This window comes from Molossus molossus, unplaced genomic scaffold (genome assembly GCF_014108415.1).
Source record: "Molossus molossus isolate mMolMol1 unplaced genomic scaffold, mMolMol1.p scaffold_m16_p_2, whole genome shotgun sequence".
Taxonomy (NCBI): domain Eukaryota; kingdom Metazoa; phylum Chordata; class Mammalia; order Chiroptera; family Molossidae; genus Molossus; species Molossus molossus.
Genome location: NW_023425355.1, coordinates 94,432,900 through 94,577,078, shown reverse-complemented (window position 1 = coordinate 94,577,078; position 144,179 = coordinate 94,432,900). Strand labels below are relative to the sequence as shown.

At 38.6% G+C, this 144,179-nt stretch overlaps 4 protein-coding genes and 1 pseudogene across 4 annotated transcripts; 4 read left to right on the top strand and 1 right to left on the bottom strand.

The window, feature by feature from the left end:
* The first annotated feature begins 10,784 nt into the window (after nt 1-10,784).
* LOC118635417 (regulator of nonsense transcripts 3A-like) lies at nt 10,785-11,520 on the top strand. Its single transcript, XM_036270120.1, has 2 exons — nt 10,785-11,098; nt 11,334-11,520. The coding sequence occupies exons 1-2, from the start codon at nt 10,785-10,787 to the stop codon at nt 11,518-11,520; spliced, it is 501 nt and encodes a 166-aa protein (XP_036126013.1).
* Nucleotides 11,521-28,084: 16,564 nt separating this feature from the next.
* LOC118635416 lies at nt 28,085-28,844 on the top strand (annotated as a pseudogene).
* A 31,297-nt stretch (nt 28,845-60,141) lies between these two features.
* On the top strand, nt 60,142-65,325 carry RAB39B (RAB39B, member RAS oncogene family). Its single transcript, XM_036271103.1, has 2 exons — nt 60,142-60,542; nt 63,500-65,325. Exons 1-2 carry the CDS (start codon nt 60,328-60,330, stop codon nt 63,924-63,926), a joined length of 642 nt encoding a protein of 213 aa, XP_036126996.1. The 5' UTR covers nt 60,142-60,327; the 3' UTR covers nt 63,927-65,325.
* A 22,453-nt stretch (nt 65,326-87,778) lies between these two features.
* Nucleotides 87,779-133,519, bottom strand: VBP1 (VHL binding protein 1). The gene is made up of 7 exons (XM_036271719.1): nt 133,387-133,519; nt 117,234-117,341; nt 101,738-101,862; nt 93,833-93,899; nt 92,610-92,708; nt 90,087-90,225; nt 87,779-88,715 (listed from the first exon to the last, which is right to left on the bottom strand). The coding sequence occupies exons 2-7, from the start codon at nt 117,309-117,311 to the stop codon at nt 88,645-88,647; spliced, it is 579 nt and encodes a 192-aa protein (XP_036127612.1). The 5' UTR covers nt 117,312-117,341; nt 133,387-133,519; the 3' UTR covers nt 87,779-88,644.
* LOC118636589 (NADH dehydrogenase [ubiquinone] iron-sulfur protein 5-like) lies at nt 120,867-121,187 on the top strand. The gene has a single exon (XM_036271720.1). The coding sequence runs from the start codon at nt 120,867-120,869 to the stop codon at nt 121,185-121,187; it is 321 nt and encodes a 106-aa protein (XP_036127613.1).
* Nucleotides 133,520-144,179: the final 10,660 nt, after the last annotated feature.

The following is a 144,179-nucleotide window of genomic DNA, read 5'->3' as shown; positions in this document are numbered from 1 at the left end:
AATGACTATTATCAACAAGACAAATAATAACAAGTATTGGAGAGGTTGTGGAGGAAAAGTAACCCTCATTCGCTGCTGGTTGGAATATAAACTGGTATAGCCACTATGAAAAACAATATGAAGTTTCCTCAAAAATTAAGAATAGAGTTATCATATGACCCAACACTCCCTCTTCTATGTATCTCCCTGAAAATTTTGAAAGACCTATGATCTTAAACAATTTCTTCTTTAAAGTCTTCTTTAAAAATGTCTTGCCATTTGCCCTGGCCAGTTTGGCTCAGCGGTTGGACCGTCGGCCTGCAGACTGAAGAGTCCCAGGTTCAGTTCCCCCTAGGGGCATGTACAAAAAAAAGAAAAATTCTTGCCATTAAATTAATTAATAGAAGAAGTTTTTAGATTAAACCATACTTAAAGTGTGTTCATGTCACCACAAAGCTCATGCATACAGCAAGATAGGCAGCTGTGACAAGTGTTATCCAACTCCATAGGTACCGATACAGCTCAGAATTATCCTCTTAGAATAAAATATTACTATCTTCTTAGATACCTTAATACAATTCAATTTAGTAACTTCTTGACTATTTACTGTGTTGTAATTATTATTTAGTTATTTAATTCTCACAAAAGACCTATGAGGTATGTAAAAACACAATTCAGCCTCAGGCCAAAAGAATTATTTCTGTTTTCACAAAATACACTGCTCCATAATGGAGAAAGGCACTTAGACATGCAGTTACAATATATCTGTATTATGGAAACAGTAAGTACAAGGTTGTATAATAGAAGCACACCCTTATGTGTTCCACAAGCCTGACCTCAAACAAGTTCCACTTAGTCATATAGCCTTTGCATAGCACAACCTCTGTGAAAATTCTGAGATGTGTTTTTCCAACCTGAGCAGACACATGACTCCAAGGTGGGGTTCTAGATTAAACTAGCACCAGCAACCTCTTCCCTTACTGATGTAAATTACCCAATACAGGAAAGGGCATTTTTACCCATTGGGATCACATTCTTAAAAAAAAAAAAAAGGGGATTTTTTAAATTATTATTAGGAAAACATTGCATGTCAGTACAATAACAGACAGTAGTGAAACAGAGATTCCAAACATAGAGAAATGTATGAAAATTTACCTGATAAAGTAGCATTTCTGATTAATGGTGAAACACTGGGACACAATTCAGCCAAGTTCTTTGCCACTTTATAATGAGAATGGCCTTTTTTTTTTCAATTTCCAATAACATGTTTTTCATTTCCAAGTGAGTTCTCATCAGAACAGCCTTTAACATTCACATTTCTAGGAACATTCAGTTCATAGTTATTTCTGTGTTCTCTAGGAAGATGGTAGTTTTCTCTATAGCTCTCTTCTTTTCTCTCTGAGCCTTCACTATAATTGCTTCTAACAGTGATATTTCTAGCATGCAGCTTGAAACTATTCCAGCCTCTATCCAGTACTCACTTAAAAAGTCTCTTCCACATGTTTAAGTATTTGTTGTGGCAGCATCCCATTTCTCAGTACCAAAATCTGTCTTAGTGTGCTCAGGCTGCCATAACAAATACCATAAACTGGATGGTTTAAATAACAAGTATTTATTTGTTATAGTTATGGAGGTCAGGAGTCTGAGATCAGAATACCTGTATGGTTAGGTTTTGGCAAGAACTCTCTGGTTTACAAAAAGCTGCCTTATTGCTGTGTATTCAGAAGGTGAAGAGAAAGAGAAAGTGAGAGAGCTCATTGTCATCTTTTCTTTTAAGGGTAGTAATCCCATCATGGGAGTTCCATGTACCCCATGTAAACTTATGACCCCATGTAACCTTAATTATTTCCCAAAGGCCCCACCTCCATAAACAGTCATTTTGGAGGTTAGGGTTAACGTTTCAACATATGAATTTTGGGGTAATTCAGTTCATGGCAGTTAAACATTGGGTGTCCTAAACTATGCCCATGTCGCACATCCTATAGATCACCTCTACTTTTCCTAGAGCCCATTTTACTCCAGATTCTGCCAACTATACCAAATTAAGGTGGGAAGAAAGTACCTTGCATAATCAGAATTTAAAAAAAAAAAAAAGACAGATATTTACAAGAAAGAAGAAGATAAGTGTATACCAGTCAGTATCTTGGAATAGGCTTTCTTATATACAAGTTACAAGAGCTTCTTTGGGATTAACAGGGGTGGAAGGGCCTTGAAACATTCAGATAAAGGAAATAATAATTTGTGAGCTCAGCAGAGTAAGGAATGGTGGATCTGATGTTTATAAGTTAGGAAATGTCAAAGAAACTATTTAATAAGCCTTCCAAATCACTGAAGACAATAGTGGCTGCCTTGGTCTGTGTCTCCCAATATTTCCTCCCAAAACAATACAGAATAATAAAAACAAAATTTTAAAGGCATGAAAACCACATATTAAACAAAACTTGAAAACTTAAAAATCCCCAAACCTCAAAATAATTCTAAGTTAAAAAAAAAAAAAATCCCAGCAAGTATTTTCTCACATTCATGCTACACCACACAATTCTGTAGTAAGCAAAGGCAAGCTGGGGGGAAAAAAGCTGTAGGAAACAAAGGAGTTAGTCACAGGTCTAAGACTGGTCTAAAGTCATTGAAAGAAAGAATAAGTCCTTCTCAGGTATGAAAATATTTTAAGTGCCCTTGTAGACCAAAGCAGAACACAGGGAAGTAACTTAAAAGTATGCAAATTTGAAGTACCAATTTTCAAAAGGCATGGCTTCCAGGGAAGAAATAAAAGGCCAAAAATAAATGAGAAACAACTTTTGGTAATAGGGTGTTGAAGGGAAAATGAAGCAGAAGGAGAACATTTAGGGTCCTACAAGAAAAAGAAATCAAAAATAATCAAAGAAATGACTCCTCCCTTCACCACAAAAAATATATATATAATAGTGTTGATACAAAAGTTTTATTTCCAGAAAAATGGCAGTGGGCAGGACCTGAGGGAATGTGAGTGTGTAAGTGAACTAATGTGTGAGAGAGTGAGTGGATGTGAAGGTGGACAACCAAATTTGTGCAGTGCAGAAATACGAAGCAGAAGATTCCTGTGCTGTGGACAGGAGCAGCAGGCTACCGTGGTAAGCTGCTCTTCAGGGGGCTTCTCCCTGTGCCGTGGGGAGGTCCTACCATTTTGGAATATCCTGGGTCTTCCCTGGGAGGAGGCAGTGGGAGCGGCTAGGGCCCAGCAACCTGAGACCACCAGTGCACCTGGCACCATTGGACCAGTGGACACCCTGTGTCAACACAGACTAGTGCACAGTAGTGGAGCTGCCAAGGTGCCGGTTGCAGAAGCCACAAATGTCCGGGAGGCCAGCGCCATCCCCCACAGTAGCAGCCCAATCAGAGTTGAAATATACCCCCAGCAACAGAGGTTCAGGAGCAGAATTCATCCCCAGGCAACAGAAGCACAGACCAGCAGCTGAGACCCATCCCAAAAAACTACAGCAAAAGCTGAGCAGAAATGGAGTCCCATGGGGTAGCAGCACTCCCCAGCTGCCAGCAGCAAATCTGGGACTCCGCAGAGACCTGTGCTACCCAGCAGCCCACAAGAGCAGTGAGAAGCCTGAGCCCAAGACACACCTGTGTGAACCAGCTGCCCATGGGAACTGCGGGGTGCTGAAGCACCAGAGAGGCCTGTGTGATGCAGCTACCAACAAGATAGGCGTGGAGTCGGGTCTCTAAAGAAACTGTGTGATCGCGCAGCCCATGGTATAGGCAGGGAGTGCGGCTCCAACAGGGCCTGAGCTATACAGCTACAGATGGCACCAGCAACCAGTTAGGAACAAAGCACCAGAGGGGCCCATGTGATCCAGCAGCAACACCTACCAGGACACACCAATACCAGTACCCAGTAGTCAACCCTCCAGGATCCACAGCAGGAAAGAGGCAACACGCAACAAAACGATCTGGAAGGCACAGTAGCCTTATTTGATATACAGTGAGCTGCATATACATCCAAACATCCCTCAGCAAGCCTAGAGCTACCAGACGGCAAAAATGAGGAGACAAAGAAACAACACCCAAAGGAAAGAAAAAGAGAAATCACCAGAAAAGGAACTACAGGAAATGAGAGACAGCAACTTGTCAGATAAAGAATTCAAAACAATGATTTTAAGGGTGCTCAAACAATTTGGTGAGAACTACAAGCAACTTAATAAGAATTATGAAGAGCTCACTGGGAACTACTTCAGCTTAAAAAAAGAGGTAGAAGCTATGCCTAAAAATCAAGAGGAAATAAAGAATGACATAACGGTTATGAAAAATACCTTAGAATGGTTCAATAGTAGATTAGAAGAAGCTGAAGACTGAATCAGTGACTTAGAAGACAAAGTAGAGAAAACACTCAAATAGAGCAGCAAATGGGGAAAAAAAATTAAAAGCAGGAGGAAAGTTTAAGGGAGCTGTGGGACAATACAAAACGTAACAACATTCGCATTATAGGGACACCAGAAGGAGAAGAATCAGAGAAAGAAATAGAGAACCTGTTTGGAGAAATAACGACAGAAAATTTTCCTAAACTGGTGAAGGAAAAAGTCACACAAATCTAGGAAACCCAAAAAGTCCAAAGCAAGATGAACCCCAGAAGACCCACAGCTAGACACATCATAATAAAAATAGCAAACATTAAAGACAAAAAAAGGATCTTAAAGGAAGCAAGAGAGAGACAGAAAGTTACCTATAAGGAAGCTCCCATTAGACTGTCAGGTGATTTCTCAATAAAAACACTGCAGGCCAGAAGGGAGTGACATGAAGTGTATAAAGTAATGAAAGAAAAGGGTCTGAATCCAAGACTACTCTATCCAGCAAGGCCACCATTCAAAATTGAAGAAGAAATAAAGAGCTTCATGAATAAAAAAAATTTAAAAAAGCTAAAGGAATTTACCACCACTAAACCAGCACTTTGAGAAATGCTGAAGGGACTGTTGTAAGAAGAAGAAGAAACAGAGGGGTGGGGGGGAGGGGCACAGTCATAAAATTAAAATGGCAACTAATACCTATCTATCAATAATTACCTTAAATGTAAATGGCTTAAATGCTCCAATCAAAAGACATAGGATAGCTGATTAAACAAGAAAGCACAAGTCATATATATGCTGTAAACAAGAGACCCACCTCATAACAAAAGACTCATGCAGGATAAAAGTGAAGGGATAGAAAAAATTTTTCCAAGTAAATGGAAATTTAAAAAAAGCTATTGTAGTAATACTTATATCTGACAAGATAGACTTAAAAACAAGGGCCATAATAAGAGACAGAGAAGGTCACTATATAATATTAAAAGAATCAATTCAACAAGAGAATATAACCCTGGAAAACATATATGCACCAAATAGAGGAGCACCAAAATATATTTAAAAACTTCTAGAGGGCTTCAAGGGAGAGATCAATAGCAACACGACCATAGTGGGTGACTTTAACATGTCATTTACACTGGATAGATCTTCTAGACAAAAAAATGAACAAGGACATAGAATCCTTACAAGACAAACTAAATCAGTTGGACTTAATTGATATTTACAGAACATTTCACCTCAAAGCTTCAGGACATACATTCTTCTCAAGTACACATGAGTCATTCTCAAACATAGACTACAAGTTAGGACAAAAAAGCAAATCTCTACAAATTCAAGAAAAATGAAATCCTATCAAGCATCATCTCAGATAACAGTGGCATGAAACTAGAACTCAATTATAATAAAAACACACAAAAACATTCAAACACTTGGAAGCTAAATAGCATGTTATTAAAGAACAAATGGGTTACTAACGAGATCAAGAAAGAAATTAAAAACTTCCTGGAAACCAATGAAAACGAACACAAAATCTATGGGACACAGCGAAAGCAGTCCTGAGAGGGAACTTTATGACACTACAGGCCTGCCTCAAAAAACAAGAAAAATTCCTGATTGACTTTCTAACCCTACAACTTAAAGAACTAGAAAAGTAAACAAAAAGAAAAACCCAGAGCTAGTAGAAAGAAGGAAATAGTAAAGGTCAGAGCAGAAATAAATGACACAGAGACTAAAAAAAACCATTCAAAAAATCAAAGAAACAAAAAGCTGGTTCTTTGAAAAGATAAAAAAGACCAATGGACCTTGAGCCAGACTCACTGAGAAACAAAAAGGGAGAAGTCAAATAAACAAAATCAGAAATGAAAAAGGAGAAGTAAAAACTGACACCATAAAATATAAAGGATCATCGAAACATACTATAAAAAATTATATGCCAACAAGTTGGACAATCTAGGAGATATGGACAAAGTTCTAGAAACACACAGCCTCTCAAAACTGAACCAGAAAGAGACAGAAAAGTTGAACAAACCAATAACAACAAAGGATATTGAAGGTGTAATTAAGAAACTCCCAGCAAACAAAAGCCCAGGCCCAGATGGCTTCACAGGGAACTTTTACCAAATATTTAAAGAAAATCTAATATCCATTCTCCTCAAACTATTCGAAAAAAAAATCCAACAAGATGGAACAATTCCAAACTCATTTACGAGGCCAGTATAATCCTAATTCAAAAACCAGATAAAGACACTACAAAGAAAGAAAACTACAGGGCAATAATCCTGATGAACACAAATGCCAAAATCTTTAACAAAATATTAGCAAGTCGTATCCAGCAACACATCAAAAAAATTATTCTTCATGATCAAGTGGGTTTCATGCCAGGCATGCAAGAATGGTGCAATATTTGCAAATGCATAGAGGTCATACACCACATAAACAAAAGAAAATATAAAAAACATATGATTATATCAATATATGATGAAAAAGCTTTTGACAATATCCAGCATCCATTTCTGATAAAAATGCTCAGCAATCTGGGAATAGAAGGATTATATATCAACATAATAAAGGCCAAATATGGAAAACCTACAGCCAACATCATACTCAGTGGGCAAAATTGAAGCATTCCCCTTAAGAATGGGAACAAGACAGGGATGCCCATTTCACCACTCTTGTTTAACATAGTACTGAAAGTCTTAGACACAGTAATTAAACATGAAGAAAAAATAAGAGAGATCCAAATTGAAAAGGAGGAAGTGAAACTGTCATTATTTGCAAATGACATGATATTGTACATAGAAAACTATAAAAACTCCATTAAAAAATCTACAAGACTTAATAAATGAATTTGGCAAAGTAGCAGGATACAAAATTAACGTGAACAAATAAATGGCAAGGAGATTCCAAAATGGTACGGAATAAATGGAAACTACACAGACCGTCTCCAAGAACCAAACTGGAATTACAACTAAAACACAGACAAATTGACAGGGAAAAGCACCAGAAAAGCAGCTTGCAAGGACCATATAACCAGGGACACTGAATCCATCCTGGTAGGATTTCGAAGGCATGAGACGGGGGCTGGGAGCCCACTGTTGGCAGCTCCACAACAGCCTTAGCTGTGAGCAGTGCGCTCACGTTAAACTCCCAAGCGGCTCCACAGTGCAGAGCCAGAACACAGGCTAAAATAGGCACAACCACTCACCTTGGGCTCCAACAAAGGAAGGGCAGACTGGACTGGAACTCAGTGGGGACACTCGGGATTTGGGGGGTGCTCAGAGCTTTTGCTGAGTTGCAGCCACACAGAACTGTGGCCATATTGCTCCTTCCCAGGGCTCTGGGGATAGGCAGCGGCCCCTCCCTTCGATATTCAACCCCACCCTGCGGGCCATTGAAATGCTAATAAAGGCCCATTAACAACCAGCATCTGCCCCACCCTCGGAAAATCCCCTTACTCTGAGCACCTGAGGGAGTTTTTCAACCAACTAACAACCCTAAACTCAAGTAACATGAACTACTAGCCTCCAGGCAAAAAGCTAGAGGATAACAGTACCATTCCTGAGCTAGCAGCTCTAACCAGGACAGGAAGACTTGACAGTGGTGTTTAACATGGGTCCTCCCTCGCTCATCTAAACCCAGGAGACAGAGCCACAAACAGCAGAACACCAACATCCACAGGGAAAACTTGGCAGCCTCCAAAGCCCACTGTGATAGCCAAAATGGTGAAATACAGAAACAAAAGCCAAATGAAAGAACAAGAGACCTCCACCGAAGATGAGATCAATGTGGAGCAGTTAAGCAAGTTAACAGAGCTAAAATTCAGAGCCATGATCTTGAGAAAGCTCAACAGCATGAGAAAAGACATAGAGATGCTGAAAATAAACCGAATGGAAATTAAAAACCACAAAGAAGACATCAAGAGTGACATAGCAGAAATAAAGGAAACATTGGAAGGTCTAAAGAGAAGAGGAGAGGAAGCTGAGGACCGAATCAGTAAATTAGAAGACAGGGTAAAAAAAATCAACCAATCAGAAAAACAAAAGGAAAAATGGTTTAAAAAAACAGGAAGACAGCTTCAGAGAACTATGGGACAACTGGAAAAGTAATAATATTCGCATCATAGGAGTCCCCAAAGAAGAAGAAAATGAGCAAGGGATAGAGAATATATTCTGTTAGGGAAGTGACAGAAAACTTCCCTAACTTGGTGAAGGAAGAAGCCATTTAAGTACAAGAAGCACAGAGAGCCCCAAGTAAGAAGAACCCAAACAGGCTCACACCAAGACACATAGAAATTAAACTCCCAAAAATTAAAGACAAAGAAAGAATCCTAAAAGCAAGAGATAAGCAACAGGCTACCTACAAAGGAAACCCCATAAGTCTCTAAGTTGACTTCTCACAAGAAACACTACAGGCTAGAAGGGAATGGCATGAAGTAATCAAGGTCATGAAAAACAAGGATCTGAATCCAAGAACACTCTACCCAGCAAGGCTATCATTCGAAATAGAAGGTCAAATAAAGCGCTTCCCAGACAAAAAAAAAAGGCTAAAGTAATACATGAGCACCAAACCAGCACTGCAAGAAATGGTAAAAGGACTGCTGTAATTAGCAGGAGAAATGGAAAGAAAAATAGAACCACACAAAATCAAAAATGGCAATAAATAAGTACATATCAATTACCGCCTTAAATGTAAATGGATTGAATGCTCCCATAAAAAGACACAAAGTAGCTGATTGGATAAGAAAGCATGACTCATCTATATATTGTTTACAAGAGACCCACCTCACAACAAAAGACTCACATAGATTGAAAGTGAAGGAATGAAAAAAAATCTTCCAAGCAAACGAAAAGAAAAAAAAAAAAAAGCTGGGGTAGCAATACTCATATCTGATAAAATAGATTTCAAAATGAAGGCCATAACTAGACACAAAGAAGGCCACTACATAATACTGAAAGGATCTATCCAACAGGAAGATATAACCTTGATAAACATATATGCATCTAATATAGGAGCACCAAAATATATTAAAAAATCTTCTGGAGGACTTCAAGGAGAAATTGATAGCAATACAATCATAGCAAGGGAATTCAACACCCCACTGACATCACTGGATAGATCCTCTAGACAAAAAATTAGCAAAGAAACAGAGACTCTAAAGGAAGCACTAGACCAAATGGATTTACTAGATATCTACAGAGAATTACACCCCAAAACTACAGAATTCACATTCTTCTCAAGTGCACATGGGACATTCTCAAAGATAGACCACATGTTACGGCACACACTAAGTCTCCACAAGTTCAAGAAGATTGAAATCATATCAAGCATCTTCTCAGATCACAATGGCATGAAACTAGAAATCAACTGCAAGAAGAACATACAAAGACATTTGAACTCATGGAAGCTAAATAGCATGTTATTAAACAATGAATGGGTTACTGAGGAGATCAAGTAAGAAATTAAAAACCTCATGGAAACCAATGAAAATGAAGACACAACAACACAAAATCTATGGGATGCAGCGAAAGCAGTACTGAGAGGGAAGTTCATAGCACTACAGGCCTACCTCAAGAGACAAGAGAAATCTCTAATAGACTATCTAACCTCACAACTTAGAGAAGTATAGAGCAAACAAAAAGAAAACCCCAGAGCAAGTAGAAGGAAGGAAATAGTAAAGATCAGAGCAGAAATAAACGACATAGAGACCAAAAACACAATTCAAAGGATCAATGAAACAAAGAGCTGGTTTTTTGAAAAGATAAACAAGATTGATGGACCCTTAGCTAGACTCACCAAGAAACAAAGAGAGAGAACCCAAATACACAAAATCAGAAATGAAAGAGAAGTAACAACTGACACCATAGATATACAGAAGATCGTTAACAACTACTATGAACAATTATGTGGCAACAAATTCGACAACCTAAGCGATATGGACAAATTTCTAGAAACACATAGTCTCCCAAAACTGGATCAGGAAGAGATAGAAAACTTGAACAGACCAATAACAACAGAAGAAATTGAAGATGTAATCAAGACTCTCCCAGTAAACAAAAGCCCAGGCCCAGATGGCTTCAGGGGGGAGTTTTACCAAATATTCAAAGAAGAAATAACACCCATTCTCCTCAAACTATTTCAAAAAATTCAAGAAGAAGAAAGACTTCCAAACTCGTTTTATGAAGCCAGCATAATTCTAATTCGTAAACCAGAAAAAGACACTACAAAGAAAAAAAAAAAACTACAGGCGGATATCCCTGATGAACATAGACGCCAAAATCCTGAACAAAATACTAGCAAATCGGATCCAGCGATACACCAAAAATAATTATCCACCATGACCAAGTGGGATTCATCCCAGGGATGCAAGGCTAGCACAATATTTGCAAATCAATAAACGTGATACACCACATAAACAAAATGAAGAGCTCGTGAAGTTTAGGCCCAGGCGGGAGACGGCAATAGAGCCCCGGCAGGTGCGGGATGCGCTTGGAAAAGGAGGGGCCCAGAGGCCCGGAGGTGGCCATTGTTGCGAAGAGCCAGAGCAGAAGGGAGAGGACGTCCGCTGTGGAAGTTCAGGTCTGCCGGGAGTCACCCCGGCGAGAGGCAGTGGCGCCAATGGCCTTGTCCTCCAGCTGTGGAGGCAGCGCGGGCACACCTCCGGAGGAGAAGAGGACAGTCCTGAGCAAGGTGGTAATCCGGCGCCTTCCTCCCAGTCTCACCAAGGAGCAGCTGGAAGAGCAGCTACACCCACTATCTGCACACGATTATTTTGAGTTCTTTACTGGGAATCTCAGAGAGAGAGGAAGGGGGAGAGGAGAAAGAGAGAGAAACATTGATGTGAGAGAGAGACATCGGCTGGATGCTTCCCACAGGACCCTGACCGGGCCAGGGATCAAACCTGCAACACAAGTACGTGCCCTTGACCAGGTATGGAACCTGCAACCCTTCAGTCTGCAGACTGAGGCTCTAACCACTGAACCACACCAACCAGGGCTCCTGGTCCCACCTTTTTAACTACCTGCACTCTCTTCTTTATCCTCATCGCTACTCAAGGGCATACATTAATTTTAGAAATCCTGATGACACTCTTCTTCTTAGAGATTACTTTGATGGATATATCTTCATTGACAATAAAGGTTGGGTCATTGGCTTTTTAAACTCGTTACAGTCTTCAAGTACATTACGTTTTGCTGGAATATTACTGAGTTTTAATTAAACAGTTCTCATATACTAATCTAAAGTAATGTATAAATTTACATAATGTTATTGTGCTTGTGTGCTTGTTAAAAATTAAATTATATATAAATGAGAAAATTCCAGCAATTGGGTAATAGTGACAACCTATTTATGTATTATCATTGGAGATTGAAGTTTTTCCATATAAATGAGCTTTCTGTAAGTGAACTTGAAAAAAAAAAAGTAAATATAAAAATAAAATAAAATGAAGAATATAAACCACATGATCATGTCTATGAATGCCGAAAAAGCCTTCGACAAAATCCAGCATCCATTTCTGATAAAAAACACTCATCAATGTGGGAATAGAGGGATCATATCTTGACATAATAAAGGCCATATATGAAAGACCTATAACCAACATCATACTCAATGGGCAAAACTAAAAGCATTTTCCTTAAGAACAGGAACAAGGCAAGGATGCCCACTTTCGTCACTCTTATTTAACATTGTACTGGAAGTCTTAGCCACAGCAATCAGACAGGAAGAAAAAATAAAAGGGATCCAAATTGGAAAGGAGGAAGTGAAACTGTCATTATTTGCAGATGACATAATACTATATGTAGAAAACCCAAAAGACTTGATCAAAAATATACTACACTTAATAAATGAATTTGGAAAAAGTAGAATGATACAAAATTAACATCAAGAAATCAATGGCATTCTTGTACACCAATGAATTCACAGAAAGAGAAACTAAGAAAACAATCCCATTTACAATTGCGGCAAAAAAATTAAGATACCTAGGAATAAACCTAACCAAAGAAATAAAGGACTTATTCACAGAAAACTACAGGTCATTTTAAAAAAAAAATGAAGGAAGATATAAAAAAGTGGAAGCACATACCCTGTTCATGAATTGGAAGAATTAACATCATTAAAATGTCCATATTACCCAAAGCAATCTATAGATTCAATGCAATCCCCATCAAAATACCAACAGCATACTTCACAGATTTAGAACAAGTATTTCAAAAGTTTATATGTAACCAAAAAAGACCTCGAATAGCCACAGTAATCTTGAAAAAGAAGAACAAAGTTGGAGGGATCACATGACCAGAATTCCGGTTATACTACAAAGCCACTGTAATCAAAACAGCCTGGTACTGGCACAAGAACAGGCATGCAGACCATTGGAAAAGAACAGAGAACCCAGAAATGGACCCAAGGCAATATGTTCAATTAATATTTGACAAAGGTGGCAAGAGCATACAGTGGAGTAAGGACAGCCTCTTTAATAAATGGTGCTGGGAAAATTGGACAGCTACATGCAGAAAAATGAAACTAGACCATGAACTTATACCATATACAAGAATAAACTCAAAATGGATAAAAGACTTAAATGTGACCCATGAATCCATAAAAATCCTAGAAGAAACTGTAGGCAACAAAATTTCAGACATCATACGCAGCAGAGTTTTCACTGATACATCACCTAAGGCCATAGAAACAAAGGAGAAAATGAACACATGGGACTACATCAAACTCAAAAGCTTCTGCGCAGCAAAAGATACACTCATCAAAACGAAAAGGCTACCCACTGTATGGGAAAGCATAAATGCCAATGATATATTAGATAAGGGGTAATTTCCAATATATGTAGAGTGCTCATACAACTAAACAAAAGGAAGACAAAGAACCAAATTAAAAAATAGGCAGAGGAACTAAATAGACACCTCTCCAAACAGAACATACAAATGGCTAAGAGACATATGAAGAAATGCTCAACATCACTAATTATCAGAGAGATGCAAATTAAAGCAACAATGAGGTATCACCTCACAGTTGTCAGAATGGCCGCCATCAACAAATCATCAAATAACAAGTGTTCGCGAGGGTGTGGAGAAAAGGGGACTCTAGTACACTGCTGGTGGGAATGCAGACTGGTGCAGCCCTATAAAAAACTATGGTGTTACCTCAAAAAATTAAAAATTGAACTTCCATTTGACCCAGTGATCCTACTTCTAGGAATATTCCCTAAACACCAAGCCTTAAACACCAATCAGAAAGAATATATGTACCCCCATGTTCGTAGCAGCACTATTTACAATAGCTAAGATCTGGAAACAGCCCAAGTGTCCATCAATAGACGAATGGATAAAAAAGCAGTGGTACATATACACAATGGAGTACTATGCAGCTGTAAGAAAAAAAAGATCTCTTATCCTTTGAGACAACATGAAGGCACCTGGAAAGTATTATCCTAACCAAAGAAGCCAAACAGAGAAAGACAAGTATCATATGATCTCACTTATTTGTGGAATATAATGAACATAACAGTCTGAGGAAGGGAGTAGTCCCAGATACGTGGAAGTGGGGTACAGGCTGACAATCCCAGAAGAGGGGGTGGTGGGGGATAGATAAACCAGAGAACTTATATGCATGTATGCATGAACAATGGACATGGACAACAAAGCTGGGGACAGTGTGGGGAGGGAAGGGGTGGGGGGAATCAGTGGGGGAAATAGGAGAAACATCTGTAATCAAAATTAATTAATTAATTAATTAATTTTAAACAATAATAAATTAAAAGATTATTCTTTTTTTATTTAAAAAAATTGGCAGAGGATTTAAAGTGACACCTCTCCAAAAAGAACATACAAATGGCAAAGAGACACATGAAGAAATGCTTGACGTCACTAATTATCAGAGAGATGCAAATTAAAACAACAATGACGTATTACCTCACACCTGTCAGAATGGCCGCTATCAACAAATCATCAAACAACAAGTGTTGGCAAAGGTGTGAAGAAAAGGGGACTTTAGTGCACTCCTGGTGGAAATGCAGACTGGTGCAGCCATTTTGGAAAACACTAAAGTGTTACCTCAAAAAGTTAAAAATTAAACTTCCATTTGACCCTGTGATCCCACTTCTAGTAATATACCCCAAGAAACCTGAAACACCAATCAGAAAGAATATATGTACCCTTATGTTCATAGCAGCACAATTTACAATAGCTAAGATCTGGAACAACCCAAATGTCCATCAGTAGATGAGTGGATTAAAAAGCTGTGGTACATATACACAATGGAATACTATGCAGCTGTAAGAAAGAAAGATCTCTTATTCTTTGAGATGGCGTGGAAGGACCTGGAGAGTATTATTCTAAGTGAAACAAGCCAAGCAGAGAAAGACAAATATCACATAATCTCACTTATTTGTGGAATATAGTGAACTAAACAAAGTGACGAACAAAAGTAACCCAGAGACATAGAGGTGGGGTACAGACTGAGAAGCCTCAGAGGAGGGGAGCTGGGGGGAGCAATAAACCTCAGAACTTGCATGCATGTATGCATGACCAACGAACATAGACAATTAAGCTGGGGATGGGGTAGGGGGGAAGGGGAGGAGGGTGTCAATGGGGGGAAAATGAGAAACATCTTTAACAAAAATTAATAAATCAAATAAAAAATTAATTAAGTAATAAAAAGAATAATAATAAAGACTCTGGACTACTACACATTGGCAGAAGACAGTGTGCCTTTAACCTAGAAATATTATAAACCATCACGAATCCACAAGAAAAAGACTATAAACCTTCTCAGTAAATCTATACAGAGTTATTACCAAAAAAATCAGAGAACAAGATTTCACACACTTGAACTGATAAAGCATTCCATTTCAGAAAACAACTATGAACCATAAAAAACTGCAAGACAACACTCCAAAGTAAATTAAATACATGCAAACAAATATTTGGAGGTATGAAAAAATTATCTTGATTCAGACTTTCAAGAAAAAAACAAAGAGAAAGTTGAACTAAAAAAATAAATAGAATAAAAAGACAAAATTTTAAGTGAAGATAAATTAAAATGTTACCAAGGGAAAATGCATTCAAGAAATTGAATAACATGCATTGAAATATGCAGAAAAATAGCTGAGAAAATAAATAAAATAAAGACAGAAGTTAAAAGGATGAGAAAGAAACGGGTGAATTGAAAGGGCAGCAAAGAAGGAATAGTAGGTGTATAACAGGAATCACTGTGGCACAAAAACAAAACAATGCAACAGAAATAATATTTCAAAATTTAGCCCTGGCCAAGTTTGCACAGCAATTATAGTGTTGGCTTGGGTAGCAGAGAGTCCTGGGTTCGGTTTCCGCAAAGGTCACATACCTCGGTTGCAGTTTGTCCTCGGCCCTGGTTGGGTTCCTGTGGGTGGCAGCCAGTCAATGTGTCTCTCTCACATTGATGTTTCTCTCTCTCTCTTTTCCCCTCTCTCCCTCCCGCTCTATCTAAAGATAAATGCAAAAAAAAAAAAAAAAAAAGTCCTCGGGTGAGGATTAAAAAAAAAAAAATTAAAACAATGACCCAAAAATTTTCCAAAATTAAAAACCTCAGTCTATATATTGAAAGATTTCACTGAATTCCTAGGGAAATTAACCAAAATGATCAAATTTAAGACATAGCCTAATAATCTCTTAGATATTAAGGAGAACAAAATATAATCTCAAAGCCTCTAGGCAAAAAGATTAAATAATTTATGAAGACAAATGAATTAATCTGGAATTAGGTTTTCCAAAAAAACAACATACAAAGCAATGCAACAATAAAGCAGCATTTTTAAGAAACTCAAGGAAAGAATGTGAACCAAGGTTTTTTTTTTTATCCAGTGAAGCTAGTCTTCAGTATCAAGGTTATAGAAAAAATATTTTAAACAAAATTGAACTTAGAAAATTCTGTATCAATGTGCCCATAAGCACCTTAAAAAGATATAAGTATAGCTCTGGCTTCTTTGGCTCCAGTGGTTAGAGTGTTGGCCCACGGACCAAAAAGTCACGGGTTCAACTCCAGTCAAAGGCATGTACTTTGGTTGCAGTTTAATTCCTGGTCCTGGTTGGGGTCCTGAGGGAGGCAACCAATCGATGTGTCTCTCTCACATCGTTGTTTCTCTCTCTCTCTCTCCCTCCCTCCTTCCCACTCTATCTGAAAATCAATGGAAAAATATCCTCAGGTAAGAATTTTTTTTAAAGGTATAAATACAATAGTTATGCAAACATTGCTGTTGAGGGAAGCTATGTGACAAGTAAAAGGGACCTCTCTTACTACTTTTGAAACTTCTTTTGATTCTGTAACTACTTCAAAATAAGTTTCAAGAAAGTTTAAGTACACCACTAGAAAACATAATTTTTCTGAATATTAAAATAAATAAATAAGCAAACAGGCAATTTTTTTTCATTTTTTAAACTTTTTAATTTATTTTTGTTACCGATGTTTCTCCTTTTTTCCCCATTGACACCATCCTCCCCATCCCCCACCCCATCCCCAGCTTTGTTGTCCATGTTCAGCAGTTATGCATACATGCATATAAGTCCTGTGGTTTATCTCTTCCCTCTCCACTCAACTTCCTCTTCTGAGGGTTGTCAGTCTGTACCCTACTTCCACATCTCTAGGTCTACCCTGTTCCTCAGACTGTTATGTTCATTATATTCCACAAATAAGTGAGATCATGTGGTATTTGTCTTTCTCTGCTTGGCTTGTTTCACTTAGGATAATACTCTCCAGGTCCCTCCATGTCATCTCAAAGGATAAAAGATCTTCCTTTCTTACATCTGCATAGTATTCCATTGTGTATATGTACCAAAGCTTTTATATCCATTTTACTGATGGACACTTGGGCTGTTTCCATATCTTAGCTATTGTAAATAGTGCTGCTATGAACATGGGGTACATATATTCTTTCTGATTGGTGGTTCAGGCTTCTTAGGGTATATTCCTAGAAGTGGGATCACTGGGTCAAATGGAAGTTCAATTTTTAATTTTTTGAGGTAACACCATAGTGTTTTCCATAGTGGCTGCACCAGTCTGCGTTCCCACCAGCAGTGTACTAGAGTCCCCTTTTCTCCACACCCTCGCCAACACATGTTGTTTGATGATTTTTTGATGGCAGCCATTCTGACAGGTGTGAGGTGATACCTCATAGTTGTTTTAATTTGCATCTCTCTGATGATTAGTGATGTTGAGCATTTTTTCATATGTCTCTTGGCCATTTGTATGTCCTGCAAACAGGCAATTAAAAAGCACATCTTGTAGACAAGGAGACATAAAATACAACATTTAATTATAAGATATTATGACTAAATTGAGGCAAACATATCAGTTATATCAATAAGGATGAATTGGCTTATTTGTTTATTAAAATATTTTCAATTTGACTCACAAAAGACTCAGTCATATGCTGCATAAAAGAGACCATGAAAAACAAAATAATTCAGAAAAGCCAAAAATAAAAGAAGAGATAAAGACATACCAGACAAATGGAAACAATATGAAATCAGGAGTAGTGATTCTATTATCAGACAAAATAGAATTCAAGCCAAAACCACTGAATGTGACAAAAAAAGGTGCTTTGACTCTAAAATCTATAATTCAAAATGAATCAAGTAACACAGCAACTAGTTTTAAGAAGCAGAAAACACAAAAGCTGCATAGAGGCATGGATGAAAAACACTAACAATACAAGACTTTAATGTAACATTCTCAATATAAGACAGATCAAATAGGCAAAAAACATAAGTAATAATATAGAGGATCTCCACAACATAATTAATAATATTGATTGTATGCATTAGAAACTAATATTAAAGAATATATCTCCTCATGTGTCTGTGAAACCATCACAAAAAATGATTATACATTAGGTCACCATAAAATGATTAATTAGTAACTTCCATAAAGTACAGATATTACAGACATTACAGACAACAGTCTTATCATAATGCAATGAAACTAGAAAGTATTAACAAAATGTTTAAACGGACTTCTACCTTGAATTTTTTTAAATTTATTGTTGACAGTCCTATAGATGTTCCCCATTTTCTCCCCTTTGCCCCCCTCTACCCAGCCCTAGACCCATCCCTGGCTTTCACCACACTATAGTCTGTGTCCATAGGCAATACATATATGTACATTGTTCCTTGGTTAATCTCTTCCCATCACCCACAGCCTACCTCAAATTTTTTAAACGTTCAATTAAACAACTCTTGGTTGAAAGGAAAAATAAAAACTGAAAGTAGCATTTCTAAAACAAATAACAGGATAAATAAATAAAACAAATAACAATGATGTAAACACATCAGAATCTATGGGATGCATTTGGAGCCATGATCAAAGGAATGTTACAGCACTAAGCACTGTTATCAGTAAAAAGGAAAGACTGAAAATAAATGCATTAAATACCAAGTTCAAACCCACAGAGGCTAAAAAGCATGTTATTAAACAATGAATGGGAGGAAATTAAAAACATCCTGGAAATGCATTAAAATGAACACGCAACCCAAAATCTATGGGACAAAGGGAAAGCAGTCCTGAGAGGGAAGTGCATAGCCTATAGGCCTACCTCAAGAAACAAGAAAAATTTCTAATAAACTGTATAACCCCATAACTTAAAGAATGAGGAGGAGTACAACAAAAAATTCCCAGAGTAAGTAGAAGGAAGAAAATAATAAATATCAGAGCAGAAATAAATAACACAGAGACTAAAAAATACATATACAAAGGATATATGAAACCAAGAGCTAGTTCTGCAAAAAGTTAAGCAAGATTGAGGAACCTTTAGCCAGACTCATTAAGAAACAAAGAGAGAGGACCCAAAGAAATAAAATCAGAAAGGAAAAGGTGAAATATGAACTGACACCACAGAAATTACAAAAGATTGTAAGAAAATACTATGAACAACTATATACTAACAAATTGGACAACCTGGGAGAAATGGAAAAATTCCTATAAACATACAATTTCTAAAACTCAACAAGATTAGAAAAACCTGAATATATAAATAACAACTAATGAAACTGAAGCAGTAATCAATAACCTCCCAGCAAACAAAAGCCCTGATCCAGATGGCTTCACAGGAAAGTTTTACCAAACATTCAAAGAAGAACTAACAACTAATCCTCCTCAAACTATTCCAGAAAATTAAACAAGAAGGAAGACTTCCAAGCCCTTTTTATGAGACCAGCATTATCTTAGTTCTAAAACCAAATAAAGATATTACAAAGAAAGTAAATTGCAGTCCAATATTCCTGATGAACATAGATGCTAAAATCCTCAAAAAAATATTAACAAACAGATGCAGCAATATATTAAAAAGATTATACACCATAGCCAAGTGGGATTTATTCCAGGGATGTAAAGCTGGTATAATATTCACAAATCAATAAATGTAAAACATCACATAAACAAATTGAAAGATAAAAATCATATGATCATATTAATAGATGTAGAAAAAGTATTCGACAAAATCGAACAGCAATTTTTGATAAAAACTCTCAGCAAAGTGGGGATAGAGGGATCATACTTCAACATAATAAAGGCCATATATGACAAACCTCCAGCCAACATCACACTCAATGGGCAAAAACTAAAAGTATTTCCCCTAAGAACAGGAACAAGACAGGGAGGCCTGTTTTTACCACATTTATTCAACATAGTCCTAGAGGTCTTAGCCACAGCAATCAAACTAGAAGAAAAAATAAAAGACATCCACATTGGAAAGGAGGAAGTGAAACTATCATTATTTGCACATCACATGATATTGTACATAGATAATCCCAAAAAACTCTACCAAAAATCTATTAGATTTGTCTGGCCTATGTGACACAGTGGACTGAGCATTATCTAATCAACTAAGAGGTCCCAGGTTGATGTCTGGTCAGGGCACATGCTCAGGTTGCAGGCTTGATCACCAGTGGGGGTCATGCAGAGGGAGCTGATCAATGTTTCTCTCTCACATTGATGTTTCTTTCTCTCCCTTCCTCTCTCTCTAAAAAAGCAATAAAAACATATTTAAATAAAATATATTTTTAAAATCTACAAGATTTAATAAATGAATTTGGCAATGTAGCAGCATACAAAATTAACATCCAAAAATTGATGGCATTTTTACAAACCAATAATGAACAATCAGAAAGAGAAACTAAAAGAAATATCCCATTTACCATTGCAACAAAAAGAAATGAAGATATTTAGGAATAAACTTAATGAAGGAGGTGGAAGACCTGTACTTGAAAAACTATAGGCCGTTGAAAAAAGAGATAGGGAAAGATATAAACAAAAGGAAGACTATACTGTGTTCATGGGTTGGAAGAATTAACATCATTAAAATGTCCATACTAACCAAAGGAATCTATAGATTCAATGCATCTCTATTAAAATATCAACAGCAAATTTCACATATATAGAACAAATACTCCAAAAATTTATATGGAACCAATAAAGATTCTGAATAGCCAGAGCAATCTTGAGAAAGTAGAAAGTAGAAGGGATCACAATACCAGATATCAAGGTATACTACAAAGCCATTGTAATCAAAACAGCCTGGCTCTGGTACAAAACCAAGCATATAGGTCAATGAAACAGAACAGAAAGCCCAGAAACTGACCCAAGACAGTATGCCCAAATTAATATTAGACAAAGGAGGCAAGAACATACAATGGAGAAAAGATAGTGTCTTCAATAAACGGTGTTGGGAAAATTGGACAGGTACATGCAAGAAAATGAAACTAGAACACTAACTTACACCATGCACAAGAATAAACTCAAAATGAATAAAAGATTTCAATGTAAATAACTAAACCATAAAAAATCCTAGAAGAAAATGTAGACAGCAAAATCTCAGACACCTCATGTAGCAGAATTTTCACTGATACATTGCCTAGACAAGAGAAACAAAGGGAAAAATAAACAAATGGGACTACATGAAACTAAAAATTTCTACATAGCAAAAGAAACAGCATCAAAAGGAAGAGGGAACCACTGTTTGGAAGAATATATTTGCCAATGATACATCAGATAAGGGGTCAATTTCCAAAATACATAAAGTACTCATACAACTCAACAAAAGGAAGACAAAAAAGGAGACACATTTGTAATACTTTCAACAATAAAGATAAATTTTTACAATAAATAAATAAAAATGTGGCTTCAAAAAAAAAAGGGGGCAAAAGACCTGAACTGATACTTCTCCAAGCATATAAAGGACCAGGAGAAATGAAAAAATGCTCAAAGTCGCTAATCATCAGAGAGATGCAAATTAAAACAACTATGAGGTATCACCTCACACCTGCCAGAATGGCTGCCATCAACAAATCATCAAACAATAAGTGCTGGCGAGGGTGTGGAGAAAAGGGGACTCTAGTACACTGCTGGTGGGAATGCGGACTGGTGCAGCCACTATGGAAAACAGTGTGGAGTTTCCTCAAAAAATTAAAAATTGATCTGCTGTTTGACCCAATGATTTCACTCCTATGAATATATCTTAAGAATCCCAAAACACCAGTCACAAACAATATATGCACCCTTATGTTCATAGCAGTACTATTTACAATAACTAAGATCGGAAAGCAGCCCAAGTGCCTATCAGTAGATGAATGGATAAAAAAGCTGTGGGCCCTGGCTGGTTTGGCTCAGCAGTAGAGTGTTAGCTCGTGGACCAAAGGGTTGCAGGTTCAATTCCAGGTCAAGGGCATGTACTTGGGTTGCAGGTTGGATCCCTGGCCCCAGTCGGGACTGTGAGGGAAGCAACCAATCAATGGTTCTCTCTCATATTGATGTCTCTTTCTTTTTCTCCCCATCCCTCCCTCTCTTCCACTCTATCTAAAAATCAATGGATTAACAGCAACAAATAAAGCTGTGGTACATTTACACAATGGAATACTATGCAGCTCTAAAATAAAAGGATCCCTTACCCTTTGAGACAGCGTAGAGGGACCTGAAGAATATTATGCTAAATGAAATAAGCCAGTCAGAGAAAGACAATTATCACATGTTCTTACTTATATCTGGAATCTAATGAACAAAATAAACTGATGAATAAAATAGAAACAGAGGCATGGAAACAAGGAACGGACTGACAAACCTCAGAGGGAAGGGAGAGAGGGCAGAAAGAGATTACCAAATAACTTAAATGCATATGTGCATTACTCATGGACAGAGACAATAGGGTGGTGAAGGCCTGGGGCAGGATGAAAACCAGGAGAAGGGGGCCAATTGGGGAAAAGGGGGGGGGACATCTGTAATACTCTCAACAATAAAGATTTATTTTAAAACTAAAAAAATTGCACAGCAATGTAAATATACTGCCTTGAATTATACCCTTAAAAATTGTTAAGATGGTGAGTTTTATGTTGTTTTTTATTACATTTTTAAAAAGATCTGAGTGAGCCCTGGCCGGTTTGGCTCAGCGGTTAGAGTGTCGACCTGCGGTCCTGAGAGACCCAGGTTCGGTTCCCGGTAAGGGTGCGTACCTCCCTTGCAGTTTGTCCCCGGCCCTGGTCGGTTGTGCGGGTGGCAGCCACTCGATGTGTTTCTTTCACATCGATGTTTCTCTCTCTCTCTCTCTGTTCCTCTGTTCCTCTCTCTCCCTCCCACTCTACCTGAACAAAAAATGGAAAAATGTCCTCGGGTGAGGATAAAATAAAAAAAATAAAAAAAAGATCTGAGTGAAGGCCTCCCTCCCAAAAAAACTAGGAAAAGTACAACAAAGTAATTGAAAGAGAACACGAGACATAAACTAATAAAAATAAAAGTAGAAATTAATGAAATTGAAAACAGAAAAATAATAGACCTAATCAATGAATCAAAATTTTATTTGTAAAGATGAACATACAGGTGAAATAGCTAAATCAAGCAAAACAAAATAGATAAACAAAATTATACAAAATAAATAATTCAGAAATAGCTAATAAACAGGATAAATTAAAGACATAATAAGAAAATATAGATCTCTTTGCAAATAAATTTCAAAATCTACATGATAGGGATACTTCCCTAGGAAAGTTAAGATTACCAAAACAACTCCATTAGAGATAGAAAAATTAAAGGGACTAATTGTCATGGAAGAAATAGAGATTATTATTAAGGGACTACCCACAAAAAAGTACCAACCCCAGGTGTTGTCACAGGGGAATTCCACCACACTTCAAACACCACATAGTTCTAATGTTTTGTAAAATGCCCCAGTGCTTTAAAAATGGAGGAAAATATCCTAATTCTTTTTATTAAGTAAGTACTGTATAACATTGATAACTAAACCTGATAAAGATAGTACAAAAAAAAAAGAAAACCATAGACCAATGTCACCTTTGGATAGTCATACAAGAGTACTAAATAAAACATTATCAGCACCCAATCACATTAAGAAAATAACACATTGCCTGGCCGATGTGGCTCATTGGATTGAGAGTCATCCAATAGACTGAGAGGTCCTGGTTCAATTCTCAGTCAGGACACATGCCCAGGTTGCAGGCTCAATCCCCAGTAGGGAGTGTGCAATAGGCAGCCGATCCATGTTTCTTTCTCACATTAATGTTTCTTTTTCTCTCTCCCTTCCTTTCTATATAAAAAATAAATTAATAAAAACATATAAAAAAGATTCCATTAAAAAAAAGGAAATAATGCATTATAATCAAGTAGGATTTATTCAAGAATGCAAGTTGTTTCAATATTAATAATAATTATATGTATTACAAATAATAATAGTAAAATACTTTATTAATATGGTATATGATATTAGTATATATGATTATCATAATAAATCCTGAAAAGCCTTAAATAAAATACAATACCTGATTTAAAAAACACTCAATAAAATAGAAATCAATGGTTATATTATCATAATAAATTATGTATACTTCAGTCCTAAAACCAGAATCTTAGTGGGAAATCATTACAAATGTTTCCACTAGAAGAGCAATAAGACAATAGTGTCTTCCACTACCATTAAAATTTGTACTATAGAGGTTAGTAAAAAAAAAAATATGCAAGAGAAACAAATTCAAAGGCACAAAACTTGGAAAAGAAGTAAAACAATCATATTTACAGATGATATGATAGTATACCTTTAAAACCTTAGAGTCAGAAAACTATGAACCACAGGTCCAATTCATCCCACTACCTAATTTTCATCTTTAAGTGGTTGCAAAAAAAGAAAATAATATTTTATGAAATGTGAAAATTATACAAAATCCAAATTTAAGTGCCCATAAATAAAGTTTTATTGGAACATAGCCACACTGATCTGTTTACATTTTACTTATGGCTGCCTTTATGCTGCAAGGGCAGAGTTGAGTAGTTGTAACAGAGACCCCATGTGGTACTCTCATCACTTTGCAGTGCTGCTCAGTGCTTTACAAATCACAGTGACACAGTTATAACTCTAAAGCATTTCAAGTGCCACACACATTGCTGTGTCACAACATTTTTTTTTATTACCATTGCATATCTATCATATCAAAATCAAAACTAAATTGATAAAGAAAAGTGGAGCTTGAATGTTGTACTTTTAAGGCACAGTGGAGTGTGGATTAATTTGTTATCAAATTAGATGTCAAAGTATTATATTTATTATGTAATGAGACTATAGCTGTGCTTAAAAATCCAACATACATTGACATTATCAGACTAAGGACTCATTGGAATATTCCTAACTCATAAAAAAGTTAAAGTCAGAAAAATCGGAAAATTTAAATATAAATATCTCATCACAATATAACATTTTCTCAAAACTGGAAAATGAATAGAGGCTGCAATCAAAATAAGCTTTTGGGTGGCTCTTTTGTTAGACAAACAAGAAAGTAGGGGTAAAGGAATTGGCAAAAGTAACTTTGGAAAATAATGTTTTCACTGAAAAACATAAACTAAGGACAGAATAAACTACATAAACACTGTATCTAATTGGCAAAGCTGTTTCTCAAGGGAATATGAGTAAACAATTCTGAAACAGCTGAAAAGCAAGGGGAAAGGCTACAATGAACCATGTGGTACCAGATTAGATTCAGAGACACCAGTATGTACTTATATTTAGCTTAATATAAATAGAGATAAATAGATACAAAAATAATTATAGATATGTGTATATACATGTGTCAGTATACCCATGTAAATGTCTTAGTTCTGATGGCTGAAAGGGTCCAGAAGCAACAAGCAAACCCAGTACCAAGATACTGGTTTCACACCATTCTTCAGTGCAAGGAACCAGGGCTCAGTGGAGAAATGGCTTATTCTAGTACTGGAGCAAGGAAAATACACAATGAGCCTGAAGAGTCTTGTAGCACCAGAAAGTAAGAAAGTGCTCAAAAAACAAAACATGAGAGTATGGCAAAGGGACAGAGGAGCCAACCTGAAAGAGCTCCCAATAACCAAAGGTAGAACAATTTGAGCAATGAAAATAAATACTGTTGTATTTTATTATAACCCAGGGTAGAAAATAAATATACATGATTCCATATGGACAAAATAAATGATTCAATGAATCAATGAGTAAATCTCCCATACAAAAGAATTCTAACTAATTTATGTAGATAGCCCCCACTCAGGGAAGTGGATATTAACTCCTCAGCTCTAGAGTGTGGGCTATGTTTAGTGACTTGCTTCCAGAGTATGAAAGGGGGAGGGGTGGGAGTAACTTTACAGTGGAAAAAGCAAACAAAAAAATATCTCAAAACAAAGTGTATTTGTCAAGGTTCTCCAGAAAAAAAGAATCAATAACATAGATGATAGATAGATTAGATAGATGATGATAGATAGATAGATAGATAGATAGATAGATAGATGATAGATAGATGATAGATAGATAGATGATATAAATAGATGATAGATAGATAGATAGATAGATAGATAGATAGATAGATAGATAGATAGATGATAGATAGATAATAGATAGATGATAGATATGAGAGAATGTGTATTATAGAAATTGGTTCACACAGGTATGGAGGCTGAGAACTTCTACAAAGTGCCATCTGCAAGCTGGAGACCCAGGAAAGCTGCTGGTCTAATTCAGTCTGAGACTAAAGGCCTGAGAACTTAGGTGGGAGGGTGGGGTGAGAACTGGTATAAGTCCCAGAGTATGAAGGCCCAAGAACCAGGAACTCCAATGACTGAAGAAAGGAAAAGATAGATGTCCCAGCTCAAGGAGAGAGAGAGAATTGGCCCTTCTTTTGCCCTTTTGTTCTATTTGGGCCCTCAACCCAGTAGATGATGCACACCCACATTGGTGAAAGTGGATCCTCTTTACCCAGTCTATCAATTCCAATGCTAATCTCTTCTGGAGATACTCTCACAGACACACTCAGAAATAATGTTTACCAGTTATTTTGGCATCCTTACTCAATTTGACATATAAAATTAACCATCACAAGTCCACCCATTGTTAACTTGACACTTATATAAATCTCCTTATATCATATTTAATCTCTAAATAAAGACAATTAACAAAGCCATAATTCCACTTAACATGACACAATTGTCCTTCATATAACCTAAAACATACTAACCCCTTCCCCAGAAGAAGAGCTAAAGTCATTGAGTGATGTTTACTCTTCCCCCTGATGGCTTGTAACTTGAACATTATGATGTAAATTTAACAATAATTAAATACAAAGATATAAAGTCAATACACCATATGCTACATGATAAAGAAATAAGAGAAGAAATGAAAACAAATATATTTGCTTTATATATATACAGACATATATACACGGAAACATATTCATAACAAAATAAGTAAGAAATAATTATTACAATTACAGTCCTCATTTTTGTAACTGGTCACTTTGCCCTCAGCAATCATCTCAGCCAGTTGTGGTTCTTTATATGATGAGGTGACCAAACCTTCATTCCTGAAAGGTCTGGGCCATTATTAGTAGTCCTGCCTGAATTGGATTACAGTTTTTCACTGATCTTAATTACAGGACACGATTATACTGACACACCCTATGGTATCTCCTGTATTCCAGAAACACACTTCCTTACCTTCAGTGTGGAGTAGTACTCCAATTTCTCCCTTGGTAGTCAATCATCCCAGCCAACACCATAACTCTTCTCTGCTTGCTGGTTCATAAGCATGAGAAGCCCAAAGAGGCCAGGTGGCAGTTTTAATTTTCAGATCATTGGAATCATTGCTGTATCTCCTGGTTGAAGCATTCATCTCTCTGGGACTAAGACCCCGAGGCCAGAAGAGCATAAGGTCACAGGGACGGGAAGCAAAAATTTTGCTGGTGGCTCATTAGGAGTAATAGTGAGTGGTCCACTCCCATTTCCTCCCCTTGATTGCTGGACCCATGAATCCTGCCTATTTGAGAGAGAGAACCATAGATTGGACACTGACTCAGAGCATATACATCTTTCTGGAGAACCTGTAATTAATCCTTCAGAATGCCATTCCACCTTTCTATCAAGCCAGCTGCTTCAGAGTGGTGGAGAATATGGTATGACAAGAGAATTCTATGAGCTTGGGCTCATTGCTGCACTCATTTGCTGTAAAATGAGTTCCTTCATCAGAAAGTGTTGTGTGGAATACCATGATGGAGGTGACAGTGGCCTGGCGAAGCGGGTCCCCATGGGGTGGCAGGGATAATGGCATCCTGGGTGGAGGGTGGCCTGGATGAAGGGACTGCAATGTGGTGCAGGCTGGGTAGCCTGGGTTGGGGAGAGTGAGTGGTCACCTGGAAGGGTGGGGGTGAGCAGGCTTGGCTGAAGGGTCTGGGGAAAGTTGGGACTGGGGAAACTAAAAGAGAGTGACTGAAATAGATTTAAATATTACTATGGGTCTCCAGGGGCCAACTTTACCCAACCTGCCACCCTCAGACCTGGGGCCTTCTGACATTTCATCAGATGAGTTCCCTGAGACACAACTTATGAGTGTAAGCATTGTCTTCAAAGAAAGAGGCCAAATCAAATCTAGTAGCTTCAAGAATTCTGGAGACACATCCAGACAGGACGTCCTTGGTGGGCCAGTTGCTTTGCTGTCTACTGTTCCTACCACATTAGCTGCAACCACACAAAGGGAGTTTGCTGGAGAATTGAATATCTCTTCTCCCAAAAAGTCCTCAGCTAGGAAAATGCCATGTCTGATCAGCGGACAGGTCCAGTCACATGCCTCGGGCCACACGTAGGGAGAAGGAGCTTCAGGAGAAGAAATCTCCAGCTGGCTGTGTCTCAAAAGTCGTCCTGGGGAGAAAATCCCAGGCCTATATCTTGGGAGGTCCCCTGGCACCTGGAACCTTCCCAGTGCTTGGGATTGCTGAGAAATGTTCCTTGGTCCCTTCGGGGACCAAACAGTCCAAGCACAACTGCAGGAAGAATCCAGTGCTGAGTAGGATGAGGAAGTCCGAACGGGTGAACCTAGAAGATACCAACCCAAATAAAGAGCCAGCCCCAAAGGGCCAAGTGAGTAGTCCATCTTCCTCTTTCCCTTCCCCATCTGTGCCCCCAACACAAACACTTTTCACGTGCTCCTTCTGTCCATTGAGGTTCTCACTAAGATGCCAAGTTGGGGTAATTTTAATAGGATCAAGTGCTTAATGTGTCACATGATGTTTTTGGTCTCTTCCCCAGAGAGGGACTGAGAAGGAGGGGGGTTCAGAAGGACGGTGGTGGGCATGAGTAGGGGTGGGAAGGAGGGGGCTGAGATTGAACTTTTACTTCTCATCTATTCTCTGCCTAACCCAGCCTCTATACACACACATACACACACACCACCCCTAGCCAGTCAGAAATGTGTCTTTTAGCTTACAGCAAACAGGCCAGGGCCATTCTCATCTGTCCATGCATTTTTGGAAGATATAACAGTGGATACCACAAGATCAAATCTTTTGCAGTACAAGTACACTCACAGCTTTTGGCCATGGCCCAGGACGGAGTCAAGCCCAGAGAGCGCTCACCCTCAGGTTGAGTCTAGAGGATTTGGTTTACGGGGAGGGGGATTCAGAGAGAAAACTCTGGCTCTGGTACTCTCAGGACCTCAGTCTTGCTCCCAGCCCTCTCTGCCTACCCATACAGTTCTCCCATAGGAAACTGTGTAAATAGGGCTGGGCTGAAGTCTTGCCTCCTGAGAAGGCCACCCTGGAGAGAAGGGCAGAAATGCTGGACAGAGCAGAGTCAACTTGTTCACAAAGAGGGGGCTGACTCACTGTAGATCCTGCTAGGCCCTTCCTGCCTCTCGCCTAGGCTTGGGGCCTGCATTTGGTGTTCTCCTTCAGGTGACCAGGGGCCATTTCTTCATCCATCACAGCATGAAAAGCAGCAGCCACCACCTGGAGCACAGGACTGCCTTCAAGTAATGCTGTCTAGTCTGGGCAGCAGGTTCTATGTCCAGGTTAAACAGACTTTTGCCCTCCCCCCTCCCACCACCATGTAGGGAGGCTACCTGCTTCCCAGTAAAGGCCCCATTTCAGTCTAGCCACTGGGCTTTGGGATGTGGGGTAGGTGCCAGAGAGGGTATGAGGAGAGAAAGGAAGCAAGAATATACTGACAATTTCTTTCTCTCCTGTCTGCTGGGTTAGTGTCCCATGCTGCACAGAGAAATCGACAATCTTAAAAATCAACTGGGTTTGACCAACCTCTGGCTGAGGCAGGGGAAAACCAGGGAATCCTTGGGTAGAACATGGGGTGGTATGGGGCTGGGTGTGTAGGGGAATACCCAGGGATCACCTCCCGTGGGAAGAAGACTGGCAGTCTTGGCACTGGGAACTGTATCTCTCTCTCTCTCTCTCTCTCTCTCTCTCTCTCTCTCTCTCTCTCTCTCTCTCTCTCTCTCTCTCTCTGTCATCTCCACCTAGAAATATATTAGAGTCACACTTCACTCCTAGAGCTCTTATTTCAGTTCATTTGGAGACAGCATATTTATTTTCTCTTTAACTGTTGCTTGGCAGGGAATGTACATATCCTCACCAGTTCTGAATGATTCTGATACACACCAAATTTTGAGAACTGCTCATACCTATGTTCCCATTTGTAAAAACTGTGTACCTTTTACTTGAGTTATGGGTGGGTGTGTCACACCCAGGACTGAACACCGCCAGGTTTGGATAGGGATTCAAGTTTGCAGGGTTATGCATGTCCCATGGGGATAGGGGTGAGGGTTCTGTAATGCTGTGCCTGGATGTCTGGTTATGCCTTTCCCTGTTTCAGTGGCCATGCATAGCCTCACTGACAAGTTCCAGGTCCCTTGACGTGACTGATCCATCCCCCTTTCCACAGTCTCAGTCTGGGAGGGCTGGGGGCTGGCCATGGCTGGAGGCTACTCCCTGACTCTGATCCCTTTTTCAGGTTGAACAGTGTCTCCCCTCCCCCTCACACAGCAAAAGCTGTACCTGTTGAATCCAGGACCTACAGTCACACGGGTTACCCCATTCTCCTTGCCCATTTCAGATCAGAAGGGCCCACTGTGCCCTACCAGGGCTTCCCTCCTTCCTGAGGTTTAGCACAACCTTTGTTCCCTGTTTGCTGCAGTTATATTATTTTTATCTTTTTATTTTTAATCTCACCTGAGGATATGCCTATTGATTTTAGAGAGAGGGAAGGGAGGGGGGAGAGAGAGAGAGAGAGAGAGAGAGAGAGAGAGAGAGAGAGATGTGGGAGAGAACACATCAGAACATTGATTGGTTGCCTTCCGCATGGGCCCCAACTGGGGATCAAAGCCGAAACTTGGGTATGTACCCTGACCAGGAATCCAATCTGCAAACTTTCGGTACAGGGGATGACATTTTAACCAACTGAGCCACATCAGTCAAGGCTGATTGTTGTAGTTTTAAATGAAAGTGCTTCTCACCCTAGCCATGTGCTCAGTTGGTTCGAGTGTGGTCCAGATAAGTCAAAGTTGCTGGTTTGATCCCCAGTCGGGGCACATACAAGAATCAACCAATGAATGCATGAATGGGTGCAACAAAAAATTGATATTTCTCTCTCTCTGTCTCTCTGTCTCTCTCTCTCTCTCTCTGTCTCTAAAAACAATAAATAAAGTACTTCTCAGACCCTGTGGTCTGCCTTCTGTCTGGGAGAGGCTGGGGCTGGGGAATGTGTGCCTCTGCCCTTCTCCACACTGCACTCTTCTTCCTCATCCCTCTGCCTGGGGTCACATCACCACCCTCACTCCCTCTCAGCAGAAACTGATTTCCTCCTTCCAGAGGTCCAGCCTCTCTCCCCTCTCCTCATTTGGATCATCGTCCTGGTTCTCCCCTCTCTTCCCTTCTTCTCTGCCATGTGTTGTTTGGCTTCTCCTCCATGGTCATTTTAGCAGCTATTACACAACACAGCTGACTTGTCTTCCGCTTCCCAGGCCCAGTCCTCTTTCTGGGGTCATTACCTCCCACTGCTACCACCACATGCTTGGACAACTCAGGCAGAACCTCCGCATTGTCCTCATTCCTCTTTTGCCCTCATGTGTCACTTCTCTCTCCTGGGTTTCAGTAGAGGGGTGGAGACAGAAGTCACAGCATAGCAACATGTGGAAGAAAAAGGGGGACATGACTCTGTTCTGCTGACTTTGGGCCAACTAGGGGGAACTGCTCAATAGGCAATTAGAAATGGATGGTCAAGGGGTCAGGGATTTCATATCATTTATATCCCAGTCACCACTGCCACTGCCAATGTGGGCCTAGGCCACACCCTGTCACCTCATCAGGGCCCCATGTTACCCATGACTGTCCCAGGAAAGGTGAAGTCATACTGCCCACTGCCCCCATGCTTGTAAGCCTGGGCCCACAGCTCTGAGTGCTGACACCAGCATATCTCCTTGGCCCAAACATTTGCTCCATTTTTCCATCACACTTCACTTATATAGCAAAAGCTCAAATATAAAATAATTAGGAATTTCAGACAGCAACAGCAGAGCATTGTACCGAGCAGGAGGTGGGGGGGGGGGGTGTCAGCTTCTGGTACCAGGGCCCCTGGCAAAGGTTGCACACACAGGAAGCCAGCACTGGTAACATCTAATGACATCTAGGTATGTACAGAGATGTGATTCATTAAGGTTATATACAGAGAAGTGTTTTGGTTTTTTTATTTAGGTTATCTATCTTTCTCTTAATAATTCTGCTTGAGCCCTGGCAAATTTGGCTAAGCGGTTAGAGCATTGGCTAAGCGGTTAGAGCACTGGCCCACAGGGTCATGCAGGAGGCAACCAATCTCTCTCTCTCTCTCTCTCTCTCTCTCTCTCTCTCTCTCTCTCTCCCCCTCCCCTCCCTCCCTCCCTCCCTCTCTTCCTTCCATTCTACCTAAAAATTAATGGAAAAATATCCTCAAGTGAGGATTAACAACAACAAACAATTCTGTTTGATTTTCACTATCTTGAATACTTTGTCAGAGCTGAAAAGTAGATTCTTTCTACTACTTTCCACACAAGAAAAACATCTCCATAAGTTTTCAAAAACTTTAAATAGCCTGATTTAAACCAATTTTCAGAAGGGAAATGTGCAGCTTATGGTTTATTTGGGGTAACAGAATCATCTTCCATAGAAAATAAATGTATATTTAACTGGGATGAGGGCATACCACATCCATAAAACAAAAATAGTTGGTATAGAAAAAATAACTTCAAATTTAAATTTAAAAATATAATAGTTAAACATTTAAAATATTTAAATGAGATAAATAGCTACTGGATGCATCTGGCATGTAGTTTATTGAACCAAAGAATCAAATTATGGGATTTCCCCAGCCTGCTATACTAAAGGATGGATGAGCAGAAAAGATGTGAGAAAAGTTGAAACATTTAAGATAGATTCAAAAGTGTCAGCATCTGTAAGAAAGAAAGATCTCTTATCCTTCGAGACTACATGGAGGGACCTGGAGAGTATTATGCTAAGTGAAATAAGCCAGTCAGAGAAAGATAAATATCACATGATCTCACTTATTTGTGGACTATAATGAATAAAATAAGCTGATGAACAAAACTGACCCAGAGATATAGACGTAGGGTTCCAACTGACAAAGCTCAGAGAAAGGGAGGTAGGGGGAGGGAAGAGATAAACCAAAGAACTTACACATATAAGTATAATCAATGAACATAGACAACAATGCTGTGAGGGGGGTGGGGAACAGGAGGAGGGTGTCAATGGGGGAAAAAGAAGAAACATCTGTAACAGAAATAAATTAATTTAAAAAAAACAAAGACTTGAAAATACTAAAAATAAATAAATAAATAAAAATGTCACCATCACTTTTAATCGTCATCTAAGAGAAGAGGCAAGAAATGAAAAACAATTAAGATGCCTAGGAATAAACTAAACCAAAGAAGTAAAAGACCTATTTGAAGAAAACTACAGGTCATTGAAAAAAGAAATAAAGGAAGATATAAAAAAGTGGAAGCACATACCTTGTTCATAAATTGGAAGAATTAACATCATTAAAATGTCCATACTACCCAAAGCGATCTATAGATTCAATGCAATCCCCATCAAAATACCAACGACATATTTCACAGAACTAGAACAAATACTTCAAAAGTTCATATGGAACCAAAACATCCTCGAATAGCCACAGCAATTTTGAAAAAGAAGAACAAAGTTGGAGGGATCACATGACCAGATTTCAGGTTATACTACAAAGCCACTGTAATCAAAACAGCCTGGTACTGGAACAAGAACAGGCATATAGACCAGTGAAACAGAACAGACAACCCAGAAATGGACCCAAGGCAATATGCTTAATTAATATTTGACAAACCTGGCAAGAGCATACAGTAGAGTAAGGACATCCTCTTTAATAAATTGTTTTGGGAAAATTGGACAGCTACATGCAGAAAAATGAAACTAGACCACCAACTTACACCCTACACAAGAATAGACTCAAAATGGATAAAAGACTTAAATGTGACCCGTGAATCCATAAAAATCCTAGAAGAAACTGTAGGCAACAAAATTTCAGACATCATACCCAGCAGTATTTTCACTGATATATTACCTAAAGCAATAGAAACAAAGGAGAAAATGAACACATGGGACTACATCAAATTCAAAAGCTTCTGCACAGCAAAAGATACAATCATCAAAATGGAAAGGCTATCCACTGTATGGGAGAGCATCATTGCCAATGATATATCAGATAAGGGGTTAATTTCCAATATAGAGAGAGTGCTCATACAACTCAACCAAAGGAAGACAAAGAACCCAATTAAAAAAATGTGCAGAGGAACTACATAGACACCTCTCCAAACAGGACATACAAATGGCTAAAAGACATATGAAGAAATGCTCAACATCACTAATCATCAGAGAGATGCAAATCAAAACAACAATGAGGTATCACCTCACACCTGTCAACATGGTCGCCATCAACAAATCATCAAACAACAAGTGTTAGCAAGGGTGTGGAGAAAAGGGGACTCTAGTACACTGCTGTGGGAATGCAGACTGGTGCAGCCACTATGGAAAATATATGGTATTACCTCAAAAAATTGAACTTCCATTTGACCCAGTGATCCCACTCCTAGGAATATACCCTAAGAAGCCTGAAACACCAATCAGGAAGAATATATGTACCCCCATATTCATAGGAGCACTATTTACAATAGCTAAGATCTGGAAACAGCCCAAGTGTCCATCGGTAGACGAATGGATAAAAAAGCAGTGGTACATATACACAATGGAGTACTATGCAGCTATAAGAAAGAAAGATCTCTTATCCTTTGAGACGACATGGAGGGACCAGGAAAGTATTATCCTAAGTGAAATAAGCCAAGAAAAAAAGACAAATACCACATGATCTCACTTATATACTGAATGTAATGAACATAACAGTCTGAGGAATACGGTAGACCCAGAAACATGGAAATAGGGCACCTACTGACATCCCTCAGAAGAGACGGTGGGCGGGGTGGGAGGATATAAACCACAGAACTTATATGCATGTATGCATAACCAATGGACATGGACAACAAAGTCAGGGACAGGGTGGGGGGGGATAGGGAGGGGGTGCCAATGGGGTAAAAAGAAGAAACATCTGTAACAAAAAAAAATTAAAAAAATTAAAAAAAAAGAAAAGAGGGAAAGCCCAAGTGAACAATAAAAAATAAAAAAATAAAAACAAATGAAAGAAAAGAAATGACAAACAAACAAAAGTCACAGAATTGAATCAAGACATGAATCTTGAGAGAAACAGCAGAATAAGTTCCAGCAGCATGGATGAGGATATTCACGAGTAAGTTGGAGACGTTTCCGTCATTTCTCTAGACTGTAAAACAGTGTAAAACCCATAGAGACTCAGATTCCTCATCTATAAAACAGTGTTTATAATGGTACGTTTGTCTCAGGCTATAATGTACAATAAGTGTATTGAAGTATGGAAATCCCTTAAGAAATTATTGGCACAAAATAAGAGTAATGTTAAGTAAGTATTAGTCAAATAAAATAACCACTTAGGCATGTTATTGCCCCTCCTATTAAATGAGAAATGATATATAAGGGAATTTAGCATTGACTGGAAGTGTTAAGTGGGAGGCTACCAACTGTGCCATTGAAAAGATTTGGGGCCTTTGGATTATTTTCCCTGGGTGATATAGAGCAAAGTGTTTGTTCCAAGTCCTTCCTGGAGATTCAGAGCGTCAGCTGTGTTTGTTCCTAAATCACCACACTTATTAATTAACATCTTTGTCATGTTTGCTAGAAGTAGGAGCTTCTAACAGATGTCCTTGTTTGCCCTGCAAAAGAAAGGGTTTCTGAGTCAGCAGTATTTAAGAAGGCACCTTAGCCTGTTGTCTGGTGCTCACCTCAAAATTACTCTCTCTGGTTGGTAATATCTTTGAAGTCAACTTTCTTGAAAGCTGGTTTTTAACTTCAGGAGCACTGTGCTATAAAATTACTTTCAAAGGCACACAACTAAAGTGAGCCATGATGCACAAAGCAGTTCGGCTCTGGGCATCCCTAAGTGTGTTCAAGGCAAAAGCATTCCAGACAGTGGTACATAATAACCATCATAGCTATCACCTGTTGACTTCTGATGCTATGCCAGTCATTGTGTCTAATTTAATTCTCCTAAAAGTTCTATGATGTTAACATTATTTGCTTTTGATAAATGTGGAAAGATAGGCTCACATAAATTGAGTGACTTTCTTAAAACAACAGGTAGATAGGCAGTTTCAGAGCTAGGTTTGAATCCAGACCAATGTTTTTTGTTTGTTTTGTAACTCACTTTTTAACTTCCTCCCTCATGTAAAGCATACATTTATTAGCAAAGCCCCATGAGACCTCATCTTTGCTGGCCTCTCTGGTTTCAGTCATTTATCTCCATTCTGCCCCTCTCTCACTATGCACTAGGCACATTGGTCTTTTTGCTGTTCATATTTTTGCTGGTCTTACTTTATGGCATTGCTACTTGATATTCTTCTACCTAAAATACTCTTCATCAAAATCTGCCCACTGCCCACTCCATCTCATCGTTCAGGTCTCAGTTCAAATGTCAACCCCTCAAAGATTTCTCCACAATTCCTAGCTATGGTGGCTGCCTCCATCTCCCCCACCCTACTCACCCATAAAAATGTAAACCCCTGATGGCAGGAACTTTTGACTTCTTGTTCTTCACTCTAACCTCAGGGCTTACAACTATGTCTGACACATACTAGGCACCACAGAAATATTTACTTCCTGAAATACTGGTATCTTAGTTAAAGTGCCATTACACACACACACACACACACACACACACACACACAGCATTAATTAAGCTTCTGTGAAGTGTGTGAGTTTGTTGTAGTCACCCCACAGAAGTGAGATAAATCAGCTACCTCAAATTTGGTTTGGGTGCTGCTGTACAGACACTAGTAGGGAATGAATAGTTTATTACTCACATAATAAGGCTTTGTGGGAAGAGCAGGACCAAGACTGGTTTGAGAGAGCTGGGAAAGGTGACTGACTTAGGGTTTTATGGTTGTTAAGGGCTGGCACTGGGGTGAGGGTTTCTGTGGGCTGGGGCTTGTGTGGTTCAACTTTCTTTCAGATTTCTTTATCCACTTGCCCAGATGTGTGATAGAAGAAGGGAGAGGAGTAGGATTTCAAAGCTGTCAATGGTCAAACAACAAAAAATAGAGTCAGACTGGTTATAACACACTACCTCGCTCTCCCTCACATCAGATATCTCCCCATCTGGGTTCTGGTAATCTAACCCTGATATGACTCCTCTTTTCTTCTTCCAATTTCTCCTTCCACAGAAACACCAAGGTTTTATCTTCATTGCCTATGGATTAAAGTGTCAAGGAGAAAAATCTTTCTTCAGTGCTCAGTCATGACCCAATCCTTGTACCCAATGTCTGTACAACTGTCAACCTGACTGTCTGATCCCCAGCTCTGCTAAACTCTACCTTTGTCTCTTTTCACAAACCTGCCTCCTTCCTTTCTCCCTCCCTCCTTACCATCAGACAACCCACTAGGACACATACACACATATCATTTTCAAAACTTGATTTTATTGTCACCATCAATGTACCTTTTCAGTACACAATTTAGTCTCTATGGGCTGGCTGTTTCTGCAAAGCCTCCATTGGAGATGCCGAGGATAGTTGCAGCAATCTGGACTCTACTACAAATAGGGAAATACTTGCCGAGGCAGCATCATCCATGCTCTAGTTCCTGGACTGCCTTATTTGGACTCTTCTTTTTGTTCATCCTGTGGTAACAGACTGATGTCATTGGACTTTTTTTTTTTTAACTGTTGAAGAGCTAATTCTATCCTTTCAACTATCTTCTTCAACTGGTATAAAAGAGAATAAGCCCAGAAGGACATTAGTTGAAGGCAGTGGGTGGAAGATGCGTGGGAAAGATGGATTTGTAAAAAAAAAGGTGTGGGCTGAGGAGTGTTTCTGTGCCAGACAAGGACAGGTAGGGGTCTTAGCAGTATGGTAGATGGGAAATTAGAAGAGAACTATGGGTAGTGTGGTCTGACCTTTTCAATGTATTGGGTTAACAGGGGAGAATTCTGATTCATCTTGTCTTTGCTGCTTATGGTTGGTGGGTCTGAATCTGTGCTGGGCTTCTACAGTTTCCCTTTCACCTCTACCATGTCTAAGCCAACAGTGGCCTGACCAACAGGGCTACTGACATCCCTGTATATAGTCTCCCCAGGACAATGAATAGCCACACCTTTCAGCTTTCTTTGGTCAGCAAGAAACTCCTACCAATCAATGATAATCCTGGGGTGGCTTAGACATCACAACACACCATCTCACCACATCTGGTGTGAGGGGAAAGTAAAATGCAAGCTAGGTCCAAATTTTCTGGTTAGAAAACAGGGGCATTTTCTCAACTCCCCCTAAAAAGCCTTCCAACGTAACCTTTCACCTCTCCTCATCTCCCTTTGTTAATTGTTGTGAATCAAATGGCAGAGAGAGGCTCTTTCTTCCAAGCCCCTCTCTGTGCTCACACTATTCAGTCGTTTATTCTGTTCTCTTCCACTTCACCACTAGGTAGTGACCTAAAATTCCTCCAAGTGAATGAGGTGTACATAAGTCTCAATAGACACTTCTATCATCCCAGTAACCTCCAACAATGGTCTTGAGGTCATTCAGAGAACTTTCCCAGGATGTGTGTGTGTGTGTGTGTGGTTACCGGGTATACTTTGGAAGTCCTATATATCCTGTTCATATTTACATGTTTCTTCTTCCGGGAAGCCTCATATTAGTATCATCTGTGATACAGGCTTCCCCTATGGCCATGGTTGAATTAACCATTTGGCTGTGCCACGGGGGTACCATACAAACGAAGTTTAACACCCTTTTTGGTGACAGAGGCATAAGCAACAGCAACATTTTGTAAGCGTCCTAGTGTAGTAGTCAGGGTTCTCCAGAGAAACAGACCAATAGATGTAAATAATGAATTGGCTCATGTGATTATGAAGGCTGAGCAGTTCCATGACCTGGAGACTCAGAAAATCCAGTGGTATAATTCAGTCAGAGTCTAAAGATCTGAGGATCAGAAGAGCTGGGATGTAACTCCCAATCCAAAGGCAGAGGATGAAATGAGATGCCCCAGATCCAACAGTGAGGCAGAAAAAAAATTAATTTCTCTTTCTTCATTTTGTTCTATTTAGTCTCTCAAAAGATTGAATAATACACACTCACAATGGGGAGGGCAATCTACTTTACGGAGTCTACAAATAAAAGTGCTAATCTCATCTGGAAACATCCTGACAGGTATAACATTTAGTCTGGGCACACCATGGCCAGTCCAGTTGACACAAAGTTAACCATCACAAGTTGAGTCACACATCACAAGGGGTCACAACAAGTTGACCCCTATCAACTTGACACCCATTCACATCTCCTTAAATGATACTTAATCTCAAATGAAGATAATAACAAGGTCATTATTCCACTTAACATGACACAACTATCATGGATCAAGTTGAAAATGAACTAACCCTCTCCCCAGAAGAAGAGTTAAAGTCCTTGAGTGATGTTTATGCTTCCCCCTGATATTCCATAACATAAATACTATGGTGTAAAATTAACAATACTTAAATACTATGATATGAAATCAATACATCTTATGTTAAATGATAAGGAAATAAAAGTGGAAACAAAACTGGGTGAGTGTGTGTTTGTGTGTGTTGTAGGCCAGCAGAAAATTAAGTTACAAGAAAAAGAAGCCAAATTTTTGCTAGTGGGTCACCGGAGGTAATAGTGAGTGGCTATTGCCATTTTCACCCCATGATTTCTAGACCCATGAATCCTACCTATGGGAGAAACAGCACCATATATTGGGTGCTGATTCTGAGCTGTATATGGAGAACCTTGCACCAGCCCTGTAAAATATTGTTATTTACCTGGCCCTGTAACTGAGTCTTCAGAGGGCCATTCCTCTTTTCTATCAAACCAGCTTCTTCAGGATGGTGGGAAATATGGTAAGGCCAGTGAACTCTATGAGCATGGACCCATTCCCTGATTTTTTTCCTGTGAAGTTTTTTGATAATAAGCAATACTTTTTGGAACACTGTTAGGGTTGATATGGCATTCTGCAATTCCATAGATGGTAGTTTTAGTGAAATTATTGTGTGCAGGAAAGGAAAATGCATATCTTGAGTAAGTGTCTATTTCAATAAGAACAAATCACTGCCTTTTCCACAATGGAAGTGGTCCAGTGCAATCAACCAGCCACCAGGGAGCTCGATGACCACTCTGGGGATTGGTGCCATGTTAAGGGTTGAGTTTTGGTCTCTGTTGCTGGCTGTTTGGGTACTCAGTGGTGGCTGTATCCAGGCCTGCCTTGGTTAGTGGAAGTCCATGCTTCCAAGTTTATGCATTATCTCCATCTCTGCCACCGGACACTTTGTTCATGAGTCTACTGGACAATGACATGGGTGGCTGAGGAAAAGGTTGATTATTATCTACAGAAGGGGCCCACTTGATTATTAAAATCTTTCTCTGTTGAGGCCATACTTTGATAGAATTCACATGGGACACAAATATCTTAACTTTTTTGCCCATTCAGAGAGGTCTGTCCACATATTCCTTCCCCAAATTTATTTGTCACCAAGTTTTCTGACCATCCAGCTAGACCATTGTTCGGAGCTCATGGATTATTATATTATCATACATCTGGGTATTTTTCTTTCAAAGCAAAGTGAACAACCAGGTACACTGCTTGAAGTTCTGCCTACTGAGAGGATTTCCCTTTAGTACAGTCCTTCAGGGATGTCCCAGAATTGGGCAGTAGTACTGAAGGTGACCACCTTCAGGTGGTACCTATATATCATGCAGAATCATCTGTAAACCAGACCCAAGTCTTCTCTTTCTCTGTCAACTGATCATAAAGAGTGCCCCATGAGGCCATAGGTACAGGCTGGGAGAGAAAAGACTGTGTAGCAAGAGTGGGGACCATGAGCATTTGGGTCACTTCTTCATGTAACTCACTTGTGCCTTCAGGACCTGCTCAGACCCAGTCTCAGATATACCATTTCCATTTGATAATAGAATTCTACTGTGCACAGCCAACTTCATGCCTCTTTCACATAATGCCCAATTTATGATGGGCAGTTCAAGTTTCATAATGACTTGGTGGCCCACGGTCAGGTATTCAGTTTCTACTGAGGCCTAGTAGTAGGCCAGTAGGTGTTTCTCAACAGGACAATAGTTATCCATGGATGATAACAAGGCTTTACTCTAAAATCTTAAGGGTCTGGGCTGTGATTCACCTATAGGGTGCTATCAAAGGCTTCAGACAGCATCCCTATCTGTAACTAACATTTCAGGCACCATGGGATCTGCTGTATCATATTACCCAAGTGGCAGAGAAGCTTGCATAGTAGCCTGGACCTCTTACAGAGCCTTCTATTATCCTGGATCCCACTCAAAACCAGCAGCTTTTCAGATCACTCAGAAATAGGTCAGAATAACTACCCAAATGAAGAATATGTTGCTTCCAAAATACAAAGAAACCCACTAGGCGTTTTTGCTCTTTTTTTTTTTTTCATAGAAGAGGCCAGATATAGCAACTTATTCTTCACTTTAGAAGGCATATTGCAACATTTTCAACACTATTGGACCCTCAAAATTTCACTGAGGTAGAAAGCCCTTGACCAAGATCAATTTCAAAAGTGACAAGCCATACCCTGGTGAGTTTGGCTCAGCAGCTGGAGCACTGACTCTCAGACCAAAGGGTCTTGGGTTCAATTCCTGGTCAAGGGCATGTGCCTGGGTTGCAGGTTCAATCCCAGACACCAGTTGGAGTAATGTGGGAGGCAATCACTCAATGCATCACACTCACATCCATGTCCCTCTCCTCCCTCCACCTTCCACTCTATCTAAAAAGAGAGAGAGAGAGAGAGAGAGAGAGAGAGAGAGAGAGAGAGAGAAACCATATTGATAGCAGGTACCTTTTTGATGAAAATAGTTTACCTTGAAAATGGCGGCAGAGTGAATGGAAGCTACAATGATCATCTCCCAGGACCAAACTGGAATTACAACTAAAATAAAGAAAACCTACTGAAGACCAGCAGGAGAGAACCCTTATAACAAGGCATGTGAATAGGAGCCCTCATCAAAACTGGTAAGAGGTGCAGAGGTGTGAGAGGGCTGGCTGGGCTCCCACAGGCAGCAGCTAAGGTCTATTTTAGCTGTGAGAAGTTCCCTCTGAGAAGTCAGGGGTTTACACACCCAGCAACAGAGGCTGGGGAGGAGACATCCATACCCAGGCAATAGAAGCACAGACCAGCAGCTGAGACCCATCCCCAAAAACTACAGCAAAAGCTGAGCAGGAGTTGAGCTCCACAGGGCAGCAGCACTCTGCAGCTGCCAGCAGCAGGACCTGGAGCTCCACAGAGCCTGTGCAGTCCAGCAGCTCACAAGAGCAGTACAAAGCCAGAGCCCGAGAGAGCCTGGTGAGATCCAGCTGCCCACCCCCAGGACCTGCTGGGTGCAGGGGCACCAGAGAGGCCTGTGCGACCAAGCAGGGACCTTGTGATCTAGTTAACCACAGGACCTGTGGGGTGCTGAAGCACCAGAGAAGCTTGTGCTACCCAGCAGCCCATAACATAGGCATAGAGCCGGGTCCCCAATGGGACTGGAAATCCAGTTACCTCTGAGACCTGCAGGGTGCGGGAGCACCCAGAGAGGCCTGTGTGACCCAGCTGTGCACAAGATAGACTTGGAGGATGTGAAAATGGAGGCAGAGTGAATGGAAGCTACACAGATAATCTCTCAAGACCAAATGGGAATTACAACTAAAATAAAGACAAATCTTTGGGAAAAAAGCAACAGAAAAGCACCAGGACAGAATCATATAACCAGGGACACTGGGAGGATCTATGGAGGCACAAGAGGGTGGTGGGCTGGGAGCCCAAGGACAGCAGCAGTTTTAGTGTGAGTAGCGCCCTTGGGGAATAAAGACCAAGCATGCTCCACAGTGCAGAGAACCAGGACAGAGAGCTAAAATACCCACAGCCACTCACCTGGGGGCTATGGCAGAGGGAGGGCAGACTGGGCTGGAACTCTGTGGGGACACCTGGGGTTTGGAGGGCACTCAGAGTTTCTGCTGAGTTCGAGCCACAAAGGACAGTGGCCAGTGTGCTCCTTCTCAGAGCTGTGGTGAAAAGCAGCAGCCCCCGCCCCCGCCCCAGGAGATTCAGCCTTCCCTGGTGAGGCAAAGAAATGCAATTTGAAGCTCATTAACAACCAGCATCTATCCAACCCTCTGGAAATCCTCTTATGCAGAACACCAGGCCTACATTCCAAGGCACTGAGTAACTGGGACTACTAGTCTCCAGGAAAAGAAGATAACTGAACCTTTCCTGGGCTTGAAAATCTACCCAGGAAAGTCAGAATTGACAGTGGTGTTTAACAAGAGCCCGTCCAGGCCCTTCCAAACCCAGTAGAGGGAGCCACAAACAGCAGAACACCAACACCCACAGAAGAAATTGGGCAGGCTCCAAAACCGACTGAGATAGCCAAAATGGTGAAACAAAGAAACAAACCCAAAATGTAAGAACAAGAAAACTCTATCGAAGATGAAATCAATGACATGCAGTTAAGCAAATTATCAGAGGTAGAGTTCAGAGCCATGATCTTGAGGAAGCTCAAAAGCATGAGTAAGGACATCAGCACCAGGAGTAAAGATATTGAAACATTAAAAACCAACCAAATAGAAATGAAGAATGACATAGCAGAAATTAAGAACACATTGGAAGAACTAACCAGCAGAGTAGAGGAAGTTGAGGACCAGATCAGTGAAATAGAAGATAGGGTAGAAAAAATCAACCTATCAGAAAACCAAAAGGAAAAAACAATTAAAAAACAGGAAGACAGCTTAAGAGAACTGTGGGACAACTGGAAACGTAATAACATTCTTCATCATAGTAGTCCCCAAAGAGGAAGAAAATGGGCAAGAATTAGAGAACATATTTGAAGAAATACTGACAGAAAACTTTCCTAACTTGCTGAAGGAAGAAGGCATTCAAATTTAAGAAGCACAGAGAACCCCAACGAAGAAGAATCCAAACAGGCCCACACCAAAACACATAGTAATTAAAATGCCAAAAATTAAAGACCAAGAGAGAATCCCAAAGGCAGAAAGAGATAAGCAACAGGTAACCTACAAAGGAAATCCCATAAAGCTCTCAGCTGACTTATCAACAGAAACACTACAGGCTAGAAGGGAGCGGCATGAAGTAATCAAGGTCATGAAAAACAAGGATCTGAATCCAAGACTACTCTATCCAGCAAGGCTATCATTCAAAATAGAAGGTCAAATAAAGAGCTATTCAAACAAAAAAAGGCTAAGGGAATATATTAACACCAAACCAGCACTGCAAGATATGCTAAAAGGACTGCTGTAATTAGTAGAAGAAATAGGAAGAAAAATAGAACCACACGAAACAAAAATGGCAATAAATAAGTACATATAAATTATCTCCTTAAATGTGAATGGTTTGAATGCGCCCATAGACACAGAGTAGCTGACTCGATAAGAAAGCATGACTCACATATATGTTGTTCACAAGAAACACACCTCACAACAAAAGACCCACATAGGTTAAAAGTAAAGGGATGAAAAAATATCTTTCAAGCAAAGGGAAGAGAAAAAATATCTGGGACAGCAATACTCATATCTGATAAAATAGATTTCAAAATCAAGACCATACAGAACCGAAAAATGGCGGCGGAGTGAACGGAGCTACACAGACCGTCTCCCAGAACCAAACTAGAATTACAACTATATCACAGACAAAGCGACGGGAAGAACCAAGAGAAAAGCAGCTGGCGAGGACCATACAACGAGGGACACTGACTCAATCCCGGAACAGATTTAGTTGCAAAACCATGGACTAGGAAGATGGGCTTGAGCATAGTTATCCTCACTGGCATCTACTGAGGTTTACAGTCCTCAGGTTTAGTCCTCCAGGTCCACCACTGATCATCTTACTTCCTAGTCCTGCTGATAGCCGCTGAAGGATCTCCTCTGTGACACAAACTATTTCTCTTTATTGGTTCATTGCTCTCTTCCCCACTACCTCACTTTGCTACTGCCTCTGCTCAGTCAGGGCAAGCAACTGCTTTCTGCAGTGGGCCAAGCTATCAAGAAATAATCAAGGATACGAAAAATGGCGGCGGAGTGAACGGAGCTACACAGACCGTCTCCCAGAACCAAACTGGAATTACAACTATAACACAGACAAATGGACAGGAAAAACCAACAGAAAAGCAGCTTGCGAGGACCATACAACGAGGGACACTGACTCCATCCCGGTAGGCTTGTGAAGGTGCGAGACGGGGCTGGGAGCCCACGGTCGGCAGCTCAGCAGCGGCCTTAGCTGGGAGCAGCGCCCGTGGGTTACACTCCCAGGCGGCGCCACAGCGCAGAGCCGGGACAGAGACGGAAACAGCCACAGCCACTCACCTTGGGCTCCGGCAGAGGGAGGGCAGACTGGACTGGAACTGTGTCGGGACACTCGGGGTTTGGAGGGTGCTCAGAGCTTTGGCTGAGTGCAGCCATGCTGGATAGTGGCCACATTGCTCCTTCCGAGGGCTCTGAGGAGAGGCAGCAGCCCCTCCCTCAGAGATCCAACCCCACCCTGTGGGCCACTGAAGTGCTAATTGAGGCTCACTAACAACCAGCATCTACCCCACCCTTGTGAAAGCCCCTTGGCTGAGCACCAGAGGAAGTCTTTCAATCAACTGACAACCCAAAACTCATCAAGTAACCTAGACTGCTAGCCTCCAGGCAAAAAGCTAGAGGATAACAGTACCTTTCCTGGGCTGCCAACTTTAACCAGGAAAGTAAGACTTGACAGTGGTGTTCAACATGGGTCCTCCCTCGCTCATGTAAACACAGGAGAGGGAGCCACAAACAGCAGAACACCAACACCTCCAAGGAGAACTTGACAGGCTCCAAAGCCCACAGTGATAGTCAAAATGGTGAAACACAGAAAAAGAAGCCAAATGAAAGAGCAAGACACCTCCACCGAAGATGAGATCAACGTGGAGCAATTAGGCATGTTAACAGAGCTAGAATTCAGAGCCATGATCTTGAGGAAGCTGAACAGAATGAGTAAGGACATAGAAACACTGAAAATAAGCCAATTGGAAATTAAACACCAACAAGAAGAGATAAAAAATGACATATCAGAAATAAAAAACACATTGGAAGGTTTAAAAAGCAGAGGAGGGGAAGCTGAGGACCGGATCAGTGAATTAGAAGACAGGGTAGAAAAAATCAACCAATCAGAAAAACAAAAGGAAAAAACTATTAAAAAACAGGAAGACAGCTTAAGAGAACTATGGGACAACTGGAAACGTAATAATATTCGCATCATAGGAGTCCCCGAAAAAGAAGAAAATGAGCAAGGGATAGAGAATATATTCAAAAAAATAGTGAGAGAAAACTTCCCTAAGTTGGTGAAGGAAGAAGGCATTCAAGTTCAAGAAGCACAGAGAGTCTGAAGTAAGAAGAAACCAAACAGGCCCACACCAACACACATAAAATTAAAATGCCACAAATTAAAGACAAAGAGAGAATCCTAAAAGCAGCAAGAGATAAGCAACAGGTTATCTACAAAGGGAACCCCATAAGGCTCTCAGCTGACTTCTCACAAGAAACACTACAGGCCAGAAGAGAATGGCATGAAGTAATCAAAGTCATGAAAAACAAGAATCTGAATCCAAGACTACTCTACCCAGCAAGGCTATCATTCAAAATAGAAGATCAAATAAAGAGCTTCCCAGACAAAAAAAGGCTAAGGGAATACATTAGGACCAAACCAACATTGCAAGAAATGTTAAAAGGACTGCTGTAATTAGCAGTAGAAATGGGAAGAAAAATAGAACCACACTAAACAAAAATGGCAATAAATAAGTACATATCAATAATCACCTTAAACATAAACGGATTGAATGCTCCCATCAAGAGACACAGAGTAGCTGACTGGATAAGAAAGCATGACTAATCTATATGTTGTTTACAAGAGACCCACCTCTCAACAAAAGACTCACATAGGTTGAAAGTGAAGGGATGGAAAAAAATTTTCCAAGCAAATGGAAAGCAAAAAAAAGCTGGGGTGGCAATTCTCATATCGGATAAAACAGATTTCAAAATGAAGACCATAACTAGAGACACAGACGGCCACTACATAATATTGAAAGGATCTATCCAACAGGAAGATATAACCTTGATAAACATATATGCACCCAATATAGGAGCACCAAAATATATTAAAAATCTTCTGGAGGACTTCCAAGGAGAAATCGACAGCAATACAATCATAGCAGGGGACTTCAACACCCCATTGACAGCACTGTATAGATCCTCTAGGCAAAAAATTAGCAAGGAAACAGAGACTCTAAATGAAGCACTAGACCAAATGTATTTAATAGATATCTACAGAGAATTACACCCCAAGGCTACAGAATACACATTCTTCTCAAGTGCACATGGGACATTCTCAAAGATAGACGACATGATAGGACACAAACTAAATCTCTACAAGTACAAGAAGATTGAAATCATATCAAGCATCTTCTCAGATCACAATGACATGAAACTAGAAATCAATTGCAACAAGAACATGCAAAGACATTTGAACACATGGAGGCTAAATAGCATGTTATTAAACAATGAATGGGTCACCGAGGAGATCAAGGAAGAAATTAAAAACTTCCTGGAAACCAATGAAAATGAACACACAACAACACAAAATCTGTGGGATGCAGCAAAAGCAGTTCTGAGAGGGAAGTTCATAGCACTACAGGCCTACCTCAAAAAAACAAGAAAAATTTCTAATTGACTGTCTAACCTCACAACTTAAAGAATTAGAAAACAAACAAAAAGAAAACCCCAGAGCAAGTAGAAGTAAGGAAATAGTAAAGATCAGAGCAGAAATAAATGACATAGAGGCCAAAACACAATTCAAAGGATCAGTGAAACAAAGAGCTGGTTTTTCGAAAAGATAAACAAGATTGATGGACCCTTAGCTCGACTCACCAAGAAACAAAGAGAGAGAACCCAAATACACAAAATCAGAAATGAGAGAGGAAAGTAACAACCAACACCATGGAAATACAAAAGATCGTTAACAACTACTACGAACAACTATATGGCAACACATTCGACAATCTAAGCGAAATGGACAAATTTCTAGAAACACACAGTCTCCCAAAACTATTCCCGGAAGAGATAGAAAACTTGAACAGACCAATAACAACTAAGGAAATCAAAGAGGTAATCAAGACTTTCCCAGCAAACAAAAGCCCAGGCCCAGATGGCTTCACGGGGGAGTTTTACCGAACATTCAAAAAAGAACTAACACCCATTCTCCTCAAACTATTTCAAAAAATTCAAGAAGAAGGAAGACTTCCAAACACATTCTATGTGGCCAGCATAATTCTAATTCCAAAACCAGAAAAAGACACTACGAAGAAAGAAAACTACAGGCCAATATCCCTGATGAACATAGACGCCAAAATCCTGAACAAAATATTAGCAAATCGAATCCAGAAATACATCAAAAAAATTATTCACCATGACCAAGTGGGATTCATTCCAGGGATACAAGGCTGGTACAACATTCGTAAATCAATAAACATGATACACCACATAAACAAAATGAAGAATAAAAACCACATGATCATATCAATAGATGCTGAAAAAGCATTCGACAAAATCCAGCATCCATTTCTGATAAAAATGCTCAGCAATGTAGGAATAGAGGGATCATATCTCGACATAATAAAGGCCATATATGAAAGACCTACAGCCAACATCATACTCAATGGACAGAAACTAAAAACATTTCCATTAAGAACAGGAACAAGACAGGGATGTCCACTTTCGCCACTCTTATTTAAAATTGTACTGGAAGTCTTAGCCACAGCAATCAGACATGAGGAAAAAATAAAAGGGATCCAAATTGGAAAGGAGGAAGTGAAACTGTCATTATTTGCAGATGACATGATATTGTACATAGAAAACCCTAAAGACTCCATCAAAAATCTATTATACTTAATAAATGAATTTGGCAAAGTAGCAGGATACAAAATTAACGTCAAGAAATCGATGGCATTCTTGTACACCAATGATGAACTCACAGAAAGAGAAACTGAAAAAACAATCCCATTTACCATCGCTCCAAAAAAATTACGATACCTAGGAATAAACTTAACCAAAGAAGTAAAGGACCTATTTGCAGAAAACTACTGGTCATTGAAAAAAGAAATAGAGGAAGATATAAAAAAGTGGAAGCACATACCCTGTTCATGGATTGGAAGAATTAACATCATTAAAATGTCCATACTACCCAAAGCAATCTATAGATTCACTGCAATCCCCATCAAAATACCAACAACATATTTCATAGAACTAGAACAAATACTTCAAAAGTTCATATGGAACCAAAAAAGACCCCGAATAGCCACAGCAATCTTGAAAAAAAAGAACAAAGTAGGTGGGATCACAATACCAGATATCAGGTTATACTGCAAAGCGACTGTAACCAAAACAGCCTGGTACTGGCACAAGAACAGGCATATAGACCAGTGGAACAGAACTGAAAACCCAGAAATGGACCCAAGGCAATACGCTCAATTAATATTTGACAAAGGGGGCAAGAGCATACAGTGGAGTAAAGACAGCCTCTTTAATAAATGGTGTTGGGAAAATTGGACAGCTACATGCAAAAAAATGAAACTAGACCATCAACTTACACCATACACAAAAATAAACTCGAAATGGATAAAAGACTTAAATGTGACCCGTGAATCCATAAAAATTCTAGAAGAAAATGTAAGCAATAAACTTTCGGACATCATACAGAGCAGAATTTTCACTGATACATCACCTAAGGCAACAGAAATAAAGGAGAAAATGAACACATGGAACTACATCAAACTAAAAAGCTTCTGCACAGCAAAAGAAACAATCATCAAAATAGAAAGGCAACCCACTGTATGGGAGAACATCATTGCCAGTGATGTATCAGATAAGGGGTTAATTTCTAACATATATAGAGTGCTCATACAACTCCACAAAAGGAAGACAAAAAACCCAATTAAAAAATGGGCAGAGGAGCTGAATAGACACCTCTCCAAACAGGACACACAAATGGCCAAAAGACATATGAAGAAATGCTCAACATCACTAATCGTCAGAGAGATGCAAATTAAAACCACAATGAGGTATCACCTCACACCTGTCAGAATGGCCGCCATCAACAAATCATCAAACAACAAGTGTTGGCAAGGGTGTGGAGAAAAGGGGACTCTAATACACTGCTGGTGGGAATGCAGACTGGTGCAGCCACTATGGAAAACAATATGGTGCTACCTCAAAAAATTAAAAATTGAACTTCCATTTGACCCAGTGATCCCACTGCTGGTAATATACCCCAAGAAGCCTGAAACACCAATCAGGAAGAATATATGTACCCCCATGTTCATAGCAGCACTATTTACAATAGCTAAGATCTGGAAACAGCCCAAGTGTCCCCCAGTAGATGAATGGATAAAAAAGCTGTGATACATATACACAATGGAGTACTATGCAGCGGTAAGAAAGAAAGATCTCTTATCCTTTGAGACGACATGGAGGGACCTGGAAAGTATTATTCTAAGTGAAAGAAGCCAAGCAGAAAAAGACAAATACCACATGATCTCACTTATATACGGAATATAATGAACATAACAGTGTGAGGAATACAGTAGACCCAGACACATGGAAGTAGGGCACAGACTGACATCCCTCAGAAGAGGGGATGGGGGGGTGGGGGTGGGAAGAGATAAACCACAGAACTTATATGCATGTATGCATGACCAATGGACATGGACAACTAAACCGGGGACAGGGTGGAGGTGGGGTGGGGTGGGGGGTACCAATGCGGTAAAAAGGTAAAATATCTGTAAGAAAAAAATAAATAAAAAATAAATAAATAAATAGAAAGAAAAAAAAAATCAAGACCATAATTAGAGACAAAGAAGGCCACTACATAATATTGAAAGCATATATCCAACAGTAAGATATAACCTTGGTAAACATATATGCACCCAATATAGGAGCACCAACATATATTAAAAATCTTCTGGAGGACTTCAAAGGAGAAATCGACAGCAATACTGTCATAGCAGGGGACATCAACACCAAGCTGCCATCACTGGATAGATCATGTAGAAAAAAAAAATTCACAAGGAAACACAGACTCTAAATGAAGCGCTAGATCAAATGGATTTAATAAATATCTACGGAGAATTACACCCCAAAACTACAGAATTCACATTCTTCTCAAGTGCACGTGGGACATTCTCAAACATAAACCACATGGTAGGTAAAAGCTAAGTCTCTACAAGTTCAAGAAGATTGAAGTCATATGAAGCATCTTCTCCGATCACAATGGCATGCAACTAGAAATCAATTGCAACAAGACCAAGCAAAGGCATTTGAAAACATGGAGGCTAAATAGCATGTATTGAACAATGAATGGGTTACCATGGAGATCAAGGAAAAAATTAAAACTGCCTGGAAACCAATGAAAATGAACACACAACAATGCAAAACCGATGGAATGCAGCAAAAGCAGTTCTGACAGGGAAGTTCATAGCAGTACAGGCCTACCTCAAGAAACAAGAAAAATTTCTAATAGACTATCTAACTTCACAACTTAAAGAACTAGAAAGCAAACAGAAAGACAACCCCAGAGCAAGTAGAAGGACAGAAATAGTAAAGATCAGAGCAGAAATAAATGACATGGAGACCAAAAAAAACAATCCAAAGATCAATGAAACAAAGAGCTGTTCCTTTGAAATGATAAACAAGATTGATAGACTCTTAGCTAGATTCACCAAGAAAAAAAGAGAGAGAACCCAAATACACAAAATCAGAAATGAAACAGGAGAAATATTAATTGACACTACAGAAATACAAAGGATTGCTAACAGATATTATGAACAATTATACGGCACCAATTCCACAATCTAAGTGAAATGGACCAATTTCTAGAAACATAGTCTCCCAAAGTTGAACCGGGAGGAGATAGAAAACTTGAACAGACCGATAACAACAAAAGAAATTGAAGATATAATCAAGACTCTCCCAGCAAACAAAAGCCCAGGCCTGGACGGCTTCATAGGGGAATTTTGCCGAACATTCAAAGAAGAACTAATACTCATTCTCCTCAAACTATTTTTTAAAATTCAAGAAGAAATAAGACTTCCAAACTTGTTTTATAAGGCCAGCATAATTCTAATTCCAAAACCAGAAAAAGACACTACAAAGAAAGAAAACTACAGACCAATATCTCTGATGAACATAGATGCCAAATCCTAAACAAAACACTAGCAAATAGAATCCATCAATATATCAAACAAATTATTCACAATGACAAAGTGGGATTCATCCCAGAGAGGCAAGGCTGGTACAATATTCGCAAATCAATAAACGTGATACACCACATAAACAAACTGAAAGATAAAAATCATATGATCATATCAATAGACGCTGAAAAACCATTTGACAAAATCCATCACCCATTTCTGATAAAAACACTCAGCAATCTGGGAATAGAGGGATCATATCTCGACATAATAAAGGCCATATATGAAAGACCTACAGCCAACGTCATACTCAATGGGCAGAAACTAAAAGCATTTTCCTTAAGAACAGAAACAAGATAAAGATGCCCACTTTCACCAATCTTATTTAACATAGTGCTGGAAGTCTTAGCCACAGCAATCAGACAGGAAAAATAAAATAAAATGGACCCAAATTGAAAAGGAGGAAGTGAAACTGTCATTATTCGCCGATGACATGATACTATACATAGAAAACCTCAAAGACTCCATCAAAAATTTACTAGACTTAATAAATGAATTTGGCAAAGTAGCACAATACAAAATTAACATCAAGAACTCGACAGCATTCTTATACACCAACGATGAACTCGCAGAAAGAGAAACAAACAAACAAAAAAATGATCCCATTTCCCATCGTGGCAAAAAAATAAGATACCTAGAAATAAACTTAACCAAAGAAATAAAGAACCTATTAGTAGAAAAATACAGGTCATTAAAAAAAGAAATAGAGGAAGATATAAAAAAGTGGAAGCACATACTTTGTTCATGGATTGGAAGAATTAACATCATTAAAATGTCCATACTACCCAAAGCAATCTATAGATTCACTGCAATCCCCATCAAAATACGAATGACATACTTCACAGAACTAGAACAAGTACTTCAAAAGTTCATATGAAACCAAAAAAGACCTCGAATAGCCACAGCAATTTTGAAAAGGAAGAACAAAGTTGGAGAGATCACATTACCAGATTTCAGGTTATATTACAAAGCCACTGTAAGCAAAACAGCCTGGCACTGGCACAAGAACAGGGATATAGACCAGTGGAACAGAACAGAGAACCCAGAAATGGACCACCCAAGGCAATATGCTCAATTAATATTTGACAAAGGTGGCAAGAGCATACAGTGCAGTAAAGACAGCCTCTTTAATAAATGGTGTTGGGAAAATTGGACAGCTACATGCAGAAAAATGAAGCTAGACCATCAACTTACACCATACACAAGAATAAACTCAAAATGGATAAAAGACTTCAATGTGACTCATGAATCCATAAAAATCCTAGGAGAAAATGTAGGCACAAAATTTCAGACATCATATGCAGCAGAAATTTCTCTGATACATCACCTAAGGCAACAAAAACAAAGGGGAAAATGAACACATGGGACTCCATCAAACTCAAAAGCTTCTGCACAGCAAAAGATACAATCATCAAAATGGAAAGGCAACCCGCTCTATGGGAGAGCATAATTGCCAACGATATATCAGATAAGAGGTTAATTTCCAATATATAATGAGTGCTCATACAACTCAACCAAAGGAAGACAAAGAACCCAATTAAAAAATGTGCAGAGGACCTAAATAGACACCTCTCCAAACGGGACATACAAATGGCTGAGAGACATATGAGGAAATGCTCAACATCACTAATCATCAAAGAGATGCAAATTAAAACAACAATTAGGTATCACCTCACACCTGTCAGAATGGCCACCATCAACAAATCATCAAACAAGTGTTGGCGAGAGTGTGCAGAAAAGGGGACTGGAGTACACTGCTGGTGCGAATGCAGACTGTTGCAGGCACTAGGCTGGAAAACAATATGTTGTTACCTCAAAAAATTAAAAATTGAACTGCCATTTGAGCCAGTGATCCCACTTCTAGGAATATACCCTAAGAAGCTTGAAACATCAATCAGAAAGAATATATGTACCCCCATGTTTTTAGCAGCACTATTTACAATAGCTAAGATCTGGAAACAGCCCAAATGTCCATCAGTAGACGAATGGATAAAAATGTTGTGGTAGATATACACAATAGAGTACTATGCAGTTGTAAGGAAGAAAGATCTCTTATCCTTTGAGACAACATGGAGGCACCTAGAGAGTATTATTCTATGTGAAACAAGCCAAGCAGAGAAAGAAGTATGTCACATGATCTCACTTATTTTTGGAATGTAATGAACATAACAGTCTGAGGATAGGGTAGACCCAAAGATGTGGAAGTAGGGTACAGACTGACAACCCTCAGAAGAGGGGTTGTGAGGAAGAGGGAAGAGATAAACCACAGAACTCATATGCAAGTATGCATAACCGATGGACATGGACAACAAAGCTGGGGATGGGGGGGGGGATGGGGAGGAGGGTGTCAATGGGGAAAAAAGAATAAACATCTGTAACAAAAATAAATTAATAAAAATATAAATTAAAAAACAAAACAAAAAAGGAAATAAAAGACAAAAATCATATGATCATCTCAATAGATGCAGAAAAAAACATTTGAGCAAATCATTAAGAATACACTAAACAACTATTTGGACTAATAAATGAGTTTAGCAAGTTGGAAAAAATTAATATAAAAATTAGTTGTATTTTACACACTTGCAGTGATCAATCCAAAAATAAATTAAGAAAACATTCCAAAACTAATTAAATGCTTTAATATTAAAAAGAAAACAATTCTATTCACAATAGCATCAAAAAGAATAAAATAAGAATAACTTTACCAAAGGAGTGAAAACTTATAAATTAAAAACTACAAAAAATTATTGAAAGAAAATTTAAAAGACCTAAATACATGGAAGATTTCCTATGTTCAAGGATTGGAAGACTTCATTTTGTCAAGATGGCAATAGTCCCCACATTGATCTACAGATTCAACAAAATCCCAATCTATAGCCCGACTGCCTATTTACAAAAATTGACAAGTTGATTTTTAAATTTGTATGAAATTGAAAGGAGTCCCAAATGTCCAAAATAATCTTGGAAAAGAACACAACAGGACGACTCACATTTCTTAATTTCAAAATGTATAACAAAGCTACAACAATCAAGGCAATGTGGTACTGATATAAGACTACACAGATAGACCAATAAAATTATAATTGAGAGCCAGGTATAAACCCATAGTCTATGATCAATTGATTTTCAACAAGTGTGCCAAAATCATTCCATGAGAAAAGAATAATCTCTCCAACAAGTGCTGCTTTGACAACTAGATATCCACAAAGAATAAAGTTGTAACCCTACCTCACAGCATATATAACAAGTAACAAAGATATATGTACCCATATGTTTATTGCAGCATTATTCATAGTGACCAAGACATGGAAAAACCAGACTGTCCTTCAATGGATGATTGGAAAAAAAAGATGTGGTACACATATACAATGGAATACTACTTAGCCATAAGAAAGATGAAATACTGTCATTTGAGACAACATGGATGGATCTTGAGAATATCATGCTAAGTGAAACAAGTCAGAAAAATCAAGAACCATATGATTTCAATATGTGGGATATAAAAGCAAGGAATGAACTAACAAGAAAAACAAACAAACAAACAATAATTTATAGACACAGACAACATTATGGTGGTTACCAGAGGGAAGGGAGGTAGAGGGGTAAGGTGAAAGGGGATCAAATATATGGTGACAGAAGATTTGACTTTGGGTGGTAGGCACACAATGCAATACACAGATGATATATCATAGAACTGTGCACTTGAAACCTATATAATTTTATTAACCACTGTCACCCTCAATAAATTTAATTTAAAAAATAAATCATAAACCTAAATGTATAAACTAAAATTTAAAAAATCATAGAAGAAAGCATAGGCATATATCTTCATGATCTTGGATTTGGCAAAGTATTCTTAGACTTGACACCAGAAGCACAAGGAAAAAAAAAAAAAAAGGATAATGTGTACTTAATCAAAATTTAAAACTTCATGCTTCCAAAGACAGTGCAAAAAAAAAAAAAAAACACAGAATGGGAGAAAATATTTACAAATCATATATCTGAAAAGGATATATACCTAAAATATATAAAGAACTGTTACAGCTCTATAATAAAAAGACAAATAATACAGTTAAAATGGGCAAACAATTTGAGTCTACATTTTTCCAAGAAAGACATAAATGGCCAATAAGAATGTGAAAATATTCACATTGTCCTTAGTCATCAGGGAATGTCATTGTGGTTTAGTTGATCAAAACCACAATGACATACCACTTCACATCCACTAGGATTTCTAGATTCAAAAAATCAGAAAATAAAGTGTTGAATACAGACTGATACAGCCACTGTGGAAAACAATATGGAGTTTCCTCAAAAAATTAAAAATTGAACTGTCATTTGACCCAGTGATCCTACTTCCAGGAATATACCCTAAGAAGCCTGAAACACCAATCAGAAAGAATATGTGCATCCCCATGTTCATAGCAGCACTATTTACAATTGCTAAGATCTGGAAACAGCCCAAGTGTCCATCAGTAGGTGAGTGGATAAAAAGCTGTGGTACATTTACACAATGGAATACTGTGCAGTTGTAAGGAAGAAAAATCCCTTACCTTCTGAAACTACATTGAGGGACCTGGAGAGCATTATGCTAAGCAAAATAAGCTAATCAGAGAATGACAAATGTCACATGATCTCACTTATTTGTGGAATATAATGAACAAAATAAGTTGATGATCAAAATAGATCCAGAGACATGGAAGTAGGGAACAGACTGACAAACCTCAGAGGAAGAGGGGGATGGAGGGGTGGGAAGAGATAAACCAAATAACTCACATGCATATATATGTAACCAATGGACATAAACAACAATACTGTGAAGGAGGGGATGGGAGTGGCAAGGAGGGTATCAATAGGGAAAACGGAGAAACATCTGTAACAAAAATAAAGAAATACATTTTCAAAAAATCAAAAGTCCAAAATGTCAAATTATTTTAAATGTATTAAATAACAAATATAGGCAGATTGTAATAATTTTAAACTTACCTCTAGGTGTACATAGAAGTATTAAAATTATTGTTTTGATTTATGTCATAAAAAAGTATTGGAGAAGATATGGAGAAACTGAAACCCTCATACATTGCTGGTAGGAATGTAAATGGTACAGCCACTATCAAAAGCAATCTGACATTTACTCAAAGGATTCAACCTAGAGTTACCATAGAACCAAGGAATTCCACTCCTAGGTTTAAACCCAAAATATTTCAAAGCATGTTTTCAAACAAAAACTTGTACATAAATATTCATAACAGCATTACTCAGAATAGCCTAAGGTTAGGCCAACACAAATATCCAGAATCCTGATGACTGGATAAATAAAATGTTCTTTATTCATACAATGGAATATTACTCCGCCATGAAAAGGAATAAAGTACTGATTCATGCTACAACATGGGCGAACCTTAAAAACATTACAATAAGTGAAAGAAGCCAGATACAAAAGTCCACACATTGTATGATTCCAATTTTATCAAACATCCAGAATAGGGAAATGTACAGAGACAGAAAGTAGATTAGTGGTTGCCTAGAAGAGAAAGGGAACACAGGAATGTTGGCTAAAAGGCACCAATTTCTTTTTGAGGTAATTAAAATATTTTAAATTTGTGGCGATTGTTGCACAACTCTATGACTATACTGAAAATTATTGAATTTATGCTTTGAGTGAATTATATGTCATGTAAATTATATATATTAATATTTTTTTAAGAAAATGAGTAAAACAATGATAGAAGACCACATAGAAAAAATACAAAAAATTTGAAGAGGCAATCCCCAGAAGAGGAAATACAAATGGTCAATGCAGAAGACATGATGTTGACTTCATTAGTAGTCATAAAATAAAGCAAAAATACCTTTTTACTTCACTATATAGGACTGGCTAGAATTACGAGAGAATATAGTATACAATGCTTGAAACAATGCAAAGAAATGGTCTTTTCACAAATTGTTGACTGGAATTTAAATCGGTAAATATTTTTGCAAATTGCATGTAATGCCTATATCCACTACATTTAAAATACTCATATTCTTTGACTTCCTAAGCCATCTTGTAAGACTCTAACTCATGGAAATAATATATGTGTGACTATACTTGAGAATGTTTATTGCATCATTGTCATGGCAGAAGGAAGATTAGTTGGAAATGGAGAGATGTCTATGATTCTTAGTTAATTGCGAAAAGCAAGTGTGGCCCAGCCTATGTGGCTCAATGGATTGAGTGTCCTCCCAAGGACTGAGAGGTCTTGGTTCCATTCCTGGTGGTGGCACATGCCCAGGCTATAGGCTCCATCCCCAATAGGGGGCGTGCAGGATGCAGCCAATCTCTGCTTCTCTCTCACATGGATGTTTCTATTTCTTTCTACCTTCTTTTCTCTCAAAAAAAAAATCAATTAAAATATATATTAAAAAAGCAAGTGTCAGGTCCAATTTTATTCAATTTTTGTAGAATCAAAGGGGACTCTAGTACATTGCTGGTGGGAATGCAGACTGGTGCAGCCACTATGGAAGACAATATGGTGTTACCTCAAAAAATTAAAAATTGACTTCCATTTGACCCAGTGATCCCACTCCTAGGAATATACCCTAAGAAGCCTAAAACACCAATCAGGAAGAATATATGTACCCCCATGTTCATAGCAGCACTATTTACAATAGCTAAGATCTGGAAACAGCCCAAGTGTCCATCAATAGACGAATGGATAAAAAAGCAGTGGTACATATAAACAATGGATTACTATGCAGCTGTAAAAAAGAAAGATCTCTTATCCTTTGAGACGATATGGAGGGACCTAAAAAGTATTATCCTAAGTGAAACAAGCCAAGCAGAAAAAGACAAATACCACATGATTTCACTTATATATGGAATATAATGAACATAACAGTCTGAGGAATAGGGTAGACCCAGAAACATGGAAGTAGGGTACAGTCTGACAACCCTCAGAAGAGGGGGTGGGGGTGGGAAGAGATAAACCACAGAACTTATATACATGTATGCATAACCAATGGACATGGACAACAAATCTGGGGACGGGGCGGGGTAGGGGGATGGGGAGGAGGGTGTCAATGGGGTAAAAAAGGAGAAACATCTGTAACAAAAATAAAATTAATAAATAAAAAGGCAGTAAATGTATATATGTATACATATATGTTTTATTATAGGTGTATATGTACACATGTATTTATATATACATATATATTTCCAAGGAAATCCACGTGTAAGAATATATGCCAAATTGTTAATATCTTGGTGAGGGAGGGGAACAGATAATTATGGACTTTCATTTATACGTACATTTTGTATTGTTTCTTAGTTTTATTAAAAGGCATTTCTTTTGCAATTTGACAAATAACATTTTTAATTAAGAGGAGGGGATGGGTGGAGAAAATAGACAAGGGAACCAACGGTTTTCGGTCGTTTCTGTGTGCGCTCCTTTTACAGACAGTGCGGCAGCTCCAGGCGTCGCGTCTACGCGGGGGATTACAGTAACCTGGTTGTCAGTGATGAGTCAGAGTGCGTGGTGCTGATGCTGCTGCCATTTCATCACCTCTGCGATCGCAGCATCCATCCCTCCGCTCTCCCCGCGCCTGGGCCTACCTCGCCTCGGGCTCCCCACCAAGCTATGTGCTTGCAGCGGATCTAGATCCCGACGGAGCCACCCTCTCCGAGGCCTCGGCGGGACGCCCCTCTCGCCGCCCAGGGCCAGGGATAAGGAGACCTGCCGAGCCCAGGACATGGAGGCCATCTGGCTGTACCAGTTCCGGCTCATTGTCATAGGGGATTCCACGGTGGGCAAGTCCTGTCTGATCCGCCGTTTCACTGAGGGCCGCTTTGCCCAGGTTTCGGACCCCACCGTGGGGGTGGATTTTTTCTCCCGTCTGGTGGAGATCGAGCCAGGAAAACGCATCAAGCTCCAGATCTGGGATACCGCGGGTCAAGAGAGGTTCAGGTGGGAGCGCAGCCGGGGCCCGCGAGCATGGGAGGGTCTTCCGAGTTTGCACAACCCCTGGGGAAAGAGGATTTCCTGGTCCTGGTCGCGCCTGCCCATAGGGACCCTACAGAAGGCCTGGGGTTTCCACTTAAGCCCACCATCAGCTAACTGGGAGTTCCCTGCAGGGGAAGAATCTCCCGAGCAGGAAGGCCGGTCAATAATAGGTATTGCTTGCACAACTCCACCAACCTGCCCTTCGGTGGCTAATAAACCAGTTGGAATTTATCACTGTAATTCATCAATCTCAGTCCCTATGTTACATACTTTTAAAAATGTTCCCAGGTCACCCCAACATATATAGACAGATATATACAGATGATATAGAGATAGACATAGGTGCAGATGTATTTGTATTATGTTAGATGATAGATAGATAGATAGATAGACAGATAGATGATAGATAGATAGATAGATGATAGATAGATACAGATATATACATATACATATATGTATTATATATACATATATATGAAATAGTCAGATATTGATGATTGCAACCAGCACATATCCAGTGATCATCCACTCTTTGCCAGATGTCAGGCTTGTTTCTGAGGAAACTTAGATAAGGGGATGCCATGTAAACAAAACAGATATAGGCCTTTCCCTCTTAGAACTTATGTACTAGCATAGTGGGGGGTGAGGACAGATAAACAGCAATTACACAACAGATAATCCTGTTTATATTTGTATGCCCACTCCCTACTATAACTCTTAGCACACAATGACTAATCAATGAACAGGTTTAATTTTCTCTTAAAACTCTTTGTTTTTCCTCTGTAGTATGTACCACTTGTAATTATATGTATAATATATACAGAGGGAGGGAAGGCTACCTGGAGAAAATTAGGCCTAATGAATAGACAGAAAAAAGCCCAGGGAGAGGAAACAGCATGTATAAAGACAGAAGTGACAGAGAGTAATGTACACAGAAAACTTTGAGAGAGCAATTTGAACTAAAGTGACATAGAGCATCAAGAACTAGATCAAAAGGACTCAATAGCCCTTGTTTATGATCATTTATTCATTTATCTATTGAACATTAATTAAGCATAGAAGATACTGGTTAGGCAGTTGAAGAGGGGATAGGGAGAAGAGATAACTACAAACTTAAGTTGTCTCCAATTCCCCACTTCCACAAACAACACTGGCATGTCCTTGAACAGGTTCACTTTGAACTTGTAAATGCATTTCTCATATTATAAGTGAAGAAAGATGTCTTTTTATATTTATTGTAATATCTGTATGAATAACCTTTTCACATCCACTGCTTATTATATTGGGTGATATTGATTTGTAAAAGTTCTTTTTAGATTAGGAATATTTATCCTTTTCTGTCATGTATATTGTAAAATATATTCCCAGTTTGTTATTTGCCTTTGAACTTTGTTCAAAAAAAATTTTTGATGTACAGAAGATTTTAATTTTTATGCAACCTTATGTTATGCTTAGATAGGGCTTTGTTACTTTCTAAATACTAACGTAATAATGTATTTTAGAGTTTTGAAAGGGATCTACAGCTTACTTATTGATGTCTTGAACCAAGCTATTCACAAATCAAAATCTTTGATTATGTATCCATTAATCTTCAAACATAAGGGAATTAGAACTGTTTTCATTCCTTAGGGCTGATTTGCCTGGTTCTAGAGACTTGAATTCATTTGTAAGGTTTGCTCTTACCATCATCTAATTTGGACTTGAATCCTCTGGACAATGTTCTGTTACCATTGGGCCATTTGCCCTAAGCCTTAAGCTATTGAGCCCCTCATTTTTACCTTCTCCATCCAGGAAGACAGAAAATTTAAAAATAGACATAGATCAAAAAGCACAATAGTTTAAAGCAAGTGGTTGTAGAAGCAAATAATTCTATACCCTCCAATAAGTTCTGAAATGCTCTAAGCAAAGTACTATAATTTATATTGATAATGAAGCTCCTCAAATCAAGAAGTTAAAAATATGAGTTTTTTTCTGTTTACGAAACACAGCAAATGTATAATAAGTTTTAGTAATATTCTAAATACAATGCTTTAAATAAATCATGTCATTTTAAAGGGAAGCGTTGGCAATTGAGGCAGTTTTTCCCAATTGGTGGCTCTTTATTCAGCCTCTCTGAAGGGTGTCAGAAAACATGGCTGATAGGCATTTTGCTCAAGACCATCTCTCTTTTTCCTATTCCCAATGACCTGGAAAATAAACACAAAATTGTGTTCCTCATCACAGAAGAGACTGAGGACCCCTGTTAGATTAAAATAATAATAGAATAATAGAAAGACAAAATGGTAATGATAAATGGGAAAAAATGGAGTGTATTACAATATACCTATATATTTAAGCATTTTTCCATCAACTATCATAAATTCATCTTTTAATTGTTTCAACTACTAGAATTTATAATGAGCTGCCCAGGTCACAGAATAACTTTGACATCCATTATTTTATTTTACCTCATGGTAACCTGTGACTTGGGTATCCTATTTTGCAGAACAGAAAGTCTCATTTAGTTATTCAGATGTGGGGGTGGGACAGTTAGCTGTGGCTCTACCTGAATTGAGGGAAAATGCCTCTAAGTCCATGAGCATTCATTTCTAAAAGATGCCATCTCAAAATTTTGCACAATTGAAAATTAACATATCATCATTATTATTATGGAATGGCATTTTTATTTTGTTGTTAAGAAGAAAATCATTTTTGCCATGGCTGATTTGGCTCAGCAGTTAGAGCGTCGGCCTGCACACCGAAGAGTTGCCGGTTCGATTCTGGTATCCTTGAGTGAGGATTTAAAAAAAAAAGAAAAAGAAAGAAAATCATTTTTACTAAAGAACTGTGTCAGTAACCAGAAACACTAGAATACATTGAGTTCATTAAAATATAGGATTTGGGGTATGGCTTTTATTCTTTACTTCTTTCTTTTGTTTTAGATCCATCACTCGAGCCTACTACAGGAACTCAGTAGGTGGTCTTCTCTTATTTGACATTACCAACCGCAGGTCCTTCCAGAATGTCCATGAGTGGTTAGAAGAGACCAAAGTACACGTTCAGCCCTACCAAATTGTATTTGTTCTGGTGGGTCACAAGTGTGACCTGGATACACAGAGGCAAGTGACTCGCCATGAGGCAGAGAAACTGGCTGCTGCGTACGGCATGAAGTACATTGAAACGTCAGCCCGAGATGCCATTAATGTGGAGAAAGCCTTCACAGACCTGACGAAAGACATATATGAGCTGGTTAAAAGGGGGGATATTACAATCCAGGAGGGCTGGGAAGGGGTGAAGAGTGGATTTGTACCAAATGTGGTTCACTCTTCAGAAGAGGTTGTCAAATCAGAGAGGAGATGTTTGTGCTAGTCAGGCCTTTTTATTTCCAAAACACGCTCTCCCATCTGAACTTAAAAGTGATGGAAATGAATAGAATCCTTCTGTGACTGAAGAGAACTCAACCTTCATTTTGGATACCAAGTGAGCCTCCTTCCCAAGGGGCACTCCGACAGCTTATGAGCAGGTGGATGGGGAGCCTGGGTGCTGTGACTGAGGGACTAAATTACTGGCATGGGCCAGGCACTGTTTTATGGCCCGTGCTGGGCAGTGGCTGCTCTGTGTGCCCTTTGTGGACCACATGTCAAGAGCCTGAGGTTTGGGTATCCAGGCCCCAGAAAAATACATCCACAGACAAGACAACTATTTCTTGGTATTTTAGCTTATTCATAGGTCATGAACACAAAGACATGATGTAATAGGGGAAAAGTATATCGTTGGGAACAATTAGCAAAAATTTTTAAAAAGAACTGAGATCATCTTTATCAGTGAGATTATCCTATACCAAGTGTGTATGCTGGGTTTGGTTAAAAGGTACAAATTGGCTTCTAAAGAGCTCATCTGTAAAATGAGGGGTGTGGACCAGCTATTTACTAAGACCCTTTCAAGATCTAATGTTCTAGTAAAATTGGTGTGAATATGAAAAGGGAGGCTATTTACACACTGCTATTATCACATTGGGAAAAATGTACGCCCTTGTGATAAAATAACCAGCTGTATGAAAGAAACTGTCCCATGCAAAATATCCTGTAAGTAGAAGAAACACTAACCCAAACATCATGCCCTCTTTTCCCTCTGACCATGCCTGGGGTTTCTTCTGCATTGGCAGAAGTAAACAATGTGCCTGTCTCTTTGAGTCATGGAAACAATACAGGGATTGCCTCTGAAAAAAGAGGCAAACACTCGCTCATCAGTCCTGTACTGAGTACCTGCTCAACAGGAGGCGCTATAACCCTTATAAACACAGTACAGTAACTAGAATTACTTATTTGATCATCATAATAGGCCTGTGAGATTTTCTTACTCATGTTATGAAAGTAAACTAAGAGGCAGGAGATTCACTTGGCCAAGGTGAAGTTCTCTCGACTCCTAGTTCTTGTTTCACTGCATTGTCCTGCTGTCAGATGAATGAACTGTTATTAATTTGTTCACTTTGGAAGAGATATGACTGTAAATAAATGTTCTCTACATGTTAGGATATGTTTCTTTATTGATTGCAACTCAGCTATAATCCTGAGGGAACCTAGGGATGAATCAAAGGTAAAGCCCATTCAGGTATTACTGATAAGAGGGTTTAAACAAGTGAATAATTGCACAACTGAAAACACATTAGAACTGTGTATGCTAGAAGTGTTCTTATCACTGAAACACAGTGGTCATATTATTGAAAGGAACCAAATATAGCAGTGGGAGGTGGGATGGGGATAAAATACTCACCTCACAATGACCTTGGCCACCTGTTTGCCATATTCCTATACGAGGTTCCTGTCTACCCTAGAAAGTCAGTTCTTAATTCTCAGGTGAACAGACAGATAACTGCATCAGAAAATTGGAATGGTTGGCTTGAGGTTTCATTATCATCTTTAAGAGAGGTGACACTTTAAATTATTATTATCATTTTTTTGGATAGTAGCCAGTTCAGCTAGGCAAAAGCCATACTTTTCATAATCAGAAAAAAATTCTGATTAGAGTCAGATTTCTCATATTCATTGTGATAGGAAAGCCTGAGAATGGTAAATTGCTTTAAGATATAATATTAAACTTCAGTGTGAATGTGATTGAATTTGAAAGTTTGGGAATTTACTTCAGCCAGAATAAAGAAGCCAAATAATGAAAATTATGGAAACAAACCACCTTGGACCAACCTGCAGAACAACTACAAGTGAAGCAATCATGATCTTGACATTCCTTTAACATGACCAGGCTTGGGTGGAGTAATTGAGTTGCCAGTTTTGTGATTGTAGAAGACAAATAAAAAACAGTAAATTGGGTTAACACAAAGTTTATCATCTGTTATATTTAATTATGTTTAAACGATTCTGAAAGCAAGATTATCCAGTGGATAAATGAGAGTTGACTGGATTCTGTCAGTTCAAAACAAAAGATAGAAACAAAACTTCTCTACAGTTTTCTTGACTAAAATACATTATATGTATACTTTTCCCATTCCTTGCATTTTTAGGCAGGTTTAAAAATACTCAGCATAGATCCAGCAAAGGTGGCTGAGCTTAATTGCTTAAACAAGTTCTAGAAACTTTAACAATCATTTTAGTATACTTCAGTGCTGTTGTCACTGCAATAAGTGGGTTTTAGAAAATAAGTGTGAAAAAATCAGGTGTTAATATAATACTAAGGATAAAGCTTTAGAAGCTATTTTACTACATAGGTAAAGAAAAGATTAACTTGTAACAAAGACCACAACTGCATGTTGGAATAGTCTCATATTCCAGAATAAAATGTACTGTATACTTTTCCTCACTTTGTTGTAAACTGTAATGAAATGTGAAAAAAATGTTTTCTTTAGCTGTATGTGAATGAAAATATGCTTGTATTTAGTAAAATGGTTGATTATGTGACTGTGAAATTCCAAGTGTGTGTTGTAGCTATTTCCAGAATCTGTCACTACAGTGTGGCAACCACTACCAAGGATATCAATCAGATATGATACTATGCAGCACAGTATTTACCAGTATCTCAAAGCCAGAAAGAGAATATGATTTTTTTTAAGTTGTATGATCATCATGTTGAAAGTCACAGAGAAATCAGTACTGCCTGGGAATCGCATAGCATTTTTGGAAAAGTTGTTTCTGTCAAGTCTAAATCTGAATCATCGCAATTTTTAGTTAAGGATTTTAATTCTGACACCAGGTAGCTGATTATAACTATTGTCTTCCCTGAAAAGTCTTCCTTCCTCCAGGCTAAATTGCCTCAGCTTTTTAAAGTCCTACTATGGTACACTTTTTGCATCAGAATCATTGCAGTGTGGGGTCCAGTTTGGAACATAATAGTTCAGAACATTGCTTAGGGTTTATAGTACATATTTAGATGAGGATAAAAGAAGAAAAAAATTTAATTCTGAGTCTGGACATAAGTAGACTGAATTCTGCACAGCTTTATCATCTTTATAGTCATGAGTGAATGAGGAAAGGAGGAAGGGAGGAAGGAAGGGAAGGAAGGGAGAGAGGGGAGGGAGGGAAGGAGGGAGGGAGGGAGGGAAGAAGGAAGGAAGGAAGGAAGGAAGGAAGGAAGGAAGGAAGGAAGGAAGGAAGGAAGGAAGGAAGGAAGGAAGGAAGGAAGGAAAGAAAAGAAAAGAAAGAAAAAAGACCAACAATGAAACAGCATTTAATATAGTTTATAACTTCATTCTCCTTTAAAACACTCCCCAGGGCTTGATCATCTTTTCTTCAGTTATATTCTCTTGGTGACTTCATTCAATCCCATGCCTGTAAATACCATCATTAAGCCAATGAGTCTTAAATTTATATCTCCAGCTAGACTCTTTGGACTCCAGACCTTTATAACCAACTGCTCTACCTGACATTTCTATCTGAATGTCTATTCGGCATCAGAAATGTAACATGTCCCAAACCAAGCTTCTAATCTTCCCAAATTCCTCCCATAACCTTGCCTTTCTCAGTAAATGACAACTTGGTCCTTCCATGTATTTTTGCCAAAATCCTTGGAGTCGTCCAAGACTCCTCTCTTTCATAGTTCACATGTTATCTATCTGGATGTTATTGTTGTTCTACCTTAAAAGTATAACCAGAATCTGACAGCTTTTCCATTTTCACTGCTAACACACTACTCCTGGCCACTATCATTTATTGCCTGAGTTATTGTGATAGCTGGTCTCCCTGCTTCCACTCTAGTCCCCATCAGTCCATTCTCACACAACAGCCAGAGGAAGCCTAAGACATTAGTTATGAGCAATCATCTACTCATAATTCTCCAGTAGTGATGCATTTTACTTAGCTTAAAACCTAAAGTCCTTCCAATGGCCTACAGAAGAACCCTTCCCATAACATCTGTAAACTTGTTTCTTACTGCTGTTCTCTTGATCATTCTACTCCAGCTACATGGGTTTCTTTCTTGTTCTTCAAACACATCAAGCATATTCATACCTCAGAGCCTTTGTACTTGCTCTTCACTCTATCAGGAATTCTCCCTCACCTCCATCAAGTTCTGGAACCAACAGCTTCCAAAATTTGCAATCAGCTTCCTAATCCTAGGGAAGGTATATCTCCATAAGTACTTCCTAACAACTCAACATAAAGTCTAACTCTTTAGTCTCCCCTGGGGAGTACAAAAAAAAATGTGAAGGAAAGAATAGAAACCTGGAAAGTAAAGTTACATAGGAAGGAGTGGACAATAGTACACAATGCAGCAGTGGGTTCAGAAAGATAAGGACTAAAATATATCCATAGGATTTGAGGGAGCACGAAGTCATGAGTGACCTTTGCTAGCATAGTGTTGATAGAATGATTTCTTCCTACTCCAAGCCTCTCAGGAGTCAGTGTTGTCAGTTCTGTTGGAGGCCCGATTCTTTTCTTGCTCTCCATCCTCTCCTCTCCCTAGACAATCTTACATATTCTCATGACTTCAGTTACTGTCTTTGCATTGAGGACTCCCAAATGAACTGCTCCAGCCCACTCTTCTGAGCATTATACCAACACAGCCAACTTGCCTACTAAACATATCCACAATTTCCTCAAACTCAACATTTCTAATATGAAACCAACATCTATCAAAATGTGCTCCTTCCACCACAATCCTCATCTCTATAAATGACACCACCATCCACTCCCTGTTCAACACAGAAACTTAAGAGTTACCCTAAATCCTTCACCTCCCTTATCAAATCCATCATTAAGCACTGTCAGCTCTATTTTCAAAATATATACAAGTCTGCCATTTTTCTTCATCTCCATTGCCATCACCTTTATCCAAGCCACTATCAACTCTTTCTGAACTACTTCAGTATCTTCCAAACTAGTTTTCCAATTTCTACTCTTTTTCCCATGATACATTTTCAACATAACAGCCAGAATAATCTTTTCAAAACAGAAATAAGATTAAGGCATTACCTTGCATAAAACCCACCTGTGGTTTCTCATCACATTTAGAACAAAATCCAAATAAACCTTTTATTTCTTAACATGACTACAAAGCCTTGAATAACCTTGCCTCTGCCTACTTCTCCAGTTGTAAGCTCCACAAAAGTAAGAATCTTATTCATCTTGTTCACCAGTATTTCTGCAACTTTGAAGAAATTTCTAAATTTTGGAGCAAGACAAACATGGTTTCAAATTCTTACTCTATCAATTGGTGTATGTGTGACCCAATCTCTCTGAGTCTTGGATAATAAGAGAATTTAACTCCTAGGTTTGTCATGAGGATGAAATGATATAATCCATATAAAATACTTAGCACAGGCCCTGGCACTTGGTAAACATCACACAGTAAACATACTCAGGAAATGTTTAGGTATTATGTTTGTACCAAAATGAACCTTTTTCATAAATGGTATCGTATAACACATACTGTGCTGTTACCTTTTTCACATACACTATATTTTCTGTAAATACATGAGGGCAGGAACTGTCTATTTTGGCTCCTTATTGTATCTCTGTAGTCAATCGGCACCTGGTATATGTTTGTTGAATGTGATCAGGAAGAGAATTAGTTGACAATGAAGAGGACAAAGAAGACATAAGAAAACTGGGTCCTCTATGATGCCATTGAACTACAGATTTAAGTACCCTGGAGCCACTCTATAGTAAGACTCCTTATTACATGAGATAATAAATCCCCTGTTACTTGACTACATTTTTTTTGCACTTGTAGCTGAAAGCCTTGTAACTGATACAATAGGATTGTACTGTATACACATACAATAAGTTGTTTAATCAATTCTCATTGGTGAACATTAGGTTTTGTACAATTCTTTGATATTATAAAGCAATTCCATAATGCATATATAGCTTTGTGCATTTGACAAATTATAACCTCAAGTCAAAAACATAAAACTGGAATTTATGAATTCAAGAATATATACATTTAAAATTTTGATGTAATTAATCAGATTGCTCTTTAAAAAGGTTTTACTTGAATGCCATGAACTGTGTATGATAATGCCAATACTGAGTATTGCTATCAATCTTTTAACTCTTTGCAAACCTGAGAGGTAAATAATTTATATAAATACTTTAAAGTTTGCATATCTTTGGTTATTGATTTTCTGTTGCTTGCAGCTGAAAATAGTCCTAATAAAAAGGTGCTTGTTTTTCCTTACTAATTAGTAAGATCTCCTTATATGTGGATATTAATTCTTTTTTTTTTTTTTTGGTACACGCCCCTACCGGGAACCAAACCCGGACTCTCTGGTCCACAGGCCGATGCTCCAACTGTTGAGCCAAACTGGCCAGGGCTTAATTCTTTATCCATCACATATGTTACAATATTTTCTCATGTTTTTCAGACTTTTAATTTTATGGTATTTGGTAATAAAGAAGTCTTTAATACTTAATAATAAACAATGTAGTATTATTAAATAATTTAACAATAACTAATATTTATTATTTAATAATTATTTAATATGTTGTCTACAAGAAACTGAAAATAGTTGTCTCAGAGCTGGGGAACTGGGTGGCTTGGGGACAAGGTGTGAAGAAATCTTAATTTCTATTGCATAACATTTCGTACCTTTTGACTTTTGTACCATGTACCTTAGTATTTTATTTAGATAGTCTGTTGTGTTAATGTTTTTTTTTGTTTTTTGTTTTTTTTTTTAGTAAGAGTGTTAGTTTGAGATAAGCCTTCTGTATCCAAATACTAAAAAACATTTTTCTATGATTTCCTATAATGAATTTAGGGTTCCCTTAGGAACTGAATTATGTAGAGGATATGAAAGTAGGGATGATAGCTATTTTTCCCAAATGGCTAACTACCCCACACTATCCATAGAATACTCCATTCTTTCTTCAGTGATTGGAAAGTTTATCCATTTCAAATATTAACCTGTCATATATGTATGGATCTGGTTTTGGATTCCCATTTTATAGTTTATTAATCTGTCTATGCCTGCCCTAATAACATGTTGTTTGAGGACTTCTGGTCAACATGGCGGCGTAGGTAAACGCAGTATCACGTCCTCCCACAACCACATCCAAGTTACAACTAAACTCAGAACAACCAACATTCAAACCACCTGAAATCAAGCTGAATGGAAGTCCTACAACTACGGAATTAAAGAAGCTGCGTCGAGACTGGTAGGAGGGGCGGCGGCGAGACAGCAGTGAGACGGGCTGGTCCCACACCCATGTGTGGCGGGTAAAAATCAGGAGGACACCTCAGCTGGGAAGGTCCTCCCTGAGGACTGAGGGTTCCCGTCCCAAACCAGGTGCCCTACTCAGGGTTCCAGTGCCAGGAAGAGAATCCCCACAACTTCTGGCTGGAAAAACCAGCGGGAACTGAGACTCAGAGAGGCTGAGGAAGCTGGAGCCCCAGGCAGCTCCTTAAAGGGCCCGCACATGGACTTATCGGACTCTCTCCCTCTAAGCTTGGAGGGGAGGCAGCTCGAGGGACACCAGAGACATACTAGGAAGAACGGAGCTGTTTGGCACTGGAGCGAGGGCTGGAGAGGGGGCTTTCTCTGGAACAAACGTGCTGTCAGAGGCCTTTGTTCCCTTGGTGAGCCCTTCCCTGGGCGGCAGACAGCCACCATATCTGGGACTCCAGCTACCTGGCTCACACTGGTAGCCCCGCCCTGGTGACTCCCTGAGGCCCCCCCACCCACCCCACCCAACTTTCAGGCCCACCCAAGCTGTTGCCAGTTGCTTAACCATAAAATTGGCCTGTCTTGGATCCTGCTTCAGGTTTTTCCTAAATTTTTTCAAATGAGCAGCATCTGGTCTCGGCTAGCCCCATACCGCTCATTAAGTAATACACAGAAACAAAAACAGGGAGGCAGCCAAAATGAGGAGACAAAGAAACAGGTCCCAAATGAAAGAACAGAACAAAACCCCAAGAAAAGAACTAAGCGAAATGAAGATAAGCAACCTAACAGATGCTGAGTTCAAAATACTGCTTATAAGGATGCTCAGTGAACTCAGTGTGGGCCTCAAGAGCATAAAAAAGGACCAGTCAGAAATGATCGATGCACAGTTAGAAACGAAGGAGACTTTAACTGAAATAAAGAATAATTTACAAAGATTCAATAGTAGAGTACGTAAATCCAAAAAGCAAACCATTGATTTGGAATATTAGGAAGCAAAAAACGCCCAATCAGAACAGCAAAAAGAAAAAGAAATCCAAAAAAATGAGGATAGTGTAAGGAGCCTCTGGGACAACTTCAAGCGTGCCAACATTTGCATCTTGGGGGTGCCAGAAGGAGAAGAGAGAGAACAAGAAATCAAAAACCTGTTTGAAACAATAATGGCAGAAAACTTTCCTAACTTGGTGAAGGAAACAGACATACAAGTCCAGGAAGCACAGAGAGTCCCAAACAAGATGAACCCCAAGAGGCCCACACCAAGACACATCATCATCAAAATGCAAAAGGTTCAAGACAAAGAGAGAATCTTAAAAGCAGCAAGAGAAAGGCAGCTAGTTACCTACAAGGGAGTTCCCATTAGGCTGTCAGCTGATTTCTCAAAAGAAACTTTGCAGGCCAGAAGGGAGTGGCAAGAAATATTCAGAGTGATGAAAACCAAGAACCTACAACCAAGATTACTCTATCCTGCAAAGCTGTCATTTAGAATCGATGGACATATAAAGACTTTCCCAGACAAGAAAAAGTTATTATATGAAATGATGAAGGGTCTTTTTGAAGAAAAAGATAAAATATATGAACAAACAAAATGGCAATGAATACATATCTATCAACAATGGAATCTATAAACAAAATAAACAGGTAGAACAGAAACATTCTCATAGATACAGAGAACATTTTGTTGGTTGCCAGATGGGAGGGGGGTTGGTGGAATGGGTGAAAAAGGTGAAGGGATTAAGAAGTACAAATTCATTGCTAGACAAACCTCAAAGGGAAAGGGGTTGGGGGGGGTGGGAAGAAATAAACCAAAGAACTTATATGCATAACCAATGGACATAGACAATAGTGTGGGAAAAGGCGGGAGGGGGGCGGGAGTGGGGAGGAGGGGGTCAATGGGGGAAAAATGTGGAACATCTGTAATACATTCTACATTCAACAATAAAGATTAAAAAAAATAAATAACACGTTATTTTACTTATAGTAATTCCACAGTATGTTTTTATCCTTTTCCCTTCAAAATTTTATTTGATATTCTCTTTTAGTATATTAGAATTTACGAATAAATATATTAATTTCTGTATCCATCCATCCGATGAAAAATCCAGGCACAGAAAGAAAACAACTGCATGCAAGATCTCATATGATCTAATATGTGGAATCTAAAAAAAATTCAAATACATGGAAGCAGAGAGTAGAATAGTAGTTCCCAGAGGCAGAGAGGGGAGGGAAATGGAGAGACATTGGTCAGAAGTTATAGTTACAGTTATGCAGAATTACTAGGCTCTGGAGATCTAATGTATAGGATAATTACAATAGTTACTAATAGTGCATTGAATGCTTGAAATTTGCTAAGAGACTAGATTTCAGATGCTCTCACCACAGACACAAAATAGTCGTGACTCTGAGCAGATGGGTATGTTAATTAGCTGACTGTAGCAATCACTTATATATACAGGGTGGGGCAAAACTAGGTTTACAGTTGTGACTACACAAAACACAGAGTTTATTCTTGTATTATTAATTATTGTATTAGTTTCCATAGGAACAACTTTTGCCCCACCCTGTATATATATAATCATATGTACACCTTAAATATATACCATTTTTTATTTTAAAAAATAAAATAAAAATAAATCTGTCATGTTTTGACAAAGGAGGCAAGAGCATACAATGGAGAAAAGACAGCCTCTTCAATAAATGGTGTTGGGAAAATTGGACAGGTATATGCAAGAAAATGAAACTAGACCACCAACTTTCACCATACACAGGAATAAATTTAAAATGGGTTAAAGACTTAAATGTACTTGGGAAACCATAAAAATCCTACAAGAAAATGTAGGCAGCAAAATCTCAGACATCACACCTAGCAGAATTTTCACCAATACATTGCCTGGGGCAAGAGTAACAAAGAAAAAAATTAATAAATGGGCCCTGGCAGGTTTGGCTGAGCAGTGAAAGCATTGGCCCATGGACCAGAGTCCCAGGTTTGGTTTCCACTAAGGGCACTTACCTCGGTTGCAGTTGTCCCCGGCTCCAGTTGGGGTCGTGTGGGTGGCAACTACTCGATGTGTCTCTCTTACATCTATGTTTCTCTCTCTCCCACTATATCTGAAGATGAATGCAAAAATGTCCTCGGGTGAGGATTAAAAAAAAATTAATAAATGGGACTACATCAAACTAAAAAGCCTCTGAATGGCAAAAGAAACCAGTATCGAAATTAAAAGGGAACCCACTCTTTCGGAGAATATATTTGCCAATGATACATCGGATAAAGGGTTAATATCCAAAATATATAAAGTATCATACAGCTCAACAAAAGGAAGACAACCCAATTAAAAAATTGGCAGAGGACCTGAATAGACATTTCTCCAAATAGGACATACAAAAAGCCATGAGACATATGGAAAAATGTTCAATGTCACTAATCATCAGAGAGATGCAAATTAAAACAACAAAGAGTTATCACCTCACACTTGTCAGAATGGCCTCCATCAACAAATCATCAAACAACAAGTGTTGGCGAGGGTGTGGAGAAAAGGGGACTCTAGTACACTGCTGGTGGGAATGCAGACTGGTGCCGCCACTATGAAAACCAATATGGTGCCCTGGCCGGTTTGGCTCAGCGGTTAGAGCGTCGGCCTGCGGTCCTGAGAGACCCTGGTTCGGTTCCCGCTAAGGGCGCATGCCTCAGTTGCAGTTTGTCCCCGGCCCTGGTCGGTTGTGCGGGTGGCAGCCACTCGATGTGTTCCTTTCACATCGATGTTTCTCTCTCTCTCTCTGTTCCTCTCTCTCCCTCCCACTCTACCTGAACAAAAAATGGAAAAATGTCCTCGGGTGAGGATAAAAAAAAAAGAAAGAAAGAAAACCAATATGGTGTTTCCTCAAAAAATTAAAAATGGAGCCCTGGCCAGTTTGGCTCAGCGGTTAGAGCGTTGGCCTGCGGTCCAGAGAGACCCGGATTCGGTTCCCACTAAGGGCATGTACCTCGGTTGCAGTTTGTCCCCGGCCCTGGTTGGGTCGTGTGGGTGGCAACCATTCGATGTGTCCCTTTCACATCAATGTTTCTCTCTCTCTCTCCCTCCCATTCTATCTGAACAAAACATCAAAAAATGTCCTCTGGTGAGGACTAAAAAAAAAAAAAAAAATTAAAAATGGAGGCCCTGGCCAGTTTGGCTCACTGGTTAGTATGTCGGCCCGCAGATCAAAGAGTCGCGGGTTCGAGTCTGGTCAAGGGCATGTGCTTTGGTTGTGGTTCGGTCCCCATCCCTGGTCAGGGTGGCAAGGGAGTCAATTAACCAGTCAGTGTGTCTCTTTCCCATCAATGTTTCTTTCTCTCCTTCCCCCTCCCATTCTGTCTGAAAATAAACGTAAAAATATCTTCAGGTGAGGATTTAAAAAAAAATTAAAAATGGAAATGACATTTGACAAAGTGATCCCACTTCTTAGAATATATCCTAAGAAGCCTGAAACACCAATCAGAAAGAATATATGCTCCCCTTTGTTCCTAGCAGCACTATTTACAATAGCTAAGATCTGGAAACAACCCAAGTGCCCATCAGTAGATAAGTGGATAAAAAGGCTGTGATACATTTACACAATGGAATACTATGCAGCTGTAAGAAAGAAAGTTCTTCCCCAGCCGGTGTGGCTCAGTGGTTGAGCGTCAACCCTTGCACCAAAAGGTCTCCAGTTCTGATTCCTGCCAGGGCACATGCCCAGGTTGTGAGCCAAATCCCCAGTGGGGGGCATGCAAGAGGTGGCCAATTGATGTTCTCGCTCATCGATGTTTCTGTGTCTCTCTCCCTCTCCCTTCTTCTATCTCTAAAATAAATAAAGAAAATAATCAAAAAAAGAAAGAAAGTTTTTTTTTACCCTTTGAGACTACATGGAGGGACCTGGAGAGTATTACACTGAGCAAAATAAGCAGTCAGAGAAAGACAACTACTACATGATCTCACTTATTTATGAAATATAATGAACAGAATAAACTGATGATGAAAATAGGTCCAGAGACATTGAAGTAGGGAACAGACTGACAAATCTCAGAGGGAAGGGGATGGGTGAAGGGGTGGGAAGAGATAAACCAAAGAACTTATATGCATATATTACATAACCAGTGGACACAGACAACAGTGTGGGGAAGGCAGGACAGGGGTGAGAGTGGGGAGGAGGGGGTCAATGGAGGGAAACTTTCAACAATAAAGATTAAATAATAATAATAATAAAATTTACTAATATTCTCCTGTTTAAACAATTTTTAAAAAGAACATGAACATCCTATATATATTGGAAATTAACCCCTTATCTGATATATCATTGGCAATTATGTTCTCCCATACAGTGGGTTGCCTTTCCATTTTGATGATTGTATTTTTTGCTGTGCAGAAGCTTTTGAGTTTGATGTAGTCCCATGTGTTCATTTTCTCGTTTGTTTCTGTTGCCTTAGGTAATGTATCAGTGAAAATTCTGCTGCGTATGATGTCCGAAATTTTGTTGCCTAAAATTTCTTCTAGGATTTGTATGGATTCATGAGTCACATTTAAGTCTTTTATCCATTTTGAGTTTATTCTTGTGTAGGGTGTAAGTTGATGGTCTAGTTTCATTTTTCTGCATGTAGCTGTCCAATTTTCCCAACACCATTTATTAAAGAGACTGTCCTTACTCCACTATATGCTCTTGCCACCTTTGTCAAATATTAATTGAGCATGTTGCCTTGGGTCCATTTCTGGGTTCTCTGTTCTGTTCCACTGGTCTATATGCCTGATCTTGTGCCAGTACCAGGCTGTTTTGCTTACAGTGGCTTTGTAGTATAACCTGAAATCTGGTAATGTGATCCCTCCAACTTTGTTCTTCTTTTTCAAGATTGCTGTGGCTATTCGAGGTCTTTTTTGGTCCTATATGAACTTTTGAAGTACTTGTTCTAATTCTGTGAAGTATGCCGTTGGTATTTTGATGGAGATTGCGTTGAATCTATAGATTGCTTTGGGTAGTGTGGACAAAGAATCCAATTAAAAAGTGGGCAGAGGAACTAAATAGACACCTCTCCAAACAGAACATACAAATGGCTAAGAGACATATGAAGAAATGCTCATCACTAATCATCAGAGAGATGCAAATTAAAACAACAATGAGGTATCACCTCACACCTGTCAGAATGGCCACCATCAACAAATCATCAAACAACAAGTGTTGGTGAGGGTGTGGAGAAAAGGGGACTCTAGTACACTGCTGGTGGGAATGCAGACTGGTGCAGCCACTATGGAAAACAATAAAGTGTTACCTCACAAAGTTAAAAATTGAACTGCCATTTGACCCAGTGATCCCACTTCTAGGAATATACCCTAAGAAGCCTGAAACACCAATCAGAAAGAATATATGTACCCCCATGTTCATAGCAGCACTATTTACAATAGCTGAGATCTGGAAACAGCTCAAATGTCCATCAGTAGACGAATGGATAAAAAAGCTGTGGTACATATACACAATGGAGTACTATGCAGCTGTAAGAAAGAAAGATCTCTTATCCTTTGACATGATATGGAGAGACCTGGAAAGTATTATTTTAAGTGAAACAAGCCAAACAGAGAAAGACAAGTATCATATGATCTCACTTATTTGTGGAATAAAATGAACACAACAGTCTGAGGAATGGGGTAGTCCCAGATACGTGGAAGTGGGGTACAGGCTGACAATCCCCAGAAGAGGGGGTTGTGGGGGAGAGATAAACCACAGAACTTATACGCATGTACGCATGAACAATGGACATGGACAACAAAGCTGGGGATAGGGTGGGGAGAGAGGGGGATGGGCGAATCTGTGGGGGTAAACAGAGAAACATCTGTAACAAAAATAAATTAATTAATTTTTAATTTTTTTTTTTTTTTTTTTATCCTCACCCGAGGATATTTTTCCATTTTTTTTTTTTTGTACAGATAGAGCGGGAGGGAGAGAGAGGAAGGGAGAGAGAGAGAGAAACATCGACGTGAAGGGACACATCGAGTGGCTGCCACCCGCACGACCAACCAGGGCCGGGGACAAACTGCAACCGAGGTACGTGCCCTTAGCGGGAACCGAACCCGGGTCTCTCCAGACCGCAGGCGGACGCTCTAACCGCTGAGCCAAACTGGCCAGGGCAATTTTTAATTTTTTTTAAAATAACTTTGTCATGTTTCCCCTCAGGCAGAGCTAGGGCTTTAATTGGATTAATTTGCTGGCCTGCTGGGGTGTGTCACCCCATTAATTTAATCTTTCATTTATGTCCATCAGTAAATTCTTATAGTTCACTTATAAATTTTAGCTATTTTCTGTTTATTCCTAGGTATTTTATAATATTTGTATATCATAAATATGATATTTCTGTTTTAGTTTCATGGGTTTTCTCATTACATGTTCTAATTCGTCATTGCCAATGTGTAGGAATCTGTGGATTTGTGTGTTTACATCTTGTAACCAGACACCTAACTCTCTCATTACTTCAAAAAGTTTTCAAATTTATCTCTTCTGTTTTCTATGTAGACAAAATAATATACAAATAATGATAATTTTCTCTCTTCCTTTCTAATATTCATACTTCATTTCTTTTTGTCTTTTTACACTGGCTAAAACCTGGATTAAAAAATGATGAATAATAATAGCAATGGTGTTTTTTTGTCTTTTTGCTGCTATTATATGCTTCTAGCATTTTAACTTTAAATTACTCTTATTAGGTTATAGAACTTTTCATTGCATTACTATTTTACTAAGAGCTCCTAGAAAGAATGTATGATTTTCAAGTGTCTTTGATATAATCAAATGGTTTTCTTCCCTTAACCTATTGATATAATTAATTTTATCCGTAAATCTGTTTATGCTTCACCATATTTGTTTACATTCTTAGAATAAATTCTACTTGTTCACAGTGTATTTTTAAAACACTGCTTGATTTAATTTACTAATATTTTATTTGGATCTTTGCATCTATATTCATATTTGAGGTTGGCTCATAACAGATTTTTTTTAGAAGTATTACACAGGGATTAAGAGTAATCAGGACAGGGAAGTTAGAAGGGATTGACAGTCAAATAAATTTGAAAAATTGCAGATTAAATAAAGCAAAAGAGTATTCTGCAGGACTATACTATCATATATTGGGGCTCTCCAATGGGAGGCAATTAATATGACAAAGTAACTCTTATTTTCTGGAGCATTTTTAAGGACTACTATTCAGTGAAAAACACAATGGAAAATGTTGATCTTTTGTGCTTTCTGTCTGGTTGTGGCATTGTGCCTATTCTGGCCTCAAGAAATCATAAAATAATTGGGAATCTCTTTTTTTCTTTCTCTATAACTTAGAATAGTTTAAAGAACATGGGATAGAATTCACTCACAAAAGCTTTTGGGTCCAGCATTCCTTCTTTTCTCTTTTTTTCCAAAAGAGGATATAGATCTTAAGCAATCCTTTCTATTTATTTCATGGTTATGGTTAGATTCCATTTTAAACCATAAGGCAAATTGTTTTGTTTGGCACATATATTCATTGACCTTCCATGGAATAGGATATTCCTGTTCTATGAGGTAGGCCTGGCCATGTGGCTGTCAATGTCCTACCTAGAGGTTTTCCCATCAGGCTGGATTCCAGAGTGAAGAGAACATGAAACAGAGACACCCCAATATGCAGAGGACACGCGGCCACAGGGATTGGGAGTGACCACCACAGCATCACATAACCTATCTAGATTAATACATACATCCTCATGAGTACATTTTAGAAATTTATATTTTTCTTGAAAGTTGTCCATTTCATCTAGACTTTAAAATTTGCTAGTATACAGTTATACTTAGCATAATTTAAAAATCTCTATTGGTGGATAGAAACCTCTTGTTTGTAATGTAATTTTTTTTCTTTTTGTTAAGAGTTGTTAGAGATTTGTCTGTTCTTATCAGTATTTTCAAAGAACTACTTCTTAATTTTATCAATTTTACTTTTTTTGCACCCTGTTTTATTTTTATGTCATCATTCACAGAAATGTATAGTTTGTCTTTTTTCATGTGAGTATTTCTCTGGTTCTTCATATGCTAAGTAATTTTTAATTGTACTCTGAACATTTTTAATGTTATATGACCCTGTGTCTTGTTAAAAATTCTGTCGAGAATGTTACTTTTGTCAGATGACAATTTATCTGGATGGGTTCAGGTCATATATTCCAACTCGGCTTCTATGGGCTGTTGTTACCAGGCCAGTTCAGTTTGCAAAGCTTTTGCATCAGATCTTTCCTATGTTCATGCACCACCCAGTGGCCAGTCCAAAAATTGGGCAGGTCTATCCTTTTGTTCAGTTCTAGAAGTCTTTAGTATGCTAGTTAGGAACACTTAGGGAACCCAGGAGTTGTTAATCAACATTATGAGGTCACTTTCCAGAGCTTCTTGCTTTCTCTGTGTCTCACCCCAGTACTTTCCAGTTCCCTTGGGCTTCCCTTTTCTGTGCTCCAGCCAGAAATCCCAACCAAGTTGGGACTATTGAAAGTAGAAGGGGCCACTAAATAATCAATAGGTGTTAACTGCTCTACAATAGGTATAAATCAGAACTATCCCTGGCAAACCATGGCATACAGTTAGAATGAACTGTTAAGGGGTAAATAAAGCAAGGAAGAAGGATAAGTATATGCATTTGTGTGGGGGGAGGGTAGTAATTGCAAATATACATATGGTGGCCATATGAAGTTACATTTGAGTGGTGACCTGGAAGCATAGAGGACTGAGCCATGTAGCTATCTGTAGATTCCTAGGAAGCATTTTCCAGAAAAGAGAACAGGAAGTGGAAAAGTCCTTGGGTAGGAGCAAAACAAGTTCATTCCAGGAACAGCAGAGAGACCCATGTATTAGAGCAGAATGCACAAGGGAAGATTGATAGGGGGGTAAATGAAGGTAGATTGGAAGCCATCTCGTGTAAATAAATTTAGAGAGAAGGTGGGGGGGGCCCAGATTGGGTAGCACTTTATAAACCATTTTAAGGACTGTGGCTTGCTCGAGTGAGATGGGAGGCACTAGAAAGTTTTGAGCAAGAGACACCTGATCTGACTTACATTGTACCAGAATCCCTCTCCTCTGGCTCCTCTAGAGCATGACCTGAAGAGGGGCAAGGGTGGAAGCAGGGAGCAAAGTCAGGAGGTGTTGCAGTGATCCAGGTAAGAGATGTTGGTGTCTTGGGCCAGGGCGGTAGCAGAGTGCACAGCAACTATTATGGGTTGAATTATGTTCCCTAAGCAAATATGTTGTGGTCTTAACCCTCAGTACCTGTGAATTTTGGCAATAGAGTCTCTGCAGATGTAATTAGCTAAGATAAGGTCACACTAGAGTAGGGTAGATCCCTAATCCAAGTGACTGGTGTCCTTATAAAAAGGGGATATTTGGACACAGACACGCACACAGGGAGAATGCCATATGAAGATTGGCATGATACTGCCACAGGTCAAGGGATTCTCAGAAGCTGGGAGGCCTGGAACAGATCCTTCCCTAGCACTTTCAGGGGTAGTGTGGCAGTACTGACACCTTGATTTCAGACTTCTGCCTCCAGAACTGTACAATACATTTTGTTGTTTAAGCCACTCAGTTTGTGATGCTGTTACAGCAGCCCTAGCAAAAGAATACACCACCAATACCAAGACCTAAGGGAAACAAGTTTGGGGATTATCAATGATGCAGTCATTGTTACCTGGGAGATAACACATACACTGCTCAGGCCAGAACCTGGATGAATGACAGTTGCCCCAGGGATGTTAAAAATGCTCCACGCAGTGCCCAAAAATGCTTCTAATGTTTCAGATAGGGAAGAGCTAAAGGCTAAGATGAGTAGGATAGAGCAGGCACACAAGACAGTGCAACCTGCTAACAGAAAGTACCATAGGCTGCAGGCTGCTCTCAGGAAGAGGGGTCCCATAGAATGCTTCTTTTTTTACTTTTTTTTTTTTTTTATTTCAAGTACAGCTCAATGGGCTCCTGCTGACAGCAAAGCAGTTGACCTGAGGGCATTACTTATAATTCTTCTCCTACTGTTCTGACCCTTCTTGCCTAGAAAAAAAAGCCTGAACCTTGCCCGGCTGGTATGGCTCAGTGGTTAAGCATCGACCCATGCACCAAGAGGTCACTGGTTCGAGTCCCAGTCAGGGCACATGCCCAGGTTATGGGCCCGATCCCAAGTGAGGGGCATGCAGGAGGCGGCTAAACACTGTTCTCTCTCATTGATGTTTCTCTCTCTCTCTCCCTTCCTCTAAAATCAATAAATAAAAATTTAAAAAGAAAAAAAAAAGCCTGAACCAAACCCAGCTTCTGTTATCTCCATGTCAGTTTCTGTTTTCCAATTCTCCATGAGCAAAGTAACAACATAGGGTTATGAATACGGGCTGACAATGGATAGATGTGGGGTAAAGCATGTGTTGATTCTTCTGGTTGCTTTGATCTTCTTGGCCAACTAGGAAGCAGGGGCATCAACTGAAAACAAGAACAGAAGAGGAGAGGGAGTGTCAGGGTTTGGAGCTAGGCGAGAAGGCAGGAAACAGTCCTGCAGAGTGGTGGGAGTGAATAAATGACTGCACACCACCATTGCCCACGAGAGACTTGAAGTTGTGACTTGACAGTGTTAGAAACTGGCAGTCTTAAGGAACAAGACAGTGGCTTAGCCAGATCACCATGGAAAAGCAGGATAGAGATGAGTATTAAGGGTGTCTGCAAGTAACTAGGACCAACTTGAAAGGAGGAAATAAGGACATTGGAGGCAGTGAAAACCTGGAAAGCCTTCAGATTGAGATTGGAATGCGGCTGTGGTGACTGGTAATAACAAGATCTCAGGTGTGACCATGGGCGTATGTGGCTAAGGGATGTGAAGAAGGACAAGATCACTGGAAAGGAGGAGGTCAAACAGGGGAGAAACAGTAATGTAATAATAAATAGATAATTCTTAACCTTATTGATGGAGGCAGAGAAAGTATGTTGGACACTTAATTTATACTTAGAGTTTAGTATCAAAGGCTCGTATTTTCATCTGAATCCCATTCTTAAACTTATGTGTTCTTATTGCATTAAATTCAAAATAGTCTGTAACTCTCGTTATTACTTTTTGAACTAAAAGTTATTTTACAGTATTTAATTTTGAAATTTTTTTTTTATCCTCACCTGAGGACATTTTTCCATTTTTTGTTCAGATAGAGTGGGAGAGAGGAAGAGAGAAACATTGACGTGAAAGGGACACATCGAGTGGCTGCCTCCCGCACAACACAACCAGAGCCGGGGACAAACTGCAACCGAGGTACGTGCCCTTAGCAGGAACTGAACCCGGGTCTCTCTGGACCGCAGGCCAACGCTCTAACCGCTGAGCCAAACCAGCCAGGGCTTGAAATGTTTCAATTTTTTTCATGTAAACTACCATTAATTCTTAACTTATCAGTGTTATGATCAGAAAATGTGGCCTAGATCATTTATGACTGAAAATAGTTTATGAAGACTACCATTAATTATTCTGTCCATTTTCCTTGAATTTCTATCACTTTGTATATTTTGACAATGTTATTCATCAGATACATGTTCACAAAGGTTTCATATTTGTCATAAATGGTAGCCTTTATCAATGCAATAGAATGTTATTTTAAATATATGAGAGTAGAAAGAAAAATTACTTTATGAAAACAGCAACTTGAACTCCTACTGCAAACTCCCTGGTGACCTGGTATATTAGAAGCCACACCACGGGTACATTAAGCACCAGAACGAAAGATGTCAATAACGGAGAGTTTATTACTCTACTAGAATGTCCCAAAATTGATTCACCAAAACCCCATTTGGAGTGTTCAAAACATTTTTAAAATAATGTTTATAATATGGATATGGTTGGTGATTGCTAAAACCAGTGTTCAGTATTTCAGTATATCCTGCCATTTTTAAGTACTTAAATACTGGTTATTGAATTGCCAAATTTCCTTGCGCCTCCTGCCTTTGTCTTCCAGGTCTTGCAACTTGACTACTCCTCCCCTAGGATAAAATTTATTTCCTCCAGGATCTTCTTCTTCCTACCATCTGACCTGCAGACTCTAGCCAGAGAGCCAAAGTCAGTCCTAGACCTTGGTCATCTCTCAAGTAGATGACAAAGTGGAAAAGACAAGGGCAACCAGAGCCCACTTTTTGAACCAAACACTGGTGTGTGTGTTTCAGTGACACCAAAGAGATACTAAAAAGTAGCATTGTCTTTTTGCTCTGGTATTACAACGAATTGTTATAGTAGAGTTGAAAATTAAGTTATCTAGGATCGATTAAAATTTAACTCTTAAGCTGTCTCTGGATGACCTGAGAAAAAATGATCGCCCAATCCAGTCCAGACATGGGTTGAAGTAGGCAAGGACGTGAATATTAAGGAATAAAGATTGTTATGTGTTGACCTTTTGCTTTTTAATTTTTGTATTTTTTACTCTCTAAAATCCACAGGCTTAATCTGGGGAAAATAAGCTGACTCAGTCTAAGATGGGTTTACTTGAGGAGTTAAAACAATCTAAAAGAAATTTCCTATTAGGTCATAGCCTACCTCCAAAGAAAGGATCCCTAAAAGGCAAATAGAATTGTCACCCAATTGACTAAACAGTTATTTGAAAACCATGGTCGAGAGCCACGATCCATGATAAACAAACTGCTCAGATATACTGTACACAACAGGTCCATGCGTTTTGTTTAATGAGACTTTAACCAAATCTGACATCAGATGAGAGGAACAGAAATAAAAGCTCTTTAATTGTAAACTTTTAGGCACAATCCACACCTGAGTTTTCATGTGCAGATAGAACCCTGGAACATCTTCTGCTAATAACACAAGAAAAGCAGCTCTGTGCACATAATACATTAACCAATTTCCCCAGCCTCAAGCACTTCCGGTCTCAAACTGGTACCTTCTCACAACCGGTCATGTAAGCAGTTCTCCCTGGGTACAGAATATTAATATGTAGGAAGTATGGCTAATTAGCAGGCCCATCTCTTTTATGACGCTGGTTGTAGTTATAAAGTATCAAAATAAAAAGTATAAAAATGAGAAATTTAATCAATTTTGGCCATAAGTCTAAAGTCATTCTGCAATGTCTTCATAGTCTCACTAAATTTATGGCATCACTTAGTTTTTGAGTTAAGAAAGCTCTCCAGTCCATTGTATAATTATGAAACTTTGGAGACTACTTGGACTAGCGAGCTGATTTCTTACTTTTACTTAATATGCACAGAAATGCTTCCATCCAGCCCTTTACAATATATGAATTATTATTATTATTATTGTTATTGTTATTTTGGCAGAGGCAGTCATTAGCTAAAGGGCCTTATATAAAAAGAACTGCAAAAGGAAGTAAGCCATTGGCAAAAACTGGGCCATGATTATGCAAGATTCAACAGGCTATGAGAGAGGGGTGTGCCAAACCCCCTTCTCCTTTCAAGGTGAAAAACTGACCTTGGATTAGCTCTCTAGCTCGATTCCTCTGGAAACCTGATGAAGGTGCACCATCAGCTGTGTGACCAGACAAACCTGATTCAGGTAAAATGTCCTGGGTGGTACCTTGTGTCCAAGCTAGGAGGGCCTTGAGTGGTCATAAACACCTGCTAGGAGTCACAGATCTGGCTTCCCAAATACAGTGTACCTGTTGTTGCTAGGACCTGTCCCTGGTCAGGATGTGGGGATGCTATGCACAGGGAATTTTTCCAAGAGGTAGTGGTCCCTTAGGGCTGCTAAGCCAGGGGGCTCCTGCCCCATCTGTGTAGTTTGTGGGGACTGCTGTGAGAATTCCCACAGAACTGTGCCTAAAGCTGCCCCTGGCATGGAGTGTTGCCTGTCTCGTGTCCTTCAGAGTAAACTGGTGTCAGGTATGGCCTATCCAGGTCTTGGGAGTTTAATTATGTAGTTGAACTCAATGCCAACTGTGATAGGTGTGGTGCAAACACTTGGCAGTGTCTTCAGAGATGACATAATCTCACATTAGTACCAAATAAGTATAAACATGGCTATCAAAAGGGTATGGGATTAGAACCAATCAAGACAAACTTTTAAGAAATGGTTTAAGACACTTAAAGTATCAATGAAGCTTAGGGCAGAGAATAATAGCACATGCACAAAGAAGAGTATTCATTCATTAAATCATTGAACTTAAATTAACATTTTTACCCTATTTAGTTATAAATAAAGGAGCAAGGCATTATGATACAGAGGGAAGGAAATTCGCTCAGGAGCTGGGTCTGGGTCTCATTCTGGCTATGCAGCCTTGGATACGGTTCTTCCCTCTGCAACCATCTGTGTCTACATGGTAGAGGAGGGTAGGGGAAGTGGTGGTGATGAACTGATGTTGCTTCTGACAAAACTACTCTGATAAACCCAGAAAATAAATGCTATACTTGTTAACTTCATAATTACATGTTTGGTAATCTAGTCTCAGAAAAAAAAACCTAAATACATGAAAAAGTCTTATGTAAAAATGTAAACTGAATTATTTGTCACCTAAGTAGAGAAAAAGATTTAAAATCACCCAAATGTCTATGAATCACACTTTACTATAGGTACACCCATTAGACTACTAGTATGAAACTAGTATGTTAATGTAATAAGCATATTCCATGTTAAATAAAGGGTAAAAATTACACAGAAATATTTTGATTATGTTTTTTTTTAAAAATCTGCATAGAAAAAGAAACGGAAGACAGAATGTTAAAGTGAAACTTAAAATCTTTTCTCTCCATTTTCTAAAATTTCTCAAATGAACATCTGTTTTATGATGGCAAAACAGTTAAATTTCAGTTGCATTTCCAAGATATTACCCAGTATCAACTTTTGTAGTCAATTTTTGCTCATATCCTCTCTAGATATATTATACTAATATTGAGATTAGGCTTGAAAATATCATTTCAAATCATGTTGGTTATGTTATTCTGAGAAACGAGCTAGCTGAGGCAGAATTTAAATATCTTTCTTTTACTTAATTAACAGAGCCTAACACCATTCCTGAAACTTATTGAGTATATATATATATATTTTTATATATAAATTTATATATCTATATTTGCTTATATATAAAAAAATTATTAAAATATATATATTTATTAAATACATATTATTAATATATGTATATTTTTAAATAATTATTAAAAATATATATATATTTCTAAAGAACTATGTCTTTTCATATTGCCTGGAACACCCAAAAATTCTTATTTCAATTTTCATGGACTTAAACTAAGAAAATAAAGATCTGAGCAAATCATTCCTGCACTATTATTACCAAAGACATTTTATGCCAATATACTTACCATAGTAAAGTTGGCGGGAAAGTAGCACTTACAATATCTCAAGATGTTTACAAACCTCAAATTCTAAGACATGGGAATGTAAAATTATGAAAGAAAAACTGACTCAAGGAACTTGGGTACCCTTCAGATTTAACTTCTCAATTGCTTACTTAATGCAATCCTTCCAAAAGGATTTTATGTTTTTTCTACAAACTTAAGAGGTTCTTGGGACATGCAAGTTATAAGTACAAGTAAAAAAACTACAAATATGTGAAAAGACCCACATTACCTTTAGAAAGAGTAACATGAAAAAGGTGCCATGCCAATTTTAATTTCACTGTTTTAATATCATGAAATGCAAGTAAAAAACATTGTACAAGTACATTTTTACTATATGGAGATGGAATAATACATTTGTGTTTTTACCAGAATCTGTATCACTCACTATTGGCTCTCCATGAGGATTTTCTACTATTCCTATAAGATTTTATCATGAACAAAAAAACTCTTAAGTCTTTTCAACCGTAGTTTTTATTAATCTTAATATTCCTGTTCAGCTGCTTGGGAGAACTACTAAGAAATACAAAATTACCTTAGCCAAGAGTTTTGAGTGGGTAATTTTGTTATTTCATGTTGGCTGAAATCTCCCTTATGTTGGCATTGCAAAGACACTGTGCACTTATAGGGGATAATAGCCCTCTTAACATTTAGGAAGGCAAATGACCATTTCCTGTAAAGTACAAAATATTATAATAAATAACGGCAACAGAGGACCGTAAAGCCCCACATGTACTAAAGAAAAACAAGTTTGCACATAGTCAAGTGAGCGTAACATCAGCTAATGAAGAAAAAGTAAACTGAGCTGAAGTGTCCAGAATTCCACCTCCATAGCATATATCAGTTTTCAGCCATTTTAACTAAGACTTTTCTTATTACACACACGAAAAAATAACAGATGAAAGTAGCATTTACTTTGTTGGAAATTTGAAAAAAATAAACATACGGATAATTCCATAAAATATTTGAAACTAATTTTGTTTTTATAAATAAATAAAATGGTGTTGGTGTTTATCTCCTTTTTTAAAGTTTTAATTATCACTCTTACTGTTTAAAAAAACCATTCAAACTAATGTCAACCTTTAAGAATAAACTTTGGAGTACTTAAAAGAACATGTTTGGAAAACCGAATCACATTTTTCACTGCCAGAATTATGCTTTGTTCTTGGTAGAATCATCTTTGTTTCTTCTTTTTACGTCCCAATTATAAACCCTGGCCATATCTGCAAGAATTGTTAAAGAAAATGCAAATGCAATTCTAAAGATAACATACTCAATGACTAAGTATGCACTCACACACTGAATCAAACAGAAATCACACATACAAAATACTGGTGACAAGTAGTGTTATGAGCCATCTAGCTATAATGTCATTTGCTAAGAAAATATTGGAACTAAATTCCACCAAAACAAAGTTAAGTCCTCAAATCAACAATTGTTTAGCATATAAAACAATTGTTCAGCATATATAATCAACTATTGTATTATATTGAACAAATATGCGCTTGGCACTGTCAATAGTTTTAAAGACAGCTCTTCATCCATGAAATTTCAAAAAATGCTCAAACCATATCCTGATATGTAATATTTAAACTAGTACAATTTAATTATCAATAACTTGATCTCTTACTTTCCCTTTGGTTTAACAGGACATTCACTCAATTTATTAAGCACCTACTTTTCCTTTCCACAGGCAGCACCTTGCGTAGGCCCTCACATATCAATTACTTCTCTCATGGATGGTGACTTTGGTGTTGTATCCAAAAAGTCATCATCATACTCAAGGTCATCTAGGTTTTCTCCTATGTTACCCTCTAGGAATTGTATAGGTATTTTTTTCTCCAGACGAAGTCTTGACGTTCAAGTCACACACCACTCCCACTCTAGGCCTTAAACAGACCTGCCTTCCCTCACCCAAGCACTCAGTACCTGCCGGGTGCTACATGCTATGGAGAAGAGAGAGTGAAAGTACAGCTTCTACACTTGAAGAGCTTTCAGTCTGACCTGGAAAACAAAGAAAGATGTGCAGAGTGCTAAGTAAGCAGAGAGGAACAACAGAATGCCCTGAGAGGGTTAAAAAATGTTCAGAAATGTTCTGATGCTTGTGCTGAAATATGAAGGATAAAATGTAACCAGGTAAAGAGGAGGAAATCATTCCAGGTAGGAGGAACAAAGTGAGGAAAAGCAAAGGGTGTGGCACTTTGGGGGAGGGGGAGAATAACTGGTTGAGATTATGGTATGAAGTAAGACTGATTGGTCTGAGAATAAGGACATTCTTCTCATTAAAGCAATGCAAGTAAGAATGCTACAAACATGCCCTGGCCAGTTTTGCTCAGTGGTTAGAGCACTGGCCCACGGATCAAAGAGTCATGGGTTCAATTCCAGTCAAGGGCACGTACCTCAGTTGTAATTTGGTCCCTGGTCCTGATCAGGGTCGTGCAGGAGGCAACCAGTCGATGTCTCTTTCACATTGATGTTTCTCTCTCTTCCTCCCACTCTACCTGAAGATAAACGGAAAAATATCCTCAGGGGAGGATTTTAAAAATAAACTATTTATTCTTTCCTCCCTTTGTTTCTTTTTAAAGAAAGGATACTGACTTCGGTGGTAGTAAATTGATCTCGAAGAAAATCAAGGTCTTCCTCAAGAGAATCAAGATTCTTTGTGGCAGTTGATAAATTCTTTTCCAACAATGCCTGAGCTTCATCAATATCATATTCAAGCATTACATTAGCCTGAAGAGAGAAAGTCATGACAATTACTAAACATTTACATAGTACTTTATAGGTTAGAGCAAGGGTTGGGCAAAATCCAGCTGGCTGCCTTTTGTCTTAAGTTTCATTGGAATCCAGCTATTCTTCACTCACTTATGCTTTCATGCCACACTGGCAGAGCTGAGGAGTTGTGACAGAGACTGAATGGTTTACAAAACCAAAAATATTTACTCTCTGGCTTTCTATAAAAGTTTATTGACCCCTGGGTTAGAGAAAATATTTACATATATTATACCATTTATTCCTCATAACAACCCTGGTGAGACAAGTTATTTTCATCTTTACAGTTAAAACAGGTTCAGAGAAGTCAGGTTGCTTATGCTTGCAAAGCTAGTTAAGTAAATGGGAGATTAGGATAACCAATATGTTTATATACCAAATCCTATCTTTCTACTAACCACCATGACACTAGTGTTACATTTGAATCCATTTAAATAGTTGTTTCTGAGCTTAGGATACAATAATTTTAAAGTTTTCAAATATATCTATATTTGATCCAATAAGAAAAATAGCTAGCTTTTACTGTCCTGTCCTACCTCCAACAGATGCTAGGGGTGAAGGCAAGGTGACTGTGTCTGGAATTCTGAAGAGCGGGTATTACTGCTGACACTTAGGGATGCATATACTGTGGAGGTGGGAGCCATACCTTTTCCAGCTCTGAACTCCTCCTATCCCCTGACTTTACTACCAAGCATTTCCTGAACCACTTTCCTCATCTGACAAATGGAATTTAAAAATTACTCAAAGCATTGTTGTAAGGATCAAACGAGACAACACGAAAGTGTTTGGTACAAAGTAGGTGCTACAAAAATATTTATTGACTGATAATGGTGCAATGCATAATTAGAAAACTGTATAAAAATTCAGATAAGACAAAAAAATATTCAATGAAAAGTACTTGTCTCTCCAATCCCAGATCCACAATCTCATTCCTCAGAGTCAATTGTTGTTGTTTCTTACTACTTTTTTTCCAGAGATTTTCTGTACTTTGGTTACTTTTAACAAGAAAAAATAGAATACATTTAAAAACACTTCATTCATGTAAAAAAAAAAAAAAAATCAATCATTCTTCACGAAGTACCTTGTGGCAAGTATTTCTCCTTAGTTGAGTCACTCCTCAAACACTGCCTTATCAGCCTCTCCACTTGACAGTCTAATAGGCATCTCAAGACTATCATCCTGCAAACCTACTAGTCCTTTCCTGCAATATGAGCTACAAACGTTTTTTCCTGTTCACTGTCTTTTAACTTTGCAGCCTAAAAAAAACTATTCCTATTCCAGGGTTACAGAATAAGTCATCTATGACTTGGCCTAAATGTTTATGGTCAGTAATTCATGTAAGTATGTGATCCATGTGGAATGCATCCTAGTGTGAGATGTGAGGTGGGCTCCAGCTGTAATTCTTACCAGAGAGTTCCCTGTGGTCCCAGTCTAATTTATGGAATCATCTTATCCCTACCTGCTGATGATGGAATGTGGGTGGATGAAAAAAGAAACCAAGGGGAATAACCCCTAGCATTTGAGCCACTGGGTGAATAGCAGCTGTTCCATTTGCAGAACTAAAACTAAACAAGTATGGGAATCATGGTGTAGAATTGAATGTACAAACTCCGAAAATATTACAATTAACAAAAATCAGGAGGAAGAACTGAGGGATAGAGAAGTGAGTTAAACCGCCCATCTTTCATAGCACTAGAATGTCTCTCAGGGATGATTCTACAGAACAGCAGCAATAGGAAGTCCTCCCAGTGGGAAAAGCTGGAAGCAGTGCACTTGACTTTCTATTTTGGATGGGAACTTGCCTGAGGTAACAAGAACTATGGACGGCTAGCTAGACAGTCAGGAATGGCTTGGTTGGGGGACTGAAAGGAGTGAGATAAGAAAAATCAAAGACAAGGTCTATAAATCATCTAAAATGGAAGTGTATGGTTTAAAAACTGAACTCCAACCGCAAGGTTTTTTTGTAATAATCTTTTCCCCCTTAAGTTTAGATACACCTTTCTAGAATTTTTAAACTCCGATTGGGAAGAAACATTTATGTGAGGTTCAGCAGTATCTAATATTTTACTTCTACTGCTCTTCCTTCTGTTACATATAAGAGACAAAGCATTGGCTGAAAGGAAGTAGGGTTTTGGTCAGTTTTGTCTGGGAGAGACTTGGGTATATTTTTGCGGCAATCTTCATCACATTCCTAATTTCAGTCAGTTTCTAATATGGACCACTTGATTTCTACCTCTTCCTTCAACAATCAAAGGGAGATAAGCATCTACTCAGTTCAAACACTACTGTTGTGCTAGGAAAAACAAATGTCAGCCAAGGAAGCTGCAGCTATTACATTTACTTACCCCCAACCACAGACACACTTTATCAGTAGGAGGAACCGAAGCTTTGCAATACAGGTTGTCTGCCAGTAAGAATCTGGTCTCCAGTGAATTGGTGGACTCCTTCAAAAAAATGACAGTACTGTACACAGGCAAGTTTAATACCAAGGTTAAAAAGGAGAGAGCTGACAGCTGAACCTAAACCATTTGAAACAGTATCATCATGCAAACTAAGTATAGTGGTAAAATAAATGAATGCTTGGAGCCAGATGCCTGGACATGGATTCTGGCTCAACTACCTGTGTAAATTTGGCATATCACTTAACCTTTTTGTGTCTCAGGTTCCTTATGTGTAAAATACAGAGATAGTCCCTAAACCTCTAAAAGCCACAACAGACAATGGTGACAAACACACACCAGTGCCTGGTACAAACTAAGCACAAGAGTTAGCTATTATTATTATTACTTCATCAGTGCTTCATGCCCAACGAACCAGTTTTTTGAGTCTCTTACTAAGTTAATGTACTGGAAATGTACTTACTCTTCCAGTCAAGTAATAAATCATATATATTTACATATATAACCTTTTAAATACAATATCCATATGAATTTAATCTTTATAGATTGCTTTTATTTAATAAGTATTAAATTAAAACTCAGAAGATTCTCAAATCCAGTTCTGCCAGTAACTAGCTATGTGACACTGGTTAAGCGGAACCTCCTGTAACTGTATCCTCAACTGTGAAATGAGAATCTGAAACATAATTGTGAGGATTCTCTCCACCTCTGCAAGTCTTGGAATCACTCCTTATTCTTAGGGAGAACCGCAGCAACAACAAAAAACCTTAGATGCTGCTACCTCAAAATAACACATCTTTTGTATATAAAATAATTTCAAATTGCATTTAAATTTTGCAAATACTACATATAAATAAAATAATCCAAGAAGTATGGGCCCTAAGGGGGTCAATGGAGAAAAGGGGGGGGGGCATCTGTAATATTTTCAACAATAAAGATAAATTTTAAGAAAAAGTACAGGCCCTAGAATTAAACCTGATCTTGGGGGGAAAGCCACAAAATCACATTTACCATGGAAGCACACTGTCTACAACATCAGTACATGTGATCAAGAAGGCTGACTGAATCTTCCAGCACAGTTCAAATACCAGTGACCAGAGAGTCAAGGAAGACGCATCTCTACTGAGGTATCCTGGTTCACTCACATTTATAAATAAAAATGCACTTACTTTTTTCTTCTGCATGTATTTTAGAATTTCTAAAGTCTGCTTAATTTCAGGAATCTGACCTTTAAGCCTGTGAATAAGAAAAAAGGTTAACTTAGTATGCAAGAATAAACACCAGGACAGTCTTACAAGCTATGCATTTTCTTTTTTTTTTTTTTTTGAACAAAAAAATAAATCTATTAAAATAGGCATTTCAATAACAAACCATCTCACAAGATTGATATATTAAGTTGACATAAAATAGAAGAATATACTTTCCAAATGACTAAATATGCTGTTAAATAACTGGCTTTTACATCTACAATGTTCTATGCAATGTGACTCTCTTCTAATTAAATCTTTTTTCTAAACCTATAAAAATGTGCTATCTTTTACCATATAAGTTTTAGCACGACGTTGTTCTTCAGTTTACCCTGGTGTGAGTTTTTTTTTTTTTTCCACATCTTTATTGTTGGATGTAAAATGTATTACAGATGTTCCACAGTTTTCCCCCATTGATCCCCTCCTCCCCACTCCCGCCCCCCTCCCACCTTTTCCCATACTATTGTCCGTGTCCATTGGTTATGCATATAAGTTCTTTGGTTTATTTCTTCCCACCCCCCCAACCCCTTTCCCTTTGAGGTTTGTCAGTCTAGCAATGAATTTGTGCTTCTTAATCCCTTCACCTTTTTCATCCATTCCCCCAACCCCTTTCCCAACTGGCAACCAACAAAATATTCTCTGTATCTATGAGAATGTTCCTGTTCTTCCTGTTCATTTTGTTTGTAGATTCCATTGTTGATAGATATGTATTCATTGCCATTTTGTTTGTTCCTACATTTTATCTTTTTCTTTAAAAAGACCCTTCATCATTTCATATAATAACGGTTTGGTAGTGATGAACTCCTTTAACTTTTTCTTGTCTGGGAAAGTTTTTATATGTCCATCGATTCTAAATGACAGCTTTGCAGGATAGAGTAATTTTGGTTGTAGGTTCTTGGTTTTCATCACTCTGAATATTTCTTGCCACTCCCTTCTGGCCTGCAAAGTTTCTTTTGAGAAATCAGCTGACAGCCTAATGGGAACTCCCTTGTAGGTAACTAGCTGCCTTTCTCTTGCTGCTTTTAGGATTCTCTCTTTGTCTTGAACCTTTTGCATTTTGATGATGATGTGTCTTGGTGTGGGCCTCTTGGGGTTCATCTTGTTTGGGACTCTCTGTGCTTCCTGGACTTGTATGTCTGTTTCCTTCACCAAGTTAGGAAAGTTTTCTGCCATTATTGTTTCAAACAGGTTTTCGATTTCTTGTTCTCTCTCTTCTCCTTCCGGCACCCCCAAGATGCGAATGTTGGCACGCTTGAAGTTGTCCCAGAGGCTCCTTACACTATCCTCATTTTTTTGGATTCTTTTTTCTTTTTGCTGTTCTGGTTGGGCATTTTTTGCTTCCTTATATTCCAAATCGATGGTTTGCTCCTTGGATTTACATACTCTATTATTGAAGCTATGTAAATTATTCTTTATTTCAGTTAAAGCCTCCTTCGTTTCTAACTGTGCAGCGATCGTTTCTGACTGGTACTTTTTTATGCTCCTGAGGCCCTCACTGAGTTCATTGAGCATCCTTATAAGCAGTATTTTGAACTCAGCATCTGTTAGGTTGCTTATCTCCATTTCGCTTAGTTCTTTTCTTGGGGTTTTGCTCTGTTCTTTCATTTGGGACCTGTTTCTTTGTATCCTCATTTTGCTGCCTCCCTGTGTTTGTTTCTGTGTATTACTTAATGAGAGGTATGGGGCTCGCTGAGACCCGATGCTGCTCGTTTGAAAGAATTTAGGAAAAACCTGAAGCAGGATCCAAGACAGGCCAATCCTATGGTTAAGCAAGTAGCAACAGCTTGGGTGGGCCTGAAAGTTGGGTGGGGCGGGGCCTCAGGGAGTCAGCAGGGCGGCGCTACCAGTGTGAGCCAGGTTGCTGGAGTCCCAGATATGGCGACTGTCTGCCGCCCCAGGGAAGGGCTCACCAAAGGAACAAAGGCCTCTTACAGCACGTTTGTCCCCGAGAAAGCCCCCTCTCCAGCCCTCGCTCCAGTGCCAAACAGCTCAGTTCTTCCCTGTATGTCTCTGGTGCCCCTGGAGCTGCCTCCCCTCCGAGCTTAGAGGGAGAGAGTCCGACCAGTCCGTGCGCGGGCCCTTTAGGGAGCTGCCTGTGGCTCCAGCCAGGTCAGCTTCCCTGAGCCTCAGTTTCTGCTGGTTTTTCCAGCCAGAAGTTATGGGGACTTCTCTTCCTGGCACTGGAAACCTGAGCAGGGCACCTGGTGTGGGACGGGGACCCCTCAGTCATCAGGAAGGACCTTCCCAGCCTCGGGAGCCTCCTGATTTTTATCCGCCACACTTGGGTGTGGGACCAGCCCGTCGCGCCGCCGTGCCGCTGCCGCCACCCCTCACGCTGCTGCCCCTCCTACCAGTCTGGATGTAGCTGCCTTTTTTTTTTAATTCCGTAGTTGTAGGACTTCCATTCAGCTTGATTTCAGGCGGTTTTGGATGATGGTTGTTCTGTAGTTTTGTTGTAACTTGGATGTGGTTGTGGGAGAACGCGATACTGCGTTTCCCTACGTCGCCATCTTGACCGGAAGCCTGCATTTTCTACTGATATGCTCTTAAGGACTATTTGCAAATATAAAACGTTTACAATATTTCATATTTAAGATAGCTTAATAAAGTTTGTTTATTAAAATATCTAATATGCCCTGGCCGGTTTGGCTCAGCGGTTAGAGCATCGGCCTGCGGTCCGGAGAGACCCGGGTTCGGTTCCCGCTAAGGGCATGTACCTTGGTTGCAGTTTGTCCCCAGCCCTGGTTGGGTCATGTGGGTGGCAGCCACTCGATGTGTAGCTTTCACGTCGATGTTTCTCTCTCTCTCTCTCCCTCTCACTCTATCTGAGCAAAATATCGAAAAATGTCCTCAGGTGAGGATAAAAAAATATATATATATATATATATAATATAGTTCATATATTTAAGATATAAATATTTACTAAAATATTTAGATATGATAGCAAGTATTTCTAGAATGCCTATTATATACAAAGCCCCATTCTATCAAAACATCACATCATTATTTAACATTTCTAGAGCAAACCATATTCCACAGAGATGATTCAGAGGTTCCACATTTTATTAGAACTGCATTTGAAATGGATTAATTTTTAAAATAACATGGATTCAAATATAATATTCTAAATTCAAAACCACTGGAAACCACCAATTCCCTATCCAGTGCTGAATGTAGCTGCTCCTGGCGAGTGCACTCAGTGCACAGACATCTACATCACAGTCAGCTGAATGCCAGCGAAATACAATGACAGCTTCTCAGTGTTTAATCTTGTCACACTGTAAGAAATGTACAATATCACCCGACTATATAACACACCACATTATGACACAGTACAATTTAGTGATTCTTTTAAGCTTTGGGTAATTTTTCTTTAACTTTTTTTTCTTTACTGATTTTAGAGAGATGAAGGGAGAAGGAGAGAGAGAGAGAAACACCAATTAAGAGAATATCAATTGGTTGCCTCTTGCATGTCCCCCACTGGGGGTTTGGCCCACAACCTGGGCATGTGCCCTGACCAAGAATCAAACCGGTGACCTCTCGGTGCATGGGTTGATGCTCAACCACTGAGCCACAGCGGCCAGGCACTTTTCTTTAACTTTTAAGTTGTTAAATGTTATTTCATTTTCAAGTTAGGTAACAATTACTCTTAAAATTATAAATGGATCATTAACTTTAATGCAGAAATTTAAGAAAATGATGATGGGCATGATGGAATTGATTACACACAACAGGTAAGTTATATTATAGCTACCAGCAAAACTACTAGCCTAGAACTGGACATCCACACACACAAAAAATGCATCTAGACAGGGACTTTATACACTTCACAAAAATTATGTCAAAATGAAAGAATTGATATGCTGAACTTCATTAAAATGAAAAATGTCAGCTCTGCTAAAAACATTGTCAAGAGAATGAAAAGACAAGCCACAGACTAGAAGAAAATCTTCATAAAAGACGTATTTATTTATTTTATTAATTTATTTTTATTACAGATGTTTCTCCTTTTCCCCCCAGACACCGTCCTCCCGATTCCAGCGAAATACAATGCCTATTGTAAACAAAGCCCCGTTTACAATTCAATATGGATGTTGTAGATCTCTCAATTTTGCTTTTTTGTTGTTGATATAGTTAAATACTAGAGAGATGTAGATGTATTCACTTGTGAAATATCTGACATACACACAACATAAGAAGTATATTCAGGTCAAGTTTTTTTTTTCCATGCAAATGATTTCTATGATATATTTTTGTATGTATAAATTACATGTAATATATAAATTATGAAGCACATTAATGAATCAAGCAGCTGCAGCCCCAGCCAACTTGGGAACCAGATTGCCATGGTCACTGTGCATGTCCAAGTAATACATCCCTCCCCACCTTTCTCCATCCCAAGGGATAGCAGCTCTCCTGAACTGTGTATCCACAGTCCCCTTTACCCTTTTTCAAAAAGGTTCATCACATTTATGTGTATCTCTAAACAATATATTCTTTATTGTTTTCTTAGCTTAAACACAAACCATCCCATGCTGTATGCATTTTCAGGAGGTTGCTTTTTAAGCTCATTTAGTTTCCTAGGATTTGTTCATTCATTTTCACTGCTGTGTAATATTCAATTATGAATACAAAATAACTTATCTACTTTCCTGTTAATGGACACTTGTATCAGTTCTTGGTCTTTGTTATTACATGAACAGTAGAAATCTCTAGGTCCTGGACATGGGTAGGAGAGTGAAGTAGCTTAGAAAGAAAGTGAACCAAGTCTTCAATATGGAAGTAAGGTAAGGGAGAACTTTCTAGGTGTTTTTTCTCCTTCTAAATTGTCCTGGGTGCATCACAATACCTATCCCATAACTGTTACATGGCAGAAAAACAGTAGAATTGGTCAGAGGCAGGGAGGAGCTGGGAAGATAAGTACTGGTCCTCAGCAGTCCCCCCTCCCCACTTCCACACCCAGGGGTGCTGACAGTGAAGATAGCCAAGGGCAAAGGAACAGAAAGAATCCCCTGTAGGCCAAGTTACTTGGTTGGGAGACAATGTATTTGTCTAACAGCCATGCCCTAGATTTTACCACCAGCAGCATTCTTCCTACCCCTCCAAACCAGGGGACTTAAATTACTCCCATCCCCACATACATTACTGGCCAAAGTAACCACTATACCTGAGAGCATATGAGCTGACAGGGAAAAGAAATGTTAATCTAATAAACTCGACTATAATTAAACAAAGAAAATAAATTCAACAACCTCTATCAGATGAAATAAAATTAAATACTAAAAGATAACATTATACAGTAAGTATTTAAAGTACTTCAAAGAGAAAAAACATATTAGCAATATGAAGGAAGAAACAAGTAGATATAATAAGAACCAACCAAAACTATTAGGTATAAAAAATGTAATGGTTGAAATAAAGAACTCACAGATATCCATCAGTTACCAAAAGACAAATTACATACAATGTCAGCATAAGAAAAGACATGATAAAAAGTAATGGAAGGCAGAATTGGAAGTGTCAACATCCATATCAACACGAAATCCCAGGAGAGAAGGAAAAAAATTTTAACACATGATAGGGAAAAAAAAAAACACGACAAAAAATGACAATCACAAAATTTCCAGTTAAAGTAAGATAAAAAAGGCCCTGGCCGGTTTTGCTCAGTGGTTACAGCGTTGGCCCACAGGCCGAAAGATTTTGGGTTCAATTCCTGGTCAAGGGCAGGTACTTGAAATGCAGGTTTGATCCCGGCCCTGGATGGGGTCATGGGGGAGGCAACCAGTCGATGTCTCTCTTGTCTCTCTCACATCGATGTTTCTCTCTCTCCCTCTGTCTCTCTCTCCCTTCCACTCTGTCTAAAAATCAATGGAAAAATATCCTCAGGTGAGAATTAACAACAACAACCAAAAAAAGATAAAAGGCATATCGTCACAACAGAATTATGAAATAGTTAAGACCTTTTACATAGCTGAAGGTAAAGTTAAAGATAAATGACAGACTACAAGAAAAGATTTACAACATCTGAAAAAGAAAAAGGTATTCAAACTACATAGAGCCATCTGCTACAAAAAAAACTCAATCATACACAAAAATAATATTTGTTGCATAGCTGACATCACAGAGGTAAGGGGAATTCCAGAAAAAATAAAAGGGAAAAAAACTAGAAAAGGCTGTGAGTTGAGCAGTAAGAGAACAGGAGAAAAGTAGGCATCGTGAGGCAGTTGTCAATACCAGTTATAGACCTGAGCCTAGGCCCCTGACTTGCTCAGTGGGGAGTTCACATATTAAGCTCAAGAACTTGGAACAGTGCTCAAGTGGTTCAAGGCTGGTATAGATTCACAGCTCTGAGCAAAAGCACAATCCTCTATGGATAAAGGCAAACCACACAAGTATACATAGTTACAGGAAGCTGACATGTACAGTTGACTCTTGAATACATTGTTTTGAACTATGTGGGTCCACTTATACGAACATGGAATTTTTTCAACAAATTTTTTTTTCTTACTTATGATTTGAACATTTTTTTCTCTAGCTTACTGTTTTGTAAAAATACAGTATATAATACATATAATATACAAAACATGTGCTAATCAACTATGTTATCGGTAAGCCAACAAACAGTAGGCTGTTAGTAGTTAAACCTCTGCGTTGCTCAAGGTGCAAATGTAGTTAGTTAAGAAAAAAATTTTAAAAAGTATCCAGACACAGATAAATTATAATGAAATAAAACAAATGAGATGACCTTGAAAGTATCTAAAAAGAATAATTTGTTTATGTTAAAAGATAAGCTGGATATAAGAACAATAACCATATGTTGTTTACATGGAAAACCCTTAAATGTAAATAATAAAAAGGCTGAAAGTAAAGGGATTGGAAAAAGTATTACTAGCCAGAAGAAAGCTGGGGTAGTGTAAGTATCCAATAAAACTGATTTGAACACAATAAGCATTATTTTATATAGGGTTAAATTCACCAAGGAGACATGATTCTCAGATTGCATGCACCTAATAAAATAGACTAAAAAGGTTTTTTAAAGGATAGAAATTGTTTCAGGTTAAGATGGCAACAGACCAGCACTCCCACCTCTAACCACTCAAATAGCCAGAGAAAATACACCTCCTTTGTTGGAAGGCAGCAGAGAGCTACTGGGGTTACATGAATTGCAGGGCTACAACTCCTGCAAGGGAAGAAACTGAGAGATGAGCTGATTTCCTACAGCCAGGTTTACCAAATAGTACATGAGGGGATGTTTCTTTTTGTAAAACTATGCCAGCTTATTAAATAAAAAATAAATAACTGAATTAGAACATCATCATCTTGCAATTCATAATTAATGGATCTAGGGACTGAGTGTCATATAAAGGGACAACTAAATACTATCTGTCTCTTAATGGAAGAATAATACATAAACTTATGAAGCAGTGTTGCCAAAAAAAATTAATATAATCAAGACTATAGATCAAACTATCAATTTACAGTAAATAGAGAGGACAAAGAAACATGCTTGAAAATCCTACAATTGCTTTAAAATTTAGCAACACACTTCTGAATAACCCATGAATTATAGATCTAAATGTGAAAGAGAAATCAATAAAGCTTTAAGAATAAAGCATTAAGAGAGTATCTTCATGAATTTGGTTGGGATAAGCAAATATTTCTTAAACAGGATCTAAAAAGCACTGACCGTTAAGGAAAAAGATTGCTGAATAAAACTTTAATAAAAGGTATTTAGTTCAGAGCTGGAACTTGAAAAATACATCAATGTTTTAAAAGTTAAGTCATGCAAGATTAATTTTTTAAAATCTTGGAAATTTCTACACTTACCTTCTTTTCTTTTGAGCAAGGTTGAGTTCCATAAACTTATACTTCTGGTACTGTTCATCCAGTTTCTTTAGTACTGTATCCGCAGTCTCATTCCCAGGCTGTTTCATGAAGGAATCCACATCTTCCTATAACAGCAAAAATAATACATTTCAAATTTTAGAATTCACACATCTAATCTGATTTTTTTACTTCTTTAGCTCTATTTTTTTAAAGAAAAAAAAAAAGTTTGTTTCTTTTTTTCTCCCAAGGTTTGTTTTTAACTAAAGTAATTTTAAAAAGTTAGACCATTTCAAACAGTGCACATACATATTGTAGCTAATTTATTCTTCCTCTACCTTCCTCTTTTTATATTTATTTATGCATAGGGAAAGAATGATGACCTCTGCCTGCTTTATGTATCCCACCCTGGGACCCTAGTAGTAAATACGAAAATTACCAATAAACACATTGTATACTCATGTGCCCTAGCCACAAAATTATTGATTTTATTACTTAAATTTTTAACTCAATAAGTTCTACCATAGAAATCTTGCTAAATATGGTCATTAGGTTCCCAAGGCAAGCCACAATACCTCCTCAAGTATCAAGTGGTTGAAATAAAGTAAACCTAAAAAGCAAACAGAAAAATCTTATGTACAGGAACAATCACACCAAACAGAATTAGTAAAACCAAATAGCATTTTAAAAAATGTACACTACATGCTGGTCCTTCATTGTAAGTAAGTTAAATTCAATTTTCTTATGGTTTCTGGTATCTCTACATCATTATTCTTATACATGCTTACTAACCAGAAGGGAATATTTTAGCCAAAACAAAGCAAGAAGAAAAATGAAGAGAAACATAGCAAGGGAGTGAACTATGAAGCCACCAAACTAGCGACACAGTAAAAGAAATAAAAAAGATGAAGTTGAGGCAATGATTGAACTGTGCATGTAAAAGAAGATACCATCTTCCCAGTAGGGTCACTACAGGAAAGAGAAGTAAGTCAAAGTTTCTAGCACCTAGGACATGTTATTAGAAGCTTAGAGTCTAGCAAGGACAATGAACTATTGCAGCATAAAACTTGGTTAAAAGACAGGGTTGTCTGGTTTGAATCCTGGCTTTATCACATACTAGATGTGTTGACCTCAAAAAGTTATTTAACCTCTCTCTTTGCCTCAATTTCCTCGTCTGTAAAATAAAAAGAATACCTTTTCTTCACAGGGGATTAAATGATTGAGCATGTGTAATATGCTTAGAAGAGTACATGACAGCTCATAACTGCTCAACAAACATTAGCTATGTCTATAACACAATGTGCTAAGAGAACAGCTGAAAGTGCCAAGAATTCCATCTTAGGGTAGTGGTCAGGAAAACCTATAGGGAATTCATATCTGAACTAGATGTTTAGAGATGAAGAGGTCAGCAAATGTACAACAGGGAAAAGGGACAATTCAAATAGAAAAAAAAACAAAAACAAATTACTGCACCACTGGGAATGGGGAAAGGGCAAGATCTGACTTCTATCCAGTATGGTATACTGCCTCCCATCATCACATAAACTAATACAGTCAGCCCTCAGCATCCATGGGTTCTGTGTCTGTGGATTCAACCAACTGAGATTCAAAAATATTAGAAAAAAATGTTAAGTTTTTGCTAATGTGTACTATGTAGTTAGACCTACAATGGATGCATCTGTACTTAACATGTACAGGCTTTTTTCTTATCATTATTCCTTAAACAACATAACTATTTATGTAGCATTTACATTTTATTAGGTATTACATGTAATCTAGAGATAATGTAAAGTATTTGGAAGAATGTGTCTGTGCATAAGTTAAATACAAATACTATGCCATTTCATAAATGGGACTTGAGCAGCTGTGGATTTTATATGGGGGCGGGAAGGTCCTGGAACCAATTCCCCATGGATATGGTGGTACACCTGTATATTAAGCATCAACCTGCAATACTGAAAGCACATTTTCTCTTTCTCATAGCAATTCTAAGTATCATTATCCCTAGTTCAGTTAAAGAAACTGAGGCTCAAAGTAGTAAAATAATATGCTCAAGACTAAGGAGCACAGGGAAGTAGAGGCAGGATTCAAACCCTGGTCTATTTAGAAGCCAGTGTTCTTCCTATAATACCATGCTAGTCCCATTAGTCTGGGAAGATAGAAATAATTACGTAAAATTTGGATGGGCATACTATCATTTTGGTAGAAATTTCAACGTTTAAAAACAGAATTTTAGGGGGGAAAAAGCATTTTAAGATAAGACTTTACAAAGCCCTCAGGTACGGTTTATCCTCCTGAAATAGATTTTTAAAGCCAATTCTAGCTGAGCACCATGATGCAGTATTTAAGGCACTATGTAAATGCAATCTGACCTCTAGTTATGAGTTTATACTATGTGTCAGGCAGTGTGCTAGGACCAGGAGAAAATGCCAGTGAGCAAGGTAAATACCTTCCTTTCCTCCCAGTGGCAGAGCATGTGTAAGGAGAAGCTCTGTAGGCCCACAGATAGCCCAAATTAAAATCCTGGATTTACACCCTGTGTGGCTTGGGTCAAGTTACTCAAGGGTTCTGTACCTCAGTTTCATCATCTACAAAATGGGAAGGAAAACAGCACTACCTTCTCTAGAGTTATGTAAAAGCATTAGGAAAAACGCCTGGGAGATAGATGTAATAAAATAAATGGCACAGCTCAGAGAGAAAACAAAATAACTTTAGAGAATAACTACAAAATTGAATCAGCAAATACAAAAATGCAATATACAGTGTATACAAAAGTAGTTTAAATTAAAGGAAATGGGTCTTATGAAATATGTAAGACAATTAACAAAAAGATAGAGACAAGACAATATAAGTTTCAAACCAAAAGGTCGAGAAATTCCATTAATATTTTACAGTAGCTTAACCAGAACTGAGTGTGGAAAGACATAATACTGGCCTGGAAGGCCAGTCAGGTTTTCTCTCTTTATTCAAATAGTTTTCAAATACTATTTCTAGAATAGCCTGATGGAAGAACAAGGTTGAAAGTATCTACTTTTTTCTCTTTGTTTGGATTTGGGTTAGTCTCCCTGTTTTGTGAAGTCTCCAAATTGCATTCCATGCCTCCTCTCTCAACTCCACACGATTCATTACTAAGTTGTTAGAATGATGTATCCAAAACCAAATACGATTTTATTGTGGATTTATTTAAACGTCTTCTAATGTCAGCCCATTGCCTACCGGATACCAAGCCTCAATTCCTTCACATACCAAACAAATAAGGACTTCACGTTCTCATCCTATCCTACTTTCCAATCAGTCTCTTCTTCTATTCCCGAAAGCAACAGAACACTGCATTCCTTCAAGAGACTAAGTTTCATTTCCTATTTTCACACTTTAACACCAGACATTCTGCCTACTCATTGTATCTTAAGTCACCATTTATCTGTCGGTCTCTCCAGCATCTAGGCTGAGTCTCAAGTGCAGCAGAGGATGAAACCTGGCGTTCAGGGGTAGGGGCGGTCCCTCAAACCGAATCCTCCCACCCCAGGCCCCCATCTCTTCTCGGGCCTTCTGGGACTGCGTTTCCCGCGGCGGGTCCCAGCACAGCTTAGTCTGTGCAGGCGCGGAGGGCGAAAGGGGATGGAGCGTTCTCTCCCAGATCCCCCAACAGACCAGACCAGGGTGTGGGCCAGGAAGGAAGCGTTCGCGGCCTAGCGTCAAGATGCCTAGGACCAACATGTCTCTTACCACAAACACGGCCTCAGGAATCCCTAAGTGGAGCCGCCGCCCGTTCCCTGAAGCCAGTTCTCCTAAGCTACAACCATCTTTAGCAACCGCCATCTTGGGGAAGCGAGCGCGCGCGACTAACTGCCTCTTGAGCCGCCAGCCGCCGGGTGTCCGTGATTGGCTCGCTTACACCTACAGGCCCGCCCCTCCCTTGTGAGTATGCACATTGGTAGGCAAGCAGGAAGTAACCGCCTCTTCTCCGAGTTGCCCTACCTATGGGTGCTGATTGGCTGCACGCAGGTGAGTGACAACTATAGAAGGGACTCTGAGGGAAGCTGACTAAGCGGGAAGTACCAATACGGACTCCTGAAAAAAGGAATCTCGGGGACTTGGTGGGTGGGCAGCGCTGGAGGATCCTTGAAATCCCGGACGAAATCGGAACCCCACTCACACTCCAGAACTGGCAACCCCCTCCAGAATGGCCTTCACAGCGATCGATCTCCTCTCGGATACGAGGGAACCAGGACCTAGATGCCACCACAAGGCTTTAGCCTCGGTGCCTTTCTTGTCCTAACACACCAGCGAGCTTGCTGGCCCTTAAAGGGGACTTATAATAAATACCCCACCATCGCACCAACCTTTCCTGAAAGCAACCTTTGATGAGAATCTCGTAACCGCAGCTCAAACATTTTCAAAAGTTCATAGTCCACATACAAAATCGTTTATCCTTCCTGCCTTTGCTTGAACTGGAGTGCTGTCCAGAGAAATTGTGCTTCATCCACTCACACAAAGCCTATCACAAGCCAGGCCCTTTATGGATAAAGGGTAAGTGTCTGTTCCCTTACTTAGTGAGGACACAAATGTAATAAGTGACTAACATTCATTTGAAAACTACATGCCAGTCAATTAGTAGTGTTATTCAGTCCCACAGCCCAGTGTGAGAGGGACTATCTCCTCTGGTTTACAGACAAGAAAAGGGCCTTAAAAATGAACCATTTGTAAGATGATAGGATGTTATAATAGTCACACATCTGGTAGGAAGGAAGCACAGGTGGAATTTAAAATGGGAATCACAATATTTACCAACAAGGCTGTTATAAAGACTAAATGAGGAAGGAAACTTGACTTTGGATGGTGAACTCACAATATAATAAACAGATGATGTATTATAGAATTGTATACCTGTACCTATGTCATGTTATTAACCAATGTCCCCCAATAAATTGAATAAAAAGGTTAAAAAGCAATTAAATAAGATTATGCCTGGCCCTGGCTGGTTGCTAAGTGGTTAGAGCGTTGGCCACGGATCAATGAGTCACGGATTTGATTCTGGTCAAAGGCACTTAGCTCAGTTGCAGTTTGTCCTGGCCCTGGTCAGGGTTGTGCGGGAGGCAACCAGTTGATGTGTCCCTCTCACGTAGATGTTTCTCTCTCTTCCTTTCTCTCTCTCTCTCTCTCTCTCTCTCTCTCTCCCTTCTACTCTATCTGAAGAGAAATAGAAAAATATCCTCGGGTGAGGATTGAAAAAAAAAGATTATGCATGTAAAATGCCTAGTAACTACCTGGTACATAGTACAGCTGTTACCGAACTCAAGGCCAAAAAAAGAAGATACGTACAATAAAACCCTGGACTGGGGAACAAGAACCCAAAGTCACCCAAACACTGAGTTAAAGAAAAGATCAGGCCTGGGAAACCAGAACCCCATACCTCGAGTTCCAGGCAGGCAGGCTGCATCAGGAACTCTCCAGCTCCTAACAGTATAAGGCAATCTTAGTGCTAGAAACAGCAATAACCTAGTTGTAGACTCTCATGTTACAGATTATAAAAGTTAGGCCTAGAAAGAGAACAGAATGTGCCTAAAATCCCACAGAAAGTCTTGGGATAGAGCAGAAAGGGCCCTAAAGTTTATCTTTAAATCCAGTATTCTTGTTTGCATGAAGACAGACAGACCTGTGGAATAAAGTAGAATGTCCAGAAACAGACAAGTACACAAGGAAATTTAGTAAATGACAAAGATGTACAAATGTAGAGAAGGGTGGAGTGGGAGGACTTGGGAATGGAGAGGGGTTGGTGGCTGAGAAAGCAGCTGGGGCAGGAGATATAAGCAAGGGGTTGTGTGGGGTGCTGAAGGAGAAGAGAGTGCCGTGGTTGGAGGACTGGACAGGGGCTGAGTGACAGCATGAGAAAAACAGATGGGGCAGGTTGACTGAGGATAGGGAAGAGGCTAATGGACTGGGGAGAGAGCAAGGGCTGGAGTTTTGGAGATAGGGAAGTAAGAGGTGAGTGTGTGGGATAGACTAAATTAGAGACTGAGGATAACAAGGTCCTATTATGGCCAGATCATTATACTAAGTTCAAAGAGGAGTCTGTGTCAGTTCTGGGTCCTCTAAGCAAACCCAGGAACCTGATCAGGTAAAGGTTAGAGCTTGAAGCTGGGAAATAAGGAGGGACTGGAGGAGTAGGAAGGTAGGCTTGGGAGGAAGATTGGAGAATAAGAATGGGCAGGAAGAGTGAGGAAAGTGGGTGGGGCAATAGGAGTGGGAGAGAGGCATGGCAGAAGTCTGGAAAGAAGATTGGTGCAGTAGGAGTGAGGAAAGTAGGCTAGGCTTTAGGAATGGAGAGAAAGAGAAAGTAACTAAATGGATGTAGAGGGTAAAAGGTAGGAGGTGGGTGTGTGGGACAGACTAAGTCAGACATAGGAAAACAAGCTACTGCTGCTTCCAGAACTGTAAACAGTTCAAGGGGATGTCTGTGTCAGGTTTGGGTCCTTCTAGCAAACTCAGGTATCTGTTCAGGGAAGGGTGGGGGACTGGATACTGGAAAATGTGGTGGAGCTAGAGGAGCAAATAAAGTGGGAGTGGCTTTAGACTGGAAAGAGGGGTGGAACTAGAGGTCCCAGAACAGGGGGAGAAACTGGAGAACTGAACATAGGGGTGATGCTAGAGGACTGAGGAGAGGGGAAGGTTTGGAGAACTGGAAAGATAGGTGATGCTGAAGGAGTGAAGAAATTGAGCAGGGCAGTAGGACTAGAGAGGTTGTTGGACTGACGACTGGAGAGGGTGGGGAGGCTTGAGGACTTGGAAAATGGGTGGTGGAGGACAGTGGGAGCTTCTATATAATAGTAACAAAATCTTAGAATATGTAATTAAACAATATCTTTATATTAGAATTTAAAAACATAAATCACTTGGTAGTTTCAACTCAAAAATAATATCAACTAGTTGATTCATCACCAAGAAGAATTTATTTGGGGAAAAGGAAGGGTTGCAACCCAGTGCATGTAAATATAGCAAGCCATGTGCGCACACTGGCCTGCATGCCAAGATGGAGGTGTGGACCCTGAAAAAGACGATACCTACTAAGAAGGGCTCCTGGTGGCTAACTGGGCTCAAATTAAAAAAAGAAAACAAAAAAACAAAACAGAACCTAGAAGTCATTTCTACACAAGGGCCTCTCATGCAAACTGCACTTCAAATAGAATCCTGCACCAAGCTGCCTGCTTCCTGCTGTGTGTTTCCTGCCACCTGGGCCAGCCCCCATAAAGGAGTTCCTGGAATCTTATTTTATGCAGTAGGACTGTCCAATCAGAGCTACCCGGCTATATCCCATCAGCATCTTCACCAACCAATCATAGTGGCTCCATTCTGAACAATCAGGACTGTCCTATTTGAATCAATCAAACTGTGAGAACTTGGAGTCCTCATCTGCATGAGGATGGTCTAATCAGGGACCAGGGGCAGGGACTTCTGTCTATATAAGGCGGTTCCCCTCTCGCTCAGGGAGTACATTTTCCCTTTCCACCAAAGAAGAGTGCATTTCTGGTTGAAGCTGAAACACCCAAGAAGTCTTGCCAGAGAAGAGTAGAGCAGACCACAACAGGAGTGGAGTGAAGCAGACTCCTGCAGAATGGACTGGACCGGACAGGAGCAGGTGGAGCAGACCAGAGCTGAGCTGTGTACACAGAAATGGGCCTTTTTCCAGGGCCACCTGCCCCAAGGCCTCTTCACAGCTGTGCTGTTTCACAGCCATGCAGCTTCCAAACTGAGCTGTAACACAATTAAGCTGTTTCTTGGCCCCAGCTGTGCTGTTTCATAATTGAGCGATTTGCACTGAATAAAGTTTATTTCTTCACTGCACCACGATTGAGGATTCCTGTTGGTGGTGAATTGGCACCAATGACCATCAGTTGACAAGAAATATTTATAGAAGGGAAAAGGGAGTCTATGGAAGAGAAAGTTAGAACCATGGAGCTTTATTATAAACATAGATTTATTCCGGTAGGGTTCTTGCTATTACGTAGTTTGAGAACTCTTCCCATAAGCCCTAGCACTCCCCATAGACCCTCCTGATTGATTATGTCCCCTTAAAGTTCCAGTCAGTCTTTATCAATACTTATATAATGAAATATGCTAGTAACCATTAAAAATTCCAAATCAATAGAGAGAAATTTTTAAATATCTGAATAAATGGTTATGCCACCTTCATGATTTGAAAGTGCTGATATTGTTAAGATATCTATGCCTATTTTCTCCAAATTTATTTATTTATTGTACACTTTTGCACTTATCTTCAGATAGAGCGGGAGGGATAGAGGGGGAAGAGAGAGAGAAACATCGATGTGAGAGAGACACATCGAGTGGTTTCCACCCACACGACCCTAACCGGGGCCAGGGACAAACTACAACCAAGGTATATCCCCTTAGCGGGAACCAAACTCTGGGCTCTCTAGTCCACGGGCCGACACTCTAACCGCTGAGCCAAACAGGCCAGGGCTATTTTCTCCAAATTTAACTGTAGATTCCATGTAGTACCAATCAGCTTTCTAGAGGTCTTTTTTTTCCATAGAAATTGATCAGTTGATTGTAACATTTTTCATGGAACTCAGAACCTGAATACCTAAAACAATCTTGAAAAATATGAATAAACATGGGGAAGACTAATACCACCTGATTTTGAGACCTACAGAAAATCATGGTAATAAAGATAGTGGGTTATTGGACTAAGGATAGACATTTGGATCAATGGAACAAAACAAAGTAAAAAAATAGGTTGTCAATGTGTACGTGTGTATATGTACACACACAAAAATCTTTTATTAAAATGTTAACCTGCAAATTAATGCCATGTGGGGATTCTGATTTAGTGAGATCAAATCACACATATAATAATGTTATGACTCCTCACAAGGAAGTCCCTATATCCATACACATTGACTAGTTATTTTCTTGTTTTTGCAGCTGCTTTTTTATTTAAAAAATCCTCTCTTATATTCATTTTATTTGTTATCTCCACATGGAATTTTTATTATTCAGCTGTCCCAGACCTCCCCCAATTCACTGATGTATTTTAAAAAATATATCTTTAATTATAGTTGACATACAACATTATATTATTTACAGGTGTACAACAGAGTGACTCAACATTTATATATCTTATAAAGTGATCACTGTAAGTCTAGTAACCATCTGTTACTGTCCATAGTTATTACGATAGTACTGACCATATTCCTTATGTTATACATTGTGTCCCCATGTTGTCAATTAATTTTTGAGAAAGGTACCAACTCAGCCCAAGGAGAAAGATATTTGTTTTTCACAAATGTTGCAGGAACAACTAGATAACTATATGGAAAAGTAAGCTCTACCTTTACCTGTCACCAAACATAAAAATGTACTTTACATGGATCATAGATCTAAACATAAAAGCTAAGATAATAAAACTTATAGAAGAGAAATGGAGAATATCTTTATGATGATGGGATAATCAAATATTTCTGAAGACACAAAAAACATTAATCATAAAAGAAAAATGATAAATTGGACTACTAAATTAGAAAATATCTGCTCATCAAATGATAGCATTAAGAAAGTGAAAAGGCACCTGGCCGGTGTGACTCAGTGGTTGAGCGTTGACCCACACACCAAGAGGTCACCAGTTCGATTCCCGGTCAGGGCACATGCCCATGTTGTGGGACCGATCTCCAGTGGGGGGCATACAGGAGGCAGCCAGTTGGTGTCCTCTCTCATCAATGTTTCTCTTCCTCTCCCTCTCCCTTCCTCTCTTTCTAAAAATCAATAAAGAAAAAAAAATTGTTGTGAAAAGGCATGTCACAGAGTAGGGCAAATTATTTCCATAATATATCTAACATAATTCATATTCAGAATATATTAAACACTATAAATAATAAAAACAAAGAAGCATTAAAATGGGCAAAATAATTGGACACTTCACCAAAAAAAGATATTAGAATGGCCAAAAGTATGTGAAAAGTTGCTTAGTCATCAGGGAAATGTAAATTAAACCACGTGTTATATTACCACAAAGTCACTAGAATGGCCAAAATTTAAAATATTTTTTTAACTCATCTTTATTGTTGAATGTATTACAGATGTTTCTCCCTTTTTTCCCATTGACCCTCTCCTCCCCAATCCCGCCCCCCTCCTACATTCCCCAAACTATTGTTGGTGTCCATTGGTTATCTCATTTTTCCCTCCCTCCCCCCTTCCCTTTGAGGTTCATCAGTCTAACAACCAATTTGTACTTCTTAATTTCTTCATCTTTTTCACCCACCCCCCCTGCCCCTGCCTATCTGGCAAGCAACAAAAAGTTCTCCGTATCTATGAGTCTGTCTCTGTTCTGCTTGCTCATTTTGTTTATAGATCCAATTGTTGATAGATATGTATTAATTGCCATTTTATTGTTCATATTTTTGTTCTTCTTCGCCTTCAAGAAGACCTTTCAACATTTCATATAATACTGGTTTGGTGGTGATGAATTCCTTTAGCTTTTTCTTGTCTGGGAAACTTGAGATATGTCCATTGATTCTAAATGATAGCTTTGCAGGATAGAGTAATCTTGGTTGTAGGTCATTGCTTTTCATTACCTTGAATATCTCTTGCCACTTCTTTCTGGCCTGCAAAGTGTCTTTTGAGAAATCAACTAACAGTCTTATGGGAGCTCCTTTGTAGGTAATGGACTGCTTTTCTCTCACTGCTTTTAAGATTCTCTCTTTGTGTTTAACCTTTGGCATTTTGATAATGATGTGTCTTGGTATGGACCTCTTTGGGTTCATCTTGTTTGGGATTCTCTGTGCTTCTTGGACTTTTATGTCTGTTTCCTTCACCAAGTTAGGGAAGTTTTCTGCCATTATTGTTTCAAATAGCTTTTCAATTTCTTGTTCTCGCTCTTCTTCTTCTGGCACCCCTATGATGCAAATGTTGGCACGCTTGAAGTTGTCCCAGAGGCTCCTACGCTATACTCATTTTTTTGGATTTTTTTTTTTTTTTACTGTTATGGTTGGGTGTTTTCTGCTTCCTTATATTCCAAATCGATGGTTTGCTTCTTGGCTTTATCTACTCTACTATTGATTCCCTGTAAATTATTCTTTATTTCAGTTAGTGCATCCTTAATTTCTGTCTGGTCCTTTTTTATGTTGTTGATGTTCTAAGTTCCTCAGAGGTCTCCTTAAGTTCCTTGAAGGTGTCACTTAGTCCCTTGAATGTCTCACCAAGTTCCTTGAGCAACCTTATTACCTGTATTTTAAACTTGGCATCTGATTGATTGCTTATCTCCATTTTGTTTAGTTCTTTTCCTGGAGTTTTGTTCTTTTTTTTCATTTGGGAAATGTTTCTTTGTCTCCTAAGTTTGGCTGCTTCCCCATGATTGTTTCTATGTATTAGGCAGAGTTGTTATGTCTCCTAGGCTTTGTAGGGTGGCCTACTGTTGTAGGTGTCCTGTAGGATCCAGTGGCACAGTCTCCCTGATCACCTCAGCTGGGCCCTCAAGGTGTACCCCTTCTGTTGTATTTGAGTCTTGATTGCTGTTGGCACATCAGTGGGAGGGATTCACTCAGGCTGATCAGCTGCAAGGACTGTCTATGCCCACTAGCCACTGGCCTCTGACTACCTTGGAGTATCAGCTGTATAGGGGCCCAACACACAGAGCAAGACTTACTTCATCAGGGCTCTGGTACCCACTGAGTCCACTCATTGAGTGTGTCACTTGTGGAGGTGGTTGGGTGGTGGTGTTTTGATGTGGTCTGAAACTCCACTGGGTGTGCTGGCTCTGGGGCAAGGTCAGCCACTGCCTGTGTTCTACCTGGGGCCACCTGGCATAAGCTACAAAGTGATCTGAAGATGGCTGCTTCTTGTGCTGGGCTTGGAGGTGTTCAGGAAAAGCCAAGTTGTGAACCAAGGCTGGCTGTTTCTAGTGTCAGGCCTGGGGCCACTTAACGAGGGGTGTGGGGCTTGCTGAGACCAAATGCTGCTTGTTTGAGAGATTTTAGGAAACTCTGAAGCAGGATCCAAGACAGGCCAATCCTATGGTAAAGTCTTTGGAAACAGCTTGGGTGGGCCTGAAAGTTGGGTGGGGCAGGGCCTCAGGGAATCACCAGAGCAGGGACAACTGTGTGAGCCAGGTTGCTGGAGTCCCAGATATGGCGGTCATCTGCCTACTCTGTGGGGGAAGGGCTCATCAAAGGAACAATGGCCTCCACCAACACATCTGTCCAGGAGAAAACTGCCCCTCCAGCCCTTGTCCCTAGGCCAAACAGCTCAGTGCTTCCCTGTTCTCTGGTGCCCCTCAAGCTGCCTCCCCTCCAAGCTCAGAGGGAGCAAGTCGGAGTAAGTTAGTGCATGGGCCCTTTAAGAGGAGCTGCCTGGGACTTCTGTAGCCGCATCCTCTCTCAGCCTCAGTTCCCGCTCGTTTTACAGCCAGAAGTTATGGGGAGTTTTCTTCCTGTCACTGGGACCCTGAGCTGGGTGCCTGGTGTGGGACGGGGACCCCTCACTCCTCAGGGAGGACCTTCCCAGCTGAGGTGTCTCCTGATTTTTATCCGCCACATGTGGGTATGAGACCAGCCCGTCTGTACCTCCACCTCTCCTACCAGTCTTGGTGTGTGGCTGCTTTTTTAATTTTGTAGTTGTAGGATTTCCATTCAGCTCGATTTCAGGTGGTTCTGAATGATGATTGTGTTGTGGTTTCGTTGTAATTTTGATGTGGTTGTGGGAGGAGGTGATACTGCATTTACTTACACTGCCATCTTGACTGGAGGTCTCCCAAAATTTAAAATAATAATAGCAGTAACTGTTGACCAGAACTTTGAGCACATAGAATTCTCATACATTGCTGGTGGGGAAAAGCGATCAAGTTATTGAAACACTTTTAGCAGTTTTAATTTAATTTAATTTAATTTTTAAATGTTTTTCAGCCCAGCTGGTGTGGCTCAGTGGAATGAGCATCATCCCATGGGCTCAGAGATCCCTATTCGATTCTCAATCATGACATATGCCTGGGTTGTGAGCTCAATCCCCAGTGAGGGGGGGAGGGTGTGCAGGAGGCAACCTATCGATGTTTCTCATATCGATGTTTCTATTTCTCTCTCCCTTTCTCGCACTCTAAAAAATCAATACAAACATATTTTAAAATATTTGTTATTAATGAGAGAGAGAGAGAGAGAGAGAGAGAGAGAGAGAAACATTAATTTGTTGTTCCACTTAGTTATGCGTTCACTGGCTGATTCTTATATGTGCCCTGACTGGGGATCAAACACACAAGCCTGGTGCATTGGAACAATGATCCCAGAAACTGAGCTTTTTGTTTTTTGTTTGGTGATATCTTTTTTTATTTTTTATTACACATATCTCTCCTTTTCTCCCCATTGACACCCTCTTCCCTGCTCCAGCCCGTATCCCCCACCTTCACTGCACTGTTGTCTATGTACATTGATTATGCATATATTCATATAAGTTCTTTGGTTTATCTCTTTCCAAACCCCCTCTTACCTCTGAGTTTTGTCAGTCTGTTCCCTACCTCCATGTCTCTAGATCTATATTGATCGATGGCTTATCTTGTTCATTATATTCCACATATAAGTGAGATCATGTGATACTTATCTTTCACTAACTGGCTTCTTTTGCTTAGCATAATACTCCCTAGGTCCCTCCATGTCTCAAAGGGTAAGAGAACTTTCTATTTTACAGCAGCATAGTATTCCATTGTGTAAATATACCACAGTTGCACAGCTGCGTGAATTCACTCACCCACTTCACATCTTCTCCTGGCCCCTCTCCATGCTCCCCACTCGCAGTACCAATCGGCTATTTTCAGGTGGATTTTCAAAATGAATGATCTGCAGTTTAGCCTCAAGTCCAGTCCTGTGAGGGTGCTCCAAACACTCTCCGCAGCTGTCCTCCCAGGGCTCAGCACAAAGGGAGGAGGTTCAGAGTGGCAGTTTTAATTTGAGAGAAGCACCTACTATATGACCCAGCCATTCTACTCTTAGATATTTACCTGAGATATATCCACAATTGTCCACAAAAAGACTCATACAAGAATGTTTTTAGAACATGTATGGTACACCAATTTAAATTTTATTTTTAAAATAGTATGAAGAAATATATTTTCACATAAACAAAAACTGAGTTTATCACCAGCATCACTAAAGTAAATGAACTTCTAAAAGATGTGCTTCAGGGAGAGGGAAGTTTTTCCAATGCAAGAAGGGATGGTAAACAAAAAATTTCTAAACATGTAGCTAAATCTGAACAAAAACTATTTTTATAAATACTAATACTTATAATTTCAGAGGTCTAAAATATTTGACTACCATGCTATACAAGTTAGTTAGAAATGACCTTGCAAATTAAAAGTGTTCTAAGTTCCTACATTTAGGAACTTAGATTTTGGAGGGGAGATTAAGATATTAGCTTTAGATTTTGATAATTTTGAAGCATATTAAAACAAGAGAAACAGAGTGCACCACCTCCAAATTATTGAATTGGAGAATCTTAATAGTATTGGATGTTTATTTTACTTAGAAGATGTGTATGATTTCATTCAGGCTGTAGAGAGATCATCATTTTTTTTTTTCACCTCTGAATTCGAATGTTCTTGCTTTGGTACTTCTATATGAATTGTACCTACATGAAAGAAAGATAAGATAAATAGGTAAATATTTCATTTCTTTATATATTTTTGTAGTTATAAAGTAAATTACAAATATTATTGCACACAAAACTCTGCTCAAATTTCTCATTAAGAGGTCAGGCTTCTTAAAACAAATATTTAGGAACCAGTGGGCCCAATACATTGGCTGAAAACTAAAGGAAAAAAAAAGGTGTAAAGACTTCTAGAAAACAATACTCTTGAGTTAATGAACATTTTGATCATGATACTTTCCCATATGTTTCAGCTACACTCATCCATATTACCACTGCCTTCTACTTCCATGTTCAAGCTGTTTTCTCTGCCTGTAATACCAAACTTCTATCTAAACATCTACTAGGTGAGATTCTCCTTATCATTTGATACTCAGTGCCCTGAAACCTTACATCCCTGAATTAATCATTTCCTCCTTTGACCTCCTATGGTGCTTTGTGCTTTCCTATCTGTTTTTATGTTTGTCTGGAATATATTTTCCTTACTCCATTGACTTGCTATTTATTTTTAAATCTTAACATTCAACTTAGGTATCACTTCTTTGGGAAGTTGTACTTGAAACCTGCCTCGTCAGTACTGATTACAGTTAGGTTTGTTAAATGAATGAATAAAAGGATTGCTGAATAGCAATCAGAACCCAGTTGAGGTTTAACAACACAAGTTTGTAGAGGACCAGGTCTGCACAGATCTGTGTCTTTCTACAATGACAAAAATGTTAGAATTAGTTTTTCTTATATGAGAGACTAATAGTGCAAAAAAGATGTATATATTGTAAAACTCAGTTCTAACACTAGGCTTGCCCCCAGTGACTGTACATCCCTATCAAGGCCCTAAAGAACAACAGCTCAAATATACCTTATTTCCTGTGGATAGAGTGGAAGAATTGCTGGTCTCTAATCCTGGTTGGGTATAAACCATGGACTGAGGTGTCATTGGGAAAGGAGCTCCCACTGAAGCTGGAACCTGTGAATTCAAATGGAAAAGAAAACAGAAAGTGAAAACTTAATTAGTGTTTAATTTCTCTCCTATTAATACAATAGTACCAAGAGAAAATTAACTCCTCTAGAGTAATTATTACATTTGATGAATGTCAACTGAAAGGAATGCTAAGTGTCAAATATATAAAAAAAAAAAAATAGATCTGTGAAGTAGTTGTCAGTGATAACAAGTAAAGTGAGAAGACCTAAAGAATAGTTCTTAAAAAGAGGGACCCTTTATAAGAAATAAAATTCCTACTTCTCAAGGCCAATACTCCTCATGGGAAAGGGAAGGGAAGTCTATAAGTAGACATGGAACATGTTAAATATATAATGGTATGTATGTATTTTTGATGAAATACTTAATACAAGTGTATCAGTTCATATGACCATTTAAAAGTTAAATGTGAAAGATGTGTAGGAATTTTTCTGATGAAAAGAGTGAGGGCAGGGCAGGCACACCAGGTCAAGGGGGAGAGTGAAACTTGATTGAGGTATAATTGACAAATAAAATTATATATATTTAAGATGTACAATGTCAGTACAGAGATTCCTAAAAAATTAAAAATGGAACTGCCATATGACCCAGTGATTCTACTTCTGGGTATAGTATATCTGAAGAAACACAAAATACTAATTCAAAGCAATATATGCACCTCTATGTTCATTGCAGGGTTATTGACAATAGCCAAGATATAGAAGCAACCCAGGTGCCCATCAACTGACAAGTGGAGATGGAATTCCAAAATGGCAGTAGAGTGAATGGAAGCTACACAGACCATCTCCCAAGACCAAACTGGAATTACAACTAAAATAAAGACAAGCTGCTTTTCGGGAAAAGGCAACAGAAAAGCAGCTTGCGAAGACCATATAACCAGGGACACTGAGTTGATCCTGGTAGTATTGTGGAGGTGCCAGAGGGGGGCTGGGAGCCCACGGACAGCAGCGGTCTTAGTTGTGAGCAGCGCCCCCGGGGTTAAATTCCCAAGTGGCTCGACAGCGCAGAGAGCCGGGACAGAGTGCTGAAATAGCCACAGCCACTCACCTTGGGCTCCAGCAGAGGGAGGGCGGACTGGACTGGAACTGTGTGGGGACACTTGGGATTTGGAGGGTGCTCAGAGCTTTTGCTGAGTTGCGGCCACGCAGGACAGTGGCCATCTTGCTCCTTCTCAGGGCTCTGGGGAGAGGCAGTGGCCCCTTCCTTGGAGATTCAACCCCACCCGGTGGGCCATTGAAATGCAAATTGAAGCTCATCAACAACCAGCATCTGCCCCACCCTCAGAAAACCCCTTACACTGAACACCTGAGGGAATTTTTCATTCAACTGAGAACCCAAGGCTCTTCAAGTAAGGCAACTAATACCCTCCAGGCAAAAAGCTAGAGAATAACACAACCATTCCTGGGCTTGCAATTCTACACAAGAAAGTAAGACTTAACAGTGGTGTTTAACGTGGGTCCTCCCACGCTCATCCAAACCCAGCAGAGGGTGCCACAAACAGCAGAACACCAGCACCCACAGGGAAAAGCCCACTGAGATAGCCAAAATGGTGAAGCAAACAAACAAATGCCAAATGAAAGAACAAGAGACCTCTAACAAAGATGAGATAAATGAGGTGCAGTTAAGCAGGATAACAGAACTAGAATTCAGAGTCATGATCTTGAGAAAGCTCAACAGCATGAGTAGGGACATCAACACCATGGGTAAAGACATAGAAATGTTGAAAATCAACCAATTGGAATTTAAAAACCACCAAGAAGAAATGAAGAATGACATAGCAGAAATAAAGAACACATTGGAAGGTCTAAACAGCAGAGTAGAGGAAGCTGAGGACCAGATCAGTGAATTAAAAGACAGGGTAGAAAAGAATCAACCAATCAGAAAACCAAAAGGAAAAAAAAACAAAAACAATTAAAAAACCGGAAGACAGTTTAAGAGAACTGTGAGACAACTAGAAACATAATAATATTCGCATCATAGGAGTCCCCAAAGAAGAAGAAAATGAGCAAGGGTTAGAGAATGTATTTGAAGCAATAGTGACAGAAAACTTCCCTAATTTGGTGAAGGAAGAAGGCATTCAAGTTCAAGAGGCACAGAGAGTCCCAAGGAAGAAGAACCCAAACAGGCCCACACCAAGACACATAGTAATTAAAATGCCAAAAATTAAAGACAAAGAGAGAATCCTAAAGGTAGCAAGAGATAAGCAACAGGTTACCTACAAAGGAACCCCCATACGGCCCTCAGCTGACTTCTCAACAGAAACACTACAGGCCACAAGGGAATGGCACGAAGTAATCAAGGTCATGAAAAACAAGGATCTGAATCCAAGACTACTCTAACCAGCAAGGCTATCATTCAAAATAGAAGGTCAAATAAAGAGCTTCCCAGACAAAAAAAGGCTAAGGGAATACATTAGCACCAAACCAGCATTGCAAGAAATGCTAAAAGAACTGCTGTAATTCGTAGAAGAAATGGGAAGAAAAATAGAACCACACTAAACAAAAATGGCCATAAATAAGTACACATCAATTATCACTTTAAATGTAAATGGATTGAATGCTCCCATAAAAAGACACAGAATAGCTGATTGGATAAGAAAACATGACTCATCTATATGTTGTTTACAAGAGACCCACCTCACAACAAGAGACTCACATAGGTTGAAAGTGAAGGGATGGAAAAAAATCTTCCAAGCAAACGGAAAGGAAAAAAAGCTGGGGTAGCAATACTCATATCTGATAAAGTAGATTTCAAAATGAAAGCCATTACTAGAGACAAAGAAGGCCACTACATAATATTGAAAGGAACTATCCAACAGGAAGATATAACCTTGATAAACATATATGCACCCAATATAGGAGCACCAAAATATATTTAAAATTTTCTGGAGGACTTCAAAGGAGAAATCAACAGCAATACAATCATACCAGGGGACTTCAACACCCCGCTGACATCACTGGATAAATCCTCGAGACAAAAAATTAGCAAGGGAACAGAGACTCTAAATGAAGCACTAGACCAAATGGATTTAATAGATATTTACAGAGATTTACACCCCAAAACTGCAGAATTCGAATTCTTATCAAGTGCACATGGGACATTCTCAAAGATAGACCACATATTAGGGCACAAACTAAGTCTCTACAATGTTCAGGAACATTGAAATATCAAGCATCTACTCAGATCACAATGGCATGCAACTAGAAATCAACTGCCACAAGAGCATGCAAAGACATTTGAACACATGGAGGCTAAATAGCATGTTATTAAACAATGAATAGGTTACCGAGGAGTTCCAGGAAGAAATTAAAAACTTCCTGGAAACCAATGAAAATGAACACACAACAACACAAAATCTATGGGATGCAGCGAAAGCAGTTCCGAGAGGGAAGTTCATAGCACTACAGGCCTACCTCAGGAAGCAAGAAAAAATTTTAATACACTATCTAACCTCACAACTTAAAGAACTGGAAAGCAGCAAGCTAACGGACAAGGGCACCATGGCAGGACACCATGCCTTTCTTTGATATACAGAAAAGGCTAGGCATTGACTTAGACCACTGGATGACAATCCAAAGTGCTGATCAGTCTCGCAAGATTCCTTCTCAATGCCATGCTTTTGAAAAAGAATGGATAGAATGTTCACATGGAATTGATGCTATCCACGCAGAGAAAGAGTGCAAAATAGAATATGATGATTTCGTAGAGTGCCTCCTTCAGCAGAAAACGATGAAACGTCTGAGTGCCATCTTGAGACAGCGGTATAAGCTAATCGAGGAGGGGAAGTTCACACCTTCACCCTACCACATGGGCAAGGAGGATCCTAGGCCCTGAGCAGAGCAGCCGCCGATGGCTGGGGGCTGATTTTCGTGTTCCTTCTTCTCTACTGCAAAGTTCATGTACTAGCAAACCTCTTTGTGAAGGTGTCTAAAAATAAAGGATTGCTCCATCCTATTTGTTCTATTTTCTTTGGATCATATTTTTCTATAATGAGATTGCAACCTATTTTTTTTTAAGTTTGGATAAATTCCTCTATCTGTGCCTTAAAAATTAGCATCTACGTAATAATAAGCAGCATTTAATGAATTGTTAATGTGTATGAAGTACTTCAAATAGGGTAATTAATTGAAGAAGTTGTTGCAGTGTTCTTTAGTGCTTTCTGTTTTTTTAGGGTGTGTGTGCATGTGTTTTCAGATTTTCTATTGATTTTTAGAGAGGAAGGTAGGGAGGAAGAGAGAAACATCAATCAGCCACTTCTCATGCACGCCCTGACTGGGGTTTGAACCTGAAATCCAGGTATGTGCCCTGACTGGGAATCAAACATGCAACCTTTTGGTGTATGGGATGACCCTTCAACTAGCTGAGCTCCCTGGCCAGGGCACATATTTCTCTTTTTGTGACTGGCTTATTTCACTTAGCATAATATCCTCAAGGTTCGGTAACATGTCAGAATTTCTTTCCTTTTCAAGGGTAAATAATACTTTGTACATATACACTACATTTTGCTTATCCAGTCATCTGTTGACGGACACTTGGGTTGCTTCCATGTTTTAGCTATTGTGAATGAAACTGCTATGATTATGGGTGTACAATTATCTCCTTGAGATCCTGCTTTTAATTCTTTTGAGTGTACATCTAAAAGTGGAATTGTCCGATAAGGAAATTATGTTTCTTATTTTTTTTAAATCTTTATTGTTGGATGTAAAATGTATTACAGATGTTCCACATTTTTCCCCCACTGACCCCCTCCTCCCCACTCCCGCCCCCCTCCCACCTTTTCCCACACTACTGTCTGTGTCCATTGGTTATGCATATAAGTTCTTTGGTTTATTTCTTCCCACCCCCCAACCCCTTTCCCTTTGAGGTTTGTCAGTCTAGCAATGAATTTGTACTTCTTAATCTCTTCACCCTTTTCACCCATTCCCCCAACCCCCCTCCCAACTGGCAACCAACAAAATGCTCTCTGTATCTATGAGAATGTTTCTGTTCGGCCTGTTCATTTTGTTTGTAGATTCCATTGTTGATAGATGTGTATTCATTGCCATTTTGTTTGTTCATATATTTTATCTTTTTCTTCAAAAAGACCCTTCATCATTTCATATAATAACGGTTTGGTGGTGATGAACTCCTTTAACTTTTTCTTGTCTGGGAAAGTTTTTATATGGCCATCGATTCTAAATGACAACTTTGCAGGCCAGAAGGGAGTGGCAAGAAATATTCAGAGTGATGAAAAGCAAGAACCTACAACCAAGATTACTCTATCCTGCAAAGCTGTCATTTAGAATCGATGGCCATGTTTCTTATTTTTTGAGGAACTGCTGTCCTGTTTTCAACAGTGGTTACACCATTTTACATTCCCAACAATAGTGCACAAATGTTCCAATTGGTCCATACTTGTTATTTCATATTTTGTTTTTTGTTTGTTTGTTTCCTGTGGGTTTTTAAAAAAAAATTTATAGTAGCCATCTAATGGAAGTAAGATGGTATCTCATTATAGTTTTGATTTGCATTTCCATGATAATTAGTCATGTTGCATCTTTTCATCTGCTTATTGGCCATTTGCATAGTTTGTTTGGATAAATGTCTACTCAGGTCCTTTGCCCATTTTTGAATCAAGTTTACTTGATGAGTTTTAAGAGTTCTCTGCATAGTTGGTATACGAATTCCTGATCAGGTAGAGACATGTACCAAATAATAATGTTTTGGTCAACAGTGGATGACATTTAGGACAGTGGTCCCATAAGATTATAATGGAGGTGAAAATTACTATTGCCCAGTGACCATTATAACTCACATGTTTGTGGTGATGCTGGTGTAAACACACTGCTGCCAGTCATATAAAAGTATAGCACAGCCCTGGCCAGTTTGGCTCACCGGTTGGAGCGTCGGCCTGCGGTACAGAGAGACCCGGGTTCGGTTCCCGCTAAGGGCACGTACCTCGGTTGCAGTTTGTCCCCGGCCCTGGTTGGTCGTGCGGGTGGCAGCCACTCGATGTGTCCCTTCACATCGATGTTTCTCTCTCTATCTCTCTCTCTTCCTCTCTCTCCCTCCTGCTCTATCTGAACAAAAAATGTCCTCGGGTGAGGATAAAAAAAAAAGGATAGCACATATAATTATGTACATTATATAATACTTGATAATGATAATAAATGACTTATGTATGTACTTACAAAATAAAAAAAAAGAACTAGAAAGAAAACCCCAGAGAAAGTAGAAGGAAGAAAATAGTAAAGATCAGAGCAGAAATAAATGACATAGAGACCAACAAAACAATTCAAAGAATCAATGAAACAAAGAGCTGGTATCTCAAAAAGATAAACAAGATTGATGGATCCTTAGCTAGACTCACCAAAAAACAATGAGAGAGAACCCAAATACGCAAAATCAGAAATGAAAGAGGAGAAGTAACAACTGACACTACAGAAATACAAAAGATTGTTAACAACTACTATGAACAATTATATGGCAACAAATTCGACAATCTAAGCAAAATGGACAAATTTCTAGAAACACATAGTCTCCCAAAACTGGACCTGGAAGAGATAGAAAACTGAAACAGACCAATAACAACTAAGGAAATTGAAGATGTAATCAAGAATCTCCAGCAAACAAAAGCCCAAATCCGGATGGCTTCATGGGGGAGTTATATCGAGCATTCAAAGAAGAACTAACACCCATTCTCCTCAAACTATATCAAAAAATTCAAGAAGAAAAAAGACTGCCAAACTCATTTCATGAGGCCAGTATAATTCTAATACCAAAACCAGAAAAAGACTACAAAGAAAGAAAACTACAGGCCAATATCCCTGATGAACATAGATGCCAAAATCCTGAACAAAATACTCGCAAATCGAATCCACCAATCCATCAAAAAAATTATTCACCATGACCAAGTGGGATTCATCATGGGAATGCAAGGCTGGTACAATATTCACAAATCAATAAATGTGATACACCACATAAATAAAATGAAGAATAAAAACCACATGATTATATCAATAGATGCCAGAAAAGCCTTCGACAAAATCCAGCATCCATTTCTGATAAAAACACTCATCAATGTCGGAATACAGGAATCATATCTCAACATAATAAAGGCCGTATATGTAGACCTACTGCCAACATCATACTCAATAGGCAGAAACTAAAAGCATTTTCCTTAAGAACAGGAACAAGACAGTGATGCCCAATTTCACAACTCTTATTTAACATAGTACTGGAAGTCTTAGCCACAGAAATCAGACATGAAGAAAAAAAATAAAAGGAATTCAAATTGGAAAGGAGGAAGTGAAACTGGCATTATTCACAGATGACATGATACTACACCTAGAAAACCCCAAAGGCTCCATCAAAAAGTTACTAGACTTAATAAATGAACTTGGCAAAGTAGCAAGATACAAAATTAACGTCAAGAAATTGATGGCATATGTATATACCAATGATGAACTCACAGAAAGAGAAACTGAAAAAACAATCCCATTTACCATCGTGGCAAAAAAAAAAATGAAGATACCTAGGAATAAACTTAACCAAAGAAGTAAAGGACCTATTTGCAGAAAACTACTGGACATTGAAAAAAGAAATAGAGGAAGATATAAAGAAAAGTGGAAGCACATACCTTGTTCATAAATTGAAAGAATTAACATCATTAAAATGTCCATACTACACAAAGCAATCTATATATTGAATGCAATCCCCATCAAAATACCAACGACTTATTTCACAGAACTAGAACAAATACTTCAAAAGTTCATATGGAATAAAAAAAGACCCCCAATAGCCACAGCAATCTTGAAAAAGAAGGACAAAGTAGGTGGGACCACAATACCGGATATCAGGTTATACTACAAAGCTACTGTAATCAAAACAGCCTGGTACTGGCCTAAGAACAGGCATATAGATCAGTGGAACAGAACAGGGAACCCAGAAATGGACTCAAGACATTATGCTCAATTAATATTTGACAAAGGAGGCAAGAGCATACAATGGAGTAAAGACAGCTTCTTTAATAAATAGTGTTGGAAAAATTGGACAGCTATATACAAAAAAATGAAACTAGACCATCAACTTGCACCATACACAAGAATATACTCAAAATGGATAAAAGACTTAAATGTGACGCATGAATCCATAAAAATCCTAGGAGAAAATGTAGGCAACAAAATTCCAGACATCATACACAGCAGAATTGTCACTGATACATCACCTAAGGCAATAGAAATAAAGGAAAAACTGAACACATGGGACTATATCAAACTCAAAAGCTTCTGCACAGCAAAAGAAGCAACCGTCAAAATGGAAAGGCAACCCACTCTATGGGAGAGCATAATTTTCAGTGATACATCAGATAAGGGGTTAAGTTCCAAAATATGTAGAGTACTCATCCAACTCAACAAAAGGAAGACAAAGAACCCAATTAAAAAATGGGCAGAGGAGCTAAATAGACACCTCTCCAAACCGGACATACAAATGGCTGAGACATATGAAGAAATGCTCAACATCACTAATCATCAGAGAGATGCAAATAAAACAACAAAGAGATATCACCTCACACCTGTCAGAATGGCCACCATTAACAAATCATCAAACAAGTGTTGGCGAGGGTGTGGAGAAAAGGGGACTCTAATACATTCCTGGTGGGAATGAAGACTGGTGCAGCCACTATGGAAAACACTATGGTGTTACCTCAAAAAATTAAAAATTGAATTGCCATTTGACCCAGTGATCCCACTTCTAGGAATATACCCTAAGAAGCCTGAAACACCAATCAGAAAGAATATATGTACCTCCATGTTTGTAGCAGCACTATTTACAATAGCTAAGATCTGGAAACAGCCCAAGTGTCCATCAGTAGACGAATGGATAAAAAACACGATGGTACATATACACAATGGAGTACTATGCATCTATAAGAAAGAGCGATCTCTTATCCTTTGAGATGACATGAAGAGACCTGGAGATTATTTTCCTAAGCGAAACAAGCCAAGTAGAAAAAGACAAATACCACATGATATCACTTATTTGTGGAATATAACAAACATAACAGTCTGAGATATAAGGTAGAGCCAGAGACATGTAAGTAGGGTACAAACTGACAACCCTCCGAAGAGGGGATGGTGGTGGGATGGAAGTGATAAACGACAGAACTGATATGCATGTACGTATAACCAATGGACACGGACAACAAAGCCAGGGATGGGGTGGGGGGATGGGGAGGAGGGTGTTAATGGGGATAAAAAGGAGAAACATCCGTAACAAAAATAAAATAATAAAAATATTTAAAAATTAAAAAGTTAAAAAAAATTGATAAGTGGATAAAAGAGCTCTAGTACATATTTACAATGGAATATTACTTGGCCATAAAAACAATGAAATCTTGCCCCGCTGGTTTGAGTCAGTGGTTGAGCATCAACCCATACACTAGGAGGTCCCTGGTTTGATTACCGGTCAGGGCACATACCTGGATTGTGGGCCAGATCCTCAGTGGGGGACATGCAGGAGGCAGCCAGTCGATGTTCTCTCTCATTGATGTGTCTCTCCCTCTCCCTCTCCCTCTCCCTCACTTTCTCTCTAAAATCAATAAAGAAAAAAAATTTAAAACACAATAAAATTTTATTATTTGTGACAGCATGGATGAACTTAGATGGTATAATACTCAATGAAATAAGTCAGTCAGAGAAAGACAAGTACCGTATCATTTCACTTATATGTGGAATCTAATGAACCAAATAAACTAACACACAAAATAGAAACAGACTCATAGATACAGAGAACAAACTGATTGTTGCCAGATGGGACGGGTGTTTGGGGGACTAGGTGAAAATGTGAAGGGATTAAAAAGTACCAACTGATAGTTACAAAATAGTCAAGGGATGCAAAGTACAGTATAGGAATATTGTCAATAATATTGTAATAACTATGTATGGTACCAGGTGGATACTGGAAATATTGGGGGGCACCACTTTGTAAAGTTTATGATTGTCTAACCACTATGCTGTACACCTTAAACAAATACAAAATAATATTAAATGTAAACTGTAATGGAAAAATAAAATTTATAAGAATGTACAATGTAATGATTTCATATACATGTAGATATAAAGATTTTAAAATGTATTCAAAAGATAAAAGGACATTTAATGAAGGACAAATATAAGGAGGTTGCACAGACCTATTAGTATAAGACTCTGACCATATCCTACCCTGTCAAAAACTTTTAAATAGACTCTCATTGACTACAGTATGTAAACTCCTCGGTATGACTAACCAAGCCTACTGCTTCTCTATTTATTGCACTTTTCCCTCACAAGTTGAGGTAATATGGGATATACTCTAGGACAACTGGGTAAATTAGAAACTGTTCAAAATAACTCATATCAAAAGGCTAATAATTAATGTGCTGACTTGCTAAGAGGTTTCTGGTGATATGTTGCAGGACTATGTCCTTGGTCTTCTAGGTTATCTTTATCCAAATTATCAATGAAAATGTAGAGGATGTGCTCATTGAGCATGTGAATAACATATATACTGGAAGGGATAATGACTATATTAAATAGAATCAGAAACCTTAATGTTTTTGACAAGCTAAAAATAAGGTCCCAACTGAATAAGATAAAGTTTATCAAAGATAACCATTATGTTTTGCACTTGAATCTTAAAAAATACCTATGCAGGTGTTTTTTTGGTTTTGGTTTTGGTTTTGGTTTTTTGTTTTTTGTTTTGTTTTTTTTACCTCCATGGGGGAGAAGTGAAAAAGACTGATAGAATTTTAGTTGATAGTAAGCTTAAGTTTTAAGATTATGTTTTCCTGTCCTTCCTCCTATCTTGGCCCTATGCCAGAAATTTAGAAGCAGCTCCCAGCTATCTTCATTGTACAGTGTGCAGGACTAAACAAAGGACCTAATTAAGGTACCAAAAATGTTTGCCTTACAAACTAGTGCTGCTTAGAAATTGTCAAAACTGCTCTTGCCCAAGGATGGAGATCTTGGTCCACTTCCACGACGCTATCAGATATTGAACCCTGGAATAGCCCCATGAGATGACTAGACTGAGCACCTGTTCCTTTTAGGGAACCTGCATGTATATACCTGTATCTGGGTCTGTAGTTACTCATGCCTGAAGAGTGGGATCCCCATTTTATAGTTCAGCCAATGCTGGGGCTTACTTTGTATCTGGTTCCTCTTAGCTCCACTCCCTAGGAATGGGCTTCATTCCATTCACTTGTTTGGAAACAATCCATAATATAACCTGACTTTTTTTTCTTTATTGATTTTTAGAGAAAGAGAAAGGGAGAGGGGGAGAGAGAGAGAGAAACATCGATGAGAGAGAATGTCAATTGGCTGCCTCCTGCATGCCCCTCATTGGGGATTTGGCCCACAACCTGGGCATGTGCCCTGATTGGGAATCAAGCCAGCAACCTCTTGGTGCATGGGTTGTTGTTCAACCACTGAGCCACACCGGCTAGGCCTAAACTGGCTTTTAATGTGGCCCTTCATTTTTCACTCTACAATCCATGCATTTTTTTTCTCTAGCCCTGTTATACTAACAATAGATGCCCTTTGATTACTGATGACTGACCAGGAATTTACAACACTCCTTTTGGAACTTGGGCCCGTCATGACAGCCCATACTTTCCTGTGGAGTATCTAAGCTCTACCCTGTTCCCTTATATTCCTATTCAGTCTACTTTCTCCAGTCTTAAGTGCACATCTACTTCTAGCACACATGCACAACTAGCACTATATAATACTCTAATCCTCTTTTGGGGATTAACTGACAAATATAATTACCACAGAGATTATAGAGAGAAGTCCAAAAAGAAGACTGAAAGAAGGTGTGAGGGAGGAGGAAAACTAAGAGAGTATGGTGTTTCCCAAAAGGGGGAGAGTGTTTCAAGAAGCAGTTTTCTTAGGGCACAGACTGACATCCCTCAGAAGTGGGGGTGGGGGGTGGGGGGGTGGGAAGAGATAAACCACAGAACTTATATGCATGTATGCATGACCAGTGGACATGGACAACTAAGCCGGGGATGGGGCGGAGGTGGGGTGGCGTGGGGGGTGCCAATGGGGTAAAAAGGTAAAATATCTGTAACAAAAATAAATAAATAAAAAATTCATAAAAAAAAAAGAAGAAGCAGTCTTCTTCCCTCACTGGCCATACCTTTTCTACCTCATTTGCAAGTTCCTCCTCATCTTATTGCCCATTAATTACAGTTCATCCCAGGGCTCACTCCCTGAACCTATGCACCAGTCTACATTTACCCCAAGTGGTGTCATCCACTCTCTAATCATACTCTTCAAAACTTCTGTGAAGACTATTCCCTCTCCCTGGAATTATCTTCCACACAGCCTCTTCCCTCTTCTCTTTGAATTTTCTGCTCAAGACAGTCACATTCTCAATAAAGTTCACTGACCAGCCTACTTAAAATGGAATCCTATTCCAATATTTGTAATGCTTCTTGCCTGCTTTAATTTTCTTTGCACCTTATTTATTTTGCTTAGTGTTTGTGCTCCCCCATCATTAGAATGAATGTCCCACAAGTGCATGGGTTTTTGTTTCTTTTGATTATTGCTATATTTCCAGCTCCTAAAACAGTACCTGAAACATAGTAGATGCTTATTGAATGTGTTGGCTGAGTGATAGGAGAGAAGAGCCAAAAAAGAAAAGGACAGAGAACTATTAGATTCTGTTACATGAAGTAGACTGAAACATGAACCAGGGAAAGAACCTAAATGTCTATTAATAGAGGCATGACTTATTTCTGTCTTCCTTCAAGAAATATTTACTGAGCAGCCTCTATGTCCTAAGTACTGTTCTAGGTGTTCTGTATTCAGTGATGAATGAGACAAAGCCCCTGCACTCAAGAAGTTGACATTTATGTCAGAGGAGACAGACAATAAACAAACACAAATATATATCAGGTGTTCATAAGTACTATAGAGAGAACTAATGCTGGGTAAGAGAGGTAGGAAGTGCTTGGGTAATAGTAGGGTGTTGTTTACATGGGGTAGTCAAGAAAAAACTCATTTGGTCGATCCCTGAAAAAAGTATGGTAGTGAGCAAAATAGGCACTTAGTAAAAGGGTGCTGCAAGCACAGGGCATAGTAAGTGCAAAGGCCCTGAGCTGGTAAGAGTGCCTGGTAGGCTCAAAGAACACCAAGTAAGCCCTATGCCTAGAATGAACTAAGGAAGGCAAGAGTGCCAGGAGATGAAGGTAGAGAGATAGCATGGAAATCTTTGGTTTTCACACCAAGAGAAACGGGGAAGTTGCAGCAGAGTGACTTGATTTAACTTACACTGTAAAGTCAATCACTCTGGCTGCAGTGTGTAAAAGACCGTAGTAACAAGGGCAGAAGCACAGAGACCAGGTAGGAGGCTACTGCCAGGTGAGAGAGACCAGGTGTGAGATGATAGTGACTTAGAAAAAAATGGGATGCATTCTGAAAATAAAGCCCATAGCATTTGCTCATGAACTGGATCTAGAGCAAAAGAAAGAGAGCCACCAAGGAGGACTCCAAGGCTTTTCACCTAAGCAACTAGAAAGCCAGAATTGCCACCAGCTGTGATCGGGAAGGCTGTAGAAAACAGCTTTGGGGAGATCAAGAGTTCAGTTTTGGCACAGAAGTAGGGTACAGACTAACAAACCTCAGAAGAGGGGGTGTTGGGGGTGAAGAGATAAACCACAGAACTTATATGCATGTATGCATAACCAATGGACAAAGACAACAAAGCTGGGGATGGGGCGGGGGGGATGAGGAGGAGGGTGTCAATGGGGGAAAAAGGAAAAACATCTGTAACAAAAACAAATTAATAAAAATAATTTTTTAAAAAGAGAGTTCACTTTTGGACATGTGAAATTTGAAATACCTATTATACATCCAAGTGAAGATGTCAATTAGTCAGTTAGATATATAAATCTGGGGAACAGGAAAGAGCTATAGGCTGGTGATACAAGTTTTGGAGCCATCAGTATGTAAGTGTACATTTAAAGCTGCAACTTGAATGGAATCACCAAGGGAGTGAGTGTCGATAGAAAGGTGCTCAAAGATTGATCCTGGGCACTCCAATATTTAGTGTTGGGGAAGAGGAGATTGAAAAGAAACAACCAGTTGGGAGTATGATATCCTGGAATTTAAATTTTAAAAAAAAGCGATTCAAGGAGGAATGAGTGTCAGTTGGATAACATGTCACTGGTAAGACATGATGTGGACTAAGGACTGGCCACTGGATGTGGTAATATGGAGATCACTTACGACTGAGATAAGAACACTGAGGTTAAAATCCTTACTAGAATAGGTTCAAGAGAGAATAAGAAAAGAAGTTGTGACATAGCATATAGAGAAATTTTTAGAACTTTTAAATGAAGGGAATAAATATACTACTAAATGGTACTATATTCATATGTGGAATACCATTGAGCCATTATAATTAATATACCAATCTAGATAGATCTCAAAAACGTAAGTACAGAATGATGCCAATTATAATCAACTTTTAAAAATCATGTAGAATAGTACTACATATTTTTCCATAGTAAAAGTACGTAAAATGCATCATAGTCATTGTCTCTGGAGAGGTGAGGGTAACTGGGACTAGAAGTCTGCCAAGGAGTTTTTTATTTTATTTGTAAAATTTCACTTTCAAATGATCTGAAAAAATTATGATAAAAAGTTAACATTTAGTAATTCAAGATGTTGAAGCATGGATATTTGTTATCCTGACTTTCCTACATTTTTTACATTTTTCCAAATTGACATCAACAACAAAAACATGAGTTAAGTCAATTGGTGGTAAGAGTTGAGGACTGGATGACTTTAGAGTTTCCATTACCTGTATTACATTACATGAAATTTATGCAAGGTACCAGAGCTATAAAAAGGAGAACTAGTGATTGCAAACAATTTTTAACTATGTAAAGAAAAAAATTTAATTATGAAAACATTACCAAACAGGCAGAACAGAAATAACAGACTAAAACGAGTTAGAGAAAAGTTGAATAGAAAGCCTGAAATCAGAAAAATTCCAAATATTTACCTGTATTAATAATTTCTCCCATTGGAAGTCTTGCACAGAGAGAAAAAATGCAGCCTTATTAAAACCTACTTACTTTTTTTACCCGCTTGATGCAGAGTAGAAGTCACCCCAAACAACAAAATGGCAAATAAAACAAAACAAAATCAAACAACTTTTGCAGAAGGGAGGAAAACCAGCAACAAACAGTAGCTCACAACATTTGGTATAAACTAAGAATGTAAACTAAGTTATATTAGAATCTCTGTTATGTGCATATTGAGTATTCCTATTTTGCATTATCTATTAATTCTGGAACAGCTTTTCTTAACCCACTTCTGTACATCCCTTCTCTTCCCCATTTCTAAGGTTCCTCTCTCTATTCCATTTAGCCATCTCACAGAACCTTTGTGAAAAAGAAGGCTATTTGTTTTTCCAATGCAAAGAATGGATATGGATGAATTACCTTCCATTTTAAATTATCTATATCATGGTATTTTCTGTTAGTGAAAACCATGAGGAGTTTTAACTCTGTCTCCTACTTTTAATATATTAAAAGTTTTTATCTTACCTTTCTATGCATAGGAACCTGCTGTGAAGTCACTGGATAGGGCACTGGAAGTGGTACCTTGAAACAAAATGTCAGTTACTATATAGTACATTTTCTACTTATATTTAATAAGAAATACTATAAGATACAGAAAATATTCTGTTACAAATTTAATACTAAGAATAAATATAGTGAATAGTTTATAGCCAAGACAATGATCTTTCCCTGAGCAAGAGAAATTTAGGAGTTTTAAGGATTTTTAATTATTGGTGTGTTGTGTTGGAAATCATAGCAGACTTCACAGGAGCTCACTTCCCTGAGGAGTGGGAATTTGTTTGGACAACATTACACACCCAAGAGAAATATGAACTTTTAGATAAGAAAGAGTTATGACTCTTCTTTTTATACTGCATAAATAAAATAATAACATTAGTAAACAAAATGAAAGAAAAATTTCAACCACAATCTTACTACCTCCAAGAAATAAAACTTTCTTAATTTTTCAACATTCCCTTCCAATCTTTGGTTATGACATCATTTGGATATATGAGATAACATGAACATAAAGTTAATTTGGTTTTCACACAGCAGATGCAAAGAAGAGTAACATACAATATTTAGTGCTATTAGCATAACATCAAATTATGCCTGGCTTTCAACCCTGATTTAGTCTCCTTGCCTATACCAGTCACAACTTTTTAATCCTTGCCTTAGTCTCTTTGTGTACTGCTTGGTGATATAACCTCAGACGTACCCCAGAGTGCTAGTGACTGGCCAGAAGGACTTGCACAAAGAGGCAAAAATACATTTTTAACATCAATCTTTCTGATCTTTCCCAAAGTGTTCTTATACCCTGGCTCTTCTCTCTGCCATAGAACTTTTTCTTCATTCTTGATATATATTAGCTGAGCCAAGTTGGTAACTGTCTAATGAATAATTTCTATTCTTGCAGCTTGTGCTTTATTACCAGACACTTGTTACTCAAAGTCTGATCCATGGACCAGAAGCATCAACGTCAGCTGGAGCTTGCCAGAAATGCAGAATTTCAATTCCCATCCCAGACCTGGTGCATTATAATAAGACCCCTCCCCCCAGGTGAGTCATATGCACATAAAGCTTGAGAATAAAAAAGTGTAGCAAGGGTCTAGAAAATTCGGTCAAGGAAGAAGTATGCCCAGCATTTTCACAATTCCCCCAGAGCATCTTTATTATTGTTAGAGGGAATGCTTATTTTCCTTGCCTTCCTATTTTCATGTCCCTCTCTGGGTGCTGAGGAGATTTAATTTAATGGTCTATGTTTCATAAACTAGTGGGTGGGAGTACTGTGTCACAAAATCACTACTGCCGTCACCATCATCATCACCATGTCCATCATCATATTGCTGGCTAATATTCATTGAGCACTTACTGTGACCTAGGCACTATTCTAAGCAGTTTATGTGTATTACCTCATTTAATACTCACAACAATACACTGGTCTACATCCTTTAGTCCTTGGGGCCAAATGTGTTTTGGAATTCAGAATGTTTTGTATTTTAGAAAGATAATTACAAATTACACATAGAACACATTAGTATCACCTCAAAGGGAGCTAGAATAGCACCCTGAACACATTAATTTTTCTTCAGCAAAATGCAAATTAAAAATTCATGTATGAATATTCACATTTAGTGCAATAATGAATATAGTCTCATTATAGTACAGGTAAAGTTTTTCAGCCAAAATAGCTTTTGTTGTGTTTTTTATTTTTTTTATTTTTGCAAACTTAAAGGAAAATTCATTTTCCAGAAATTTTTGAATTTTAGAACTGCAGATAATTTATTGGAGACCCATATTTCAACTTTCAATCTATTAGCAACTCCTATCAATTCTATCTGTATATCTATCTCTCAAATCTCTTTCTTTTGATCTACTGCCACCACTGTAGCATTGTAGACCTGGCCACTGTAGATCTCTTGTTTGAATGACTTAAAAAGATTTCTGAGTTGATCAATCCATATCTATTTCCCTATTATCCATCTTTCACACTCCTCCTGGACTAATCTTTCAAAAATATGAAAGTGACCGTGTTATAGCTTTGGCTCCTCACTGCTTATAAGATAAAGCCCAAAATCCTACACAAGTTTCTATAAGATATGACCTCTGTTAAACACTCTAGCTTTGCCTCTTGTTGTACCCATCATACATTATGTTATAGCCATGTTAAATTACTTACAGTTTTCTGAATAGCCCATGGAGTTTCCTGCCTTTGCTTACACTACTCCCTCTGCTTAGAATCCCCCATTTGCCAATCAGTGATTGTCAATTGACCTCATCTCCTTTGGCCTCATGTTCCGCTCCTTTATGAAATTAACCAACCCACTCTCTAAAGAATTCCACCTTATTACTTATAATATTCAATGCTTCTGTTTGATGCAATGTCTTTCTGCACGATAGTTCCTGTATCTTTATCTCTCAGCACAGTTCTTCATACCTAGTAAGTACTCAATAAGTGTGAAGCAAATAGTAGAAGTGAAGACTCTGTGATAGGGAGGGAACTACAGACCTTATAGAAACCCTAAATTTGAATTTTCACATTTTAATTTATGAAATAGTTTAATATATTTATAACAAATGTTAGCACAATACATTAAAGCCGATTAAAAAGAAAGCATGTCTTGCTCTGCCTATTTCCTTCATACAAATTTCTATGCTATGTTATTTACATATATCAAAGAAAGTTAAATAAAAATGTAAGGTAATAATGCATCACAGATTTTACCATGTGGAGAATGGGAGAAACAGAAATGGGATCCCAGAAGGCTGATGTACAGGTGCAGGTATTCAACTGCCAGTTCCTTCTACCAGTGATTTCCACCTCTGAAGATTGATGACACTTCATGTCAGATCTAAAGTGGAATTTATAAATCAGCCCATCTGGGAGAATGACAAATCTACCATTTAAACATCTAGTCAGGATATAGCCTTTCAGACAATGTTTATGCTTACCAACAGGTAAGAAAGAGATAAGAAAGGAATAAAAAGAACAAAGCCAAAAAAAAAAAAAAGGCCACTAGCTATTTTTTATATGAAATTACTAAATGCTTCAGCTTAAGTATGATAGATAATGCCAAATTTAAATTCAATAGTAGCAGTTTCCCATAAATAAAGTGACTTGAATGAATACATTTTATTCTCAACTATTTTAATAGTTTCAGAGGGGGAAAAAAAGTAGTATTCTCCATGATGGTGGGTCAAAAGGGCATAAGTACTAAATTCTGAGCCCCACCAAGCTATTTACTAGCTGTATAACCTTGATTAGATAACTTAACCTCTTTCTTTATTTGTAAAATGGAGATAAATAATGTTTTATCTATCTGCTTCATAGAATTAGAGTTATGAGAAAAATAATGCCATATGGGAATTATTATGTCTAAATAAGATAATAAATAGCAAAAAAGGAAACAATTCTTATTGGACATCTATTCTTAACAAGGCTCTATTAGATGTTTTCACAATCTTAAATATCATTTATTTTTCATACCGACCATGTGAAGTAAGTATTATAAATTTTCATTTTATGGATGACAAATCTGAGTCTCAGAGAGGTAAATATGTTGCTCAAGGTCCTACAGTGAATTAATGGCAGGACTAGGAGCCTATACTCTATACCAATGGTTAAGATTACTATCCTTATCTTCTACATCTTTTTCATTTCCTCTACCAAATCATGTAATACTCTAGTCTACATTCACTTTAGTGTTAAATCTAAGATATGGTTCTTATTTTTAAAATCTCATATTTATTCCATATTCATTATTTGACTTAACTAAATTTAATTTTTATCTGTGATATAAATTTTAAAAAGTCAAATTATACTAAAACATCTAAAACCAAAATATTAGTCACCATTTGTCTTCCCAAAGGTAACCACTCTTTTCCTTATGGTATTTAATCCCATAATCCTAAAGAAGATGTTTATATTACTATGTCTTAATTTATACATTTTAGATATTATTGTTTTTCTCTGGAAGATACAGCACTCTACTTCCACCTCCTCTCATCTTTGAAGTAATACATAGATATATAATAGAGGTTAATAGCCCCGACTGTTGAGCAATACTACCTGGGTAAAATCCCACTTCAGCCCTTGTTTTAATTATTATTAATTTGTTTTTGTTACAGATGTTTCTCCTTTTTCCCTCATTGACACCCTCCTCCCCATCCCTCTCGCCCCTTCCCCAGCTTTGCTGTCTATTTTCATTGGTTATGGATACATGCATATAAGTTATGTGGTTTATTTCTCCCCCCTCCAACACCCCCTCTTCTGGGGTTTGTCAGTCTATACCCTATCTCTATGTCTCTGGGTCAATTTTGTTCATCAGTTTGTTTAGTTCATTTTATTCCACAAATAAGTGAGATCATGTGATATTTGTCCTTCTCTGCTTGGCTTGTTTCGCTTAGCATAATATTCTCCAGGTCCCTCCATGTTATCTCAAATATAACTTGAAATCTGGTCATGTGATCCCTCCAACTTTGTTCTTCGTTTTCAAGATTGCTGTGGCTATTTGGGGTCTTTTTTGGTTCCATATGAACTTTTGAAGTATTTGTTCTAATTCTGTGAAGTATGCCGTTGATATTTTGATGGGGATTGCATTGAATCTATAGATTGCTTTGGGTAGTATGGACATTTTAATGATGTTAGTTCTTCCAATCCATGAATAAGGTATGTGCTTCCACTTTTTTATATCTTCCTCTATTTCTTTTTTCAATGTCCTGTAGTTTTCTGTGAATAGATCCTTTATTTCTTTGGTTAAGTTTATTCCTAGGTATCTTAATTTTTTTTGCTGCAGTGGTAAATGGGATTGTTTTCCTAGTTTCTCTTCTGTGAGTTCATCATTTGTGTATAAGAATGCCGTCGATATTTTTATGTTAATTTTGTATCCTGCTACTTTGCCAAATTCATTTATTAAGTCTAGTAGATTTTTTTTTTCTTTTTTTTTTTTTATCCTCACCCGAGGATATTTTTCCATTTTTTTTGTTCAGACAGAGTGGGAGGGAAAGAGAGGAAGAGAGAGAGAAACATCGATGTGAAAGGGACACATCGAGTGGCTGCCACCCGCATGACCAACCAGGGCCGGGGACAAACTGCAACCGAAGTACGTGCCCTTAGCGGGAACCGAACCCGGGTCTCTCCGGACCGCAGGCCGACGCTTTAACCGCTGAGCCAAACTGGCCAGGGAAGTCTAGTAGATTTTTGATGGAGTCTTTGGGGTTTTCTACATATAATATCATGTCATCTGCGAATAATGACAGTTTCCCTTCCTCCTTACCAATTTGGATCCCTTTTATTTTTTCTTCCTGTCTCATTGCTGTGGCTAAGACTTCCAGTACTATGTTGAATAAGAGTAGCAAAACTGGGCATCCCTGTCTTGTCCCAGTTCTTTTTTTTTTTTCTCCCTCACCCGAGGACATTTTTTCATTGTTTGTTCAGATAACGTAGGAGGGAGAGAGAGGAAGAGAGAGAAAGAGAAACATCGACGTGAAAGGGATACATCGAGTGGCTGCCACGCGCACGACCAACCAGGACCAGGGACAAACTGCAACTGAGGTATGCACCCTTCGCGGGAACTGAACCCAGGTCTCTCTGGACCATAGGCCGATGCTCTAATCGCTGAGCCAAACTGGCCAAGGTTTGTTCCTGTTCTTAAGAGAAATGCTTTTAGTTTTTGCCCATTGAGTATGATGTTGGTTGTAGATTTTTCACATACAGCCTTTGTTATGTTGAGATATGATCCCTCTATTCTCACATTGCTGAGCGTTTTTATCAGAAATGGATGCTTAATTTTGTCGAATGCTTTTTCAGCATCTATTGATATGATCATGTGGTTTTTATTGTTTATTTTGTTTATGTGGTTTATCACATTTATTGATTTGTGAATATTGTACCATCCTTGCATCCCTGGAATGAAACCCGCGTGGTCATGATGAATAATTTTTTTGATGTATTACTGGATCCGATTTGCTAATATTTTTTAAAGGATTTTGGCATCTGTGTTCATCAGGGATATTGGCCTGTAGTTTTCTTTCTTTGTAGTGTTTTTATTCAGTTTTGGAATTAGGATTATGCTGGCTTCATAAAATGAATTTGGAAGTGTTCCGTCTTATTGGATATTTTGGAATAGTTTGAGGAGAATGGGTATTAGACAGTCTTTGAAAGTTTCGTAAAACTCACCCGTGAAGCCATCCGGGCCTGGGATTTTGTTTGCTGGAAGTTTATTAATTACATCTTCAATTTTCTTTGTTGTTATTGGTGAGTTCAAGTTTTTTATCTTTTCCTGGTTCAGTTGTGCGAGGCTGTGTGTTTCTAGAAATTTGTCCACATCTCCTAGATTGTCCAACTTGTTGGCGTATAATTGTTCATAGTATGTTTCTATGATCCTTTGTATTTCTGTGGTGTCAGTTGTTACTTCTCCTCTTTCATTTCTGATTTTGTTTATTTGGTTTTTCTCTTTTTGTTTCTTGGTGAGTCTGGTTAAAGGTCCATTGATCTTGTTTATCTTTTCAAAGAACCAGCTTTTTGTTTTATTGATCTTTTGAATTGTTTTTTTGATCTCTATCTCGTTTACTTCTGCTCTGACCTTTACTGTTTCCTTCCTCCTACTAGCTCTGGGTTTTTCTTTTTGTTTACTTTCCAGTTCTTTAAATTATAGGGTTAGGAAGTCCATTAGGAATTTTTCTTCACTTCAGCCATTTAATAGCTATATAAAATTGGACAAGTTACAGAATCTCTATATCTTAGTTTTCTCATATGTGAATTGTGCATTGTGGATTCATTGAATTCATTCAACAAATATCCATTAAATATCTAGTAGGTACCAGATATCCTTCTTGGTGTTTGGAATATATAAAACATATGAAAATATCTGCCTTCATGGAGCTTATATCTAGTGGAAATCCTAACTATCTCAGGTAGAAAGATTAAATGAGCTATGCATAAAATACTTAGAATGAACAGTATCTGACTCAGAGTAAACAATAAATATTAGTAACAAATAATATGTCATTTTCACTTTTTCTTGAACACATGTTTCCTGAGACTATATCCTTCTGTTCCAATCTATACTGGCTGCTGTACAAATGTCATCCTGGGACTTCCATTGTTATTATATTGTGACTTCCCTCCACCTCTCACTTAAGGAGGGCTCTCTGTTTCACTGAATTTTATGTGTTCCTCTTTCTTAGTTTACTTTTCTATTTTGCTGGAGCACATGCTATAGGAGCTTCCTGAGCAAAGATGCACAGTAGGAATTTTGTAAAGATTTTGGGTGTCTGAAAATGTTTATCTCTTGCATTTGGTTGAAAGCTTGTCTGAGTATAGAATTTTATTTTAATTATTATTTTTTAAAATTAGTTTTTCTGAACTTTTAAAAATTGATTTTTAGAGAGAGGAAAGGTAAAGAGAGAGAAACATTGATGTGAGACATCGATGATCTGCCTCCCGCACGCATCCCAACAAGGATGGAACCTGAAGCCTATGTATGTGCCCTAACTGGTATCCAACCTGCCACCTTTTGGTATATGGGACAACACTCCAACCAACTGAACCACACCGGCCAGAGCTGATTACAGAATTTTAGATTGTAAATAAAATTCACTAAGAATTTTTAACAAGTTGAAATATTGTCTTCCAGCTTCCAGTGTTATTATTTAAAGTTCCAATGCTACCTTTATTTCTGATCTATTGTTTGTACTTTCTTTTCCTCAGTTCTTGACACATACCTTCTTTATTCAACCTCCACAATTTTAGAATGTTTTGAAATTTCAATTCTGGACCTACCATTATCCTCTTTATTCTCTAGCAAGATGAGTTAATCTAGTTTTATGGCTTTAACTACCACATTTATGACTCACACATTTTTATCTTCAGCCCTAATATTCAGGCTCAGTTGTCTTCCTGCCTCCCAGATATCTAATACATATGTTAAACATAACATGTCAAAACAGAACTTGATTCAACTTACTTAAACTATTTCTCTTCCAGTCTTTCTCATCACAATATGTAACTCTATCATTCATGTAAGAGAGAAACCCAAAAACCTAAGCATCATCCTTAATCTCTCTTTTCCTTTCATCTCTAATACGAAATGCTATCAATTCTACCTCTAAAACACATCCAAGACAAATCCATTTTTCATTATACCACATCCATGACTACCATCCCAGGATGTTTCATATGGCATGCTCCAAGAGAAAAGAAGCCATCTGTACATGTAGTGAAATTTTAAAATATATCCTGGGTTTTATTTGTGAATATTTTATTGAGAATTCTGACATCTATAATAAATAAGTGAGATTGATTAGCAGCTTCCTATCTTTGTGGGGCTTTGATATTAAAGTTATATCATTTCATACATCGAATTGTAGTTTTTCTGTTTCTTTTTTTCTATAGCCTGGAATTGAAATTTCCTATTATTTAAGGGCTCAACTATGAACCCATGATGCACCCATAGGATCTTCAATTCCTTTTTCAAAAATGTATGTGATGATTGTTGTATGTATGCTTCTGCTTCTCAGGTGGATTTGGGATTTCTATTTTGCTTCAAAATAACCAATTTCCTCTAGATTTTCAAATGCTTTGTTGCCAAACAGTTGCACAAAGTATTAACTTATAATTATTTTAATCTCTCCTACATCTGTGGTTATGTCGGCTCTCCTATTCCTCATGTTACACACTTTTACATTCTCTTTTCTGTTTAATCAGAGGAGTTCATTTTATTGAACTTTAGAAAGAAATGTTTTGGATTTATTTGTTTTATTTACAATTTTATTAATTTAAATGTTTATCTTTATAAATTTTATCATCATAATATACTGTTTGTTATTTTATATCTATTTTGTCACTATAAAAATTAACTTATTGTTAATTTCTCTTTTTAACAATGATGAAATTTTACTGAGTTTATCTTTCACAGTGGATCATTAGCTTTGGTATGGAGTTCTCATTTTCTTTTTAAAAATTTATCTTTATTGTTGAAAGTATTACAAAGGTCACTCCTTTCTTTCCCATTGACACCCTCTTCCTCATTCCCGCATCCCGTCCCGCCATCTTCACTGCACTGTTGTCTGTGTCCACTGGTTATGCATACATGAATATAAGTTCTTTGGTGTATCTCTACCGGCCCCCGATACTCCCTTCACTCTGAGGTTTGTCAGTCTGTTCCCTTCTTTCATGTCTCTGGAACTATTTTGTTCGACAGCTTATTTTGCTCATTAATTTCCACATATAAGTGAAATCATGTGATACACATCTTTCTCTTACTAGCTTATTTCACTTAGCATAATACTCTCCAGGTCCCTCCAGCTGTCTCAGAAGGTAAGAGATCTTTCTTTTTTATAGCTGCATAGTATTCCATTGTATAAATGTACCACACTTTTTTTATCCACTCATCTACTGATGAAATCTTGGGCTGTTTCCAGATCTTAGCTATAGCGCTACTATGAGCATAGAGGTTCATATATTCTTTCTGATTGGTGTTTCAGGCTCATTAGGATACATTCCAAGAAGTGGGATCACTGGGTCAAATGACAGTTCAATTTTTAATTTTTTGAGGAAACTTCATATTGTTTTTCATAGTGGCTGCACCAGTCTGCATTCCCACCGGCAGTGTACTAAGGTACCCTTATCTCCACACCCTCGCCAACACTTGTTGTTTGATGATTTGTTGATGGCAGCTTGGAAGTCCTCCTTTCTCTCGAATTTCTCAAAATAGTTTGAGGAGAATGGGTGTCAGTTCTTTGAATGTTTGATAAAACTCCCCTGTGAAGCTGTCTGACCGGGGCTTTTTAAAATTTGTTTATTTTTTTTTTTGCTGGGAGTTTATTGATTACAATGTCAATTTCATTTGTTATTATTGATCCATTCAGGTTTTCTGATTCTTCCTAGTTGAGTTTTGGAAGATTGTCTAATTCTAGAAATTTGTCCCTTTCACCTACGTTATCCAATTTGTTGGCATACAATTGTTCATAGTGTTTTCTTATAATCCTTTGTATTTCTGTAGTGTCTGTTGTTACTGCATCTCTTTGGTTTATGATTTTATTATTTGGGTCCTCTGTCTTTGTTTCTTGGTGATTCTGCCTAAAGGTTTATCACTCTTGTTTATCTTTTCAAAGAACCAGATCTTGGATTCATTGGTCTTTTCTATATATAATTTTTTAGTTTCTGTGTCATTTATTTCTGCTCTGCCTTTATTATTTTCTTTATTTACTTTAGGCTTTACTTTTTTAAAAAATATGTTTTTTGATTTTATTTATTTATTTATGTATTCATTTATTTATTTATTTCCTCACCCGAAGACATTTTTTCCATTTTTTGTTCAGATAGAGTGGGAGGGAGAGAGAGGAAGAGAAAGAGAGAGAAACATCGATGTGAAAGGGACACATTGAGTGGCTGCCACCCGCACGGCCAACCAGGGCCAGGGACAAACTGCAACCGAGGTACGTGCCCTTAACGGGAACCGAACCCGGGTCTCTCTGGACCGCAGGCCAACACTCCAACCGCTCAGCCAAACCAGCCAGGGCTTTCTCTCTCTCTCTCTCTCTCTCTCTCTCTCTCTCTCTCTCTCTCTCTCTCTTTCTTTCTTTCTTTCTTTCTCTCTTTCTTTCTTTCTTTCTTTCTTTCTTTCTTTCTTATTTATTTATTTTGGTGTGTGCCCCTAGCGGGAACTGAACTTGGGACTTTCTGGTCCACAAACCAACACTCCAACCGCTGAGCCAAATGGGCCAGGACTTTTTTGATATTTTAGAGAGAGAGGAAGGGAAAGATAGAAACATCAATGTGAGAGAGAAACATCAATAGGCTGCCATCTGCATGCCCCTACTGGGGATCAAGCCCACAACCCAGGCATGTGCCCTGACTCGAAGTTGAACTGGGACCTCTCAATCCATGGGACGATGCTCAATCCATGGAGCCACACTGCTTGGGCTACTCTGGGCCATTCTCTCTGTCCTGTTTCTAATTCTTTCAGTTGTAGGGTTAGATAGTTTATTAGAATTTTTGTTGTTGTTGTTTTTTCTTTAGATAGGACTGCAGTGCTATGAACTTCCCTCTCAGGACTGCTTTGACTGTGTCCCATAGATTTTGTGTTGTTGTGTATTCAGTTTCATTTGTTTCCAGGAAGTTTTTTATTTCTTCCTTGATCTCATTGGTAACCCATTCATTGTTTAATAACATGCTATTTAGCCTCCATGTGTTTGAATGTTTTTATTGGAATTGATTTCTAGTTTCA

Bases quoted from the DNA above. Each gene is read 5' to 3' on its own strand.
- RAB39B (XM_036271103.1), top strand. From the start codon at position 60,328: ATGGAGGCCATCTGGCTGTACCAGTTCCGGCTCATTGTCATAGGGGAT. The intron at 60,543-63,499 runs GTGGGAGCGCAG...CTTTTGTTTTAG, and splicing joins GCGGGTCAAGAGAGGTTCAG to ATCCATCACTCGAGCCTACT.
- LOC118636589 (XM_036271720.1), top strand. From the start codon at position 120,867: ATGCCTTTCTTTGATATACAGAAAAGGCTAGGCATTGACTTAGACCAC.
- LOC118635417 (XM_036270120.1), top strand. From the start codon at position 10,785: ATGCGCTTGGAAAAGGAGGGGCCCAGAGGCCCGGAGGTGGCCATTGTT. The intron at 11,099-11,333 runs AGAGAGAGGAAG...CCTGCACTCTCT, and splicing joins TTCTTTACTGGGAATCTCAG to TCTTTATCCTCATCGCTACT.
- VBP1 (XM_036271719.1), bottom strand. From the start codon at position 117,311: ATGACACCTCAGTCCATGGTTTATACCCAACCAGGATTAGAGACCAGC. The intron at 101,863-117,233 runs GTATATTTGAGC...TTGCTGTTATAG, and splicing joins CTCTATCCACAGGAAATAAG to GAAGATGTGGATTCCTTCAT. The intron at 88,716-90,086 runs GTATCCTTTCTT...CAATTCTTGCAG, and splicing joins ATTTACTACCACCGAAGTCA to ATATGGCCAGGGTTTATAAT.